The sequence below is a fragment of the Pseudorca crassidens genome, chromosome 3, assembly GCF_039906515.1.
Source record: "Pseudorca crassidens isolate mPseCra1 chromosome 3, mPseCra1.hap1, whole genome shotgun sequence".
Taxonomy (NCBI): domain Eukaryota; kingdom Metazoa; phylum Chordata; class Mammalia; order Artiodactyla; family Delphinidae; genus Pseudorca; species Pseudorca crassidens.
The window spans coordinates 167,305,642-167,444,088 of record NC_090298.1 but is presented as its reverse complement, the minus strand read 5'-3'; the positions used below and the strand labels follow the sequence as shown (position 1 = coordinate 167,444,088).

Below are 138,447 nucleotides of genomic sequence, written 5' to 3'. Positions count from 1 at the left end.
CTCCGATCTGGGGAGAGAGGGTTAGAAGTCAGAGGGGTAAGGGCCAGCCTCCAGAGGGGTCATTCAGTCCGCCTCCTGGTGTCAACCCCACCCTTTCCGGAATGACCCAAACTTCTGCTTCTCCAGCTTGGGGGACGGGCATCTGTGGGGCTTAAGCCAGTTGTGCAAATCACATTGGGCAATGGGCTGAAGGGGTGGGGGCAGCGTGGGAACCATTCCATCCCTTCTCCTGGGACCAGGACCCTGACTCACCTTGCACCAGCTGATCCCAGGATCCTGCACCTCTGTCCTAAAAGTGCAGAGCAGCCCATGGTGAGGATCTGCGGGGCCCACGCCCTGGCATCACTCAGACCCGTGGCTGAGAGACACATGCAGACCACGGGCACAGACATCACCCTCAGACATATCCAAGGCCATGTGCACACCCCACCTCACACCCCGCCGCCCAGCGGGCTCTTAACCATCCAGTTCCTCAGTTTTCCCCTCTGTGAATGGACACATGAAAAGCGCCTGCTTCAGATTCAGCGAATTCTCATGTGAAAAGCATATTATAGTGCCCGGCAGAGAGCAGGTACTATAAGGGTTTAGTAAAAAAGTGCTGTCAAAGACACATGGCCACGTGGATGGCTGGACACTTGGACATAAATGCTAACGTGTGGATATGGACACATGGGCACAGACCTGGACACTTGTGTGACACACTGACAAGTCACACGTGGATGCAGGTACGTGGGTTGCGTGGTTTATGGAGCCACGTGGGTCTGGGCACACGGAGACGCAGAAACAAAGACACATGATGTCAACACATGGGCTGTAGACAGGTGAGCACATGGCCGTGTGGGTACATGGGTGCAGGACAGCAGCACCGTTCCCGCCACGAGGAGAAAGGACCTGGAAGCAAAAAGGCTGAGACCACATGGGCGTGGCTTGGGACACACAGACCCACAGGTGTGGCAGACAGACCGACGGAGACATCCAAGGCCAATGGGAAATGGATGCAGAGAGAGATTTTCACAGACTCGGACGCAGTGGATTAGTGACAGTCCCAAAAATGGTGATCTGGTTACGGCTGATGACAGCTAGCCATGTCAGGGACTTCCCCTGTGGTCCAGTGGTTAAGACTCTGTGCTTCCAGTGCAGGGTGTGCGGGTTCCATCCCTGGTCTTGGAACTAAGATCCCGCGTGCTGCGCGGCACGGCCAAAAAATTAAAAATAAAAATAAAAGTGGCTAGATGGAAGAGTCCGATAAATATTAAAAAATAATAATAACTAGCCATGTCAGAATGTCGATTTCAGGGGTTACAGACAACACAACTGTGTTATAAACGTTAAACTTCTTAAAGGCTTAGATTTTGTTAGTTCCCACCACTAGAAGAAATGATAATTATGTGATACCAGAGAGGCATTAGCTAACACTACAATAGCAACCCTATTGCAATATCTATGTAACAAATTAATATGTTGTACACTTAAACTTACACAATGTCCTATGTCAATTATATCTCAATTAAAAAAAAAAAGTCAGTTCCCATTGGTTGAATGCTTGCTGTGGGCCAGCTGGGCACTACACACACAATGTCATATTTTATTCCCTAGGAAGATGCTTATTATCACGCCCATTTTACAGATGAGGAAACTGAGGTTCCAAGAGGTGAATTAACTTGCCTTGGGCTGCTCTCAGTCTGTCCTCCATTCTGCACATACACACACACACAGATGCTCAGTGACACTGGCTTCGAGCCCCCCCACCCCCACCCCAGCACCACTTACCTGCAGGGGAGCGGCCATCACCTCCAGGCGCCAGTGTAGCTGCAGCAGGAACCAGCCCTGGACAGCCACTCCGGTCGTCAACAGCAGGAGCAGGAGGCCCAGGCCCAGCCGGGCTGCACTGCAGGGCTGTCTCCTGCGTCTGTGCCCCAGCCTTGTGAAAGGGATGTCCGTCTGTCCATCCACCATGAACACCGAGGGCCTCACCACTGTCTCCTCCATGCCTGAGCGGACGAGGCCCCAAGACGCCCGGGGCTGGGCTGGCACGGCGGGTCCTGCGGGCTGGGAGGAAACCACGATTGCCCAACACTCCTGGGCTTTTCACGCTGCTGACAGGCGCCTGTGGGTCCCGGGCTGCCCCTCCCCCTTCCCCACTCATCCTCCTCTTCTTCCTGTCCCCCCACCCCTGGCCCGGCCCCATCTCTCTCTCACTCAGAGTCTCTCCAGAAGCATCTGAAGATGTGACTCAGGTGGGGATGGGAGAGGGAAAGCCCCAGTTTTCCCTTCTGGCCATGTCATTCACATGGTTGTCAAATACTGACTGAGCACCTCCTGTGTGCCAGGCACTGTTCTAGGTTTGGGGGCACAGCCATGAACAAGGGAGACAAAAGTCCTTGGTCTTATGGAGCTCCTATTCTAGCGGGCTGAGAAAAACTAATAAGAAACCCCCAAAAGAAAACACTATTTAGTGTTTGAGATGGTGATAAGAGCACGAGTGGTTTGTGTGTGTGCGCATGTGTGGGTGTGTATATGCGTGCGTGTGCATGTGTGTCTGTGTGTATGCATGTGTGTGCTGTGTATGCACGCATGCATGCGTGTTCATGCATGTATGTGCAGGTGCAGGTGTGTGCTTGCATGTCTGCATGCACATGTGTGTGCATGCATGCAGGTTTTAATTGAAATTCACAGTCAGAGGGTAGAGCCACTGTCTACTCAGCTAACTAAACTCAAGGCCTGGGAGTCGTCCTGGACCCCTACTTCCGTCCTGTCACGACATCCTACCCTCAGCAGGCCCTGTTGATTCAACCTCTAAACCAGATCTCAAATGCGCCCACCTGTTTCCATTTCCACTGCGACCACCCTAAGTGCTATGAACTGGATGTTTATGTGCCCTCCAAATTGATGTTGGTACCCTAACCCCCAATGGGATGGTATTTGGAGGTGGAACCTTTAGGAGGTGCTAGGGCATGAGGGTGGAGCCCTCCTGAATGGGATTAGTGTCCTTATAAGATGAGATATAAGATACATGCTCTCTTTCCCTCTCTGCCATGTGAGGATACAGAGAGGAGGAGGCCAGATACAAGCCACGAAGAGGGCCAGGAGAAGGGCTCTCACTGGAACTCAACCACTTAGGCACCCTGATCTCAGACTTCCATCCTCTAGAACTGTGAGAAGTAAATATCTGTTGTTTAAGCCACTCACTCTAGGGTGTCTTGTTATAGCAGCCCAGATGCACTAAGACACTCAATTCTTTTGGGTGTGTACCTAGGATTGGAACTGCTGGCATCAGCTTTTAAACACGTAAGTCAGGTCTCACCTCTTCCATGTTTAAAATCTTCCAATGACCTTCCATTGAGCTTGTGGGGGTTAGCAAGTTATGGTTCATGGGCTGAATCAGGCCAGGCTCATGTTTCTGTACAGCCACGGGAGCTGCTCTTGGGGGCTGGCACTTTAGTGAGTGGTAGGGTCTCAGATGGGGCACCCTCCTCTGGCCCCTCTTCCCCATTTTGCTTCCAGTGCCAGCCTCCTTGGCCAGCAGCCAATGCTCACCCCTGTCCACCCTTTGTAGCTGGTCACACTGGCTGCCACCTACAGGTTGGCATGTCCTCTGTCATCAACTGCTGGCTGTTGAGTGGATGCATCTCATTCCGGGAGTTGGTGACTCAGCATGTTGTCTCCACTCTGGCCAGCTAATCCACATGAGACAGCTGGAATTTGGGAGAGAGAGGTTGCCTGGGATCTGGCTGTCACTGGAGCAGAGAGAAACTGGCTTCAGTAGTCATCCCACACCCTCTCTACCCACCTGGATCTCCAAGTCTCGGGCCCATCATTCTTCATCCAGAGAATGTTTCCAGTAGCAGAGCACAAATCACATCCTCCACCCTGGGTGGCCCATCCCAAGCTAATGGGGCCTATGGCAGGCTGGAATCTTCCTCTCATTTTATAAGTACCTTTAGAATATCCTCTATTTTATCTCTCGGTCCTGAAAGGCTAAAATATTTACTATATGGCCCTTTATAGAAGAAGGGCTGTTGGCTGAGGTAAGAATAGACATTAAGAGGAATTCCCTGGCAGCCCAGTGGTTAGGACTCTGCGCTTTCACTGCCGAGGGCACGGGCTCAGTCCCTGGTCAGGGAACTAAGATTCTGCAAGCCAAGTGGTGGGGCAAAAGAAAAATTGTAAGCCAACTATACTTCAATAAAATAATTGAAAAAAAGAGAATAGACACTCAGCGGTCTTCATTATCTTGAAGCCCTTGCCCCCGGGCATCTGGGGCTTTTTGTACTTGCTGTTCCCTCTGCATGGAGCAGTCTTTTCCAGATCCCCCATGACTGGCTCCTCCCTGTCATCTATGTCCTGACTCAAGAACCCCCTCCTCACAGAAGCCTTCCCTGACCACCCATATTAGGCAGGGTTAGTCAGATAAATAGAACCCATAATGTACCTCTGTGTCTAATATCTATCATCTATCTATCAATCAAGAGAGAGACTGATTGATTGATTGTAAGGAATTGGTGCATGTGATTTTGTGGCTTGGTAAATCCAAAATCCGTAGGACAAGCCAGCAGACCGGAGACTCAGTTAAGAGTTGATGCTGTGGTCTTGAGTCTGACGGCAAGAATCTGCACACTGCCAGCTGGAATTCTTTCCTCCTCAGGAAACCCACTTTTTCTCCTCAGCCCTTCAATTGATTGGAAGAGGCCCACCCACATTATCAAGGGTAATCTGCTTTAAGTTAATTTAATTCATTAATTTACTTGGCCACACCACACTGCATGTGGGATCTTAGTTCCCCAGCCAGGCATCAAACCCGTGCCCCTGCAATGGAAGCGCAGGGTCTCCACTGCTGGACTGCCGGGGAAGTCCCATGGGTCATCTGCTTTTAAAGTCGACTGGCCATAGGTGTGAATCACATCTTTAAAAATACCTACAGGGGAGAGTTAGCTGCTGGAAGTCCCGTCCAACCCCAGAGCCCCTCCTGTCCATAAATAAGGAAAGCTGGCATCTCCTGCCCCCTGAGAAGAAACTCCAGGAGAAGCAGAATCTTCCTGCTTTGGGTTTCATCACCTGAAACGGTTTTAAATCAATGAAGTTGGAATCTCTTAAAAGGATGGGGGCTTCCCTGGTGGCGCAGTGGTTAAGAATCCTTCTGCCAATGCAGGGGACACGGGTTTGAACCCTGGTCTGGGAAGATCCAGCATGCCACAGAGCACCTAAGCCTGTGCACCACAACTATTGAGCCCGCGTGCCACAACTACTGAGCCCGTGTGCCTAGAGCCGGTGCTCCACAAGAGAAGCCACCACAATGAGAAGTCCGCACACCACAACGAAGAGTAGCCCCCGCTCGCTGCAGCTAGAGAAAGCCTGCGCGAAGCAACGAAGACCCAATGCAGCCAAAAATAAATAAATAAAATAAATTAATTTAAAAAAAGAAAGAAAAGAAAAGACGGACAGCCCATGACGTGAACTACAGAGTTTGTGGACAAATTTATATTGGGTGCTTAGCGGCATAATGCCCGCAGACTCCTGAGAGGGTCCCAAAGTTCTTAGAGGACCACTTGGGCTTTTGAATGAGAGAGGTGCAAAGTTCGATAAATAATGGCCCTTGTACGGTCCAGTGGTTAGGACTCCACACTTCCACTGCAGGAGGCACAGGTTCGCTCCCTGGTCGGGAACGAAGATCCAGAATGGTGCGTGCCCCGCGACCAAAAAAAAAGAATGGCCCTTGTGGATATGCACAAAGTCAAGCGACAGCGATTGGACAGAATCTGTGAAGGTATCCTCCCCTAGATCATGAATGGGCCTCTTGCACGCCCCCACCCCCCGGTGGCGCTGCTCCATGGCCGAGACTGCACAGTGGAGATGCCCATCCTGAAGGACCTGGCCACCGTGGCCTTCTGTGATGCACAGTCCACTCAGGAGATGCACGAGAAGGTTTTAAACGAGGCTGTCTGTGCCACGATGTACCACATCATCACCCTCACCGGGGAGGACCTGAAGGAGCTCGAGGCCCCGAGGGTGATGGTGCGGATAGGCAGCAGCTTCGACCACGTGGACGGCAAGGCTGCGGGCGAGCTCGGGATCGCCTCGTGCTAACATCCCATGGCGGCCGTGGAAGAGACAGACGACTCCACCATCTGCCACAACCTCAACCTGTCCCAGGGGAACCCACGGCTGTACCAGGCACTGCGGAACGCCCGTGGGTACAGAGCGTCGAGCTGATCCGGGAGGTTGCCTCAGGGGCAGCCTGCATCCGTGGGGAGATGCTGGGTCTCACGTGCTTCTGTCGCACGGGGCAGATGGTTTGGATTCAGCATCATATTTTATTTTATTTTTTTCCAGTTGTTCCAGCACTATTTATTGAAATGATATTCCTTTCCCCATTGAATAGCTCTAGTGTCTTTTTTTTTTTAACATCTTTATTGGAGTATAATTGCTTGACAATGGTGTGTTAGTTTCTGCTTTATAACAAAGTGAATCAGTTATATACATACACATGTTCCCATATCTCTTCCCTCTTGCATCTCCCTCCCTCCCTCAGCATCATATTTTATGACCCCTACTTGCAGGATGGGATCGAGCCGTCCCTGGGTGTGCAGAGGATCTATACCCTACAGGACTTACTGTATCAGAGAGACTGCATCTCCTTGCACTGTAGTCTCAACGGATATAACCACCACCTCATCATTGATTTTACTATAAAGCGGATGAGACAAGGGGCATTCCTAGTGAATGCCACCCGCGGAGGACTGGTGGATGAGAAAGTCTTAGCCTGAGCCCTCAAGGAAGGCAGGATACGAGGGGGCGGCCCTCCAGGTGCACCAATCGGAGCCTTTCGGCTTTGCTCAGGGTCCCTTGACAGATGCACCACATCTCATTTGTACACCTCACAAGGCCTGGTATAGTGAGCAGAGACCAGCTAGACAATCCCATGTGGCATGCCAGAAAGCTTAAGAAACTGTGTGAACTAGGAATTCTTGGTCATAACAGCACCCTGGTCCGTAATAGATCAGCGAGCAATTCATCCAGAGTTTGACGGTGTCACCTACAGACGCCCGCCAGGCATCATGGGCGTGGCTCCGGGAGGACTTCCTGCAGCCTTGGAAGGGATCATGCCCCGGGGCATCCTGGGGACCCACAATCTCCCCACGGTGGCACACCCTCCCCAAGCTCCCTCTCCCAACCAGCCCACGAAAACATGGGGACAGCCCAGAACACCCCAACAAGCAATAGCAGAGAGGGAGGAAAGGTAATCATTTGGACACAACTGGCACCGAGAGACAGTGAAAAATAGATGAACCAAGAGAAAACGAATTTGACAGTCTTTTAAGCTGATTCTGGACATTTGCATCATGGACGGTGTTAAAACCACAAAAGAGCTAGCGACAGGGGCAAACTGAAGATGTCATCTGCTTACAGAAGCACGGAAAAAGACTGGACGTGATTTAGTAACGACCAACTTCTGTTATCGTGAGTTAAGGTTTTCATCTGTGCATCCAATCACAAAGAGTAAATAGATCTTGGGACTTCCCTGGTGGTCCAGTGGTTAAGATTCCACACTCCCAATGCAGGGGGCCCAGGTTCGATCCCTGGGCAGGGAACTCGATCCCACATGCCGAAACTAAGACCTGGCACAGCCAAATAAATTTTACAAAATACTTGAAAAAATTACATTGCCAGTTTCTTTAAAAAAAAAAAAAAGAATAAATAGATCTTTTTCCTTTATCCGTCTCTTGGGCACAGCAGGTCCTGAACCCCTTGCTCTAGAATGTTGCATCAAACATCTTAACATTGTAAATCAACTATACTTCAATTGAAAACAAAGAAAAAATTAAAAAAAAATTAAAAATCCAGAAACCGGGCTGCCGTGGTTAAGAATCTTGCTACCAATGCAGGGGACATGGATTCCCCTGTCCCCCGCCCCCCCCCCCACCCCCCGGGAAGATCCCACATGCCGCGGAGCAACTAAGCCCGTGCGCCACAACTACTGAGCCTGCTCTCTAGAGCCCGCGAACCACAACTACTGAGGTCCCTTCGCCTAGAGCCTGTGCTCCTCAACAAAGAGAAGCCGTCGCACTGAGCAGCCCACGCACCGCAACAAAGAGTAGCCCCCTCTCGCGGCAACTAGAGAAAGTCTACGCTCAGCAACAAAGACCCAACGTAGCCAAAAAAAAAAAAAAAAAAGTTTAAAAATAAAAAAAACCCAAAACCCAAAACCCAACAACAAAAAAGAGTTCCAAACATCAAAATAAAAAATAGTAAGAGGAAATCACCATCCTGACTCTAGTTCCTTCAGTCCACGGGGGCTGACTACCTTTTTTGCTGTTAGGAAGGTTAAATTACTACAAAATGGGGAGAAAACTGTTTGTGTTAGACAACCACAAGCATAGGATCAAAGACAGTACAGGCTTCTGTACAGAGAAGCCTCACCCATCTGAACTGCATACAGAGCGGGCAAGTTGGTTGTGAGTTCAGTAATGCCTTCTGATGATGCAAAAAAAAAGTATTAAGTTTCACAAGCTCTTTATAATCAAAAATATTTTCTCAGTTTCATATCCTCAGCTATTTTATTGAGTGGCAAGTCTTGAACTGAAAGTGGTCAAGAAGAATAATGTTGCATTATATCTCAGGAAATATTTTATGGTAACTTGTCAGATTGTCTATGAACAACCACACTTTTTTAGACGTTGATAAAGTCTTCTTTTCTTCATGAGATATTTTATATAAGAATACTTCAGGTGTGTTATTAGATGTGACTGATTTTAACAAATTCTATTAGATTTATATCAGCTAGTTACATGTTGTATTCATAGCCTTTTGTGAATCACCGCCTTTTTGGTTAAAAGATGGCCTATTTTGAGCCTTTGGATAGGGACATTCCAGTTTTTTTGTCAAGTTTTAAAAAAAATAAATTTATTTATTTAACTTATTTTTGGCTGTGCTGGGTCTTCCTTGCTGTGCGCGGGCTTTCTCTAAGTTGCGGCAAGCAGGGTCTACTCTGTTGCGATGCGCAGGCTTCTCATTGCGGTGGCTTCTCTTGTTGCGGAACACGGGCTCTAGGCGCGTGGGCTTCAGTAGTTGTGGCTCGCGGGCTCTAGAGCGCAGGCTCAGTAGTTGTGGCGCACAGGCTTAGTTGCTCCGCGCGGCATGTGGGATCTTCCTGGACTGGGGCTCGAAACCATGTCCCCTGCTGTGGCAGGTGGATTCTTAACCACTGCGCCACCAGGGAAGTCCTGACATTCCTGTTTTGTGACCAAAAAACCTTCAAAACTGTCCCAAACAGAAAAATAATGGCTATCAGAAATATGTTTTATTTTAGTGTGTTACCATTACTGTATTTGTTTATTGTAAAGGTGGACACTTAGTGTTCAGTGCAGTTTTCAATAAAAAGTAAAAATATTTCAAAAAAAAAAAACCTGAGAAACATTTAGCCTGATACTTGATCAAACAACTGGTCACCATAGCCTAACAAAATTGACACATAAACTGAACCATCCTTCAATCTAAGTGACTTCACTGGCTGGCCCCGTTGCAGACAGGCTTCCCAGGTCACCCTGATCTCCTTTCCTTTTTGGATACCCTCACTGTCTGAAATCAACTCCATGCTGTCTTTAGAATGTAAGGTCCTGTCTGTGCTGTTCACAGCCTAGAAACATAGATGCTAAAAAAAAAAGTAAAAAACAAAAACATCCCACACATTAAAGAAACAAAGCAAGAAAAGAAACGAAAAATTGCACATAAAGGAGGGCAGGGGGGCCTGGCAGATGTCAGCTGTGACACCTAGTGAGTAATGAGGATCTCTGTGTCTCCCCTTGACGGGGGTGTCCGGCAACTAGAGGCTGGAGGGAGTTGTGGTAGACTGTGAGTCAATTTCCCCAACATTCCTGAAGTTGGGAGGTGGGGTTTCCAGGACCCAGGGTCTTAGGGGAAGGGGGCTATGCAGGCGTGACTTCCAGGTTCAGGGGGGTTTTCCTGTGATGACCTTACCGAGTCGGAGCCTGGATTCCACCCTCAACGGTCCTCAAGGGACCACAGGTGGAGTTAGAAGAGGCACTTGGGGCCCCTTGACAGCCTCACTCAACTGTGGCTGCTGCCCCACCATGTGTTTCTGGTGAGGCTGTGACCACAACAGCCCCTGCACTCCTTCTTCAACCGCTGAGATACGAGTCACATCTCTGGCTTGGTCCCTCAGGGCTCCAGCTGGAAACATCACCCTGCCTGACCTTTACCGCCCCCTCCAGGTCCAGCCGCCTCACACAATCTTACCAGTCTGTTCAGGCCCATCTACAAAGTGGTGACCTGGAGGGTGGGGTGAGTCTAGACGATGCAAATGGGATGCGTGAGACGGGAAATGGAGTGAAAGTGAGCTGCAGATGAGAGCAAATGGGATGAAGATGAGAACAGGTGAGGATGGCAGGTAAGGATGCAGGTGAGCATGAAGGTGAGAAGGCAGAGGAGGACTGGAGAGTTCTGATGCTGGTGAAGACATAGGTAAAGACGTAGGGGAAGGTGCAAGTGAGAAGGCAGGTAAATACGCAGGTGAGGATGCAGATAAGGACGCTGGTAAGAATACAGGAAGACATCCAGAGAAGAATGTAGGTAAACATGCAGGTCCTCACACTGATGAAGATGCAGAGAAAATACAGGTGAAGATGCAAGTGGAAAGACAGGTGAGAGTATAGGTAAGCATGTTTGTAAAGATACAGGTAAGTTTACAGGTAAAGATGTAGGTGGGGGAAGCAGGTGAAGATGCAGAAAATACAGGCGAGTGTACAGGTTGAGTGTGCAGGTGAGAGAGCAGGTAAAGATTCAGATGAGATCCTGGTAAGAGTTCAGGTGACAGTGCAATAAAGAGGCAGGTAAGGAAGGTGGTGAGAACTCAGGTGAAGGAGCGGTGAGCTGCTGGTGAGGATGCAAATGAAAATTCAGGTACGGATGGAGCTGAGGTGCAGCTGAGATTCAGGGGAAGATGCAGGTGCAGGTGAGGTGCAAGTGAGGCAGGCACGTGCGCCGTAGGTGAGGAAGCCTGCGAACTTGCAGGTGAACTACAGGAAGTTCCTGTAGGATGGAGCTGAGCTGCAAGTGAGGCAGCGGGGGATCACAGCTGCCTCTCCCCCTCTCAAAGAGCTCCAGACTTTGGGAGACTTGTGAAATAGAACTGGAGCTTTATTTGGTGGACAATCGTGGTGGGATCAGTTGGGGCAGCCAAAGACCACCATGTTTTCGGTGAAGTTGGCCAGGTCCTGGCACAGTTTCTGGTTCTCCTCGTCTTGGCATTCATCCGCTTCAGGCCACAGCTCCACCCAGGTGTCCTTCCCGATGATGTAGCTGATGCTGGGGGAAGAGAGACAGGTCAGGAGGGGGAGGGGAAGGGCGGGGGGGGGGGGGGAGGCGGGCACGCGCAGGCGCAGGGCGGGCACTCACTTGGGTTTCTCTCCCCACAGGTCAGAGGAGATGCCCCACACGAGGTAGTGGGCCCCCTCCTTCAGTTTGAGGGCTTGTCTGCACTTGATGTGACTGATGAACCTACGCTCCTGTTTAACTTGCACCTCATCGGAGCCTGAAGGGGAGGGAGAGGGAAGCTGAGCTGGGGGGAGGGACGGACACGGGGGAGGGGGAGGCAGAAAGACAGCAGACGCAGGGCTAACCTGATTTGATGATCTGCTCGATGACCATGATGTAATCGTCAAAGTCATCCGACAGCTCCTTCCTGAGAAGTCTGGTCTTGTACACTGTGGGCGGGGGAAAGAAGACAGTGTGGGTCCTGGGCAGGGTTGTCTGTGGGGCGCCCGTCACCCAGCTCCTCCCAATCCGATACGGGCAGGACCACAGCCAGGCAGGCTCAAGCCCCCTGCCCGCCCCCCACCGCAGTAACATACCCAGCCACACTCACAGCCATGCACACAATCACAGCCGTCCACAACGACAGTCACAGGCACAACGACAGCTGCTCCTGTCCACGGACAAACTCCTCTCTCACACACGCCCACATACCATCCCCCTCATGACCACGGTTCCCCGTGCAATCAGAGCCCCTCACAACACATCACACACACAACCACAGCCACACGTAGCAATGACCACACGCGCCGTCACACCTCCGCTCACACACAACCACGCATGTGCGCGCCGCCCGCGCACCCCCCCCAGCCCCGCCCCCGCCAGACTCACCATAGTCCACGCCCGGCTCGCAGGCCTTGTCCAGCCGGTCCTCCAGGGTGACCTTGTCCTCCGTGTGCTGCATGAAGCAGTTCTCTGTGGGGTGGGTGGGTGGGCGGGGGACACGGTCTAAGTCCCGCTTCTCGTTCAGGGCCTACCACCCACGAGTATGCCCAGCCCTCCCGGGTCACCGCCCCCACCCCGTGGAATCAGGGGTCCAGTGGGCGTGGCCACCCCTCCTGGCGCCTGCGCACCCACCCTCAGCACAGCGGCATGTATCTTTGTGGCAGAGTTTGTCCAGCATCCCGTCCTCCTTCTCCGGGTGGTAGAACCGGGTGCAAACTTCATCTGTGGGCAGACGAGATGGCGAGGGCTAGGGCCTCCACCCCAGAGACCACAGCTGGGGGGTCTCAGTTTCCCAACTCCAGTCCATCAGACCTGCTGAGGCCAGGTCCCCAACCCTGGGACCCTCAGACCCCTAAGTCCCATATCCCCAGGACCACCAGACTCCTAACTCCTGGATTCCCGGGACCCGCCAGACTCCTAGCTCCTAGATTCTTGGGACCCCCAGACTCCTAGCTCCTGGATTCCCGGGACCCTCCCAGACTCTTAACTCCTAGATCCCTGGGAACCCCAGACTCCTAACCCCTGGATTCCCGGGACCCCCAGACTCTTAACTCCTGCATTCCTGGGACCCCTAGACTCCTAATTCCCAGATCCCTGGGACCCCAGGCCCTAGGACAGCTGCTCACCCAGGTTGTAATAAGAGTACACCTTGACTGCCCCAGGCTGTATGAGCCCCACGTTGAAGTACTGGTGAACTTTGAAGGATAGACAGTCCTCCAGGCTGTGTGAGACCTGGAAAGGAGGAGGAGGTTGGTCAAGGGGGTGACATGGGAGGAAGTCCAGCATGGGGTCTGGAGGTTGGAGCAGTGGTGGAGAAACTGAGGGCTCAAGGAAGGATATGGGTGGGCAAGATGGGGGGGAGCAGGAATCTTTGCCAAAAATTAATGAGCAGTTCATCAAATCCATTTCTTTTTCTCCACGGCGCATGGCTAGTTTACACGTCTCAGCATGTTTTGAGTTCCGTGCGGCCATGTGATTGAGTTCTGGCCAAGGATTGCTATCTATATCCTTAAACACATTCCATGGTTAACAAGACTGCAATAGACATTTGAAAGTTGCTAAAAGATTAGATCTTAAAAGTTCTTAACACACACATACACACACACACACACACTTTATAACTATGTGAGGGGATGGATGTAACTAACCTTATTGTGGTAATTATTTCCCAATATATACACATATCAAATCATTACGTTGTACATCTTAAACCTACGCAGTGTTATATGTCAATTAAATCTCAATAAAGTTGCAATAAATAGAAAGGAAGAAAGAAAAAAGAAAGGGAAGAAGGGAGAGATGAAGGAAGGAAACAGATATACATATATATGTACATATACATAGGCATCATGTATATTTGGAGGAAAATGCTAACCATTAGTGAATTGGGGTAAAGGTTATATGGAACTTCTTCATTGTGCTGTGAAATTTGTCTGTAAGGTTGAAATTATATAAAAATTTTAAGGTAGAAAAATTAAAATACAAAAAAGAAAACCATTAAAAAACCCATCTCAAAAAAAAAAAAAAAAGAAAGAAAAAACCCATCTCATGCACAACCCCGTTTTCTTCTAGAAAGGATGGATCCAGCAGAGGAGTCCAGAATCCCAGGGATTACAGAACCCCAAGATGGAAGGTACGTGGATCCCTGCGTGACCACATGGAGCAGAAGTCCCCTTCCTTACCTCCTGTACCAGCTGGACTTTACACAAGTGGGACATACAAGTCTCTTGTGTTGAGACCCCCATATTCTTAGGGGTTTTATTATAGTAGCTAGTGTTGCTTATGCTGACTAACATGGGGTGAGGGTACAGGGAGTTAGCAGGGAAGATATGCGGATACAAGAAGGGGAAGAAATAAGCAGGAAAGAGAAGGAATTATGTTCAAGATAAAGACAGCAAGAGAAGGCTAGATGGAGAGAAAATAAGAGAAGAGAGAAATGCTAGGGGGTGGGAGCAAGGGAAGTCCTTTTTCTCCACCGAGCACTTTTTGTTTTAAACCAAGGTGGTTTTTTTCAATGGTTATTCAAGACTCTGACGAGAAGAGGCTGGAGGGAGCAAGTGAAAAATGAGGTTGGAACATGAGTGGTCAGAAGGTGAGTTGCAGGCTTCCCTAGTGGCGCAGTGGTTAGGAATTCGCCTGCCAACGCAGAGGACACAGGTTTGATCCCTGGTCTGGGAAGATCTCACATGCCGCCGAGCAACTAAGCCCGTGTGCCACAACTGCTGAGCCTGCGCTCTAGAGCCCACGAGCCACAACTACTGAGCCCGTGCACCACAACCACTGAAGCCCGTGCGCCTAGAGCCCGTGCTCCGCAACGAGAGAAGCCACCGCCATGAGAAGCCTGCGCACCAAAACGAAGAGTAGCCCCTGCTCGCCGCAACGAGAGAAAGCCCGCGTGCAGCAATGAAGACCCAACGCAGTCAAAAATAAATAAATAAGATAAATACATTTTTTTTAAAAAAAGGTGAGATGCTTCTAGAAGGTGGGTTGACCTTGTTTTACATGCCCTTTCCTCCCACACCAGCATCCCAGACCCTGTCTCCCCTAGGCTGGGGCTGGCCTGACCTGGAGACAAGGCCAATGGAGAAGCAAAGGCCAGCCAGGTAGGGGTCAAGATGCCAGTGGAAGCCTTACCTTGTCCAGGTAGATGATGAGGGTGTTCTTTGTGGAGTCTTTGTTCAGCTCATACTTAGAGATGTATCTGTCGACACCAGTGCTCAGCTGGGGAAGGGTGAGGCTTGTGAAAATCCCTCCTGCATCCCCTTCCCTCCCTCCAGCTCCTTCCAGACCCTGGGCTCCTTCCCATGGATCCCAGCCCCCGAGCCCAAGACCGTCATACCAGTTTGAGGTCGTCAATATCAGGAGAGAAGCCCGTCATCATGGATATATCCAGGATTGACATAGTGGAATCCTGGTCTCCCAGGTACCTGGATGGGGCAGGGGGAGAGGGGTTGGGCCCTAAGGTGGGGTCACTGCCTGAACAAGGGGGTCATATCAGGGACTGAGGCCTCTAGTTCCCACAGAGCAGCATAGAGTGAGGTTCGATTTTAGGAAACATTCCCCCAAGGGGAATACAGGAAATGTAGCATAATGACCAAGGTGATTAATTGCTCAGGTTCTGAAGCCCAACTGCCTGGGTACAAATCCCAGCTCTTTGTAACATTTGATGAGTTACTTAACCTCTCTCCCTGCCTTAGTTCTAGAGAATGAAGATATAAGAATATGGGCATGTTCTCACTTTGCATGATTCCGTTACCATGGTCTAGTTCAATAGCATCAGTCCCTCAGCACCATGGTTCAGATTTCAGTACCACGGTATATTCATCGTGAGTAATGACATAAAGGACAAATCTTGTTGCTAGCTCTTCACTCCACCAATCACTTCATAAATAACAGATGCACCTCACAACCAGTGACCAATCACATCCCTTCTTTCAGAGTCTGTTGGGTCACTGAGCATCCATTCTTCAGTTCACACACAGACAGCAAGGAGTGAGTCGTGTCACTCCTTTCTCTCACAGTGGAAAAAACCTGTGTGACATTTTACAAAAATGGATCATTGAAAGAGGGAATTGGCCAACAAAGATGAAAGCACAGCCATGAAATGAAGAGTGATAACACTGGAAGTAAACTTTGAGTAAAACATAAATGGAGTTAGAGAAAAAATAGAAGACCACGGGGAGGTTGACTCTGCTGCCGTTTGCAAGATGAGCTACGTGGTCAGAGGAACTTAGTGAGGCAAACTGATCAACACAAGTGAGGAAAGTGGTTGTGACAAAAAGGATGTGGATGTCCCAGAGGAAGGGACGCCAGCAAAAACCATCATCACATTAAAGGGTCTCTTGGATATCTGATGACATTGAAAGCTCAAAGAATGAAATATTGGAAGTTGACCCAAACTTAGAAGAGAACGTGACAATTCACTATGGCACGAAAAGATGCTTGCTTTATCTCAGAAGTTAGACAAAGAGAAAAAAGGAGACACTGTCCCAACCACAGTGCTTTGGAGAAGTATCTTACAAAGGGGGGAAAAAGGAACCCAACCAATTGTTGTCTCGGTGTTCTGATGTTTTAAATTACAGTGTACTCAACAAATACTCATCTTACTGTACTTTCATTTCTCCAGACCTTTAAAACTGGCAGTGTGAGAGTTTTTGATGTTGTGACTAAAATTTTTAAAGGTCATGGAAAACCATAATTCAAAAAGCGTCATGTACCAAAATGTTCATTGCAGCTCTATTTACAATAGCCAGGACATGGAAGCAACCTAAGTGTCCATCAACAGATGAATGGATAAAGAAGATGTGGCACATATATATAATGGAATATTACTCAGCCATAAAAAGAAACGAAATTGAGTTATTTCTAGTGAGGTGGATGGACCTAGAGTCTGTCATACAGAGTGAAGTAAGTCAGAAAGAGAAAAACAAATACCATATGCTAACACATATATATGGAATCTAAAAAAAAAGAAAAAGGTCATGAAGAACCTAGGGGCAAGACGGGAATAAAGACACAGACCTACTAGAGAATGGACTTGAGGATATGGGGAGGGGGAAGGGTAAGCTGGGACAGAGTGAGAGAGTGGAATGGACATATGTACATTACCAAACGTAAAATAGATAGCTAGTGGGAAGCAGCCGCATAGCACAGGGAGATCAGCTCGGTGCTTTGTGACCACCTGGAGGGGTGGGATAGGGAGGGTGGGAGGGAGGGAGACGCAAGAGGGAAGAGATATGGGGACATATGTTTACGTATAACTGATTCACTTTGTTAAAAAGCAGAAAGTACAGAAACTAACACACCACTGTAAAGCAATTATACTCCAATAAAGATGTTTAAAAAAAATAAAATAAAGGTCATGGAACAGTTGTAATTTCATGGATGATTAAGATGACTTTGTACAGACACAGCTTACATTGTCATTGCCAGTCTCACACTGTCATGCAAAGTGAGGACTGCTTGCTGTCTCCTTGTGGGTATTTAGCACAGGACTAGATGCACAATACACTCTCAGAAAGCATTAAGCATCACAGTTATTATTTGTAAGAAGTCTTGCTAGAGACAGAGGGATGGCCAAGATGAACCCCAGTGACCCATCTCTTACCTTGTACAGATGTCAAGGATCATGGAGCTTTTGGCATCCTGAGGCTTCTTGACTAGAAACACAGAAGACAGAAGGATGGCGTAGGGGGTTTCCTGGGTTCTGATCCAAGAGGGAGGGAGACATTAGCATGGGGGTGGTGGAAGGGTGACAGATAGGGTCTGGACTCCTTTTACCTGGTTGGGGGGCTGGATGTAAGGAAACCCGGAGGTCAAACTTCTTGCAGGTGACTTTGCCTTTGAGTTTGGCGTGGTACACGGTCACCACCTGGCGAGATGAGAGGGGAGACAAGGTGTCAGCCCACTTGACTTGGGAAGGAGAGGGTGCCTCTGGGGCAGAGGAACCTAGAGAAAGTGGTGGGCCAAGAAGGTGTGGGTTCCCGTTCCTTACCGACAAGGTACCCTGTCCTTTCCCTTGAGCTGTTAATGTGAAATCCTCATTTTCCTTGGTCTGTGGGGAGTGGGGAGAGAGAAGAGAGAGCATTGGGAACCAAGCCTTCCCCTGGCTGTGATGGGCATCTGCCCTCCCTCCCGCCTCCTAGCAAACTCTGACTGGCATGGAGGATGAAAGTGATGAGGGTTTGGCCAGGTGGCTATACCTCTTCTGAGCGCAGGAGGCTAGCAGATTCCCAGATGATACGATGTCTGATCTGAGAGCTGCGGCTGGGTAGTTGGATGGACACATCCAGGTTCAGCTCCTTGTGATCAGGGACATCCTTCTGGTACTGGGCCAAGGCTTGGAACACCATAAAAGTGGCCTGTTGCCCATGACAGAGAAAGAGGGTGAATCTAGAATCTACTGAAGGATGAAGAGACTCAGATCAGACTTGGGGCCCTGAGGCTGTGACCTAGAACCCACCAGAGAGGGTGAGAATACGACTGGGGGTTGCTGGATACCGAGGACATGTCCTAGAACTCTCTGAGTGAGAGAGGTTCAGACCAGAACTTGGAGACACTGGGAACATGTCTAGAACCCACCAGAAAGTATAAACATAACACTGAAAGTCTAGCCACACTGAGAAGGTGGTCTAGACCCATCCAGAGGAGAGAGTCTGAGACAAGAGTTTAGAGGCACTGAGAATGTGTCTAGAACCCACTCATGAAAAAAAGAATAAAATTGGAATCTGGGAACACTAAGCATCTGATCTAGAACCCAAAATTGGAATGTGACGCCGAGAATGTGATTGAGAGCCCACCAGAAAGAAAAAGGGTTAAACTGGAATCTGAGGTTGCTGGAGTTTGGGGTTACTGAACCCATGGTCTAGAACCCATTAGAGACTAGAATAACTGAGAACCTGGTCTAAAACTCACAGTAAGATGCGGTAACACTGAGAGCTTGATGGAACTGAGAACATGGCCTAGAGCCCACCAGTGGGAGAGAAAGGCTTGGATAATGGCCTAGAATCATTAAGAACCTGGTCTAGAACCCACCAGTGAGACAGGATAAGATGGGAACGTGGTAGAAATGGGAACATGGTCTAGAACCTACAGGAGGAGAGAGAGGCTCACACCTGAACCTGGGCCCTGAGAACATGATCTAGACACCAGGATGGAAAAGGAGGCTCAGAACACAGCTTGAGGCATCCAGAATGTAGTCTAGAATCCATAGATGGGTTTGCAATTAAAAAAAAAGAAGATTTCTCAACTTCATTCCAATCATCCTGCCTCATGGGACAGAAGCACTGCCTCTCTTGGTCTCGGTGTCTTCTCCAGAAAGCTAATGGGAGGCCATAGGAGGTTGGGATGCAGGTGCCTGGGGGTGTGGGGCTACTTGCCTGCGTGGAGCCGTAACCACCTCCGTAGTATCTCTGCTCATTGAGCCAGCGCACAACAGGAGGCACAGAGTCAAAGTCTTTGAGCATCAGCAGAGCCAAGAGGGCGTAGGATGTGGCTTCCACGTTGTAGAGCTTCTGGCCAGGCTCCTCCCAGCGGTTCCTTTCTGCAGGGAGAACCCCCACCCCATAATGCTCACTGCTCTGTCTAGCCTGTAAATAGCTCAGAGAAAGCTCAGAAAAAAGACTCATACTAGACCTGTTGGTGTTCAGGTGTCCTGGTCCACATTCAAGGTCCTCAATCTGCTGGCTCCTGCCTCATTCTCTTCCCTCATTAACCTTCACTTCTCCATTTGAATTCTGAACTGCAGCCCCACTGCAGGAGATTCCCTAAACTTGCCATGCTAATTCTTACCTCTGAGCCTTTGCATATTCTGTTCCCTTGACTTGGAGCACCTTTTCTCCATCTACTCCTGGTTGGTTCTTACCCACCCTATACAATTCAGCTTCAATGGCACCCCAAGATTGGGTGAGGCCCTTCTTCCTGCTGTCTCTCAAAGTATCCTGTGCTTCTCCCATCCCAGCACTATGATGCTCTACAGTAACCTATTAACTCATTTCTTTCTTCAACTGGAGTGTGAGGCCATAATGGCAGGAGCTGTGCTGTATTCACTGTGGTGTCCCAAGTGCCTAAGAAAGTAACAATGGCAGAGACTGTCACTAAGAACCATACCCTCCTCTTCCTGGGTACACAGTTGGACTACATCTCCCAGATGCCTTTGCAGGTAGGTATGGCCACATGACTGAGCTCTGGCCAATGGAATGTGCACGGCAATGATGGGGACCCTTCCATGTCTGGTCCACCTCCATTGCACAGTGTTCCTACTTCCCCTTCAGCTTGGATGGGATGTGTTCTGAGGCCCCAGAGTGGCAGAGCCTGGAAAAGATAGAGGCCTGGATCCCTGCATTGCTCTACGGAGGAGAGCTGTTCACCAACAACAAACTTTTGTTGTGTTAAGCCACTTCAGTATATGTTACATTATGTTACTTGAGATATCTTATTATCAGTGAGTGCAAACATGATACAGTGTCATCACTGTGCTGAATTCCCTATGGCATTATCTTATCGGATCTTAATTACCCTTGAGATAATGATATTATTAACAATATTAAAGGCAACGATGCTATCAGTGATAGAGCTCTTACAGTATGCTAGACCCTTTTCTACTTGCATTATTCATTTAATCTTTACAACCACCCTATGACATAGGTATCATTTTAAGATGAGGAAACTAAGGTCCAGAGAGGCTAAGCAACTTGTACAAGGTCAGACAGTGAGAAAGTGGCAGAGTGGGATTTCAATTTATATCTGTCTGATGTCAGAGCCCATGTTCTTAATGACACCTCACTGCCGTGTCATAGCAAGTGCTCAACACACAACATTCAACATTGTTGAATGAACTGTGCAATGAACCTTCTTGTGTGGCTTACATTGAGAACTTTTCACACCATAGAGTCATCCATCCCAGCTCAGCTTGGAGCTGTCCATCCCAGGGCAGCTTAAAGCCATGCATCCCAGCTCGAGAGGGCCACCCTCACACCCCAGCCATGCATCCCTCTTTACCCCTCCAGGCTGCCCCTCACCTGTGGCTGTGTTCAGAAATTTGTTGACGAGGGCATCGTCCATCTTGCCCAACAGAGCCAGGGCGTAGCCAGCAATGGCCACAGTGTATGGTCTTTGCAACTCTATGTAGTGGTCTTCAAGGAAGTCTCCTGCCTTAGTGATGCTGCGCCCCAGGCTCTATGACAAAGAGGATTGGGTGCTCTGGTCAGGTGGGCGTTGCTGCCACAGAGAACTGGTAAGGATCACATAAGCATCACTTCTTGGGCACCAGGTGGTTTCTGTCCTTGGGACCTATCTGCCTTGCATCTGTCTATTTTCGAGCGTTTCCCATTGTGAGCTGCTTTGCTGCTGAGTACCTAGTCTGTGCTGGGGTGGGGGGGGGGCGGGGGAGTCTATATACCCTGTGTTGTGCTAGTAAATGTTTAAACAACATTGTTAACAACCAGCTCTCCAGTGGAGGCACGGGATTGGGGGGTGGGTGGGTGGAGGGGTTGCTAGTTTATAGATTGCCAATTACGGTGGTGTAAAAACTTCCACGATGGTCAATTTCAAGCTACTAATGTGATGTCCCTGAACATGCAGTGGGGAAGAGATGTCCCCAAAAGGCCCTCGTGAGCTAGTATGAGGCAGATTCAGCACACCAAGGGAACACCTCTTATCCAATCATTATCATCATCACAGCTAGCTCTTACTATGTCCCAGTCATATATCCGCTCATTTAATCTCATAAAATCCTATGAGACAGGTATTATTTTCATCATTATCCTACTGCACAGATAAAAATACCGTGACCCAGAAAGATGGGGATTGGGAGAAGACATGATTTGAAGTGTTTGCTGATTTCCCTGGTGTCAATACTATCATGGCTGATTTCAACCTAGCAATGTGGCATCACTGAATGTAGATTTGGGAAGAGATGGGCAGTAACACAACATCATATAATGTTTCCACCATACAGATACAATAGACAAAAGTAACCTCAAGAGAATATGATAAAAGGTAGCAAAATATTTAGGAAGTGATACATTTTAAGTGTTTATTACCTGTGTTTTTAGTGTTTAATGTTTGCAGTTTAACTGTAAGTTGATATAATTTAATTTTTAACAATGATTGTCTTTAACAACCAGCTTGCAAAGTCCTGGAAATTTAACAACTGGCTTCCACAAGCTGGGCAGCATCCTGTTGATTTAAATGCCAGCAGTCTGGTTCCACAGCCTATGCCATACTTCATGCTGTGTTGTAGAAGAAACAATCCTTTTGCCTGCCCAGCTATCCCTCCTACATCTGTCATTGACTGTTGTAAGAATACCTCCTCCCTTTCATTCACATGGCCACAGTGGAAGCAGCCATATTTGCCCACTAAGACCTACTTCCTGGCCTCAGCTGATTGGTCCAGGGGTGAATCCCTGACCCAAGCTGAGCCAATCAGAATCCTTCACTGGGAATCTGAGCTCTAGCCTTGGTCTGACTATTTCGCCAAGGAAGATGGCCATGTTCTGCCAGTCAGGCTGGATGGCAGGGAAAAGTTGAATTATTGGGCGAGAAGGGAATGAAAGACATGTGAGAACATGAAGAACAAAGCATCCTGGCAGAGTCCCTGAGGCTATTTTCATTTTTTTTTTTTGACTTCACAGGCATGTGGGATCTTAGTTCCCCAACCAGGGATCGGACCTTAACCACTGGACTACCAAGGAAGTCCCTACTTTCATCTTTGAATTCGATAAATTCTTAGATCCCTAAAATAAAATTCCCATCTATTTTTGTACAATCTAGGTCACATGTATGATAACTAGGACACATGTGTGACATCTAGGACAACTCAGAGAGTCCTAAAAAAAAGCAAAGATTATTATACCCATTTTACAGATGCACACACTGAGGCCCAGCAAGGGGAAGTGCCTGAGAGTCAGGATTTGAGGTCAGTTCTGTCTGACCCCACAGTTCTAGTGCTCTTTTCTGCTATAATTTCTCTCAAATCTTCAAGGTTGGAACCAGGAAGGCCTGGGTCCCTCTTGGGCATAAAAGGTAACAGCCCCCTCCCCTCCACCTCTTTTCTGGGGTTCTGAGGAGGGAGAAGCAGCTGGCTGAAGGGGAGGTCCTGAGGTTCCCCACTAGGGCAACTAAAATTCAAACAACCCACTCTCAAAACCCCAGGGCAAAGCAGAGGGAGTGATTACAGATTCTCAGGAGCCTGTCTTTCTAAGCTTCTCTGCTTCAGAACCAAAACTAGAGGAAAAGGGGATAGCAATGAGCCAACATTTTTCATGCTTTTCTTTTTGGGGTCATGGACCCCTTTAAAAATCTCCTGAAAGATCCCTCAGACTAAGGTAATAATCTTGAGGATTCCGCCCCCACTCCCCTTTTAGCTCTGTGTCCTGAGTTTTCTTTAGGGAAGCAGCAAGGATACAGATGTAGGAGTGTTGTGGAAAGCAAGCTGAAGGGGCTTTTGTTGAAATTGGCTACAACTCTCTGACAATGGTAAAGCAGGCAGAAAGGACCTGATCTTTGATTTCTCTGTGCCTCAGTTTTCTCTTCTGTAAACTGGGGATAATAAGAGTAGCCTACCTCTTGGGCTGTTACAAGGATTACAGGACTTAAACTTGTCACACTCTTAGATGAGTCATCTTAGTTAGATACTCTTATGGCTGCTGTGGTGGTTGTTACCGCACTGGGAGGACTGGAAATGGCCCGAAAGCAACACCTCACCTTCCCAGGTGGATGTGTCCTGCGTGGGGGAGAGGAAGAAGGGAGAGAGCGGGGGACACTTACGTTGACCTGTTCCTCGCAAATGTCTCTAGCCTCCTGCAGCGCGATGAGAACAAACGCCGTGAGGGACACGTCTTTCTCCTCGGGATTCTTGAAGCCACCCTAGAGGAGAAGGAGGAAACAAGGATAGGGTCACCAGTGTGTTCCCACACGCCAACCAACCCCCCTGTAGGATCAGCCGGTTAAGGCAGCGCTGGGTCTCTTCCCAGTTTCTCCCCAGGAGGGTCAAGCTCTTTGGTATTCGTTCATTCATTCTGCAAATGTTGCTGATGGTGTGGTTGAGATGTTGGATGAAAACCAGACTCCGGCCCCAGCCCTCATGGAACTCCCCATCTGGTAGGGGAGACAGATAGGAACCAACCAGCTCATCAACAAATATATAATTACAAACTGATGAGTGCTGCACAGGAGAAGTGGATGTGGCATTGAGAAAGGACAGTGGGAGTGTGACTCAGTCACGGAAAAGTGTCCCTGAGGGATGATAGCTGGAACCACAATCTGAACAGTGAGTAGGAGTAAACTCTCAAAGAGGGCAGGGGTTAGCATGCCAGGCAGCAGGAACAGCATGTGCAAAGGCCCTGTGTCTGTATAGAGCAAGGCTCCCAGCAGTACAGGTGGAGTGTGGAAAGAAGGAGGTAAGGCTATGAGGCTGGAAGCCTGAAAGGTCAGGCTAAGGCATCAATTCTCCAACTTAAGCACACCTGGTGGGGGTGGTGGGGGGGAGGGTGTTAAAACTTAGATTCCTAGGCGTTGCCCCTAAATTTTCTGGTTCAGTGCATCTGGAGTCCAGCCTGAGAATTTCTGACATTTTGCATTTCTAACAAGTTTGCAGATAGTACTGATGCTGCTGGCCTGGGGAGCACACTTTTAGGACCACAGCTCTGAGTTCTGTGTTTAAGAGCAATGGGGAGCCAGGGGAATTTCCTTTTGCACCAGATCCTGTAGGTCTCTGGTTTTTGCAAGGGAGGAATGACACTTTCAGTTCCCTCATTTCCCTATTCCCACACACAGTGAATTGGGCAGTGGGTGGATGACGGAATCTTCCTCCAGTCCATCCTGTGATGCTCAGGTGCCCTCCTCTCCCAGCCTGCTCCGTATCTCTCTCTGCCTCTTACAATCATTTCTTTGTGTATCACGGGCCCATCCTCCTGGAAGACTCCATCAGGCTTCTGCTTCTCTAGGATCAGCCATTTGACGGCCCCACAGAGGACCTGGGAGTCGATGGCGATGAGGTTGGAGGCCAGTGAGAAGACCTTGACCACGAAGGCTGTCAGCCTGGTGGGTGGGTACAGAGCATGAGCCAATTGTCTCTGGGATCCGGAGACTGGCATCCCAGACAACCAATGAGCAGAGAGAGGCAGGGCCTAGCCTGGTCGGCCCAGGTTCCCTTCCCAAATCTCAGGGCCCAGCGTTGCCTGCAGGTTACACAGCGGGCTGGTACCTTGACTCTGGGTGGCGACCCACCTAGACCACCCCAGGCCGGGATCCAGGCCCTGCTCAGGGAGGTGCAAGGCTGAGGATGAGCAAGCTGACCGTGGAGACTCACCAGGTGCTGGGTGGCCGGTTCAGGAAGGCGGCGTAAGCCGAGTTGGGTTGTCTGTAGGCCAGCTGCTGGGTGTACCCTGCAGGGAGGAGAGAAGTGTCACTAGAGGCTGTGTGGAGGGGGTGGCTGGGGTGGGTAGGCCAGGTAGGGGAGGGGCTTAGAAAGAGGATAAAGATTCTGTGAGGGGCGGGACAGGGGTCCAGAGAGGAAAGGTGGGGCTCTGGGCAGGGAGCGGGCGTATAGGAGGGAGAGGGACTCAGAGAGGGTGGGAGGATCAGAGAGAAGAAGGGGAAGGAGTTCTCGGAGGAGAGGGGATGCAGAGAGAGGAGGGTTCTCAAAATGGGTTCTCAGGGGCAAGCGGGCCTCAGCGGGGGAGGGAGCTCCGAGAGGGGCTCAGAGAGGGGTGAGGGAGTGCTCTCAGAGGAGGGGCGGGGCCTCGAGATGGGCGGGGTCTCAGGAGTGGAGGGGGCTCAGAGGGGCAGGGTCCAGGGGTGGAGGGGTTCCATAGAAGCGGGTCTCAGAGAGGTGGGGTCTCAGGGCCGGAGGGGGTTCAGAGGGGCGGGTGGGGCGCACACCCTTCTTGATGAGCTCCAAGGACTCCTGCCGCTTCTCCAGGCCGAACTTCTCCCACTGTTCTGTGTTGTCCAGGTAGTGCACCGCGATGACCGTGGGCGTCATGCTGATCATGTTCTGCTCCCCACAGCCCGAGGGGGTTTGGATGAGGTGCTTCAGGCGCTCCCCGTTGATGGCGTCCTCTGTCAACTGGGCCACGGGGGTCCCTGCAGCCAGGCGTGAGGATGGCACTCAAGTCTGGGGCTGCCCCCAGCATTTCCAGGCTCTGACCAGCCAGGGCCCAAGGGGTCAGGGACAGCTGGGAGCATGTCAATGATGGAAGTGACGCACGGCTGAGTGGCTAGAGGGGGCTCTGCATTTGTGGGCGGTGGGAGTGGGCTTCTGCTTCACAGGGGAACTCCGGTCCCTGGGTCCTCTGGTTACACCAGTGGTAAAATAATGCCAGGAACAACAACCATGAATACTTTTATCATGCTTAATGCTATTGGCTAGGCTCTGTTCTAACACCATACAGTATCTCATTTAATCCTCCCAACAACCCTTAGATATCGACACTATTATTCACCCCTATCACAGATGAGGAAACCAAGGGTCTCCTCCCAAAACCTTACAGCTCTCAAGTTGCAAGGTGCCTTTCCAGCTCCGTCTTGCCCCTTCCTGCCCCAGTTCTCCATCCGAGGCGATTAAATCCAGAACTTCTTCTCTTGAACTCTACTGCTTCTTTATCAGCAAAAGCTATTTGCTGAACTAAGTACGGCCTGGAGCCTTCTATAAAGCAGATTAAGGAGGGGTTCTAGCTGAAGAGGAGGCGGGAAACACAGTGGTTAAATACTCCTGGGATTAGATGGAACTGGGCTCCCTGCTTAGGGGTCATGGCCCCCCAACACCATTCTGGGTCCCCTGGGATTGGGGCCAAGGGCATCTCACCTTGCAGGAGGATCTTGGTCTCTGACTCCGTGCCTGGGACTTGGTCACTGAGATCGGCGGCTTTGATTTCCTCTCGCTGCACTCCCTCTGCCGGGTGAATGGGAGACACCAATGGCACCAGCCCCCTCCCACCCCACCCTGCATCACCACCCAGGCCTCACCCCCTCTGCCTCGCTGACTCACTTTGGCCCAGATGTTCTGGATCCAGTGTGCGGACGGCCACAGTTTTGTTGACTCTCATTCCTTCTGGCTGGACAGTGTTAGGGGTAGGGGGAGTCGTGTGAATAAAAGGGCAGACAGACAGTCAGCAGGGCACTGTTCTTGGGATTACTGCAGCATAAGGCATGATGGCCTCCACCTGACCTTAGCTGTATGACTGGAAGTCAGTTACTTAACTTGTCTGTGCCTCAGCTTCCTTCCTTATAAGGAGGTAATATAAACATCTACCTCGGGCTTCCCTGGTGGTGCAGTGGTTGAGAGTCCGCCTGCCGATACAGGGGACACGGGTTCGTGCCCCGGTCCGGGAAGATCCCTCATGCCGCGGAGCGGCTGGGCCCGTGAGCCATGGCCACTGAGCCTGCGCGTCCGGAGCCTGTGCTCCGCAACGGGAGCGGCCACAACAGTGAGAGGCCCGCGTACCGCAAAAAACAAAAACAAAAACATCTACCTCATACCCACTGTTGTGCAAATTAATAATAAAATTATAAATTAATAAAGAAATAACAAGACCTTTAGAAATCTTCCTATGTGCCTAGAAGATTGCTTTCCTGGGGTTAATTCATGTAATCTTCACAACAACCCACTGGAGTGGGTACTGCTATTATCAATGCCATTTTAAAGATGGGGTAACTGGGATACAGACAGGTGAAGTAACTTGCCCAAGGTCACACAGTGAGTAGAACAGAATTTGGGCTTGAACCTGGTACTCTGCTCCAGAGTCTGTTTTTAAACCAAATGCCTCTCAATGGGCTAAATAAAATAAAAATCTAAAAATAAAACAAATAATATAAAAGTAAAACAAAAATTTTAAATAAATAAATAAGAATAAAGAAAAAGAAAAAATAAATGAAAGAATGTACATAAGTACTAACACAGTGGCTGACACATAAGTGCTCAATTAAAATAGGGGCTATCTTAATTAGAATCAAAGGCCCAATGTGAGCCGTCATGTGTCTACAGATAAACATTTTTATTTTATTTATTTATTTATTTGGCTGCACCGTGCGGCTTACGAGATCTTAGTTCCCTAACCAGGGATCGAACCCGGGGCCACAGCAGTGAAAGCGCGGAGTCCCAATCACTGGACTGCCAGGGAATTCCCACCAAGATTTTTAAAGTCAAAAGAAAACTCCTATGCTGAAAGGTGTTACAAAATGTCATATTTGATATTAAAATATATTTTAATGAAAAAAATATTATTGATCTTTGTTTGAGCTTTTGGGTGCACCCTAAAATTGTGTGCCCAAGGAGAATACCTCACTTGCCTCACCCTAATCCCGGCCCTGCTTCCAAACCTCCAGGACTCCTGAATTTCCTAAGGTTGGCCTGGGTCTCTAACCTGGGTTGACAGCACAGGGAGAACAGGAGCCTTTCCTGAAGGACGAGCGGCAGCAGGTACCCCAAGGACTCACCACGACCTTCAGGGTCTTCTTGACGCCATCACTGATGAAGTGGTTGTAGACAGCAGCCTTGACCTCCACCTCATGGAGGCCGACCTTCAGGGGCACAATGACATAAGGCACGGGCACCGAGGACTTGGGTGGGACGATCAGAGTCTGCTGGTGGCGCTTCTTGGCCGTTGCCAGGCTACAGAAGGCTGGATTGTAGAGCAATTCCACCCTCACCTGCCGGGGAGAGAGAGTATCAAGTCAGGGGAATGTACCACAGACCCTCTTCTCCAAGCCCCCATCATGCTTCCATTGCACCAGGGGCCCACCTTGAGCTCCTCCGCCTCCCGGTAGTTGTAGAGGACGGCTCGGATCTCCACCTGCTCATTGCGCACAACAGAGTAGGGTAGACGCAGGTCAATGAAGAAATCCTGCATCACCGTGACCTCATAGGGGTCAGCCACACAGATCCCTGCCCGGGTGGAAACAGAACATGAAGTGTCAGGGGTGGGGCAGGGGGTGGGCCAGGTGGACTGGATCCAAGTTCAAGTCCAACTTCTTGCCCCTACCAATGTCTCAGTGCTTACCTCTGACCGCTGGAGCTGTCCCAAGGTCAGCCTGTCTTTGCAGAAGCCCATAGACGAACCATCATTAATGGTGATAACTTACAGATGGTGGTGGTGGCTGGGAGTTGCCACGATTTAATGGTTCCCATTTTCTCTGTAATTTTACTCATAGATAGATATGTAGGAGGGAAGAAGGCAAGCATAAATGAAGGGTCTATATGTACGATCTCCAAAATGGTAGCCCCAAGTGGTCACTGGGCACTTGAAATGTGGCTAGCTCGAGTGAGAACTGGATTCCTACTTTTATTTCCTTTTAATTAACTTAGATTTAAACTTAAAAAACCAATGCTCATTGTGAATGTAATAAAAACCACTGAATTGTACACTTTCAAATGGTGACTTTCATGTTATGTGAATTACATCTCAATTTTAAAAAGGATGCTTGATTCAGTGATTGGAAAACTTTTAAAGTTTTTAGTTTAAGTATGTTTAGAACAACTTGGATAGGCCAATCTACCTTTTCAACTGTAAATTTTATGGATCCCGAAATACAGATCAGAGTATTTTCAATGAAAAGTTAGCATCCTAATTTAGATGCACTGTCAGTATAAAATACACGGCAGATTTCAAAGGCTTAGCACAAACAAAAATAAAATACATGGGCCTTCCCTGGTGGCACAGTGGTTGAGAGTCCGCCTGCCGATGCAGGGGACACGGGTTCGTGCCCCGGTCCGGGAAGATCCCACATGCCGTGGAGCGGCTGGGCCCGTGAGCCATGGCCGCTGAGCCTGCGCGTCCGGAGCCTGTGCTCCGCAACGGGAGAGGTCACAACAGTGAGAGGCCCGCGTACCGCAAAACAAAAAAAAAAACTTGATTAATAAATTTGAGATATTAATCGGTTATTCTTAAATATTAATAGATTTGCTATTATAACATGATTACTGTGGTAGTGGTTTTGCAAATTTTTACAAAATGTTGAAATAATAATATTTTGGATATATTTGGATTAAATAAAGTGTTAAAATTGATTTAATCTACTCCTTTTTTGTGGGGCTACCAGAAAATTTTAGATGACATACACAGCTTGCATTATATTTCTAATGGACAGTGCTGATCTACATTGTAAAAATTAATGAAAGGACACCTCAACTAAAATTGGAGAAGGGAAGGCCTGTAGAGGGAGCTCTGATGCCCTACCACTGACTTCAGTTATCCCAAACAGGAAGATGTTATCCCAAACAGGAAGATGTCAACAGATCCCAACAGGAAGAAGCTTCAATTACAGACCCCAACTGGAAAAGATGTTTGCACTCCCAAACAGAAAGTGCAATTAACTTAACTACAGCAGGAGGAAGGAAGATTTTCTTCCTGCCCAGCAACAAGCCCAGCCAATGAAAACACTGCAGCTCAGCCAATGAGAAACTGTCTTACCTGAATTGTTACTTTCCTCCAATGAGGACATTTTTCTCTTGCTGATGACTTGTTTGCCCTACCCTTCATTCTATAAAAACCTTTAATTTTGTACAACTCCTCTGAGTATCTCTCCTTGCCAGATAAGATGCTGCCCAGCTCATGAATTGTTTAACAAACCCAATTAGATCTTCAAATTTACTCAGTTGAATTTTGTTAACAACATTGAGCAAAACGATGCTTAAAAACAGTGATTACTTGTGATACAACAGTTACCAGATTAAATGTAAGCAAAGTGTTGATGCAAGTGAAATTTGTGAAAACATTATCACGTTAATAATAATGTTACACCAAGAAATCTATTAAGATTGGAGGGAATTCCCTGGCGGTCCAGTGGTGAGGACTCCCTGCTCTCACTGCTGAGGGCCAATCCCTGACTGGACCAGGGTTCAATCCCTGGTTGGGGAACTAAGATTCCATAAGCCACGCACCACCGCCAAAAAAGAAAAAAAAAAAAGATCTGATAATTTTCCGTATTCTTCAATGGCAGAAAAAATAATAATCAGAGGCTTGAACAAAATCCTTATTTCCCAATCTACAGTCATTTACTCATCACCCTCGGGTGCTATAGTCACTGGTTTAATTTACCATTTCTTACTTACTATTCACATTTTTAAACTCAAATTTAATTTACTACGGTGCATGAGAACCCAGGTTCTTGTGCTGTAAACAGGTTACCTCAAGGAAAACAAAATGATTTTGTTAAATACTAGTTAGCTTGTGTTGCCCGCAGAAAGCTAGACCACTCTCTCTTCGTTTAAAAAAGGAGTTAAACAAGAAGTAGAGACAAGGTGAAGACATCCTTGCACTAGACTTAGCTTTTCTCCTTGAATGAGATGGAAGGAAGAATGGAAAGAGAACCAAAAAAGGAATGACTTATGATACACAATTCCTGTCACTTCAAGGCAGTGAAACAATTATTCTGTGTGATACTGTGACAGTGGCTACAAGTCATGATGTATTTATCCAAATCCATAGAATGTACAACACCAAGAGTGAATCCTAATGTCAACTATGGACTTCAGTTCATAATAAGGTATCAGTATTGGCCCATCCACTATAACAAACGTACCACACTAATGCAAGATGTTAACAATAGGGGAATCTGGGGGAGAGAGGGGTACGTGGCACCCCTCTATACTTTTTGCTCAATTGTTTCTGAAAACCTAATACATTTTTAAAAAATCTCTTTGTTAAAAAGAAATGAGGGACTTCGCTGGTGGTCCAGTGGTTAAGAATCCGCCCTCCAATGCAGGGGACGTGAGTTCAATCCCTGGTCTGGGAACTAAGATCCCCCATGCCACAGGGCAACTAAGCCCGTGACCCACAACTACTGAGCATGCAAGCCACAACTAGAGAGCCCACGTGCTCTGGAGCCAGTACAACACAACTAGAGAGAAGCCCTCACGCCAAAACGAAGAGCCCGCGCTGCAACTAAGACCCCACGCAGCCAAAAAGTAAATAAATAAATAAATATTTTTTTAAAAAGACATGGCTACGCCAGAAACTAACACAACACTGTAAATCAACTATACTTCAATTAAAAAAGAGAAAGAAAGAAAGAAATGACTTCTGATGCCTGCTTTGTGTCATTTAAGGGAGCGTCTATGCATCTCTGAAAGGCATTTACCCTTTGATCCCTAAAGTACGTTCGACTCCAATAATAAAAATAATAGCTCACACTCATTGAACATTTACAATGTGTCAGGTACTATTATCACTATTATAAAATCCCAACACTTTGAATAGGTACTATTTCTATTGTGCCTATTTTACGGATGAGCACAGAGAGGCTGGGTAACTTGACGAAGGCCACACAGCTGCCCCGAGGAGGACCTGCGATTTGGACACAGACACTTGGGCTTGGGAAGCTCCTTGCTTTTAACCTTACTGACTCTTTAATTCCTAACAGCTCACAAGTCTAAAAATTTCAAGTTCTATTGGTTATCATGCTTCAGTCTTTATTCTGAAGTTTGGATTCCTGAAAGTTTCATTCACTTGTGATCCTGGGCAAGTCACCTTCTTTCCCTGGCTTCAGTGTTCTCAGTTGTAGGAGAATCATAGTACCAACCTTATAGGGTAGTTGTGAGCATTAAATGAGGTAATATGTAGAGAGTTAATGATGTTGAAAAGACATCACAGGCAAGATCTAAAAACCACAGCGATTCTGCCCGCCCCCTCTGGGGACATTTGGTAATATCTGGGGACATTTTGGATGTCACAACCAGGGAGATGGGTTGCTACTGGAATCTAGCAGGTAGAAGCCATGAAGATACCCAACATCTTATATTGCACAGGACAGTCCCCTGCCACAAAGAATGACCCAGCCCAGAATGACATCAGTGATGAGATTGAGAAATGCTGGTGCAGGGAAGAACTCTTCCAACATTCATGTCCATACAAATCTCCTGGGGATCAGGAGATGTTTCCAGTGATAAAATGCACATTCTGACTGAGCAGGTTAGGAGTGACTAAGATTCTGAATGTCTAACAAACTCCCTGGTAAACCTACTTTACCAGATTGCAGCTGGCCCAGGCTTTGAGGGGCAAGGATCTAACTGTGGTTTTCAACTTTTTTTTTTTTTCAAGCTGCAGGAACTTTTTTTTAGGTAAAGGGAACCTCACACACAATCTCGATATATGGAAATGTACAACAGGCAAATATGAAGATGCTCTGATTTGAAACAGGGATGGGGGCCCCAAACTAGAACAGTGCTGAGTGGCTTTGGAGTCTCAGGCAGAAGGAAAACTATGTGCTCTGTGCATATGATTTCATCTGCCATCATCACTTGTTCAAGAGAAATTAGCAGAAAATTGCAATACCTTGCATTAGAAGCAAGATAGACAAAGAAGCAGATTTTGAAAATCTTGAAGCCAGGAAAGTAAAATGACAATAAAGTAAAATTTATGATAAATTACAACCAAACAAACTTATACTAGAGTATATTAAGTTCTGAGTTTGCTATAAATAAAATACACTTAATGTTGTGAGTTTTAATACACCTAGTTTTAAAATGTTTTAGTGTTTTCAATAGTTTTTCAACCTCTTTAATGCTCTGGAAAAAATTAACCTTTAGAATATACATAAAACATGCACATGGGACACATCTTTCCTTTTACCTCAAACCCCATTATGGCTCGGCACACTGCTGGTTTATATTTAAAATCTGGATATTTTGTACAACATGTTTTTTTTGCATTCATTTTGATTTTTTTCCAAAAAACCTATTGCATGAAAATATGATTTATCTTGATGACTGAGTGTTTTGGCACCCACTTAATTTTGCATTCAAAGTCAGTGCCTCACTCTCCTTGCCCCATTCTCAGACCTGCTATAAGTCATCCATGTTTGGCTAGGGTGTGTCAGGGTCTCACACCCAGCCCTTGGTGGCGGTGGGGCGGGAGGGCAGGGGGTGTACACATACACCTTTTTTTGTCGTGTTTCACAATCTAACCACCAATGTTTCAATCACTCATTTCATCCCGCTTCCTCTTTTAGTTTTTCTTTGTTGACCTGTTTTTTTTTTTTTTTTTTTTTTTTTTTTTTTTTTTGCGGTACACGGGCCTCTCACTGTTGCAGCCTCTCCCGCTGCGGAGCACAGGCTCCGGACGGCATGTGGGATCTTCCCGGACCGGGGCACGAACCCACGTTCCCTGCATCGGCAGGCGGACTCTCAACCACTGCGCCACCAGGGAAGCCCTATTTTTTCTTCACTGCTTTACCCAGTATCATGGCAACATCACCCCTGCAAAGTTTTTGTTGCTATAAATCATTCTGTATGATACTATGATGAACCCTGACCTCAGCTAAGAACTTGCAGTGATCATGACGTATCCATGCATCCTTCGATTGTTACAAATGCACCATGCTGGTGGGGGATGTTGATGGTGAGGGAGACTGTGTCTGTGGTGGGGAAAGGGGTATATGGGAAATCTCTGCACCATCCTCTCAATTTTGCTCTGAACCAAAACTGCACTAAAACTAAAATCTATTTACAAAAAGCACCATGTCACTCACTTTCTACACTCTATTGCCTCTCCAGGAACCAGAGGAAAGTGTCAGCCACCAGGAAACAAAGGATCTGTCAGGATTGAATGAGAAAATGCCCGGGGCGGTCTGGGGTCCCGGCCTCCTGAGGACCAGACCACCATCCTCTCTCACCTTTCTTGTCTGACAGGCTCACAGCCAAAATCTCCCAAGTGGTGATGGAGTCTTTCAAAAACACGTTCATGAGCTTCGTGGAGATTCTGGATGGGGGAGGGGAGGCATTAGAAGATACCTAGCATGGTGGAGGGGGAGAGCTGGTAGGGAGGGGCCCCAAGGGACAGGGTTGGAGTGGGGCTGGCGGGTGGGCACGTGTAGGTAGCCCCAACTCTTCTAGGCTAGGTTGCGTGATTCCACAATGATTCCAGAAAAGAGGGGGCATTGAGGTGCGTGCAGACTCAATGTCCAGTCTGGGGTGATGATAGGGGCTGGCCTGGGGGTGGGTGGAAGTGGGAGCATCCCAGCCTTACCCATTTTTGTCTGCGATTTTAAGGTCCTCAACAATGGTCCACAGCCAGCTCTCTGGGAACTGGCTTCGGGAAATGATGTCCTCCTCCGGGATTATTTCATCATCCAGGTCACCTGCGGGGGGTGGGAGTTAAAACAGACCCACTTTCCCCACTGTCCCCTTTTAGATATTTATCTCTATAATACCCTGGAGGGATTCCTCGCAGCGACACACCCAGGGTCACGTGATCACTTCCGGGGACCCTAGGCACATTTGCCTCTGGGGGTTCCTTTCTCCATAAAAAAAATTAAAAATCATATTTTACAATTCTGTTGGTAGAAAGGTGAAAATAAGCCAGGCTGAACTGCATTGATTTTTTTTCCTGTCTTTGATTTCCAAGGGAATGAAAACATTTGCATGAATCAGCCTCTAAAAGCATCATTGGCCCCCAAGCACCGTGCCTGCTGTGTCTGATGGTTACGTCCATCCTGAAAGCAACGGGGTGAGCTGAGAGATTTCCCCAGACTTGGTGGAGATTGTTGAAGAGATGGTGGCCTTTAAATGCCAGCTTGACCCCATCTGCACGTAAACAAAGCCGGGCTGGAATAGAGTTCAACCCTGGCTGGGCTTTCCTCAAAAAACGCTGAACAGATTTTAATTTGGTTCTGGGTCTGCCTAACGACAAAGTAGGTGGAATTCCAGAGATGCCCAAATCCACCCATCAAAGTGCCCTTGGGGTACTAACTTTTAATCAACCCTCTGTCTCACCCCAATTGGCTACAGAAATGACATAATGCTGGAAAAAAAAACACAAAACATCCGTGTGCGTAAATTATACCCCAGTAAATCAGAAGTTTTGTCCAAATTTCCTCTTTGTGAAAGAAAAGTCTTGGGTCACTGGAGCAGACAGCACCACGTCTAGTTATTGCAATTTGCAAAGAGACTGAAGGTAGAAGTCTTTGTTCATGCGTATTGGGAATCTTGGTGTCTTTGGAGCGGGGGAGGGGTGGAGGAGTTGCTAGCTTTCCAGATAAAGGGATTTAGACCTACTTGACCCCTTTGGCAATGGAGGCCATTGAGAGGTGTCTGCAAACATTCAGTTTTGACAAAGCGCATCCTGGCAGAAAAGTCCTTCTCTTAGTTGAGACATATTAAAAGATGTTTAAAAAAAGGAGGGATCAGTTCACACCGGGGTCCTCTGCCTCTCAGCAGATGGCAGTGGGGACTCTTGTTATTTCTGTAAATGCCACTTTGTGGTGGAGACCATTCTGGTTTTGCTTGAAATGGGCTTCTAAGAGAATTTTCTCTTGGCTTTGCTTAAGACTGACTTGGCCTGAGATATAAAGTTTCAAGTGTGTACATCCAGAACTGAATGAATGAATGAATGGACGAACATCGATTAGGCGTAAGTTAGGCACCTCTCTTTGGAAGGCAACATGAATTAGTTTTCTTTGGTGAAGGCAAGGCTAGAACCCATCTTAGTCTTCCCATTGGCAACTAGTGTGACCAGCCCTATCATCTAGAATGTGCCCTCAGACCACGGATGTCCTGGGCACTGCTAAGGTCAAACTTCAGAGTGACAGGGCCAGGGCCAGGATGACCCTCCCAGGCAGGAAGTTCCTTTGCCTCAGGATGAGCCTTCCAGGCAAGGGAAGGAGGACCTAGTCCCCCACTGGACTGGGTCCTTCTTCCCTCAGACCTGAATCACCTAGCTCCTCATCTGAAGGCTTCTTTCTTCCTCCGACAGGCGCCTCCTCTCTCCTCGGATAAGCACCTCCCTCCTTGGACAGGCACCTCCCCCCTTGGACAGGCACCATCCCCCTTGGATAGGCACCTCCCCCCCCTTGGACAGGCACCTCCCCCCCTTGGACAGGCACCTCCCCCTTGGACAGGCACCTCCTCCTCCCTTGGACAGGGGCCTCCTCCCTGCCACCCGACTCACTCCTGGCCAGCTCCAGGGTCCCGTCGCGGCTGTGCTGTAGCCGCAGCTGGGCGATGTATTCACAGCAGTCCAGGAAGGCCTTCACGCATGCGTCGCCTTGCAGGATGAACTGGGCCCGGCGCTGGCACGGGAACTTCATGGGGTTGTCCCGCATGCCGTCCTCACAGCACTTGCGCAGCTCCTTGTTGTACTGACCGGCTGTGGGAGCACAGATCCCCCGCCCCGCGCGCCCTCAGCCTCGAAGCAGGAGGCACTCAGGACAGACCCCAGGGAGAACTTCCCCACGGCCAGGCCCTCCCCCTCCCTCTCCGTCTGGGATCCCGTAGGGGCTGGATCTCGGGTGGGAAGCGGTGGGCGAGCGCCGACGGAGGGCTCCCACCTTTATCCATCCTCTTTTCCATGAGCTGCACTGAGCGGCGTCGGCGGGGGGCTGGTTTCGGGCACTCAGGATCTACGGGCAGGTGGACCGGGAACCAGAAGGATTAGGCATCTACTGTGTGTCCTTGGTTTCCTCCCCACAGTGGCCCCCCGTGAGGTCGGGGTGTTATTGCTCCCATGTGACAGATGTAAAGACTGAGGCTCCGAAAGAAATAATACGCCAGATGGTGGCGGAGGCGGGACTTCAATACCCCCACCCCCATCCCAGAGCGCTGCCCTTAACCTGTTCTCAGTCTCTGGGAGGTGGAAGCCCTGCCCCTCCCTAGCCCTGCTGCTGGCTGCATCCTCACCTGCCCTCTGGTTGGTCTGTAGGCCTTTGCTGGTCTTGAGGGCCAGCCCTGCATCCGTGAAGACGCCGGCATAGTCCCTTCCACTGCCTGGGGTACAGCCAATGTCTGCCTTCTCCACTACGTCCCAGATCTGCAGTGGGGAGTGGAGGCCGAGAGTGTGGCGAGATCGGGTCAGCCGTGCCTCCACCGATTGGCCAACACGTCCATCCAACCCCACCCCATCCATCCTCATCCTGGTCCCCAGGCTGGCCGGCCATGGTGGACCATCTGGAGTTAGACCTGGAGCTGTGTCCATCCCCGGGACCATCCCCAGCTTGGACCCTTGTCCATCCACATTCTCATCGTCAACTTGACTTCAACCCATCCCCGTATCTGCGTCCATTCGGACCTCTACACTTAACCCACACTCAGACCCATTTGTTCCCCCCAGCACCATTCCCCACCTCAACCCAACGTCGTCTCTAAACCAACCTCAGTGACGCGGGGGCATACCTTACTCTGGGTCAATTTGTTCTTCTTATTCAGCACAAACACGCCCTTGTCCACGGCCACCAGCCCCACTCGGGACCCCTGGTCAGCCTCGATCTTCAGGGTTATCTGTTGCCCAGGCCTATGGTGCTTCTCTTCCTTCCCGCCATTTTTCACCACCAGCTATGGTCAGGGGTGGGGTTGGGTGGGGGGACGTTTGGAGGGGAGGGAGGGAGAAGTCAGCCCTGCGAGGCCCTGGTCTCTGGAAGCCAAAGACAAAGGAGGTCCTGGGCTGGACTGAAAGGAGAGAGAGAGGAAAGGAGGCAGGCAGAACCGGCCTCAGGCAGAAAGTCAAGAAAAGAGAGAAAGCCAGGAGCAAGAGAGATACTGAGTACAAGCTTCCAGTTACAAAATAAATGAGTCTTGGGGATGAAAGTCAATAACCACGTAGTATCTCTGTATGGTGACACACGGTCACTCACTAGACTCATCGTGGTGAACACTCTGAAACGTAGAGAAATATCGAATCACTATGTTGTAGATCAGGAACTAACATAGTGATGTAGGTCAGTGGTACTTCACGACAAACAAACAGACTCAGAAAATGAGATTAGATTTGTGGTTACCAGAGCTAAGTGGAGGGGGAACTGAATTACAACTTCCAGTTGTAAGATGAATAAGTACCGGGGGTGTAATGTACAAGATGCAAATATATATAATTAACGCTGCTGTACGTTATATATGAAAGTCATTAGAGGAAACCCTGAGTTCTCACCACAAGGGAAAAGATTATTTTTTCTATTTCTTTAATTCTGTACCTCTATGAGATGATGGATGTTCACTCAACGTACTGTGATCATTTCACGATGTACGTAAGTCAAATCATTATGCTCTACACTTTAAAGTTAGTGCTGTGTGTCAATTACATCTCAATAAAACTGGAAGAAAAAAGGATACTGAGACTGAAACATAAAGGGAAGAAAAGAAGAAGAGAGAGGCAGGAACCCTGCAAATGGAGGAGAGGAACAGATTCAGAAGGTTGGAGAGAGGTCTTCCCTGGTGGCGCAGTGGTTGAGAATCCACTTGCCAGTGCAGGGGACACTGGTTCGAGCCCTGGTCCGGGAAGATCCCACGTGCCGCGGATCAACTAAGCCCATGTGCCACAACTACTGAGCCCATGTGCCACAACTACTGAAGCCCACGCGCCTAAAGCCCATGCTCTGCAACAAGAGAAGCCATGAGAAGCCCGCGCACCGCAGCGAAGAGTAGCCCCCGCTTGCAACTAGAGAAAAGCCCGAGTGCAGCAACGAAGACCCAACACAGCCAAAATAAATAAATAAATAAAATAAATTTTCAAATTTTAAAAAGGAGTTGGAGAGAGACAGAGCCAGAGGGCCCAAGATGGGGAGAGTGACAGCCAGGTGGAGAGTCCCCAGATGGGCACAGAGAGATGCCACAAAGCTTACCGTGCCCACACATGAGTCCTTGACATCCACCCACACGGAGTCGGCCACCACCTCCCACTGGTTGTTGCTGGTGATCAGCGTGTAATAGGCCACCAGGCGGAAGGAAGGGATGAAGTCCGGTGTGATGGTCATGGGCAACACCACCAGGTCCTGGCCGGGCTCTCGCACCTGCCGCCCCACCTTCAACAACTTCCCCTTGTTCATGACCTGGGGAGAACAGGTCGGTATAAGTATCGGAAAGGTAAGAGGGAGGATGGCGGGGGCAGCCGGGATGGTGGAGGGCTCCCGGGGGTGCTGGGTGTTCTAGGAAGCCACAGACCAAGTAAGTGTAGTAGTGGATCTTGGCTTGGTGGCTGGGGTCCGTGCGCAGGTGGAAGTTGACATTGAGAGTCTCCCCAGGCCTGAGCTCCACTCGGGGCACAGAGAGGTGCAGGTAGTTGTTGGAGTTGCCCTGGGTGTTGTAGGGTAGGGCCTGCATGGTCCTAGTCGCCTGTCGCGCCTCTGGGATATTCTCCTTCCGCGTGCGTACCTGGGCGAGGAAAGATGGATGCATGCTGGCCCCCCAGAGATGTCCACACCCATATCCCTGGGACCAGGGAACATGGTATTTTATGTGGCAAGAGAGACTTTGCAGATGAGATTAGGTTAAGGATCTTGAGGAAATGGGGAAGAGATGGGATTATCCAGGTGGGCGCAATGCCATTGCAAGGGTCCTTATAAGACGTCTAGGCAGAAGGTAGGACCCTGCTGTGCAGATGAGAACCCTTCTATGCATGCAAACTACCGTATATATGTAGGATGGATAAACACCAAGGTCCTACTGTATAGCACAGGGAACTAGATACAGTATCCTGTGATAAACCATAATGGAAAAGAATATGAAAAAGAAGGTATATACATATATATATATATACAGTTATATATATATATATATATATATATACAGTCATATATATATATATATAACTGAGTCACTTTGCTGTGCAGCAGAAATTAACACAACATTGTAAATCAACTATGCTTCAATAAAATAAAGTAAAAAAAGAGCCCTTCTATGTAAATGAAAACATCTCTCTGTGGATGGTACATCCCTTTATGCAAATGAAAGGACCCCCCGGATGCCCAGGACAGGATCCCTTTGTGCAAACGTCAGGACCCTGCTCTATAAAATCAAGCCCCCTGTCTCCTGGTGTGGGGTCGCGAGGCCGGCCCGGACTCACGGTGATGGTCAGGGGCTGCCGGTCGTTGAGTGTGTTGATGCTCAGCTTGGCCACACCGTCCTCCTGGGTCAAGGACTGCACGTTGGTGCCCTGGGTCACCACCGGGATGTGGCGGGCAGGGGAGCCGTCGGGGTTCGTCACGAACACCTGTGGGTGCAGGCCAGGTGGAGGGGGTTCAGGCAGACCTAGAGGCATGGTCAAGCTCAGGAGCGGTGGAGGGGGTTTGCAGCCCCGCCCTGGGTCTCACCATGAGGTCGAAGGGCATGGCGGGTTTGAAGAACCTGGGGGTCTTGGTGAAGTGGATCTGGTAGGGGGAGGTCACGATGGGGATCCCGGTACGCTCTGCCTCCACCATGTCGCTGCCTGAGGGGGGCCAATCGTGAGGGTGGGCTCCTGGGCCACTCCTCAGGACCAGGCCTCCCCCCTCAGATTGGACTCTGCCTTCATACTGGGCCTCCCATCTCAGACTGGACCGTACAGTGGTGCTGGGCCCCTGCCCTCAGCCTGGCCTCACCTGAGTGCAGGATGACGGTGACAGACACATATAAGGACTTGCCCACCAGGGCGTCGGCTTGGGAGGGCTGTACCCCGTTCAGCAAGACCTGTCGTTGCAGTTTGGCCTCCCCAGTACCGTCAGTGATCTGGGGGAGACAGTGAAGGCTCAGCGGAGGCGGGGGTTGGGGTGGGGAGGGGGGCTCAGGTGCAGGAGGGGCGCTGATGGGGACAAGAGTGGAAGAGACGTAGAGGGGGCCTCTGTCAGGTACCGGAACACGGGTGAGGGAGTGGGCCAATGAAATCCTCCGGTCGTCGTCCTGGACTCCAAAGATGACGAAAGCCGTCCCGTCCACATTCTCCCCGTACAGGAACCTGTGAGGCGGGAGAGCCTCAGATTCTCCCCCCTCCAAACTCCTGTGGGCTGTGGCTGAGCCCCTCCCCCCCAGCTGGTCCCTCCCCTGTCCCTCACCTGGCAATGATGTTGACTTTCAGGCCGTTTGGGTCATCGATGTAGTAGAATTTCTCTTCAGGCTCCACTTGGACCTCAAAACTGGGCAGCACTGGGGGAACAGGTCGTGGTGGGCAATGAGCCAGCACTGGGCCCAGAATTATGTGCTCCCCCCTCCTTCCCCACGCTCCCACCTGCGGCTCCCTGCTCCCCTTACCGTATTCCTTCACCTCAAACTCGGCAGAGAAGACCTGCTGCGGAGAATCTTCGTAGTGGGCTTTGATCTTCCACTGCCCCATGCTGTGGCGAAAGCAGGCTAGTGATCTGACCAGACCTAGCAGCCCCCCACTCCCTCTTCTGGGGCAGGGGAGCCCTGAACCCCCTCCTGGAAAGCGTGACATACTTGACCAGCTCTGGGATGTTCCAAGACAAGGGCAAGATGCCAAACTGGTTGTGAGAAGACAGGGAGTCCCGCTTGATGGGAATGCCATCGGGGGTCTGTGGGGAGACAGGGAGAGAAATGGCTCTTCAGAGACCAGGCTTAGCCCTTTGGCTCTCCCCTCCCTCTCTGTGTCTGGACAGTGTCGTGTCTACAGGGGCAGTGGTTAAGAACATGCACCTGAGCCAGTCAGCCTGGGTTCAAATCCCCACTGTGCCACTTACAAGCTGTGTGACGTGGGCAAGTTACTTAACCTCTCTGTGCTCAGGGTGCACATCTAGAAAACGGAGATAATTATAGCTCCTATGTCGCTGGTTTGGTATGGTGATCAGTGTCTCTCTGAAGACTAAAAAAAACTAGCGTTTATCACCTACTTTTGTGCAGGACCCTGCACTAAGCATCTGATTTGTATAAATCACATATAATTGCCCACATTTGCCTTTTTTGACCTAAAGCATAGCAATGTCGCATGGCTTGACCTAACACACATATGATTTCATTCGTTGCCAACAGTTAAACAACGGGAGACATCACATAGGAATTTGGTGTTCCGGCTTCTCTTGGAAATTGGGGTAATTGTGGATAACGTGCTCCTGTTGGCACAAGGTGACATTTCATGGGAGCCGGGCAGCTCTGTGCCTTTAGAGGAAGTGTGTGTTGTGTTCTCTGTTCCCCGCATATCCCACAATCCCTAAAGCCAGCTCACAGCCTTCAGAACCTGGTCCCTGTTAGGTCTGTGTGATCTCAGTACATACTCACAAAGACCCCGTGAGGAGCACATACTCCATTCCTTCCCTTCCTTCTCTCTCCGTTCCTCCTACACTTGTTTTTCCCTGCCCATCGCTCCCTTCTTCTTTCTCCCCTCTCCTTCCCTCTCACCCTTCTTCCAGTAAGTTTTTATTTACCCTACTACCTGGCAAGCATGGCGTCAACAGATAATTCCTTTCCGTTTGGAATTTAAGTTCAAAGGATGTTGGGAGAAGGTGCAATTAACAAATGAATAAATCCAATTTAGAAGATGCTAAAGGGAGATGGCCCGGAAGGAAAATAAGAGTGGAGGAAGGGAAAATGAGAGTGGAGTGTCTGTGTGTGTTTGGGGGGGGGGGGGGTTGGGGGGGCGGGTGAGAGAGGGGGTGTTGCAATTTTTTTTTTTTTTTTTTTTGCGGTACGCAGGCCTCTCACTGCTGTGGCCTCTGCCGTTGCGGAGCACAGGCTCCGGACGCGCAGGCTCAGTGGCCGTGGCTCACGGGCCTAGCCGCTCCGCGGCATGTGGAATCTTCCCAGACCGGGACACGAACCCGTGTCCCCTGCATCGGCAGGCGGACTCTCAACCACTGCGCCACCAGGGAAGCCCTGGGTGTTGCAATTTTATGGGGCGCTCAGAGAGGTCTCACTGTAAAACTGGGACACTGGGGATATTTAAGCAAAGACTTGAAGGAGGTGATGGAGCAAGCTGTGCGGAAATTTGGAGGAAGAGGGTTTTTTGGGTAGGGGGAATAGCCTGTGCAAAGGTCCTGGGGCAGACTGTGCCTGGGCTGTTGGAGGAACAGTAAGGAGGCCGGTGTGGCTGGAACAGAGTGAGCGAGGGGGAGACAGGGAGGAGGTGAGGGCAGGGAGGGGACGGGGTAGGTAGGGCCAGCCCTAGTGGGCAGCGGGGAGGACTTGGGCTTTTACCTCGAGGGAGGTGGGAGCCCTGGAGCGCTGCGGGCAGAGGAGGGGGTGCTCACAAGCGCCCTCTGGCTGCACTAGCCGGAACAGACTACATAGAATTAGCGTCTGTCATTATCCCAATCTTCAGATGAGGAAAAGGAGACTTGGAAAGGTGAAGTGACCTGCCCAGAGTCAAACAGTGACCAGGGGTTTATCGGGACCCAGAATCCACGGGCGCAAGCATCTCTCTACGTAGTCTCCCCGGGCCCCCGCCCCCTCTCCCCATCTGTGTGCCTCTACATATTTCTTTGCCTTTAGGTCTCTGCTGCTGGGCTTTTGCCGGTGTCTCCTTTCTCTGTCTCTATCTCTTTGTCTCTCCCCGAGTCTCTGCCCCGGGTAGGTCTGGGGCCCCGGTTGGCTGGTACCTCAATGCTGACGATAACTGTCTGGCCCACGGGCAGCAGCTTGTGGTCAACGGTAAAGATCCGATAGAGGACTGAGACAAGGCGGGAGAGAAAGGGAGAGCTGGGTGAGGCCCTGCCCCTCCCCCCAGCCCTGCCCCCGGCCCTCTCCAGCCACCCCCAGACCCTTACCCGTGGATCCTGGGGTGTAGATGGTCTTGTCCGTCTGGATGAAGAGGTACCCACTCTGAAGGCTTATCAGCACCACCTTCTCCACCAGGACGTTCCCGAAGGCCGCCTGGACAGTCACGAATTTGTGCCCCTTCTCTGATTTTAACTCCTTGCTGGCCGGGATCTGGGCATGAACAGGGGATTATTAGGCGTCTGCTCTAGGGCCCCTTGTCTTTGGCTGGATCCACACCTGCCCCTCTTCACAACAGAGCCTGCCCATCACTCCTGGTCTCCCTTGTTTGCCAAAGTCTGGGGGAAAAAAGGGTACTTGGAGAGAGGGCAAGGGCAAGAGAGCGGGTGGGAGTCAGAGGGAAGGATGGGAAGGGGGAATCAGACAGTGGGCTCAGAAGAGGGAGAGCTCAGAACGGGAAGGGGACTCCGAAAGAGGAGGAGACTCAGAGAGGGGAGGGGCTCTGAAGGGAGAGAGGGCTTAGAGGGGGAGGGGCTTGGAGAGGAGGGGCTCAGAAATGGGGGGGGGCTCAGAGATGGTCCTGCTTGGAAGGGGGTGGAGTTGAGAGAGATAAGGGGGCTATGTATAGCACAGGGAACTCTGGTCAATATTATGTAACAACCTAAATGGGAAAAGAACTTGAAAAAGAATATATACAGGTATATGTATCACTGAATCACTTTGCTGTACACCTGAAATTATCACAGCATTGTTAATCAACTCTACCCCAATATAAAATAAAAAGTTAAAAAAAAAAGGTGGAGGCACCTCAGAGAAAGCACTGGAAGAAGCAGCGGGAGGGGCTCAGCAAAGGGAGGGACTCAAAAGGGGCGGAGATTCAGAGAGGGGAGGGGCTCAGAATGGGGAGGAGACTCAGACAGAAGGGGCCGGGCTCAGATAGCGTGGGTGGGGCTCAGAGAGGGAGGAGGGGCTCAGCAGCCGGAGCGCTCAAAGAGGGAGTGGGGTGTCAGCGGGGCTGGGCTCCCCGTGCGTGCCCACCTTTATGGTGACGGTGCCCAGGTAGCCATTGGCACTGTTCAGCTCGGTGTTTTCGCTGGACAGCACTTGTTTCTTGGACGGGAAGTCGTGGACAGTGACGGCGACTGGTATATTCCCTTCCCCTTCGTGGGCCTCCAGCACCACCGTCTCCTCGCTCTCCAGACGCAGGATGTTGGGGGTGATCATGGAATACCTGCCAGAGGGGAGCACAGGGCATGGAGCTGTCATGCCTGGAGCCCGAGATGCCAGCCCTATCCGGTTAGCGCTCTGCCCCAGCCCCTGTTCCCACAGGGGATCTGGTGACCGGCAGACAGCTCAGGGGCTTCAAATCCCATCAACTCCTGAACCTTCAAATCAAAACCACCAACTCTGGGAGCCCTGACCCCTAAATCTTTAAACACCCCAAGTCTCTAAACACCCAACCCTGGAACACCCTAAACTTCTCCCTAAACCTCTAGCACCCCAGACCTATAAATACAGCCAACTCCACCTCCTCATTCACATACACCCATACGAAATCCCTAAACCCTTAAATCCTGAAACTACAAACTCCCAGATCCTATGAAGTCCAAACTTCCCGTCCACAGAATCACCCAACACCGCGCATGCGCCCTAAACTTGCAGGGACCTGTACCCACAAATGCCCACTCCTATCTCAGAAGCAGCCTTGTTTGGGGTCGGGCTGTGACTACTCACATGGGGTCCCCCAGGGCCAGGGGGAGACTGGCCAGCAGCAGCAGCACACTGGGACCCGAGGTAGGATGCATGGTGCCAGGACAGTGAAGGGACAGAGGGATGGAGGGACAGAGAGACAGAGGGGCAGGGGGAGGAGTGAGCAGAGCTTGCTGGAGGCTGCCTTTTATCTAGCTCCCGCCTTTCTCCCTCATCAGCCCAGCCCTCCACTCCCCATGGGCTCCCCACTCCCTGGTACTGCCCCAGATTTCTCAATAGTATTTACTAAGTTTTTCAGTCTGTGGGGCAGCATGAACTTGGGGTAAGTAACCCGAGGGCATGTCCTCCTGCAACAGGAACACAACAGCCTCCTGCCCTGGGCTCCCTCAGGGTCAAGGCCAGCTGGTGAACAGGGATCTTTCCCTGTCACACCCACTTGGTAGTAGAGGAAAATTGAGGACAGAGGGGCCCCCCCACCCCAGATATGTGGGCCTGATCCTCAGTCCACTTTTGGCTGTGCATTTATTCACCAAACCCTCCCTGTGAGTCCATCTCTATGCTGGCAGCTGGAGTCCCACTTCTAGAATCTTCCATGCTGGGGTGGGGGTGGGGGACAGAGTCCAGCACCAAAGCTTGTAGCCCCATGGAGTGCCTTCCCCAGTGGAGAAGAACTCAGCTTCTTGGGGGGTCAGGGAAGGCTTCTTGGAGGAGGGGACATTTCAGCTGGGCTTTGAAGTATGTGTAGGAGCTCACCATCCAGGTAAGAATGTTTTCTAGGGCAAGGAGAGCCTGGAGCTCCCTTCACCTCCTCTCATCAAGAAACCTGAGTAGTGGAACTTCCCTGGCGGTCCAGTGGGTAAGACCCTGCACTTCCACTGCAGGGGTCACGGGTTCAAGCCCTGGTCGGGGAATTGAGATTCCCCCATGCCTCAAGCTGTGGCCAAAAAAAAAAAAAAAAAGAGGCCTGAGTGGCTGTGATGGTTTATAAAAGTCATAATTGAGGAAAGTCCCATGGCTAGCTTTTGTGTTACATCAGCAACCTCTTAGCATATTATTATTATTATTAAAAAATGTATTTAACTTTTTGCAGACTCCTATGGTTCCGCATCTAAAAATAACCTTCCTCCTGCTCCTATCGCTAGCCGTCAGGGTCTCAGACATGACCATGTAACCAAATCTTGTGTTTCTTTCCAGAGGTATCTTATGTGTTTACAAATGTTCACACGTTTTAAAAGCAAACATCAGCAAAGCTCTGCACACTCTTTCTTCTGGTCTCCCTGGGTTACGCCTTTTGCTGTTTCATAAACAATATACCTTAGACATTGTTTAATATCAGTGCTCAGAGAGCTTCCTTGTTCTTACAGGCAACTGCCTAGTATTACATTGTGTGGAAGTAACCAGACTGGTGGACAGACAGACTTCCTATTGTTACAAAACCACACTCCCTCCAGGGAGTAATCTTGAGCTTGCATTATTTCCAGCTCTCACAATTATTAAGTGGTAGACTTTGGGCAACTTACTGATAACCACCTGAGCCTCAGTTTCCTCCTGTAAAGTAGGGTCATAACAGCAGCAACTTCAAAGGGTTCTTATCGCAACGAGAAGAGATAATTCTGGATCAAAGCCTGCGTGCAACGGTAATCTTGCTAGATAGCGCTAAATTCTCCTCCATAATTATATTGATTTGCATACTTGCCGGCCCTGCACAGAATCGCCAATTTCCTCATGGCCTCCCCTTGAGGGCATATTGGCAAAACTTTGTATTTTTGCCTCGGTGTCATTTTAATTTGATTTTAAGTTGGGCATCTGGCGGAAGGGGGGATGTGAAGTCAGGTGTCGGAGGGGGATGGTGTGTTGATGGGGGATCCAGACCCCTGGAGGGCTGTTTTCCAAAGCTTCCTTGAAGGGGTTAACGGGGACCTCTCTGATTTCCTGTAAACCGTGCCATTTTCCTGGTCATGCCCCCGTGCGCCAAGTAGGGGGTGGCGTGGAGCAGTAGAACAAACCTGGCTTGTGTCTGCTTTGATTGCGACACCCTTTCTTTGGAAGAGGAGGCGGATGAGGCAAACACCTGCTTACTTTCCAGATATGGGGTTCCACTTCTGAAACTGGGAAGGGGGCCACCTGCTAGGATTCCCCCAAACCCCAATATTTACCTTCCTCCCCTTTCCCCCCACCAAAATACCCACCCAGTCTCCTGGTTTCATTATATCCTTAAAGCATTCAGGGTTGTGATTTAACAACCTTGAGAAGGCATTCCTGCTGGCCTCGGTCTCCCCGCAAGCCTGGCTGCTCCTACCCCAGAGCCTCTGTTAGTACATCTGAGCAATGAGACTGATGGTAGTTCCTGCTGTTTTGACAATTAAGGGAACACAGATGGCTTGGAGCCCTGGGCTTGGAGAGAAGGCTCATGGCCATGGTGGTGGAGGTCTGGGAAGGGTCCTGCCCATGACCTCCAAGAATTGACCAGAGGGATGGAGGTGAAAATGGACCAAGGTCTCCTGGAAGGGAAGGAAACCAGAGGAATTCTTCCAGGCTTTTTCCTGGGGAATGGACATTTGCGCCCAGAAGTTTGGGAGGGCGATGGCGGGCAAGATAAGCCAGCAGGGGAGAGAGAGAAGGAGGGAGAGTGAGGCTGCTGGGCAGGTTCTAAGTGGGATATCTAGGAGACTCTTTTTTTTTTTGGCTGTGCCACTCCGCTTGCAGGATCTTAGTTCCCCGACCAGGGATCGAACCCAGGCCCCCTGCCCTGGAAACGCGGAGTCCTAACCACTGGACCGCCAGGGAATTCCCTCTAGGAAACTCATACTGACAAAGTATTTGTTATTTGCCTGAAATTCAAATTTAACTGGGCATCTGTATTTTGTCTGGCAACCCTAGCTGGGGTGCAAAGAGAGAATAAAGGGAAAAATGGGCATGATTTCTAGGTGGGGGGAGCCCAGGTACCCCCTTCCCCTCCCCTGCACCTGCCTCAGTGCCGTTATCTCCCGGATGTACCCCATCCCCACCCTTTCCCCATAGAGGCGCCGCCACGCCAGGGAGCAGCAGAGACCCCCCTCTCCCCCTCCCCACGACCCCCGCCGGTTCCAGGATGGGTGCTGTACTGCTTTCTGGGAATCTTCCTCCAGGACCCAGAGCCAGGCCCTGTTTCCAACCACCCCCGCCATCCAGCTCCCAGCCCCACCAGCAGCCTGGACTTCCCCTTCCCAACTCATTACTCATTAACTTGTGGTTAACCTTGACCTGATTAAACCCATCCACTTGCCCTCTGGCTCCTTCCCTCCACCACCTCACACAGCATAGCAGAGGCCTGGGCACCAGGGACCCTTTTTTTTTTGGGCTGCGCAGCAGGGCTTGTGGGATCTTAGTTCCCCGACCAGGGATTGAACCCAGGACACCGCAGTGAGAATGCAGAGTCCTATCCACTGGACCACCAGGGAATTCCGGGCCAGAGGTTTTGACTGCAGCTCTGCCTTCTCCCAGCCTCGATTCCTCATCTGTAAATTAGACATTCACAGCCATGGAACCTCCCTCTGAGTCTTGGGGTGACAGCACGTGGCATCAGGCAAGCTGAGTCCAGTGCCCAGCACATGGCCAGCGCACAATGTACTTGAATTTTATTTTTACTAACACCTGCTCCTCTTCTCTCTTGTCTTATTTCGGTGACAGTCCCTCCGGGCCTCCAAGCCAGAGTTCCCCCCCCCCCGCCCCCGCCCGCTTCCTCCCTCTCCCTCATCCATCCCCTGTGAGCAGCCCTGTGATCCCTAGGCTGTCTCTCCCAACCCATCCTTTCTCTCCATCCCTAAGGCCCCGGCTTCCTTGCTGTAAACTCATCTCTTCCAGGTCATCTAGTCCACAGCAACTGGGCATTTTTTTTTTCTAAAACACACCTTTGCATTCTTTCTATAAAATTATGATGCATGATACAGGAATATGCGCTAATGACTGTGAACATCTCAGCTACAGCATCTTAACGATTTTATGCATCTAACTTGTTTATTCCAAATGCCTTAGGTGCTATTACTATCCCCGTTTTACAGATAAAGAAACTGAGGGCTTTGGCCACTTGCCCAAGATCCTCTAGCTGGTAAGAACTGAGATTTGAACCCGGCAGCTGGGCTCCAGAGTTTGTGCTCCTAAACCGTATGAGTTCCTGACTGCTGCTATAACAGATGATCACAGCCCTGGTGGCTTAAAACAAGACATTTATTGGGCTTCCCTGGTGGCGCAGTGATTGAGAGTCCGCCTGCCGAGGCAGGGGACACGGGTTCGTGCCCTGGTCCACATGCCGCGGAGCGGCTGGGCCCGTGATCCATGGCCGCTGAGCCAAGAAAAACAAAAACAAACAAACAAACAAAAACACTGGAAAACAATACATTTAGTATGCTGCAGTTCTGCAGGGCAGAAGTCTGAAACTGAGGTGTCAGTAGGGCTGTGTTCCTTCTGGAGGCTCTAGGGGAGAATCCGTTCCTGGGTTTTTCCAGCTTCTAGGGGCTGCCTACATTCCTTGGCTAGTGGCCCCTTCTTCCATCTTCAAAGCACATCATACTAGCCTGTTTACAGCATCACATCTCATTCTCTGATCCTGACCCTCCCACCTCCCTCTTTTTTTTTTTTTTTTTTTTTTGCTGTACGCGGGCCTCTCACTGTTGTGGCCTCTCCCGTTGTGGAGCACAGGCTCCGTGGCATGTGGGATCTTCCCAGACTGGGGCACGAACCCGTGTCCCCTGCATCGGCAGGCGGCCTCTCAACCACTGCGCCACCAGGGAAGCCCCCGCCTCCCTCTTAAAAGGACCCTTGTAATGACAACGCACCCACTCGAATAATCCAGAATCATCCCTCATTCTAAGATCCTTAATTGAATCCCACCTGCCAAGTGCCTCTCGTCATGTAAGGGAACATAGTCACAGGCTCTGGGGATTAGGGCGGGGACAACTTGGGAGAGCCATTACTGCCCACCCCAGCATGCACGTGGTATAAAACGCCATCCCCGTACTACCACGTCCCGCCCTGCTTTAAACTCTTCCTTGGCTCCCGTGGGCCCCAGAATCAAGCCCAAGTGTGTCTGCCTGCTTTTAGGCTTCTGCCATCTGCTCTTGCCCTCCCACTGGCCAAGCCAGACCTGCAGTGGCGCTTGCAAGCTATTCTGGGCATTGCCTTGCTGCATAATTTCCTCAGTCTGCAATGCCTTCCCACTTCCTTCTTTGTCTGGCTGGGCTATATATTCATCTGGGCCCTAGTTAGACACATTTCCGCTTGCAGGAAGCCTTGACCCCAGCCTGATTCCCTCCCCCTGGCCCATGCCTGTGGTCCCCACCAAGGAGTATTTTTCAGAGCTCCAAAATAGGTTCAGAGCGTTCTAGTTAAAGAGTGAAGTGGGGTGGGGGAAGAAATGCATCGTGGCGGTCTGCCCACAGGTGTGTGTGCAGGTGTGTGACCAGGTGCATCTCTCCTCTGAACTCCTCAAGGTTCAGAGAAATCCATGAACGGTCAGCCTGTGTTGCAGGGCACTGTGCTGAGCCAGACTCCCATTATCATGTGTGATGCTCAACTCTATGGGGTCTCCATTTTACATGCAAGGAAACAGAGAGGTTAAACCACTTAACAGTCACACAGCAAATGGGGGCAAGGTCAAGAGGCTTGGTGGCAGGGAGTCCAGGTGCAGAGGGGCAGTGCACGCAGTGGGAATGGGCAGCTCTGGAACCAGACTGCTGGTGTTTTTGAGTCCTGAGCCTTCTAACAACTTGTTTGCTGTGTTACCTTGGGCAAGTTACATAGCCTTTCTGTGCCTCATAAGCTTTTCAAGAGTTAAAGACCCTGGAAGCCTTAGAATAGAAGCCTTAGAATACAGCACTCAGCCTGAGCCACTTAGGAGTCACCCAGTCACCATTTTTTTCCTCCCCTCCAGTCTTTGCACACGCTGTCCCCTCATCTGGGCCTGTGTCTTTCCCCACTCTCTCTGCTCACCTCTGATTCCCCAGGCTGGGTCAGGGCCCTGTGATGGAACCATCTGGTGACACCTTGAGTGTTGGGACCGGATGGGTCCTGGTCACTGCTCTGTCTTCAGGACCCGGCACAGGGCCTGGCACGCAGTGGTCACTCAATTAACATTTATTGAATGTGCAAAGCAATGGATACTGCAACCTCTCCCCGCCCCGTGCCCCCAACGGATCTCTCAATTTCAAACCCCTGCATTAGTTCTCAACCCCCAGAAAGGCAAGAAACTGGAGTAGCAAAACAGATCGGTCATTATTGTACAGTTGCAAGTGGGAACAGGGTGCTCAACATCTGTGAGGGAGGGGGGCTGTCTGTCTTCTTCTGAATGAGCTCCAGGAACTCAGGTCCCAGGGAGCTGGATGCCTTGTGAGCACTGGCCCCTTCCTCCCCACACGCTCTTTGGGAGAAGCCGGAGCAGGGAATGTGTGAAGAGAGGGGGATGAAGGGGGATGAAGGAGTGTCCGAGGAAGGGACATGATCACAACAGCTCTCGCCTGCTGGTCGTTTTGTTGACTTTGGACAGGCCTTCCCGGAACCCAGAATCGGTCATTCTGCAGGCAGACAGTTAAGGAGATAATCCGTGAGCTGAGGGGAGCCAGGCCCCGCCCATTCAGCCCACCACACCTACCCCAGAGCCTCTTGGCCCCGCCCCAGGCTCCACCCACCTGCCCCACAGCCCCGCCCTCCAGGCCCCTTGCTGCCCAAGCCCCACCCGCCCCAGCCCGAGGGCTCACACTTGCTTCATCTGCACATCCTCCTCGTCCTCCTCGTCCTCCTGGGGCAGCTGCAGGTACGGGTTATCCCTTGTGGGCTGGAACTTGTAGCCCGTGAGCACGAAGAAGGCGAGAGTAGAGCCCTCCACCAAGAGCTGGGGGCCAAGGGGGCAGAGTGGGAGTGTCAGGCACACGCCCCCACCTCCACCTCCACTGTCTGGGCCACCCTCCGCCCTACCTGGGGCCTCAGTGCTCACCTGGTACAGCCACTGCCACTGGAAAGGCACGGCCACCCGCAGCAGGATGGCGATGATCCGTGTGAAGTAGATGTAGCAGATGACCTGCAGGGACACGGGTGGGCACAGGGCTGAGGGACCACTGGGGATGCCTGGGGAGGGGGGCTGGGGATTATGGGCAGAGGGCGGGGGGCGGGGCTCCGGGGGACTGCAGATGGAGGGGTTAGGGTGGGTGTGCCAGTGGGCTGGCTGTTCCCCCTCCCAAACTTCCCAAGTGAGCACAGGGCTCCTACCATGACGTAGTAATGCCGGAAAAGCTTCAGCTTGGCCAGGTTCACTGCCACTGAGGGGTAGGCACAGAGAGTGGGGGTCAAGGGAAGGAGGCGGGGGGCAGGACGAAGGGGACAGGGTGGAGAAGGGCTGTGGACAGGAGGACATTTGGGTGAGTGTCTCAGGGGCATAGCGTGGAGGGGGATGTCCCAGGATGGTGAGGGGGTGGAAAGGCAGGAAGAGGCAGTCAGAGGGGATGGAAGGGGCATCCAGGGGTCAGCAAGAGGGACCAGGAGCGGGCCGAGGGCCGAGGGCACAGCTCACCCTTCCCATCAGTGCCAGACGTGTCCTGGAGATGCCGGATGGACCTGGGAACGAGTGGGTGACGTGGGGGGCAGTCAGCACTGCCTCCACCCGTGTCTGCAGGGGAGGGGGTCGGGTGGGGGTCCTCACCAGACCACGGGGAAGAGGATGGCGCCGCAGCAGATGAGGTCCACCAGAAAGAGGATCTCCTTCCAGACGCCGTAGTCGCTGGTGCCCTCCTCACGGGACTCGATGACAATGTAGGCCACGTTGGCCAGGACCTGCGGGGCGGGGGTGGGGTGGGTGGGGTGGGTGGGCCCAGCCTGCACTCATGTCCACCTGCCCACCCTGGGGCCTCCATGTGCACCTGCAGCGAGATCACGATCCCGAAGACCTTCTTCTCCTTGTCGGACAGGATGTACTTGATGAAGGCCCAGCCGGAGCCGATCAAGGCGATGGTGATGAAGAGGAGGGCGCCCTTCAGCCTGGCGGAGGCGGGCAGGGGCTGTGCTGAGACTCGGGGGCCCGGCCCTCCCCTGCCCGCCGCCTGCCCCCGGCAGAGAAGGGCACTCACAGATGCGTGATGTAGTGCATGACAGCGAGGCCCTCGATGGGGTGGCCCTGGCTGTTGATGAAGTAGTAGTTGATCTGGAGGTGGATGGACGGATGGACAGTCAGACGGATGGACGGGGGGATGGAGGTGGTGGTGGTTTGGGAACACCGACAGTCACTGTCGGATGGGTGGCCAGGAAGTGGACCGAACAGAAGGTCACGATCAGGATGGTGAATGGACTGAGAAAGGGACAGTCACAGCCAGAACGGCGGCCGGACAGATGGTTGGACAGTCACAGCCATGACAATGGAGGGAAGGTCACAGTCGGGTGGATGGACAGTTAGACAATCAGCCCGGTGGACACTCATAGCTGGACCCACAGACAGCTGGACAGGACTGGATGCACAGCCGGCCACGGTGATAAAATGGATGGACAAATGTATGGACAAATGGAACTCCCAAGCCCAGGGTCTGCAGAGATTTGAGGAGTGGCTTGTAGGGGCTTTTTCCTGGCCCCTGACACCCCAGCCCACCCCATCCTGCTCCCGGCCCAAGGCTCTCACACTGTGGAAAAGGAGAGAGACGCTCTTGGTGAAAGCCAGGGCTGCCATGAGCCAGTGGATCTTGAAGACGTTGTACCTGGCAGCGGGGTCGGGGACAGAAGAGAGTGGGAGGGCATCGGTCAGGGGTAGGAGTGGGAAGGTGTGATGAGGGGAGGTGGGGAACCCCCAGGGGCAAAGGCATTACGTGTTCTTGCAGAGGATGGACACCCAGAAGATGCCGGAGGCCAGGAAGCAGGCGGACATGACCATGTACAGCTTGAAGAGGGGGATTTCCGCCGCCGACAGGAAGCCCTCGGGGTTCTTCTCCCGTATCATTACCTGGGGAGGGGACAGCGGTGGGCAGGGGGATTGCGCGCTAGCTCCAGACTTGCGGGGCCCTGAGTGTGAGTCTGCGGCTCTCCCGCTCCCTCCCTGGCCGACTCCCTGTTTCTGAGCCTCAGTCTTCCCGTCTCCCAAATGGGCACGGAGTACCTGGCCTGGCGTGAGCGCTCCGCGAACCTGCTGCCCACCCTCCTCACCCCTGCTCACCGTGATGTCGAACGGCTGCTCTCGGCCCGGCACCGAGTTGTAGCAGTTGTGGAAGTTGAGGTTGTACTGGCCTTCCTCGGCCCTCGAGCCGATCACCACGTGGAACTGGGAGGTGGGGCAGACAGAGGGGAGAGGAGGCCTCAGCGTGGGTGGTCCCCGCTCTGTGGAGGGGAGGGGCTGCAGGCACCCCCGGACACTCACACTGAAATTGTAGGAGTTGTTGAGATGGCCCAGGCCCAACACCAGGTCCTGGTCCTTTCCACCAATGCCCTGAGGGGACAGAGGACCTCCATGGAGCATCAGCCGGCCCCCCCTGGGGGCGGGGCTTCCTCCCTCCTGCCCTGGCTTCCCCATACCTGCTGGTCGGCTTGTGACCCTGTGGGTTTCAACTTGGCCTTGTCGGGTGCAGTAGTGGTCCCTGCCAGGGGCAAGCAGGTGACTTTAGAGATAGACAGACAGCAGAATGATGGGCAGGACGTGTGGAGCGGCCCTGCCCACCCGCCCCTCCATGCCCGCATGGCCACCCTGACTCACCGCCATCCACCTTGGGGTTGACCCTGTGCTCTGACTTCGGGAGCTCTGGTTCGGAGGGCGCTTCGGGGAGGAGCCCGGCAGAGATGAACAGCTTCTTCTGTTCCCCATACTTTCGTACCTGGACCCTGTGGGATGAGGCTGGGAGGCTGAAGGCTGGGGTCAGGCACACCTGCTCTGCTGAGGGACTCAGTGGCCCCTCGGGCCCTCTGGGGCTCAGCGTCGGGCTCCATCAGTGGTCCCCAAGTTGCAGCATTTGGCCACCACCCATCAAGATGGCTGCTGCATCCCTGAGCTGCCTGTACCGAGGATTAGTTGTCACTTCCTGTGACATTAAGTCACTCATTCTACTGAAGTACACACTATTTAAAAAGAAAATGCTGTACATACAGAGAGGCAACAGAGTATCTTTGGACCCTGGGTTCAAATCCCAGTTTTCAGCCTCAGTGTTTTCATCTTTAGAATGGGAATAATAACAGTCTGAGCAGTCAATGAGTTAACACCTGTAGAGATCCCAGGATGCTGCCTGGCGCACAGGGTGCATCCTACACGCACAAATGACTTGTATTAATTCTCACAACACCCCTCTGTGTTGGGTCTTCTGCCTTGAGACCCGAATACTGCCTGGGCACTCCTCCCCTCTCTCCCTCCCATAATCAGAAGGCTTGAAGGCAAAATTAAAAAGCGAGTGACAGGAATTCCCTGGTGGCCCAGTGGTTATGATTCGGTGCTTTCACTGCCGAGGGCCCGGGTTCAATCCCTGGTCTGGGAACCAAGATCCCACAAGCCACGTGGTGCGGCCAAAAAAAAAAAAGCGAGTGGCTTTCTCCAAAGGAGTCACGGTTCTTTCTGGCTGGTTCTGATTCCACCTGATCAGCTCATGTGGGAAGCACAACCAGGGAAACCCCAATGACGGCTCTCTAGGGGAGCCGCCAGCCCTCCAACTCACTGCAGATCCTTGGTGTTGATGAGGAAGACAGCCAGAAGGTTGCTACTGTTTTTCCGGAGAGGACAGTCGTGAGGGTCCCGGCTCTGGAGAGTGGGCAGCAGGGAGCCTTCGTCACCCCCTCCCACTGGTCCAGCCTCACTCTGCCTTCCTCCCCATCCCCCCGGGCAAGGGAGGGTCTCTCCCTGCTCCCCCCTCTGGGAAAGGACAGGGATCTTTGGGTTCCAGATGCTGACAGACCATCCTGCCCTTCCACCACCCCTGCCCCTCCACACTCCCCCCCTCCCCCCCTCCACCTCTGCCCCCTCCACTCACTGAATAGGAAGGAACACTGCCAGATCGAATACGGGTCAGACTGAACCCCACCTGGCAAGACAAAGAGATGATGTGAGGGACACCAGCAGGGACCTCCAAGCCACCTCTATCAGTGGCAATAGTAACGTAACCTCGAATTTCCTCAAAGCCTACTAAGCGTGAGATTCCGTGTTCACTCACTTCACTGACTTTTCCCATCTGCCCCCAGCCCCCCAACCCTCTTCCTTTAACTCCTAACCATCCTTGCCCCTTGACTGGGATGTCACTTCCTCAGGGAGACCTTCGCTGGTCCTCGACCTACCCACCCTGTTTCCCCCCATTTAAAATGTTGATGTAAAAAATAAATTAAATAGAATGTTCATGGCTCCCTGCCTTGGGCTCTGGAAGCCAACACACTTGGATATACATCCAGGCTCTTGGACTCTGAGTAAGCCACATGCCCCTGAGTCTGTGTAAACACCTGTAAAATTGGCTTTACAGGTGTAATATTTTCACAGCATCCCTGAGAGGTGGCTATGACAGAACAGACTCATGGAAATAGATTTGCATGGTACCTGGTACCCAGCGGGCGTTCAATAAACACTAACTTCTCATTTCGACTGCAGGAACTGGGGCTGTCTTGTTCACTGGTAGGCTCCCCTCCCCCCAGCTCAGTGCCTGGCACGTACTGCATGAGAAATTATTATTCCCAAGTTACACATGAGGAAACAGGCTCAGAGAGATCAAGGGACTTGCCCAAGATCATATGGGTGAGAGGCAGAGCTAGGATGTGAATCCAGAATTGGGGCGGGGGGAGGGGGGCGGAGCTCAGAAACTTGTGCACCTCTCCCTCCTCCAGCAAACTCCTCAAAGCCCCTCACCAATGGGGCTTTCTCATCTGTCTCCTGGAGGCCCAGCCGCAGGAGGCTCAGGTCCACCTCCAGAGAGCCGTTGGTGTAGAAGCCAAAGCTGTTCAGCTGGATGTCTGCTCGCTTCTCCCCCTGCCAGAGACCAAGAAGGCAGAGGCACCTCAGACTTCCCACCAGCCCAGCCCCAGGGCTCTAGCATGAGGTTCCCCCAAGGGCTTCGGGCCCCTCTGGGTATCTCTATATTTAGGACAGGTCCAAAGGGTGACGGGAGAGGTTGAGAGGGCCAGCTCTGGAGGCCATAACCTTAATCCCAGGCAGGGACAGGCTGGCTCCGGATCCTCTGGCCACTGTTCGGAGAGTCCAGGATTCGAAAGTCTGGGATACCTGGAAGTCTCCCTATTGGGTAAGCATCACCCGGAGAGCAGAGTTACGCATCTTGGGGTGCCTGGCCCTCACCTCCCGGAAAATGTTTAGATTCCAACTGAGCCCCCAAGAACCCAGTGAGTACCCAGAGGACCCTATTCTAGAACCCCCAGGGACTTCCCTGGGTGGCGTCAAGGGTCCCTAGCGTCCCCAAAGCAATCCCAAGAATTTAGAGGACTCAGAGTCCGCCGTCTCCGGAGATGAACCCCCCCCCCGGTGGGCGGGGCACGACTACAGCGCGGCGGGCCAGGCAACTCCAACAGGAGGACCGAGGGGGCTCCTCGGACGAGACCACTCCGGACCTGGAAGCGGGGGGCGCCGGACCGCTCCATCCGGACGAAACCACTCCAAGCCAGGGGCTTTTCCGGGCCAAAGCTGCGACCCACACCCCAGACCGCCGCGCGGCGGGACTCACCGTCAGCGTCAGCCGGTGGATGCGCCCAGAGCAACCGCCTAACAGCAGCAGCAGAAGTAGCCGCTTCCCCCACTCCGCGGGGCTCCCGCGGGCGAGCCCCCTCCTCTCGCTCACGGCCATCTCTGAAGCCAACGCCTCCCCCGACACCGCCTCTGACGCCCTCAAGCCCGCCAATCGCCGCACGGTGGGGGCCGACCCTTCAGCTTTTTTCAGCCCACTCAACCAATCAGTAATCGCCTCCTCTCGAGCCCGCACCCTGTACGACACCAAATGGACAGCCCGAGCCCCGAATGGAAGTGCTGATATCGCTTAACCCCGCCTCCACGCTCACCAATCACTAGAAAGATTGTCCCCGGATGTACTCTGATAAACAGTCCATCCAACCAATTGTGATGGATCTGATATCCGGCCCCTAAAGGGGAATTCCTCCATCCACTCTTAACTGACAGACCCGTTCAGAACTACATTACCCAGAAACAGCTCAAGGGGACGTTCAATAAACTACACTTCCCAGTATCCCTAAGGACGGACGTCCCCTTTCTTACCCCGGGGATGTGGCTCCCAGCCAAAGCTCAGGCTTTTGGTAAACACATGCATTTGCTAAAGCCTGTCCTGTTCTCCTAATCTTCCTGATCCACAGAGAGGCCAAAACCTGGCCCCAAGCTAAATCTTGACCCTACGATGACCCATGATCCCAGGCTGAGTCACCAGCCTTAGGTGGACCCTCCTGTCCTGGAGTGAGGCAACTGGAGGCCCATCCCCAGATCCCAGGCTGGTCTTGAGTCAGGCTGAATCCCGGCCCCAGCCTGAGCCCCCTACCTGCAGCTGAGCCCTGACCTCCGCCGAAACTTAGACTCCCCGACCCCCTACTACCCTCAGCCTATACTGAGCCTTAATCTCTGGCTGAGCTTCCACCTGGACTGACCTCAGATTAGGACTGACCTGTGGACCTTAGTTTGAGTCCCAGGCCTTCGACTGGGTGGCTGACCCCTCTGCTAAGCCTCCTATCCCAGTCAGACTCCATCCCAACTGTGGTGCCAACCTGGGATGAATCCCAGCTTCATTTAGAGGCTGAGACCCTACTCCCAGGCTGAGCCACTGAGTTCCAGACCCCAGGCTGAATTCCTGATTCGATCTGATCCTCTAACCTCCGGAGCACGTCTACTTTGTAATTTGAAGTTTTCTAACTCAGAAGCCACCAGCAGGTGGGGCCAGGTCCTCGCAGAGCCATCTGTCCCAGTGTGGGCTCCTGGAGCGATCCTCCTGGGCGCCTCGGTTTTGTGTACTGGGAGCCTGCGGGCTCAGAGCCTAACTTGTCCCCGGGGGCCCGGAGCCCCCAGCCCCAGCAGGGCGACTGTCACCTCTGTAGCCAAAGAGAAAGCACCAGAAGAGGGAGAGGATGAAGGAGGTTGCTACTAGGATCTCTCCCCTTTCATCCCAGTGCCTCAAAGGGATTAACAACGTGTGAACAGACTTTTATGACAGGGACGACAGACTTCCAAGCCCCAGGGTTCTAGGGGCGTCGGGGGTGGAGTCGGAATCCCAGGGTCGGTGCAGACAATTAAAACTGATTGTGCCTTAATGGATGCAACTGGAAAATGGGCAGGTGCAGGCTCGAACTGGACGGGAGCCGGGGAAAGGCCTGGGCCCGGCGCCCCAAGGACAGCTCGTCCTTAGTTTCCAGGCGCAGATTTGGGGAAGGAGGCAGGATGCGGTGGGGGCGCTAATGGACCAGGCCTTGGTGGAGGCGCGTCCTGGACAGGATCGAAGTCCTCCCATCCGCCCTGTGGCCGGAGGGACCAGACCATTAGTGGGACGAACGTAGACGTCTGGAGCCGGGCCGGCCCGCAAGAGCGAGGTGACCTCAGCTTCTCCCTGCGATGGGGTGGGGGAAGAACCTCTTGGGTTGGGGTTTTAGTGTCTTGGCCCTTTAATGAATGGTGGAAAGGAAAAACAATCCAGGGCGGGTTAGGTGTGGGGAGGACAAGAGGGTCCTAAGGGATTTGGAAAATGGGTGGGGGTCCTTTAAGGAGTCTGTCCAGTGGCTTCGGGAGGCAACGTTCCTTTAAGAGGGGGCGGGGCGTCTGTGGGGCCCCGCCTCCTGGGGTGTGCCTCACCTTTAGGGGGCTGCGCCGGAGCTCCGCGCGGGCGGGGGCGTGGCAGAGCCTATGGGGCGTGGCAGAGCCTGGAGTGGGCGGGGCATTAACGGGGCGGGGCCGGGCTCAGCGCCCTGGCTGAGTCTCCCGGCGGCGGGCGGTGGGGACCGGGTGCGGCGGCGGCGTTGGCATCAGCGGGAGCAGCATGGATTGGGGCACCGAACTGTGGGTGAGTCCCATCCGCCCGGCTCCAAGTTCCTCCCTTCCTGGGGTCCAGACCCCCGCTTTGCCCCTGCAGTACCCTAGAGGGGTCTCTGCGCTTTCCCTTCCACCGACCCCTTGGAATCCCCGCTTTCCGCCCTCATTCGGAGTTTCCTAGGGCGTTTCAGGACGCCCGGGAGCGGAGGGCGACCCTGCCGGAGCGGCGTAGGGAAACTGAGGTACGGGGTTCATAGTGAGGAGGGCAAAAGAAGTCCTGGGACCAGGCCGGAGCGGCCGGGAGAGGTCACCTATTTTGAGCGCCCTGACTGGGCCGGCGGCTTATCTTACGGCCCCTGGGCCCCTGCCCGCCCTCCGCCTGTCCGACTGGGGCGGGGGAGGGGACCCTCTGGCCACTATCAACCCCACGTGGGACCTGGAAGTACAGACCGCCCTCACGTTGCCTATAATCAACAACCAGGGGCTTGGGACCCTGTAGGGGGAAGGGGGCTGCGAGGTTCGGCCTCAGCCCCCTCCCCCAGCCCGCCCTAGGCACTGGGAGGGGCCGCCACCTGACCGCCTCGAACCTGTGCCCTGGAAGTCCCAGAAATTTTCCCCTTTCCTAGCCGGGACCTCTGACCCCTCCTCTTTCTGGGGACGGTGGCACTCCTCGGTTCCTGGGTGTCCCAGGGTAACTAGATCGCCCCCCACACCAATGCTGGGATTTCTTTTGGAGGCGCAGTGGAATCAGTGAGGGAAACTGAGTCACCCTTCGGGGCACCCGGGGAAGCATGGCAACCGGGGGAACCTGGTGCCCACCCTCTGGCCATTCAGAGGCCCCCCAGGCTGCAGGGAACCCTGCGCCTCTGGCCCTGACTCACGCCGGGCCGGCCGGATTTTCTGGAATCTGGGGGGGATTAGGGGAGCTGGGGCAGGGGGAGTGGCCGTGTCCCATTCCACACCTCTCTTGGACGTCGGGAGAGGGGACCCTGTAGTCCAGCTGGGGCCCCGCCCCTGTTCCCTGGCCCTTCCCGGGAAGGGGAGGGGGTTCCCGCGGGTTTCCTGCCTCCCCCCGCGCCGCTCCGGGGCGCGGCCGGGAAACCACGCCTTCTTGGAGCTTGGAGCCTGGAGGCTCCCCTGCCGCTTGGTCGGAGGCTGTGGGGTCCCAAGGTCTTGACCCCAGTCCTCCCAATGCCCCGCTAGGATCAGTTTGAGGTGCTCGAGCGGCACACGCAGTGGGGTCTGGACCTGTTGGACAGATACGTGAAGTTCGTGAAAGAGCGGACGGAGGTGGAGCAGGCTTATGCAAAGCAGCTGCGGTGAGACCCTAGGGTGGCCTCGCCCTGGGGTTAGGGGGAGCGGTTGGAGGGCTGGGGGCTCAGCCTTCCTGCCTCTCTCCGTAGGAGCCTGGTGAAAAAATATATGCCTAAAAGACCTGGCAAAGATGACCCAGAATCCAAGTAAGAATGAAGAGGGGATTGATGCAGGGCTAGATTTGGGAGGGCAGGGGGTATGGGAGCCACTTCTTCTCCCTCAAGCTGGGCCACCCAAACAGACCCCTCACTTCTCACCCCAGTTCCACCTAGAGGTATGAGCTTGGATGCAGAAACCGTATTACCTGTGTTGGAATTCTAAATCCACTACTTTCCAGCCAAACTGCTTCCGCCAGTTGACTCAAGTTCTCCGCCTCTATTTTCCTCGCCTGTTAAATGGGAGAGGCTCCAACAGTTACTAAATGAATGACTCTGGGCAAGTGACTTAAGTTTTATGCCTCTGTTTTCCTCTCCTGTGAATTGGGGATGATGATGATGTCCTTGTAGGGGCTCATGTGAAGATTAAGATAACGTGTTTAAACAATGCCCAGACCATTTCACTTTATTCCAGGTCCCCAGGTCCAGAATCCAAAAAGCTCTAGAAATCAAAAGTTCTTTTGGTCACTTGTTTGGAGGCACCCTCCGACCTGAACTGACTTGATGTTTATTCCGTTCATTGCGGTCTTGGTTTTTATCCCACGTAGCGTGGACATTAATATTTCTCCTTGCAGGAACATTTATAGTATTTGGTTACAGGATGCTGCCGCTGACACCACTAGGGTGATGCAAAAAGGTGGCGTAAGCATCATATCCCGTTTCTAAAACCCCCCAAATTCTGAGAATTGTGAGTCCTTTGTCCCCCCCAAGGGTTGGGGATGCAGACCAGAATACATCATTGCTTCTGGGGTGAATGTCTTGGGGCTCACATTTTCTCATACAGAGGTGGGTCCTGGGGCATGTGGCTCCTGGGGACCCTGACCCTCAGCCCCTGTCCCCCTCCACCGCATCCCAGGTTCAGCCAGCAACAGTCATTTGTGCAGATTCTCCAGGAGGTGAATGATTTTGCGGGCCAGCGGGAGCTGGTGGCCGAGAACCTCAGTGTCCACGTGTGTCTCGAGCTGGCCAAGTACTCACAGGAGATGAAACAGGAGAGAAAGATGGTGGGTGATCCCCTCTCTGGGATTTCCCAAGGGCCCCTGAAACCAGGGTGAGCCTTATCACCCCTTCTTTCCATAGCACTTCCAAGAAGGCCGTCGGGCCCAGCAGCAGCTGGAAAGTGGCTTCAAGCAGCTAGAGAATGTGAGTTTGTGGGTGTGGAGAAGCGTGGCTCTGGCCCCGAGCAGCTGGGTGAGGGTTGCCAATCCACAGAGGTATCCTGTTTGGCCAGGACGCCACCTCTGCTGTGGGTTTCCAGCCCCGACCCCCATTTGCTGGGTGACTTCCCACCAGTCCGTGAAACTTTGGTTGGTGGCTCCTTCATTCTGGTTCTGTCCCCAACACAGAGTAAGCGTAAGTTTGAGCGGGACTGCCGGGAGGCTGAGAAGGCAGCTCAGACGGCCGAGCGGCTGGACCAGGATATCAATGCCACCAAGGCTGATGTGGAGAAGGTGCCTGTGGGGTCTGAGACACGCTTGGGGGTCAGGGTTGGGCAAGGCTGGAACTGGGCCATGACCCCCACCTCGATATTCCTCAGGCCAAGCAACAGGCCCACCTTCGGAGTCACATGGCAGAAGAAAGCAAAAATGAATATGCAGCCCAACTACAGCGCTTCAACCGAGACCAGGCTCACTTCTATTTTTCCCAGATGCCCCAGATCTTTAATGTAAGTGCTCCACACCCCCAGCCCCACCTTGCCCCTGAAACCTCAGAGTTAACCAACTCCTACACATTTGTCAAAACCCTGACTGTAATGCCCTAATCTCTAAATTGAGAAGGAATTAGAAACAAATAGTCAAAGTGTGCTCCGCTTTTACTCAAGCTGTTCTTTCTGCCAGATTTGTCTTTCTTTCCTTTTGCAACTCCTGCTTATTCTTCCAAGCCCCAACTCTAACAACACCTCTGAAAGATCTCGAATTTCCCCTCTTCTGTTTCAGCCTTGTACTCTGCTCTCTGTCCCAGCCCTGGGACTGGCAGTATTGGTGCTGGGTCTGCTTTTTCTTGAAATCCCTGGCTTCACCTCCTTTGAGAAGCCTTTCCTGACTCCCTAGGCAAGGGGAGGGGAGGTCCTCAAATTCTCCTCTGAAATCTCCCTGGCCTCCTGTTTCTTCCCTGACCACACTGAGCTGGAAGTCTCTGTGTTCGATTCTGTGTTTCCCTGCCAGACTGGGCTTGGGGCTGGGGCCAGTGTGGGTCTCCATCATGCTCGTGTAGTGAATCACTCTGCCACCGGCCCTTCCATCAGCACCCCTGAGACCCCACACCCCTGTCCCCGCAGAAGCTGCAGGACATGGACGAGCGGCGGGCCACCCACCTGGGGGCTGGGTACAGGCTCCTGTCCGAGGCTGAGCTGCAGGTGGTACCCATCATCGCCAAGTGTTTGGAGGGCATGAAGGTGGCCGCGGATGCTGTGGATGCCAAGAACGTGGGTGCCTGGTCCCAGTGGACCACAGGGGCGGGGGGGTGGGAGAGGGCAGGAGGGGAAGCCCAAAGGCTAGGCACCCAGTCTTTCCCCTGACTGCCCCTCACCATCCCCTCCCCCAGGACTCCCAGGTCCTAATCGAGCTGCACAAGTCAGGCTTTGCCCGCCCGGGCGACGTGGAATTTGAAGACTTCAGCCAGCCCATGAACCGCGTGCCCTCGGACAGCAGCCTGGGCACCCCCTCAGATGGACGGCCTGAGCTCCGAGGCCCCGGCCGCAGCCGAGCTAAGCGCTGGCCCTTCAGCAAGAGGAACAAGGTGGGGGCCGGGGCCCTTGGGGTGGAGGGGATGGGTGTGAGTGGAGACAGCAGGGGCCCCCACTGAGTCAGCCCCAGCCGCCGGAACGCTGAGTCCTGGGCAGGAATTTTTCTCTTGGCTGCTGGCCCGGGCTGGAGGGAAGGAAGGCGGCCGGGCAATTGGCCTGGGAGTCCCCTGAGGCTGGGGAGTGGGGGGCAAGGAGGGGGGCCTGTGGCGTCTGTCTGCTGCTTCTCAGGATGCTGGGAGAAGAACTGCTTTGGGTATTCAGGGCTGGGTGAGGGATTGGGACACCAGCCCTAGGGACTCCCCCCTGGGTCACTCCAATCCTCCGGTGCATCTCTGGGCGCCCCACCCTTAGGCTGGTTTTTCTCGGGATCTTTAGCTTTCAGTGTCAGGCACATACCTGGACACCCTTGGCTTCTTACACCTTTGACAATCCCCATGTCCCTAGTTTATACCTTTTGACTCCTGTTTTATACTTCGGATCCCTCTTGGTGTATACTTTGATACCCTTCTTCAGTTTATACGTACCGTCCCCCAGCTTAAACCCCAGCTGTAACCCTTTTGGTATTTCATGCCTTTGACCCTTCTCTCAGTTTGCCCTTGACGTCTATGGCCCCATATTTGTCTGAGACCTTGATTCCTGCATGCTTCTCCCTCCATCTTCTAGACTGTGAGCCCAGAAAGCTGGGGAGGGGGACAAGAAACATGGGCTTCCCTGTACCCCCAGTCTCCATTCTAGAAACTGGACATAGGATGCGAGGGAGGTGGAGGGTGGGGGAGGGGTCTGGCCTTCTGGCTCACAATCTAATTAATGCCCTCCTGCCACCTCCCAGATTTTTGTGTTGCTCTCTGCATGCATTTTCTGTGTGTGTGATTGTGCATCTTGAGTTGTGGTTTTCTTACTTTTTTTTTTCTTTTCTTTTCTCCATTTGGTTTTTTTCCCCTTTTTCTTTATTGCATCCATTGTCCTTCCGTTCATCCATCCTTGTTCTCTACGTCCTCCTGCCCCTCCTGACCCATGTCCTCCCTGGCCCCTGCTGGTAGCCGCGCCCTCCACCCCTCTCCCCCCTGGGGGGCCCCCTGCCCTCGGCATTACCTAACGGACCCCCGTCCCCCCGCTCCGGCCTCGACCCCTTGGCCATACTGAGTGAGATCAGTAAGTCAGTCAAACCGCGGCTAGCATCCTTCCGCAGCCTTCGAGGCAGCCGTGGGGTAAGTGAGGCCTCCGGGGGAGGAGGAGTGGGCGGCCCCAGCCTGCCCAGCGGCCGGGTGGCGGGACCCTGGGCTCGCTTCCTGCCGCCGGCTGGGCCCCCTCCTTCCACGGCCCCACCTGGACCTGCTTTGCTCTGTGCATGGCCTTGCCCCCCAAGAACCTTGGGTGGGGAGGAAGGTGGACTTGGTGTGTCTTAGTCATGTCTTAGACCCTGGAAGCTCAAACTCTGTGTTCCCGAGCTCAGCCTTCTTCCACCTTGCAGACAGTGGTGACCGAGGATTTCAGCCACTTGCCCCCGGAGCAGCAGAGAAAGCGGCTTCAGCAGCAGCTGGAAGAACGGAACCGTGAACTACAGAAGGAGATCGACCAGAGGTAAGGTGAGGGGGTGGGCAGGTAAGGAACAAGGTGAAATAATAAATGAATTACATTGAAATGATACTCGAAGATCTCCTCCCCGACAAATTCCAGGCCCTGGTGGGTTTCTAGGTGATTCCTACCACACTTAAAAGAAATGGTGACTTCCCATCTTACATAAGTCATTCCAACAAACAGAAGAAGAGCGAAAGCTGCCAGCTCATTTAGGAGGCTGGTGGAATCTCAGTTCCAAAATTGGGTTAGCAAGAATTCAAGAAGGTAAAATTATGGACTTATTTAATTAACTTATGATCTTAGATCGCAAAATCCTCGCCAAGCAAGTCCAATGGCGTATTAAAAAAAAAAAAATCACGCGGTGGTGGTGATCGCTCAGCCACATGAATGAATTTAATGCCACTGAACCATACACTTAAAAATAGCTCAAATGGGAAATTTTATATTATGTATATTTTACTGCAGTTAAAAAAAAAAAAAGACCACAAAAAAATCATGATCACTCGGGTGTTATCCCAGTAATGCAAAGATGGTTCAATATCAAAACATCTATCCGTCTCACTTACTTCATTAATTGGCTAAAAGAAAAAGAAGCATATGGTTATTCATTTAATAACTCAAAGCACTTAACGTATTAACGATAAAGAAACCTGCCAGATTAAAAAAAGAAAATCTTTACTCATTCTTTCCAAGCAACAAGATTCTCTTCCCAGTCCTCTTACATAATAAGAATGACGTTTGCCACTTGTGGACAGACAGCCAAATGATGTTTTGCCGTTTGCACAGAACTTCTTGTACAAAAGCGGCTTTTATTGGTGTAAAGTTCCATTCGAGAACTCTATCATTCCTGAGTTTTTATCATGGGGGGATTATGGGTGCATGCTCTGGAGTCCAGGCGGACTGGCCTTGAATTCTAGTTGTTTCCAGTTTCCTCACCTGTCATGTGCATCAGGTACTAGGACTGGAAAGAAGTTGAACCCAGGTTTGACATAGTCCAGAGGACCATGCTTGTAACCATTACATGGAGGAAGTAGGGACAGGGGACTAATGATAGTAATACTTAGCGTTTAGAGAGTGTTGCTGTATGCCAGGCACCATTCTAAACCCCTTATGTGCATCATTAGAATTCCCGTTTTCCTGAGAGATTGTGAGTAGAGGTAGGACCCTGACTGTCCTGTTTAGTGCTATATCTCTAATGCCTAGGACAGGTTCCTGGTATGTAGTATGCACTCAATATATATCTGAATACATAAAGGCACTGTTCTCATCTTCACAACAACTCCCAGGAGATATATAGACATAGCTATATAGATCCCATTATTCTCTTTTTCAGACAAGCACACTGAGACACAGTTTCAGTAACTTAACCCAAACTCACATAACTAAGAAATGCCCATCCTGGGATTTGAACCCAAGCTATGAAGCACTGGCTGAGCTCCCTGAAGCAAAGCCCACATTTTTTGTTTGGTAAATCACATGGGATTCTTTCTCCTCCGTCTGTCTCACCCTAGGGAGGCCTTGAAGAAAATGAAGGATGTATATGAGAAGACACCCCAGATGGGGGACCCGGCCAGCTTGGAACCCCGGATCACAGAAACCCTGAACAACATCGAACGTCTGAAATTGGAAGTACAGAAGTATGAGGTCAGGGAAGACCCTGGGGAGGGGCGGGGCCGGCAGGCCTGGCTGAGTCACTTCTTGGGGGAGGGAGGGGGACAGGGAGGTATTGGGGGGGCTGCTTCAGCTGTTTCTCATCACTGCCTTGGGTGTGCATGGGTGATCTCAGGAAACCTCCAGGCCAGAGTGGGCTGACCCCAGAGCCTGGCCCTGGAGCTGACTGTGCGGTCCCCTCCTCTCAGGCTTGGCTGGCAGAAGCCGAGAGCCGGGTCCTAAGCAACCGGGGGGACACCCTGGGCCGGCACACTCGGCCTCCAGACCCCCCAGCCAGCGCCCCACCAGACAGCAGCAGCAACAGCAACAACGGATCACAGGATAAGGAGAGGTGAGCAGGGAGGCCGGTGTGAGTCTGTCCCCGGACCCCGGGTGAGCCTGTCTTCACCTGCTTTGCCTTCTCCAACCAGCTCTGAAGAGCCCCCGTCCGAGGAGGGTCAGGATGCTCCCATCTACACGGAGTTCGATGAAGATTTTGAGGAGGAGCCTGCATCCCCCATAGGTCACTGTGTGGCCATCTACCATTTTGAAGGTAAGGACAGCCTGGGTGGCGCATCGGTGGCTTTGGGGGCGGTCTTTGGGGCTGGGTTCTGTTGAGATCCGCCTCCAGCAGACCTGAGCCCACTGCCGCCCCCGTGACAGGGTCCAGCGAGGGCACCATCTCCATGGCCGAGGGCGAGGACCTCAGTCTCATGGAAGAAGATAAAGGCGACGGCTGGACCCGGGTCAGGCGGAAACAGGGAGGTGAGGGCTACGTGCCCACCTCCTACCTCCGTGTCACACTCAACTGAACCCTGCCAGAGGCGGGAAGAGGGGGGCTGTTGGCTGCTGCTTCTGGGCCACGGGGGGTGCCCCAGGACCTACGCACTTTATTTCTTCCCCCGTGGCTTCAGCTGAGACCTGTGTAACCTGCTGCCCCCAGCCCCACCCCCCACTCCTCACTCCACATGGACCCGCTGTGCCTTCTACCATCGATGTACATACTCATGTTTCGAATCTTTTCTTCCTGCCGCTCGGCTGGGGCCGTTTTGTTTTATATAAAAAAATGATGGGAAGCTCCTGTAGTCTGTGCCTTATTAGGAGACTTGGATACCGGGGTTGGATATCAAATACCACCCTCCTTAAGGGCCACACAGGGAACGAGGAAGGGGAAGCGAACTTGGGGACACCATAGACAAACCCCGCCCCTTCTTAGGAGTTGGGTGCTTGTGTCTCTGACTCTAGTAGGGAGGAGGGTGCCAGACATCACCCCTTTGGTGTTCACTGCAGCTCACCAAGGACAGGTAGCACCTGTTGAGCGCCTACTGTGTGCCAGGCATTCTTCACCTATGAACTCATTCAAACGTTGAGCTTTCATCCCCACCATAACCCCTAGAAAGTACACGGCCCCACTTTTACGTTGAAGGCCAGCACAGAGAAGTCAAGTGATCTAGTAGAAGTCACACAGCTTTTTTTTTTTTTTTTTTTTTTTTTTTTTGCGGTATGTGGGCCTCTCACTGTTGTGGCCTCTCCCGCTGTGGAGCACAGGCTCCAGATGTGCAGGCTCAACGGCCATGGCTCACGGGCCCTGCCGCTCCGCGGCACGTGGGATCCTCCCGGACTGGGGTACAAACCCGTGTCCCCTGCATCGGCAGGCGGACTCTCAACCACTGCGCCACCAGGGAAGCCCAGTCACACAGCTTTTAAAACATATTTGAACTCAGGCCTCTTACAGATCTGCAAGTTCTCTTTAACATTAAAAGCCACACGTTCACCCTTTGTGGGATATGCGAGGGGGCATGTGGGAGAGGGCGTCCAGAGCCTCCAGACATCTGGGTCTTCTAGTGTGGGGAGGAGGCTGCCCTCCGCCAGGATCAGTGTGCCTTTTTAGGGCACAGGGTGGGTTCTTGCAAACCAGGTCCCCTCCTGTGAGGCAGGGTGCAGGTCCCCACTGCATTTGGCTGTGTGAGGAAGCTTGGGCGGCTTCCTTGGTCTCCATGGAAGCCTTGGTATCCCAGCGTGAAGATGGGGGCGGTCAGTGCTCTCAATGGTCAGGCTCCAGGCGCTGCGACAGGACGGTGAGGACGCGCTGGAACTTCTCAAGACGTGTGGCCCACGGCGCCCCAGCTCCTTGGCTCCCCCAGAGCAGCCTCCTCAAGAAACCAGTGGTCAGGGCCTCTCTCAGCTCCGGGTGGGGCCGGAATCCTGGGGGCGGGGCCAGGTGGGGCTGGGGGCAGGGCCCAGGCAACTGCCTTGCCCCTCCCACAACTGCCTTGTTCCCTCGGGACTTTGACCCCGGAGGGACTCAGCCTGAGATTACCTGGACATCTGGGTAGGGTTAGCCGGGAGGGGGCTCCTGAGTCTGCAGCAGTGGGGGTGGGGTGGCTGAGGGGCTCGGTGGGTGTACCGGGGCAGTCTGTTCCTGGGGCGAGATCCTGGGGGACCCACTTTAGGGGTTGTGCCTGGAGATGGAGCCACGCCCGAGGGTGGGATTTGGGGTCCGGGCCGTCCTTCGCGACAAACTTGGGGGGGGAGGAGGTTGGCCCATGTTGGAGGGACAGGGGGGCTAAGGTCACCAGTGAAGGCAGGGACGACCCAGGTCGGGGATCCTGGAGGCTGGTCTGCCCCAGAGCAGGAGAGGGGTGTGGCTCTGAGCTCTGCGGGGGCGCCGTTCTATTCTACCAGGTTGAAGGTCTGAGTCATTTAGGAGGGAGCTGGGCATTCTTGGTGGCGGATCGAGATCCTCTAGGCGCAGGGCCTTGCCAGGTGGAAGAGTGGGAGTTGGGCCCTGTGGGCGTGGCTCTGGGGGGCTGGGCCGCCCTTTGGGGGCAGTGTTTCCGTCTACACTGCAGGTTGCGGCGCGTGTTAGGGTGAGAACCCCGTGGGGCCGGGCCGTCCCAGTTTGGGTGGGGCTCTGGGAGGCGTGGTGGGAGGCTCTAGTCCCTGGCCCGGTGGGTTTGGGGGCACCGAGTTGGAGCATGAGGGGTGTTCCGGGACCCTCTGGCAACCCGGCGCAGAGGAGGCGCTCACCTCGCAGGCGCCGAGCCGCCGCCTCACGGAATCTGGGCGCGTCCCGGGCCAGCAGACGCGCCCGGTGCAGGGTGCGCAGCAGCCGCTCGCAGCTCTCGTCCAGGGGCCCGGGGAGTTCCTCGCCCTCCAGCAGGCGCACCGCGGGCGCCACGTGCGGCAACGCCACCTCCCCCGGGTCGCAGGGTCCTGTTGGGGGAAGGGTCTGGGCTGGGCTACGGGCAGAGGGCGGGTCCTAGGGTGAAGGGGTGCGACATACATTGGGCCGAGGCACCCTAGGACAAAGCAATGGTTGGGGTCTGGGTCAGAAACAGAGGCTTGAGCCTGGCCCAGAGCAGGACCGGGGAGTGGCCTAGGGCAGGGGCGGAGCCTGGGACAGAGTGAGGGCGGGGCCTAGGGATTAGTTCCCGACCGAGACTCGCACAGAGGGCGGGGGTTAGGACGAGGAGGGCGGAGCCTTGCTTAAGGGGCGGAGCCTAGGACCGAAACAACGGGCGGAATGTAAGGCCAAGGTGGAGCCTAAGACAGAAGGAAGGGGCGGGGTTTGGCACGAGACCCAGAGGCCAGAGCCTAGCATAGAGCTGGATGTGAATCAGGGGCCGGGCCTAGGGCAGGGGGCGTGGCTTAGGAGAGAAGCAGGGGCGGGGACCTAAGACCCGGGCGGGGCTTAGGACCGGATTGGGATTCCGCTTAGTTACCACTCATCGAAAGATGCTACTCACCGGCGCCCTCATCCAGCGCCCGCATCAGTGGCTTCAGCTCCTGCTCGAAGGCCAGCGCAGCCTCGGTGTGGCTCCTTCGCAGCTGGCGCCACGTGCGTTCCAACCGCGACACCTGGAGGAAGAGAGCTGAGCCCGCCTCCTCTCCACTTTCTCCCATCACTTGCTCTCTGGCCTCCTCCCCATCCCCGCTTCCTACGCACCTGGGGCATGAGCAAGGCGCCCATGACCGCGGCCAGTCCGGGCAGGTCTCCCGCCGCCCCTGGCCGCAGCGCCAGGGCCAGCTCCACCAGGCCCCTCAGGGCGGCCGCGCGCTCCTCCAGCGGCCCTGCGCAGCCCAGCACTGCCAGCGCCCCCGCCAGTGCCAGCGTCTCGAGCCTGTGGAGGCGGAAGGCAAGGGTCTGGGGGCAGTGGGGAGGTTTGCAATGCGGGGGTGAGGAGGGACAGTCGGTGGCATTGCCCATGCCCCACCTCCCTAGGGGACCGTGAATGGGGAGATTTGGAGACCCTAGGGATTCCAGGTGGCTGTCTCACCTCTCCAGCAGTTCCAACCTCAAGCGATGCCCATGGGGAAGTGTGAGCAGTTCCAGACCAGAGGCGACCCCCATGGCGCCCCGCTGAGCCTTGGTCACTCCCAGGAGGCCAGTCGCCTGGCGATGGGGGGCCAGGGTAAGAGTAGAGAAGTCAAGGGAGCAGGGTGAGTATACAGATGTGAGGTGGGGTTGGCCCTTGTCCTGGCTTCAGCCCCTGCCTGGGGAGGAAAAACCTCCGTAGGTGACCCACCTGGCAATCCACCAATAGCAGGTGGAGAGCGGTGCTCCCAGGATGGTGCTCCAGGAACAGGCCATGGAGAGTATGCAGGACTTCAGTTTCCAGAGGCCGATTCTGGGAGCCCAGCAGGCAGAAGGGGTTGTCAGGTGGGCAGAAAGAGACCTCTGCCTGCGGTCTTGCAAAACATCCGTCCTCCTCCTCAGCCTCCCACCATGGTGCCTCTGGCTCTGGGCAGCTGTGGCCAGCAGGTGTTCCCTGGACCCTGGGCACTCGGGGCACCAGCTCACAGTACGTTGGGGGGCATCCAGAGGCATCAGGCAGCATCAGTGAGGATGTTCGAGGTGGCTTGGTTGGTGCCTTGGCATGAAGCTGCCCATCAGAGGCCCTGAGGCTGTCAGCAATGGACCCCAGGGGAACGGGCACCTTTAGCAACACGGAGTCACTACCTGTCCGAGGCAGGGCAGATGCAGGCATAGTGGAAGCTCCTGGGTGTCATACAAGAGGGGGTGAAAGAGGTACACAGAGAAGATAGCTGGGAGGGGTCAGTGGCTTCATGGGCTACTAACCTCCTGGTTCATCCACTCATTCAGCCAATAACCAGGTATCCCAGCCTATCTTGGTGCGGCTTTGAAATTGAACAACTTCACCAACATCGATGCTACACACTTACCAATGGTTTGAAAACGAACTTTCTCTGACACGTATGTAGTTTTGCAATTTTTGAATACTACATTGCAAGTTTGAATTCTTTGTTTTTGCCCCTCTGATTGAAGACGGTAAGCCCTGACTGTATGAAATTAAAATGAAAAATGTCATTCAAAATTCACAAAGCTACATAAGCATCAAAGAAACTGAATTTATCAAAATTTCAAACGATGTCTTCTGTTAAGTTTGTGGCATATTTACTTCTGAGGTTATTGGAACTTAAAACTGCACCCAGACTTTTGGGAGACTCTATTTACTAAGCATTTAAGTCGACCCTATTATAGGGGCTCAAAACCTCCCCACGGTTCCCAGCTCGCTCTGAATAAGGGCCAAAGTCCTCATATTAGTCCAAGAAGCCCTCACAGTTTGAGCCCAATCTCTCGTGACTTCCCCCTCACTCCCAGTGTTTCTGCTACACTCACCTCCTTTTGGTTCAGTGAACAGTTCAAACTCTTGTTCTGGCCCCAGGACCTTTGCAATGGCTGTTCCCTCTGCCTGGGTCATTCTCATCCAATTATCCACATCGTTCCCTCCTTCATCTCCTTCAAATCTTTCTCCATGGGACCTTTCCTAACTACTACTTAAAATTGTAATACTCATTACCATTCGCATACTCCTTACTGTGTCCTGCTTTTAATTTTTAACCCAAAGCATACGTAATTGACTCATTTTTGTTGTTCATGGCCCTTCTTCCTCTAATAGGATGTTGGCTCCACTTGAGCAGGGATCTTTGTCTTTCTTGTTCATTGACATATCTCAGCACTTAGCAGAGCGTCTGGCACACAATGAGGGCTCATGTTGAATTGGGGGGGGTGTGGACAGGGCAGTCAGGGTATAAGGGAGACTCCTCCTTTATGTAGGATGGTCAGGATCAGCTGCTTTGAAGAACTCACATTAGATGAGAAGGAGTCAGCCAGGTAAAGATTAGGGAATGGGCTCTCCAATGGTGAGAACAGCAAATGCAAAGGCCCTGAGGCAGGAACAAATTTGGAAGGTCCCAGCAACTGAAAGGAAGACTATGTGGCCAGAGTGAGTACGGGATGTGAGAGGAATTATTAGAGAGGTCAGCCATGGTTAGAGAACAGAGGGCTTCTTGGAATCATCATAAACCCACATTTTTAAGCACCTACAAAGTTCCTTAGTCCTGTGTTTTTTCGTCACCATGACAACATTGAGAGCATCACCATCTCTTTTTTCCAGGAGGTTAAGTCACCTGCCAAAGTTCACTTGGGTAGTGAGTGGCAGAGCAATCTCTGAGCTATGTATTGTCCTGGAAGACCCTTACCTGAACCAGGGTGGTCTTCTGTTGGCTGCCCCATATGCTCCAAGCCTGCGGGCTGACTGTCACTCCGCTTCCTAGCCCTGGGGACAGAGATGGGGGAGATGTGTTGTCCTACTCTGCGCAGAGCAGCCCCCATCAACACCCGTAAAACCTTACATCCCATCATTCGGAACCAGTGGATCGCAACCAGGGTGCCTGATACCCCCAGGGGACACTTGGCCATGTCAGGAGACATTTTTGGTCGTCACAACTAGGGGGATGACGTACAGAGGATTCTACTGGCATCTAGTAGATAGAGGCCAGGGACGCTGCTGAACATCCTACAATGCTCAGAACGGCCCCCCACAGCCAAGAATAATCTGGCCGCCAATGTCACTAGTGGACAGTGCCGAGGTGGAGGACCCTGGGGGGTGTTGGGTGTCGTCAGGGAGGTTGGGAGCCTGTGGTACCTGAGTGGCTCTGTCCAAGCCGGGCCATCTGGGAGGGTGTCTTCACTAAAGCTGCGTCGAATAGGTCCTTGCCGCGTCACTGGCCTGGATGCCACAGCTCCCGTGGCCTGGGACAGTGTACGCTGGCCGGTCACATAGCTGCGAACCAGGGCAGGCAGGCTTGGGAAACGCTCATCCTCCAGCTGAAAGAGGGCTGTGGGCCGGCCTGGCCGGGGGCGCAGGGCCACACGGAACACCTCGAAGTGTAGGACTGAGCCCCGCCAACGGCAGGAGATCACAGGGTGGCCCCCACAGGACTTAGATGCACGAACTAAGAAGTCACCATCTTGCTGGAGGAGGGCCTCAGCCTTCTGGGGATGGAGGACAGGGGCAAGGGGTTTAGGCATAAGCCTGTATCAGTAGTTAATGATGACTCCCCACCCACTCAAAAAAACCCAGAGACTGGATACCATTGTGTCAGACCATTTCTTCTTTTTTCATAGGCATACCTCTGGACTACATTTCCCAGGCTCCCTTGCAGTTAGCTGTCATGTGACAAGATCTGGCCAATGGTATGAGGGCAGAAGGGCTGTGGGGAATGTCCCGACCTGACCAATAAAATTCTCCTGAACAATCCTACAGGTTCTGTCCTGTCAGTTGATGTCTCCAAAGCCCTAGGGGATGGCGAAGACACAGGATGGAAAGGGCTTGGGTCTGACTCATTTTGGAGCTCTGCATCCCCTCAGGTTGTGACATGAACTAGCCCTTAAATTTTTTTTTTCTAATATTTATTTAGGCTGCACCGCGTCTTAGTTGCGGCATGCGGGATCTTTAGCTGTGGTATGTGACTCTTAGTTGCAGCACGTGGACCCTTAGTTGCAGCATGCATGTGGGATCTAGTTCCTCGACCAGGGGATCAGACCTGGGTCCCCTGCATTGGGAGTGTGGAGTCTTGCCCACTGGGAGTGCAGAGTCTTCCCTGGACCACCAGGGAAGTCACACCCTTAAATGTTGATCAAGTCTGGCTGGTGACATCTTGGGAATGTTTTTTACGGCCACTAGCCAGCACTGACTTATGCAACTTCCAACCCAAGGACATGCACTGAGCTTGCTATGCAAATGTGGCTTCCAGAAAAGCCATTCACTGGGTCCTTCCAAACAGACTGTGGCCTTTAAATCAACCTTTAAAATAATGGTCAAGCAGTCTTATGCCAGCCATGGTGGCTTGTGTGAAAACAGGGGCTGAGGGCCACAACATTGCAGAGGGGAAAAGTGGAGCTGGTGATGGGGGCTGGGGACTGGACAGTATGCACAATGGGCACATGTATAGCCCTTGTTATTTGCCAGGCACTGTTTTAGTTGTAAAATGTATGAACTCACTTCATCCTTTACCAAGGTTAAGAGGTAGGTACTATTATGCCCATTTTACAGATGGGGAAACTGAGGCCCAGAGATATCGAATATCTTGCCCTAGTTCACACCCAATGTGAGTTGTAGGGATGGGACTTGAACCCAGGCTGTCTGGTGCTAAAGTGTGGTGTTTTAACCACTAAGCTACACTGCCTCTCATGATTTGATTGGATACCCCAGGTCCTGGAACTCCTGAAGGTGACCCCTAAGTTGGAGATGAGGGTGAGGAACTTTGGATTGAGAGGGAGATGGGCCCCTGGCGGCCACGGGTGGCCTGGGATCCAGAGAGAGAAAGCAGAGCCAAGGGGTGGTTTGAGGGGTCATTAGGACCCTCTTCAATCCCCAACACCATCCTCAACACCTTCCCAAAGGAAGTGATAATTTAAATATAAGAAGTGACATGCCACACCAACGAAGCTTCAAGACAGTCCCCAGCCCTTGAGCCACTCTTTCCGATAGACCTTGACCCTAAGCCCCTCATCTGGGATCCAGGAGTACCCAGTAAGTCAAAGGTCAAAGGGGTGAGACTCCCCATCAGACGGTCCTGAGGTCCTGCAGGAGGCAGCGGTACCTGGCGGGACAGTGGGCCGTGGTACCAGTGTTGGCCAGCAAAGTCCTCTCCATCCTGTGGCACCTGCATGGAGCTCTCAGGGGTAGAGGCTGCAGGGGCTGTGCTTTGTACTTCTAAAAGGCCCCAGTCTTCCTCATCTGTAAAATGGGAATAGTTACTCCTGAATCCTGAGCATCCGGCTCAGCCCTTCCATGTTCCTCATGGTTCTGAAGACAGCAGCCCATATCTTATTGAACCTTAAAATGCAACTCTCTCTGTATATGCATATATAAAAATATATATTGTATTTTAATATAAAGTATATCTTTACATAAATTATATATAATATATTAAAATATTTTAATGTATACTATATAATATTTTAATATAGAATATTTATATTTAAAATATATAAATATAATTATATATAAATATTTATATTTAAAATATATAAACATTTTTGTATAACTATTTATATATTTATACTTTAAGTTAAAGATGTTACCCATAGTCCGATTATATATCTTAATTATAAATTATATCTGAATTATATTTGAGATATATATATATATATCAGATTAAAATCTGGCTATGAGTAACTTTAATTTAGAATAGGCTGTGATTTCATGGAAAGAGTCATGCCTTCACTGGGATTCTTGCAAAGGGAAAAGACCTCTGCATTGCTTTCAAATGTAATGCAGTTTTTTTATGCAGATGACATACTGCTACGTTTTGGCGAAATTTAATTAACAAATTCACTCAAACCAACATTCATGGGGCACCCGCTGTGTGCCAGATGCCCCTTCTCGGCACTAGAGACCTAGCAGTGAACAAAACAGACCAGAATTCCTGTCCTTAGGGATGTTCTAGTAGGGAAGACAGGGATTGGAAAAAGAAGTAACTAGATGAGGAAGTATAGGATAGATCCGAGAGACCTAAACAAGAAACTGAAACCAGGGATGGGGTATGAAGATTCAAGGGGTGGAGTTAAGATTTTTCCATAGGGTGGCCCGGGAAGGTCTCTGTTGGTGAACACTGGGAGGATTTTGAGGGAGCAAGCCAGGTGGTTCTTGGGGTGAAAGAAATTGTAGGCTGGGGAGAATTTAATTTACTAAAGTCCATAGCATCTCAGCCACCTATATGCATACTCAAAGATTCTTAGATTGTACAGAAATCTAACCCATAGGTGCCTTTCCAATGTAAGGCCACTTTTTCTTTTTTTTTTTGTGGTACACGGGCCTCTCACTGTTGTGGCCTCTCCCGTTGCGGAGCACAGGCTCCGGATGCACAGGCTCAGCGGCCATGGCTCACGGGCCCAGCCGCTCCGCGGCATGTGGAATCTTCCCAGACCGGGGCATGAACCCGCGTCCCCTGCATTGGCAGGCGGACTCGCAACCACTGCGCCACCAGGGAAGCCCCATGTAATGCCATTTTTAAGGACATGAAAGGGTCATATTTTTGTAGACTTGTCAGCAAATAAGCATTTGCAGATTTTCATATTTTGGAGCAGATCCATTTCCTTATTACTGCAGTCAAATTTAGGTCTCAGATGCTTTAGGACATGTTAATCATGGCGCAGGCCTCAGGCCCCGGTGTGTCTCAAGTGTCTGGTGGAAAAAACTGCCCTGGATGGGAGGGAAGCAAGCAGTTTGCTTTTTGCTTCCCCTGCCCCCAAGATCTTCTGGGCCTGGCGGGGTCTGCAGGGAAATAGCACCTGGATTCTTATGACCTGAGTCAGCTGGGCTGAGGGCCTGAAAGGGTCAGGAAGTTCCCAGACTGGCCCTAGGTGGCTTAAGGGGCGGGGGAGCTGAGCAGAGTGCTGTCTCCCGGTGCCACATACCTGAAAGCCAGGTGTGTCTCCTGGATGCCTGAGCACTTCCTGTTTGTCACCTGGGCCAGGCCCAGCCTTGGTCTTAAGAGTCCCCGGACTCCAGCTTCCTCTGTCTTAAGTGCCCCTTAGTGGGTGTGGTGGTGCGTTGCTGACAAGGCTCTGATTAGTTCAGGGGGAGCTCAGAGTGGGCACAGGTCAGCCACAGGCCAATTAAGTCATCCACCTGCCCTGCGTCCTTTGGAATAATTTCTGGATATCTGGGCAGAAGAGAGAGGAACAGGGCAGAGTCAGGAGAGGGGGTGGGTGAGAGGCAAGCTTGGTGAAAGGAGGAAGGGGATTATTCATGCTCTGTTGGCCACATACACATACACACATGTGCAGGAGGGCAGCCACCTGCACAGAGACACAGGGACACAGGTGGACGCGGAGCCTCAAACTTGAGCAAACATTGACTGGTTGAATGCTTACTGCGTGCCAGGCTCTGTTCTAGACCCTGGAGAAACAGTGATGAATGAGACCAAGGCCCTTCCGGTGGGCAAGACACAAAACAAATAAGCGCAGGATGAATGAAGAAGGTAATATCTAAGGGTGAACAATGAAGGTGATGAAACAGGGAAATGTCAAGGAGGCTGGCTGGGGCAGGCCACCTTAAACAGGTAGTCAGGAGGCTCTCTCCCACCAGGTGACGTAGGAGCTGAGACCTCAGTAGAGGGGAGACAGTGATGCAAAGATGTGGAGAAAGAGCAGTCCAGGTGGGGATACGGCAAGTGCAAAGGCCTGGAGCTTGCTTTTTACATCTTACATCATCAGGGAGGCTGGTGGGGCTGCATGCTGTGAGCCAGGAGTGAAGTGGAGAGCAGTAAGATAGGCAGAGACGATGCAGGAACTGGTGGACCTCGAATTTTCATCTCAGTGGGGTGGAAGGGCAGCTTCGGGACGGGACGGGTTTGAAGTGAGGGAGGGGCACGATCTGGTCTGTGGTTTAAAAACACCGTTCAGGCAAAAGTGGAAGCAGGGAGGCTTTCCGTGTTGCACAGAAAACACGCTTGGAGGAGGACGCCCAGGTACACGGACACGCGTGATACACAGCGTCCCAGTCAGGCGACCCCTTTTACGTTCGCGGACGCACGTGGACAGACACCCAGATCCTCCCTGAGAGCTGGTGGCCCCACCTGGAAAAGAGAACTCCCTGCCCCAGTAATCTCCCGGTCCTGGATCTGCCTGGGGCCCCTCACTCACCTGGGCCGGGACCCGCGGAGCTCCCAAGAACCTGGGGCCTGGCGGAAGCCTGAGGCTCTGCGGCTCCCGACCCCTCCCTCCCCGTCCCAGCCAAGTCCAGCCTTCACCCGCCGCGCCCGAGGGGAACCGAGCCCCAACACCTGGTCCCTCCCATTTAAACCCCGCCCCTCCAGGCCCCGCCCCTTCTCCAACCGTAACCTCCGGGCTCTCACCCCGCCCCCTTGTTCTCGCCCCGCCCCCTTAGAAACTTTGTTTTCGCTAACCACGCCCCCTTCAGATAAAACCTTCTTCCCGTAGACCACGCCCCCTTGGGAAACTCCGTTCCTACTAGTGGACCCCGCCCCCTTAAATTTGCCCCCGCCCTTCTCGGGCTGACCACGCCCACTCATCGCCTCACTCCTCTTTTAGTTCCGCCCCTTAGAGCCAGGCCCCTCGATTCCGCTTAGGGCCTCCGGCTGGTCCTAAGCATCCCTGGCCCCTTGGGAAGGGGCAAGGCGGTGTCTCCTAAGCCCCTCAGTGTTCCGGGCAGGGGCGGGGCGGTCCCTACGGGCTCTCTCGCCTGGCAGGGAGTGGTGGCGGCTGTGACGTGACCGGGTGAGCTTCCTCCAGACCACCCCCCTCGGTTTCCGGGAAGGAACCCCATTGGGTGTCGGGTTTTGTGGAGAGAGATGCGGGAAAACACGACAGCCTCTCCTAGTAACAGAACGTTGGAGCTGATCTAGACTCTGGCAGGACTGGGGGGTAAACTTTCAGGTGGTTTCCTAAGTGGAGGGAAGGAGGGGAGGGGGGCTTCCATCCTGTCGCCCGGAGACAAGGGTGAGAAAGGTGGGGGAGGGAAGGATCTGGAACCAGACAGAGGACGCTCTGGCCAAATTTATTGAGAGCGCATAATAATAACAACAGAATTGAAAGCAGTAGCTGCAGCTAACATTCATTAAGCGCTTACTGTATGCCAGGACTGTTCTCTTTGCTTGCCCAGCTTCAACACATTGCATTTTTACGTAGACCTCTCAATGAGATGGGTACTGTTTTCATCACCCCATTTTCTAGATGCAGAAACTGAGGCATGGGACAGCTCAGCCCAAGTTTGCCCAAGTTTGACACGGCTTGTGATTGGTCAAGGTGGGATTCAAGCCCGGAGCCCTGGAGCGCTATCCTGTCTTCCTCTGATCTTTGCAGCCCCACCATCTCTGACCCCTACCGTAATTCTAAACGGTGAAGGTTACTGTCACTCACTTTACAGATGAGAAAATTGGCGCATAGAGAGCCACGGATGGTTGGGGAAGAAAGTTTTGGTGCCTGTAGGATCGTAAATCTGGGAATTTCCAGGCTGGGCTTCCCCATTTGCCAATGTGGAAGAGACTCCAGTCTCAGGACAGGCTGAGGGGTATCCCTTCCTTGACCCACCCCCCGCCTGGTTTTGATACAGTCAGAGGGTAGGGGGTATGTCCAGTGAAAGGAGTCTAGCGCCCCTTAGTGGTTACAATAATTAAAAAGGAAAATCCGGGGGGTGGCTCGGGTGGCGGGTGGGGTGGGTGGGTGCTTGTGAGACGGAGGGGGGAGACTACTCACAATCTAGTGGGGTGGAGGTGGGTAGAGAGACCTCGTCGAGCACATGATTTCAGATAATGATAAGGGCTACAAAGACAGTAAATATTTGCTAAACCAATGAACGACACTATCAAAGTCCAAAGAAAGAGATGATGGTGGCCAGGGCCATGGAAATAAATGAACGGATTTGGGATAAATGTCAGAGGTAGAGCCATAGAGCTTTCAATTATTCATTCATTCTTCATTCAACAAATATTTATGGAGCATGTATATGTGCCAGGTGCTGGGGGGAGTGGTTCCAACACCAGACACAAATTTCTCAATACACAATAAAGAAATAAGTATAATAAAATAACAGGTGGGGAAGTGGGATAGGGTGTGATGGGGTGGGAAAAAAGGCTGTGATCTGAAATGGAGAGGTTTGGGAAAACTTCATGAGAAGATGATCTAGAGCTAAGATTTGCAGGAAGTGAGGGAGCTGGCCGTGAAATTGCCTAAGGCAGAGGACTAGCATGTGCAAAGGCCTTGTGGCAGGATGCTAGGGCAAACTTCTGGGGCTACCTAGTATGTTGGAAGAACACTGAGGAGGCCCGTTTGGCTGGAACAGCGCAAAGTGGGGGAGAGTGGGAGAAGTAGGGCAGGGAGGTGATGAGTGCTCATGCAGGCCCTTGTGGGCTGCAGGGATGACTTTTATCCCAGACGAGGGGGGCTGTGGGGGCATCCTGACTTGACTTAGGTGTTCATAGGTGCCCTCTGATGTGGGGAGTACAGATTGTGGGGGGGGTGAGGACAGGAGCCCGGCCATGGGGCAGAGGACACTGTGCTGCTGGTCCAGGCTGCCAAGGTTGGGGGCTGGATGAGGGTGGAGGCGGAGGAGGGAGGGGTGCGAACAGGGTGGATTTTGAGTATGTTTCCGAGGTTGTACGCTCTTGGGTTGGACACAGAGGAAGGCGGCAGGCCTCCTTGTTACCCTGAACCCACTCCCAGATGCCCCAGTGCTAGTTGGTGGGGGAAGGAGAGGCCAGGTCCTGCTTGAAAGGGGCTGGGCTGGGGCTGGGCTGCAGGTGCCCCCCCCCACACACTCCCACGGCTCCCCCTCCGCCCCGTCTCAGGGCGACAGTTACAGGCAAAGAAGAGGAAGTGGTAGCTAGCTAGCGGAGGCAAGCGGGCGGGCGGCGAAGGAGGCCGCGAGGGTGCACAGGCCGGCCCGGGAAGCTAGCAGCCATGGAGCTGTGGCGCCAGTGCACCCACTGGCTGATCCAGTGCCGGGTGCTGCCGCCCAGCCACCGCGTGACCTGGGATGGGGCCCAGGTGTGCGAACTGGCGCAGGCCCTCCGGGATGGCGTCCTTCTGTGCCAGTTGCTCAACAACCTGCTGCCCCAAGCCATCAACCTGCGGGAGGTCAACCTGCGTCCCCAGATGTCCCAGGTGAGACGGCCACTGACGGACCTGCCCCAGGGTGGGTGGTGGGAGGCATCCCAGGCTGGTACCCAGGGGCTTGGTGCTCTGCACCTCTGGGCCAGCCGTGTAGAGAGGAGGATGCCCCCCCGCCGCGGGGTCTGGCAGAGGGTACGGGGGATATGGGGGTTGTAACACTCGGGGATACAGGGGTGGCCCACCCAAGGTTAACGGGAATGGGCTCATAGGCTCACAGTTAACCCACATCTAGGCTGAGAACTGGCAAACTTGGGGTTAAAGCTCCCAAAACCCCAGGCTGGCTCCAGTGTGGATCAAGCCCCAAAAAGGGATTCTGTGGGGGTCTTGAGGGGGGCTAGGAACCCCCTGGGTGGCCAATAGGGTGCCTGAGGTTTTCAACTCCTTTGACCCCCCCACCCCCCAAGATTCTGGCTATGGGGGAGGGGCCTCCTCCGATTCCTTCCCCCACATGTGTCTCCTCCTCCCAGGCGCTGGGCCCCTTCCTTCCCCTCACATCTTCCCCTTGGCTTCCTGCCTGGGCCTGGGGCAGCATGGGGCGGGTGGGGTGCTATGGGCCCGGGGCTCTGGTCTTCCTAACTCCATCCATCCCAGGGGGCACATTGAGGCAGGACCTGGTCCAGAACCCTGAGAGTGGGTCCTGGGGTTTTGGGAACCTAGAAATAGCTGCTTTTTCTCTGTAGGGATTTCTGCAAGGGCCCCGGGGTCCAGGCGGAGGAGGATTTGACTGTGACCGCCCCCAGCTCAGGAAATCTATTCAAATCCCTATTTGAATGCGGTGGGGTGGGGGAGGTAACTGGACTGGATTCTCTTTCAGTTGTACCTTCTCTGGTTCCCTCTGGCCTCCTGAGTTCTGGGTGGAAAGTGATGGCTGGTGGTTGGGGGTGCCCTGCCTGCCCTGCAGGCCTGACACTTGCTATCCAGCCCTCAGGCCCTACCCTGGGAGGAAAGGCTTGTCTGGACGCGCTGTGGGCTAGAGGGGGACCTCTCTGGGGACGGATGGTGGGCAGGCTGGGGCATTGCCTCCTCTCTGGCCTGAGATGCCCTGTGCGGATGGGGGGAGGGGCAGTCAGTGATCAGGGAGTGGGCCTATGGGGGTCCCTGGGGGTGTTTCCTGAGGATAGGGCCACACGTGGAAGAGGCCCACCCTCCCCTAGCCCAGGCAGGCTTCCTGAAAGAATGGCGGCGGGGGAACCCTAGAGAGTCCCCTGCCACCCCCAGCCACCTGCTCTGGCCACAGGCCATCCCAAATTTACCTCCATTTCCTTGCCTCCTGGCTTCCACACAGAAGGAAGTAGCTGTCAGACCAGTCAGGCCCCAGACTAGCGAGCAGTCGAGATCCAGTGAGGCTTCAACAGCAGCTAACGGGAAAGTGGTTAGACTTAAGGATGAACTTCTATCCTTCCCTGCATCTTCCCTGTAGCTGGTTTTCTGATAAAAGGCAAGGGGTTGTGGCATTATTCTCTAGGAGGGCAGCTGCAGGGACTAATGTGTCCTGATTTTCTGTGCTGGGCAACACCGAGGACCCAGGCCTGGGTCTGGCCCTCAAGGTGCTCCCAGACTGGGAGAGACAGACATCCCCCAGCCCTGTGTTGTCAGGACCAGGGCAGAGGAAGAAATCTCTGGGCTGGGGGCCCTGGAGCAAAGGCAAGACATTGCCTGGGAGAGTTGGGCTTGATGCAAGAGGGGACATTTGTGCTGGGTTTTGAAGGGTGAGTAGGAGTTTTCTAATTGCTCTGGGTTCCGGTGCCTAGCTGTGTCAGGCCCTGCACTGGGGAGGGGTGTTCCTTGATCCTCCCCATCTGGGAGCTCTGTGCCATCCTGCCCTGTGCATTTTGTCTCCCTTTGAAGCTCAGCCCTGTACCCCATTCACAGTGGGGCCATGAGCAGGAAGCTAAAAGGTGGTCACATTAAGTCAGAGGGAGGTATCACAAGAACAGCCTCTCTAAGTTTTCAAGTCCCTGTCCATCAACAGATTTAAGCCTGGGCCATGAACTACCAGTGGGATATGGAAGGGCAGAGAGAGAAAAGGGAGGGCTCCTGATGGGGGTGGAATGGGGTGGGGGACACACAATGGCATAAAGGTGTGGAGCCTGGAATTAGGATGCTTCCTAGTTTCTCTCATTTCCTCCTCAGAGTTCCTCGGCTTTCGCTCCACTGTTCCCTGGGTAGAGAGTGGGAAGAGCATATTAATTAATTCATTCATTCATTCATTCGTTCATTCATCAACAATTATCATGTACGCTGGGCCTCTTCTTGGTGCTGAGACAGTGGGAAAAAGACACACACAAACCCTTGTCGTCGAAGAGCCCACATTCTAGTGGGAGGCACTGACAGTGGGCAAATAAGGAAACACATACATTGTCAGAGGTGGTACATGGCCTGGAGAAGGGGGCTTGGGAATGTGGGGTTGCACTTTTGCATAGGAGGTCTGGGAGGCCTCACTGAGGAGGCAACATTTGAGCAAAGACCTGGGCAAAGTGAGGGAACGAGTCATGTGAGTCTGAGGAAACAACACTCCTGGCAGGAGGCACTGCCAGTGCAAAGGCTCTGAGGTGGGAGCAGGTCGGTTCCCACGTAGTTGTGCTGCAGGGCAGTGAGTGGGCTGGCTGGTGGGCATGATTCATGGGCGAGGTCAGATTGAAGCGAGTCTCCAAGCTGAGATCTGAGACCCAGAAAGACGATGACACCATCATAGGCGGCCACAGTGATGACCAGACACTCTGACTCTCTCTGGGAGCCCAAATTCCGGGTGGCAGAGATGAAACTTTAAAGCTGAGGAAGTGGAGAGGAAGAGACAAATGTGACAGTCATTGTGGGAAGGATCCACCAGGACGGGGGAGCTGATTAGACTCAGGATGGGAGGGGTCACTGGAGCCAAGATGATGAATCTTTTTTCAGTTCCCCCACTGTGTGACCTTGGGCATGTTACTTAACCTCTCTGTGCTTCGGTCCCCAGCCTGTAAATGCTGGTGCTGTTAGCAGAGGCAGGGAAGGGAGAGGGTAGGAGAGTTAGAATAGGAGGTGTGGGCTCGGGTGGGGGTTGATGGTGGTGGCTTGGAGGAGACAGACCTGGGAGCCAGTCCTGACAGCATCACTTGCTGGCTTCGCCTCCCTGAGCCTCAGTTTCCCCATTTGTGAACTGTGGCTAAAAACGGCACCTTTTTGGGGGAAGACTGTTGTAGTATTTCAATACTTCTCAGCACTGTGTTGACACCTGATAAACCCTCTATAAAAAGTCTTTTTAGGGAAAATGAGGGATATAGGGAAGGTTGGCAGCATAGCACAGCCTGGAGGAGTTTGGGTTAGGGCAGTGGTTCTCAACTGGGGTGGTTTCGCCCCCAGGGGATCCTTGGCTATGTCCTGGGACAGTTGGGGTTGTCACGTCTGGGAGCTGATACTGGCATCTAGTGGATAGAGCCTGGGGATTCTGCTCAACGTCCGACAATGTCGCACACAACAGAGAATTATCCGGCCCCAATGTCTACAGTGCTGAGGTTGCGACACCCTGTGCTGGGGGACAGACAGCCTGGTAGAATCTTTAAAATATTTGACTCTTTGGTTAAATAATACATGTGTATCATTCAAAGATCAAAACACATAAAAAGGTGCACAGGGAAAAAAAATGTAACCTCTAGCCATCTTCTTCAGATACCCAGGTGCTACCTTCCTCCATAAGTGACTCCTTTTTTCTTTAAGTTGACTATATAGCCTTCTAGAATTTCCTTATGCAAATAGGAATGCAGGTTTTTATTAACTACCCTCGTCTCTTACTACAAAAGTTGGCACATACCGCCCACTGCTTTATACCCTGCTTTTCTCACTTTAATCATCATCTTGAGAATCTTTCCAAATCAATACATAGAGATTGTTCTCATGCTTCTTTAAAAAATGACTGCATGATATTCTAGATTGTCCATTTACTCAACAAACCACTTATACTGGGCTAACTGTGTGCCAGGTATTCATCTAAACTGGGGGCTGGCAAACTACAATGGGAGGGCCAAATCTGAACCACAAGTGTGTTTTATAAATAAAGTTTTATTGGCATACAGCCACGTCCATTTGTTTATGTATTATCTATGGCTGATTTCCAGTTACAACTCTACAGTTGAGTAATTGATGAAGAGAGTGTCTGGCCTGTTGAGGTGAAGATATTTACTATCCAGATGTTTGTAGAAAAAGTTTGCTGATCCCTGGTCGAAACACTTTCTATACACTGACTTGTTTAATCTCCATAACAATTTACGAGGTAGATATTATCATTATCCTCATATTGCACATGGGAAAACTGAGGCACAGAGAAGTTAAGTCACTTGCCTCAGGGCACCCAGCTTGAAAGTGACAGTCAGAAATTCAAACCCAGGCAGCCTGGTACCAGGATCCCTACTCTGTTTCTTTTTTGGCCACCCCGCAGGCATGTGGCCAGGGACAGTTTCTCTAAACTGTATTCCATTGCACGGTTTGGGGATCACTTAATTTACCATCACCCCTATTGATGGGCACTTGGATTGCACCAGGCTTTTGTTCTGACAAACTAACTGTGATGAATAACCTTGTCCATGAACTGTTTTTTGGCTCCTCTACTGTGTGACCTTGGGCACGTTACTTAACCTCTCTGTGCTTCCGTTTCCTCATCTGTAAAATGGAGATAATAAATACCCATCTGGAAGCATTGTTCTGAAGGATAAATGAGTTACTATCAAGAACCTAGAAAAGTATCTAGCTACATATAAATGTTATTATTGCAGCCAGATACATGAGCAAGTATATCCATGGGATAAATTCTCAGAAGGGTTTGCTGGCTCAAAGCGGGTGAGTCTGTGTTTTCAGTAGATCCTGCCAAATTGTTCTCTGTATGGGATTGTTCCCATATGCATTGTTCCAATTACATTACCTCTAGCAATGAGAATGCTGGTTTCTCCACTGCCTTGCCAACAGTTGTTATGCTTTTGGAGTTTTGCCAACTTGGGTGATAAATGAAGCTCATTATGACTCAATATACATTTCTCTTATTCTGAGTGAGGTAGAGCCTCTGTTCTTATGTTTAAGAACTATTTATATTTTCTCTCTGCAAAATAATATTTATTCATATCATTTGCCCATTATTTTTTTCCTTCTAGGACTGCTGGCATTTTTTTCTTATTGATTTTTAGGAACTCTTTATATATTGGGCTGCTTTGAATTTCAAGTCAGGTACTTACTAGCCTTGTGATCTTGGAGAAAAAAAATTACTTAACCTATTTCTGCCCAGGTTGTCTTATCTACAGAATGGGTGTGTGGACAGCACCTTTATCTCAGGGTTATGTGAGGGTTCAACATGATAAGGTAAGTTAAGTTCTTATAATGGTGACTGACGTACAATTAATGTATAGCAAGTGCTAAATTAATGGGAGTCATTCTTTTTTGCTAATTTGATTTCAGTGGATCTGAGCTTGCCTGTAGGATGTGGTATAGGTCCGGGTGCAAAATGTTAGCTGCTGTAATGAAATGCATTGCTTCAGTGAATTTAAAGAGTTTACTTCTAGCTTATGTCACAATCCAGTTTGGCTCAACTGGGGGATTGAGAGGATAGCCCTTCTTTACAAAGTCCCTACAGGACTTGGGCTCTTTCCATCTCATGGCCCCATCCTCCCTGAAGCCCTTGGAGTTCTCTATTCAGCCAGAGGACAAGGAGGGAGTTATGAGGAGGGAAACCCTGAGAGGTTTGCATGGGGCCAGGCCCAGAAGTGGCACCATCACCTCCATTCTTGTTCCACTGGTCACATGGTCCCATCCAACCGCGAGACAGGAATGGGAATGTAGCTTAGCTGGGTGCCAGGGAGGACGAGGAAATGGGTTGGGTGGATATAGAGAAGGCAGTGCCAGAGGACCTCAGGGTGATGCCTAGCTGGCTTCAGAGTTGCAGGTCTGGAGGGGGCTAGTTTAGAGGAAACCTCTGTGGGATGAGGAATGAGGAAGACCTGGACCAGAGCCATGGGGGAAGGCTGCAGCTGGGGACTCGGGGTGGGGCTTGGGGCAAGCAAATCTCAGCCAGGTGGGTTGGGTTGAGTTGGGTGGAAGATCGCATCTAAACACGTCCACTGGGGCTGACCGGGACAGAAGCCTGGGTGGGGGTGTCAACATTTGCGCTGTGCGTTCTTTCCCATTCCATTCTGTTCTGTTCACTGACTTCCTCTCTGGGCCCAATACTGGGAAATGTCACCCTTCAGGACTCTCACAGCGGGTGCTGGAAACCCCTGTCCCTCCCCTTGCTCCCAGCCCTCCCACGCATGGCTCCCCTTGGAGTAAAAGTGAAAGTTCTCATCATGACCCAGAAGAACCTATGCATTTGGCCTCTGCCCACCTCTCAGCCCTCATCTCCTCCCTCTCTCCCCCCCCCTCACTGGACTCCAGCCATGTGGGCCCGCCCTCACTGTTCCTAGAACCCACCGGGTGCAATTCAGCTCCAGGGCCTTTGCACCTGCTGTTCTTTCTCTACAAATCCCTCTTCCCCTAGATATACACCCTGGTTGTTCTCTTATCTCCTGAAGGTTTCTTATCAGAGAGATTTCCCCTGGTTTCCATATGTAAAAATCACACCCCCTGCCCCTGCCTACGCCCCCTCCCCCCACCATTCTCTTCCTTCTTTTATTTTCCTCCACAGTACTTATTTATTTATTTGTTTGTTTGTTTGTTTGTTTTTGGCCGCATTGGGTCTTCGTTGCTGTGCGCGGGCTTTCTCCAGTTGCAGCGAGCGGGAGCTACTCTTTGTTGCGGTTGCATGGGCGTCTCGATGCGGTGGTTTCTCTTGTTGTGGAGCATGAGCTCTAAGCGTGTGGGCTTCAGTAGTTGTGGCTCGAAGGCTCTAAAGCGCAGGCTCAGTAGTTGTGGAGCACGTGTTTAGTTGCTACGCAGCATGTGGGATCTTCCCGGACCAGGGCTCGAACCCATGTCCCCTGCATCGGCAGGCGGATTCTTAACCACTGCGCCACGAGGGAAGCCCTCCTCCACAGTACTTAGCCCTCTCTGACTTACCATAGTTTTTAACTTATTTGCTTATTATCTGCTTCCCCCGCTGGAGTGTCAGGGCAAAGCTTTTTGTCTGTTTGGTTCACAACTGTGTCCCCAGTTCCTAGAACAGCACTTGGCATATAGTAGGTGCTCAATAAATGTTGATCAAATATTCACTTCATTTTTTCATTCATTTAATACAGGGGTCAGCACACTATAACCCATGGGCTGGCTGCCTCTTTTTGTAAACAAAGTTTAATTGATACAAGGTCTTGCCTACTTGTTGACACATTGTTTGTGGCTGCTTTCTCTCTGCAAAGCCAAAAAAATTTAAAAATTACTGTTTACCTCTTTACAGAGTTTGCTGATCCCTCCCTGATTTAGGAGGTATTTGTTGAGTGCTTACTTACTACTGGTTAGTGGTAGTTGGTTAGCGATGATTGAGGATGGATTGGCTGAGATTATCCTGCCTTTACTAGTTCCGAGTTATGTGGCTTCTCACCTTTTGTTTTCTCATCTGTAAAATGAGGCAAATGAAGACGGTGATAACAGCAATAATAACAACAATAGTAATGATGATACTACCACCCACCTCAGAGACATTTCTGAGACATTCTGTTGGAGAATCCCACAATGAATGAGACGCAGACCATCATGAAACTCATGGAAACAGACGAGGAAATAGGCAGTTACAACACAGATTAACACACTCAGTGATGGGTGAGTGAAGCCTAGGGTATTGTGAGAGCAGAGAGAAGAGAACCCCCAGAAACAATCAGGGTAGGCTTCCTGGAGGAGGTGACATGTCAATTTGCATGTGGGAGTTTGGGGAATATTTGAGGGACCGAAAGACAAAGTTCTGTTTGTCTCCCTTGCTAACATTAATGGTGCCAGGAAGTGGGCAGGACCAGAGGGTGTGTTGGATGGGCATAGCTGGATTTTAAAGATCTCACTACATTGACAGATGGACTGTCCCCTTTGATCTCAGGGATGGTGTTCTGAGACCTGGGCTTTAAGAGGAACATGAGAGTCAGGTCCCTTGGGGAATAGTGGAAGAAATAAGGGATGTTCAGTTGGAGAAGTTTAAGGTCTGAGGAAATTCTGAACTTAGTCTGCAGAAGTTTCAAGCTGGAGTCCTAGATCTTGTGACAGAAAACCCAACCGAAACTGGCTTAGTCAAAAATAATATTACCTCATATAACTGACAAGCTTGGGAGGAAATGCCTTCAGGTCCGGCTGGATCCAGGGGCTCAGGAGATATCTCAGGAACCCTCTCCTCTCTCCCCGTTGCACTCTATCTCTTAAGTCTGCTTTCTTTGTGGTGTTTCCCTCCATTTTCAGTCATCCTTTCCCCTCATGGAGGCAAAAGAGAGTGCCCAGATATACCAAATTTTTATTCCCACAATTGTGTGTCCAATGGAAAATGGGAGGGTCGCTTTAATGGCCTCTAAACCCCAGATCTCTCTTTCATTGGACATGAATGTTTGCGGGGGGGTGTAACATGTTCAGTTCTGAATCAATTGCTGTGCCTGGGAGAATGTATAGTCTGATTGGTTAGGCCAGGTCACATGCCTATTTCTGGAGTTGGGGGCGGGGTCGACTCTACCCAAAGGAGCTAGGCTCGGGCAGGGGCTGTTTCACCTGGGAAACTGAGGGACTGTTACCAGAAGAACGGGGAAGAGATGTTAGGAGGCAATCGATCAATCGATGTTTATATTGGCATCAAGTACTATCAATAAATTGAGTCCAGAGTTTCTCTGCATCAGCAGTGCTGAAATTGGGGCTTCATTCTCTGTCTTGGGGGCTGCCCTGTGCATTGTAGGAAGTTGGGCAGCATCCCTGACCTTCACCCACTCTCCCCCCACCCCAGTAGTGACCACAAAATGTCCCCAGGCATTGCCAAATGTCCCCTGGGGGGCAGAATCGCCCCTGAGAGAACCACTGTTTTGGAGGGAGTGAGTTTCCTGTGTCCAGGGAGGTGGGGGATGGGTAGGGGAGTGGGGAGGTGGGTGGGCGGGGTTGGGGGGATGGGGTGGAATCCAAAGAGAAGTGAACAATTACTGGCTGGGGTGAAGGTGAGATTGAGAGCTTCTTCACGTGAGGCATTCATTTATTTTATCATCGGCAACAGGCGCTGTGCAGATGGCTGGGGTGATGGGAAAGAACACCACAGATGTCCCCTTTGCTCTCCTGAGTTCATGGCCTTGTGGGAGAGAAGGCTGCCTGTGTTTTGTTTCCTGTGACCGCTGTAACAAAGTCTCAAAAACTGAGTGGCTTGAAACAACAGCTATATTGTCTCACTGTTCTGGAGGGCAGAGGTTTGAAAACAAGGTGTCGGCAGCATCTTGCTCCATCTCCGGGCTATAGGAGAGAATCCGATCTTTGCTTCTTCCGGCTTCTGCCGGCTCCAGGCGTTCCTTGGCTCGTGGCTGCGTTATTCCAACTTCTGCCTCCATCTTCACGTGGCTGTTTCCTCTGTGTCTGTCTGTCTCATAATCCAGAAAGATCTCCACACCTTGACGTCCTTAATGCTGTCTTGCAAAGTCCTTTTTTTTTTTCTTCAAATAACATCACACTCACCAAGGTGCCAGGGATCAGATGTGGATGTATCTATTTGGGGTCTGCCATTTAACCCGTTACAGACAGTAAACAGGCAAATCAATAAAACACAGTAGTAAACGCTGCAGACAGAATAAGCCAGGGGTCAGGATGGAGAAGAACAAAGGCGGCAGGCTTCTGGAGGATGGTCAAGGAAAGCTGAGAGCTGAGGGATGAGGAACCAGCTCTGGGAAGCATGGGGGCAGGGAGGACAAAGGCTGTGCAAAGCCTGTGGCAGGAGGATGAGAATGAAGGATCTGCTGGCAGAAGGTGAGCAAGAGAAGGGAGAGCAGAGGGAAGTGATTAGACACCAGGGATGCTGCTACGTGTTGTCTTATGCCCAGGACAGCTGCCCGATTATCAGTGGTGCTGAGACTGAGAAACCCTGTTTGAGGGCCGTGGACTCCGGTTGCCTGGGGGTCCGGGTGCCGATCCTGACTTGGGGATCTTGGGTGAGTTGCTGAACCTCTCCGTGACTTGGTTTCCCCCTCTTTGAAAAGGGGGTAAGGATAGTCCCTAACTTATAGGGCTGTAGTGTCAAGTGGCCAGAAGGGCATAGTGTCAAGGGACCCAAAGAGCAAAGCGTATCCACATCCAGGTCTTGGTACTTTGAAAAGAATAGTTTTTTAAAAAATTTATTTATTTATTTATTTTAATTTTTATTGGGGTATAGTTGATTTTCAATGTTGTGTTAGTTTCGGGTGTACAGCAAAGCGAATCTGTTATACATATACATATATCCACCCTTTTTTTTTAAGATGAAAAGAACAGTTTTAATGAAGTGGATGAGAATAGGTTCAGAAAGTATAATGAATAACAACAGAAACAGTTCCCATTTACTGAGCACTTACTACGTGCAAGTGTTGTTCTACTTACTTACAACTTATGCACTCATTTGATTTTCACAGCAAACTCATGGAGAAAGTACCTCTGTGCTTCAGTTATCTGGTACTGTGAAACAAACCAACCCAGACTAAGACGTATGTCAATAACTATGTTATCCTTCTCACAGATTCAGTGAGTCCGGAATTCAGATGGGGCATGGTGATGATGGTTTGTCAGCTCTGTGATGAGAAACCTTGAATGTCTGGGGGCAGGAATCATCTGGAGGATTCTTCACTCCCCTGTTGAGTGCCTGGGCTGGGACGACTTGAAGCTCTGCTCAGCTGGGGCTGTTGCCTGGAAACCTGGTCTCTCCGTGTGGCTTGGGCTTCCTCACAACATGGCGATTGGGGTTTTGAGAAGGAGCGTGGAGAGAGAGCAAGTGTTTCTCAAGGAACCAAGGCAGAGGCTGGAGGATTTCTTCTAACCTACTTAGGAATCATACGGTGCACTTGGCTGCATTCTCAGTGACAAGCAAGTCGCTAAGACCAGCCTAGATTCAATGGGAGGTGAATCAAACTCCACCTCTTGAGGGGGGTGTGGCAAGTCACAGTGCAGAAGAGCACACTGGATGGGTGATATTTTTGTGACCATCTTTGGAAAGCACTGGTTACCTGTTATTATCATAATTTCACAGATGAGGAAACAGAAATGTGGAAAGTTTAAGTAAGTTGCTCAGGTGAATAAGTAGCTATGCTTGGATTTGAATGCAAGTGGCCAGGCCCCCAAACCTGTGACCACAAGCACTATAAGAATACTGCCTCTTTTAGGGGGAGCATATGAGCCTTTCAAGTGGTTACGGAGATAGCCTTAGATTCAGATTTCTGGTTCTCCTGGTCAGGATTCAGCCAGGAAAGCAGAAGTCATCTCAGGTCTTTCAAACAGAGAGGATTTAATTCAGGGAATGGGCTAATGGGCGATGGACGGGTGATACTAAGGTATCATGCCTCCTCTGCCTGGAATGCTTTTCCTCCAGACACCTACCCAGATCATTCCCTCCTTCAAGTCTTTACTCAAATGTCACTCTCTCCATGAGCCTTCCCTGGCCCTCTCATTTAGAATCGCACCCCTTCCTGGCATGCCCCATCCCCTTATCTTATTTTTCTCACTTAATATTTACCACCTTCTATCCTGCCAGAATGTCAGCCTCACACGGGCAGGGATGTGAATCTCTTTTGTTTACAGCTGTATTCCCAGCACTTAAACCAGTACCTGGAGTATAATAGATGCTCAATAAATATTTGCCAAATCAATGAAGGGGCGGCTAAATGAGCAGATACCCCTTGTATGCTGTTCTCTTCGCCTGGGACACTTTCTCCCCACCTCACACTCTAAAGTAAGATTCATTTGGACAGAAAAAACATATATTTGTGTCTCACTTATTTTGTTTTATCAAGGGTAGGGACAAAAAATGGGACAGGGGAGTGTTTTTTGCATTATTGACCGATGGTGGCTTCCCATCCTCTCATCCCTGAAAAGCTCCTCTAAAGCTCCTAGTTTTAGGGAAACACACAGCAGGAATCTGGTCTCCTGCTGGCTTTTTAAAAACAGCCATATGAACATACAATCAGTGACATATTTAAAATACACAAGTCGATAAATGTTGACACACTGGACCTGTGAAACCAGCCCCACAATCAAGAGAGTGAACATATCTGTCACCTCAAAAGTTTCCTCCTGCCCTTTTGTAATCCCTCCTACCTAACCCCCACCTGCCATTCCCAAGCAATCCCAGATCTGCTTTTGGTCACTATAGATTAGTTTGTATCTGTTACCGAGTCCAAACTCGATTGCTGCATGACAGGCCAATAAATCGAGAGATGGGTGGTTTGGGCAAGGAATAGAGGCTTTATTCAGAAAACCAGCAGACTGAGAAGATGGACTTGTGTCCCAAAGAACCATCTTCCCTGAGCTAGAATTTAAGCTTCTTCTTTTTTTTTTTTTTTTTGCGGTACGCGGGCCTCTCACTGCTGTGGCCTCTCCCGTTGCGGAGCACAGGCTCCGGTCGCGCAGGCTCAGCGGCCATGGCTCACGGGCCCAGCCGCTCCACGGCATGTGGGATCCTCCCGGACTGGGGCACGAACCCGTGTCCCCTGCATCGGCAGGCGGACTCTCAACCACTGCGCCACCAGGGAAGCCCGAGGCTTCTTTTATACTAAAAGGGGAGAGGGTGTGGTTGGTTGCTGCAAACTTCTGGGTGCCAGAATCCTTTGTTTTTGCAGCTGTCCACGTAGGTTAGGTCACAATGTTCCTATAAACCTCCAACAAGATTAACATTATTCTCTGAACAACTTTTATCTCCATATGAATGGAAAAGTGTAATACCTTTAAAGGTCAGAGCCTTGAGATGGGGCTATCTTGTATATTTCAGGCTACAGGCTACATTCTTAACTTGTAGCAAAGGCAGTTATACAAGGGCTAGAGTAAAAGAAACAGATCCAATATGTAGTTAGCTTTGTTCTTCCCTATTACACATCTTCTAGAGTTTTATATCAAGGGGAGCATAGATGTGTACTCTTTCAGGCTGGTCCTTTCACTCAGCATAACTCTCTTGCTATTCACTGAACTGTCGCGTGTCTTAGTTCTTTATTCCTTATTGGCTGTGTAGTATTCCGTTGCACGGACTTACTAAGTTTGCTTATCTGTTCTCCCGTCCATGGGCGTTTGGGTTGCCTCCACTTTTTGGCAAGTAAAACTTCTCTGAACATTTGTATCAACACTCGCTTTCATTTCTCTCGGGTAAACGCCTGGGGATGGAATAGGTCATATAGGAGGTGCACACCTAGCTTGTTAACTGCCAAACCACTTTTACAAAGTGGTCGCACCATTTGACATTTCCCCACTGGCTGTGCGCAAGGCTCTCCTGGACTGCTTCTTCTCTTTGCTTCGTCTCTGAGTTTTGGCTTTACCAGACTCATCTCCCCCTTAACCAGATCCCACAGGGCTCCGTGCTTTTTCACGTGCAGGCTTACCACAGTGGTGATCAACCAGCGATTCATGTGCCTCTCTGCTCAGCGTCTGTCTTGCCACTAGACTGTAAGCTCTGTGGGGACAGGGTTCTGTCTGGCTGCCGACAGGTCCCAGGGCTTGGTATTCAGTAGGAACTCGATACATGCTTGCTGAATGAATGTATGACCCTGAACGGTAGGCCGGGGGCTAGAGTGGAGATTCAGTGAGTATTTTTATTCCCATGGTGATGATGAGGAAACAGAGGCACCAGGAGGTACAGTGACCCATCCAAGGTCCCTCAGCTTGCAGTGGCTGGGCTCGGAGTCAAACTCTGTACGTCTGACCCCCTGGACTGGCAGTGAGATGTTGAGCGTGTGCTGGGGTGGGAGGGGAGGGGAGAGGAGAGAGACGGCGGGAGCAGGGTGGGTTTTGAAGGCCAGGAAGAGGCGTTTATACTCTGCACCTCTGTTTGCAGGCTTCGAAAAGGGTGCACAGCACACCCACCCTCTCTGGTCTGCAGAATGAAGTTTTGCAACCTCGAGATTAAGGGGCTGCAAGGGCTGAACACAGAGGGCCCCTCTTTCTCGACTCCCCTGAGCAAACCCTGGTAACAGGCATTTCCTGTTTCCGGTAGGCTCCCTGGGGCTGGGGTGGGTGTGGGGAAGCTGGCTCCTGCACTCATGGGCTCAGCTCTGGGTTCCCTCTCCTGCTCCATGCCCCCCATCTCCTGTCCCCCCATCTCCACCACCCAAAGGGGCCTCTGTCCCTGCACACTGGTTCCCTGAAAGAGGGTGGTGAACTGGCCAAACTTTCCAGCTCTTTCTTTGTCTGGGACAGGGGCTGTGATGTTGGGGGAACTGCAGGCAAAGGGGAAGTGTCTGGGTGCTGATTTGCATATGGGCAAGATGCCAGCCTGACTCTGAGGTTCTGAGCCAACTGAGGGGGTTGCCCCCTCTCCCAACAGGGAGGAAATAGTCTCCCATGCCCCTCCTACATTTGTCCTTTGCCAACTTCACCCACACTTCAGGCTACCACTAGACCTTCTAGTGGTCTAACCTCTGTCATTCCTGCTGTCGGAGGGAGCCCCTTGCTTTAGCTGGCCCTACTCCAGCCAGGGGGCTGATGAGTCATACCCCCTTTCCCCCTTTGAGGTGTCACATGACTGGGGGGAAGCAGTCTTAAGTCTCAGCTGATCTTCCTGAGGTCAACGGGGAACTTCCTCCCTAGGCCAGACAGGGCCATCTGTTCTGTTGTCCCTGGTGAACCTGGAGTCAGCCCATGACCTTGCAAAGGCTGCTGGGCTGGAGAGTGGTACGTATGGTTCCTGTTATGTGCTGAACCCCCCCCAATGCCACCTGCGACGTGGCACCATGAGGCAGCCTGGCGTGGTTTGAAGAGGTCGGGTGAGGAGTGTGACCTCTGGACGCAGAGAGCTGGTATCTGGCTCCCCATTTCTACTTGTGCATCCTTGGGAAGGGGATATCTCCTTTCTGAGCCTCAGTTGTCCCATCTGTCAAATGGGGTTTCATTCCTTCACCAACTTCTTTTGAGCACCTACTGTGTGCCAGGCATTGTACTAGGTGTTGAGGCTACAGCAGTGAACCAGCTACACAGAGAATCCTGCCCTCGTGGAGCTGATGTCCTAGTGTGTGTGGGAGGGGTGGGGTGGGGGGACACAGACAGACAATAACAAAATAAATAAGCGAAATACACGTGTGTTACAATTTTATTTTATTTTATTTTTTTGGCTGCGCCATGTGGCTTGCAAGATCTTAGTTCCCGGACCAGGGATTGAACCTGGGCCCACAGCAGTGAAAGCGCCGAGTCCTAACCACTGGACCACCAGGGAATTCCCTAAGATTTTAAATAGAGTGGTTGGGAAGTTCTCCCTGAGAAGTGGCATTTCATCAAAAGCCCAAAAGAGACAAGGAAGGGAGGCACCAGGTTAATGGGGGGATGGACATTCTAAGAAGAAGAGAATAGTCCGTGCAAAGGTCCTGGGGCTGAATCGTGTCTGACTTGTTCTAGGAATAGTGACGATAGGGAGGAGGTGAGGGCAGGAAGGTGACAGGGAAAGGTTGTGCAAGTCTTGTGAGCTGCAGAGTGGACTTGGGTTTGTATCTGGGTGGGTTGTCTCGGGAGGGTTCTGACAATAGTACTCTGGCTGTTGGGTTGAAAATAAATTACAGGGGCCCAGGAGCAGAAGAAAGGAGTCCTGGACTTCCCTGGTGGTCCAGTAGTTAAGACTCCGCTTCCACTGCATGGGGCGCGGGTTCGATCCCTGGTTGGGGAACTAAGATCCCGCATGCTGCGCGGCCAAAAAAAATTTTTAAAAAAGAGGAAGAAGCAAGGAGTCCGCTGGGGAGGCCATCACAGTTATCCAGGGGAGTGATGTTGGTGGCTTGGACCAGTAGAGGTGGACAGAAGTGGGTGGGATTCTGGGTATATTTTGAATATATACGGATAGGATTTTGGAATGGATTGAAAGTGGAGTAAGAGAGAAATAGAGAAATATACCAATGGAACCAGTACGATTTTGCTAATGGATTGGCAGTGGAGTAAGAGAGAAATAGTCAAGGCCACTCCAGTGTTTTGGGTTTGGATAACTGGAAGGGCAGATGTTATTAGAGCCTGCAACTAATAACATTATTAGTTATTAGATCTCAGTACCAACTGTTATTAGATCACAGTAGCAACTTCGTTGGGAGAATTAAACAAAACTGTGCATGTCAGGGACTTCCCTGGCGGTACAATGGTTAAGAATCCAGGGCTTCCCTGGTGACGCAGTGGTTGAGAGTCCGCCTGCCAATGCAGGGGACACGGGTTCGTGCCCCGGTCCGGGAGGATCCCACATGCCGTGGAGTGGCTGGGCCCGTGAGCCATGGCCGCTGAGCCTGCGCGTCCGGAGCCTGTGCTCCGCAACGGGAGAGGCTACAACAGTGAGAGGCCCGCGTACCACAGAAAAAAAAAAAAAAGAAGAATCCACTTCTACTGCAGGGGACGTGGGTTCAATCCCTGGTCGAAGAACTAAGATCCTGCGTGCCACGCGGCCAAGAAACAAACAAACAAAACCTGTGCATGTCAGACTCTTAGTGTAAGATTTGGAAAAGGCTCAGTTCTCAATAAATGGTTCCTCCTACGAATGGCTGGAGCCTCCGGAGGGCAGGGGTTGGCCCCTGCAGGCAGTTTTGATTCACCTAGCTACTATTCAGAGACAACTTTGGGAAATGAGGCTGTAGAGAGGCAGGGAGAGGGCGGGGCAGAAAGGCAAGGGGCATGGAACAGAACAGAACCACGCCATATATTGTTTGTGGACACATGCATGCATAGTAAAAGAACACGGACACCGATGGGAAAAACCCACACCCATTTCTGGATAGGAGTTACCAGTGGGGAGGGAAAGAAGGGCATGCGATTAGAGACTATTGCACGTGGGTTTGAAATGTAATGATAATGCTTAATTCAAAAGAAAATATGTTTACTCAAAGGAGTTGAAAATTTATGTCCCATACAGAACACGGATGTTTATAGCAACTTTATTCATAATTGCCAAAACTTGGGAGCCGACAAGATGCCCTTCAGTAGGTGAATGGATAGACTTTGGTACATTCAGACAATGGAATGTTATTTGGCGCTAAAAGAAATGAACTGTCAAGCCATGAAAAGACATGGAGGACCCTTAAACGTATATTACTAAGTGGAAGAAGCCAATGTGCAAGGCTATGTACGGTATGATTCCAACTTTATGACATTCTGGAAAAGGCAAAACTATGGAGACAGTGAAAAGATCAGGAGTTGCCAGGGGTTAAAGTGAGGGAAGGATGAATGCATAGAGCACAGAGGGTTTTTAGGGCAGTGAAAATATTCTGTATGATACTGTAATGGGGGACACATGTCATTATTCATTTGTCCACATCCATAGAACGTACAACACCGAGAGTGAACCCTAATGTCGACTTCGGATTCTGGGTGATGATGTGTCCATGTAGGTTCATCGGTTGTAACAAATGTACCCTCTCTGGTGAGGGACGTGGGTAATGGGGGAGGCTACACATGCATTGGGGTAGAGGGGTGTATGAGAAGTCTCTCTACCTTCCCTTCAGTTTTTCTGTGAGGCTAAAACTGCTCTCAAAAATAAGGTCTATTATCACAAAAATAAAGGAAAAGAGAAAGGAAGGGAGAGACCACTAGAGTCCCCCGACTGGACGGATGGAGGTGCCACGGACCCCAAAGGGAGCTGAGCAGGTGTTTCCCTGCCTCCTTGCAGCCTCCAAAAGACTGCTGGTCTCTGCCCCACCTTGCCACTCATCCTCCAGTAGGTTAACCTGAGCTCTGTCATTTGGTAACAGTGTTTCAAGAAAGAGAGAGCAGAGGTTGCCATGCGGTCTGGTTGCCTAAGCTCGAAACCCACACACTGGGAGTTCCGCTACTTTCTATTGGCCAAAGTCAGTCACGAGACCAGCCCAGACACAGAAGATGGGGAAATAGACTCCACTTCTAGATGGTAGGAGCTGAAATCTCTATGTAAAAGATCACAAGGGGCATTCAGGCAGAGGGAACAAGGCATAAGGCAAGAAAACATAAAATATGTTGCATTTGGGGTGGGGAAACCATCTTTGCCAAGTTGGAGCCGACGTAGGGGAGGTAGCATGAGAAAAAAGAGAGTTCTTGCAGAATTCCACAGGGACCAAATCTTGCAGGCCACAGTGAGGTTGAACTTTATTTTGAGGTCGATGGGTGACCATGGCAAGGTTTCATGGTCAGATTTGCTGTGTGGAGGTGGGCTGGGAGGGGTGAAACATGAATTAGGGAGACCACAGAAGAGGCTAATACAGTCACAAAGGTGAGAGATGGTGGTGTCTGCCTCAGGATTTGACAATGGAAATGGTGAGAAGGGCTTGGATTGAGAGGTAGTTTGGATGGTGAATCTGAAGTACCTCTTGATTGACTTGAAGGGGAGGATAAAATGAATTAAAAATTTTTTAAATTTTATATTGGAGTACAGTTGATTTACAATGTTGTGCTAGTTTCAGGTGTACAGCAAAGTGATTCAGATTCTTTTCCCATATAGGTTATTACGAAGTATTGAGTAGAGTTCCCTGTGCTACACAGTAGGATCTTGTTGATTATTTTATATATAGTAGTGTGTGTCTGTTAATCTGAAACTCCTAATTTATCCCTCTCCCCACCTTTCCCCTTTGGTAGCCATAAATTTGTTTTCTAAGCCTGTGAGTCCGTTTCTGTTTTGGAAATAAGTTCATTTGTATCCTTTTCTTAGATTCCACATAAAAGGGATATCATATGGTATTTGTCTTTCTCTGTCCGATTTACTTCACTTTGTATGATAATCTCTAGGTCCATCCATGTTGCTGCAAATGGCATTGTTTCATTCTTTTTTACGGTGGAGTAATATTCCGTTGTATATATGTACCACATCGTCTTTATCCATTCATCTGTTGATGGACACTTAGGTTGCTTCCATGTCTTGGCTACTGTAAATAGTGCTGCTGTGAACATTGGGTGCATGTATCTTCTCGAACGGATTAAATGAACTGATACTTGCAAAACACTTAGATGCGTTCCTGGTTTGGAGAAAATAATCCATAAACATAATCTAACTTGATTATGTTGCTTGGGGAGTGTTAAGAATCATCCTGGGTTCCTCAGCTGAGTCTCTGTGTGGAGATGGAGAGCCTGGGGTAGGAATGGGTTTAAAGTAGCCACGATGTCCGCCTTGAACCTATTCAGTTTGAAGTGCCCACTGATGGATGAAGGAACCTGTTTCCGCAGCTGTAAATGAAGAAGTTGATGGTAATGAAAGGGCGGTGCGTTGTTCTGAAAACCTGACCCCGGGTGGGAAAAGAAGTCCAGACTCTCCTCTACTTATCCCCATGTTGTTTATTTATTCAATAGACACTAATTGGGCATTACTACATGCCACCACATCCAGGCTCCAGAGATGCCTCAACTCTGGGCCCTGCTTTCTTCTGGTGGAGGGAACAGAGCAGGTCACAGACCTTGTGGTCAGGCCTGGGGTGGGGAGAGACATTATACTAAGGGATCCTGGGGTAGGGCAATGAGGCTGAGGATTCCACTTGGGTGGAGAAATGGGGGAAGAGAGGAGAGGGGCCTTGAAGGATGAGTAGGAGTTCACCAGGCAGATATGAGAGGAGTCTTTAGCCCAGATTCCAACCATTTGTTTATTTCCATGTGTGTAATTAGTGAAACAATTACAAGAAGAACTGGAGTGGGCAGTCATGGGGCCTCTGAGGATCCAACAGACCACAGCTGACTCTGGCCCTTAAGGCTACGGTATTAGGATAACACTAGCTGCTGTAACACATAAGCCTTTTCAGTGACTTAATGTAATAGAAATGTATTTCTTGTTCACATAGTAGTCCAATGTTCCTCCTGGTACCAGGTGGGAGGCTTTTCTCTCATGGGGTGATTCAGAGACTATTTTCATTTGTGACTTTACTATCCCTTAGAGTCTCAGCATCATTTCTGTCTGCCTGCAGACAACAGGGGAAACTAGAGTATGAAGAAGGCAATCCCACTTCTTAAATTTAATACACTGCCCGGACAATGATGCACATGGTGAATACTCACATTCCGTTAGCTAGAACCAATCATATGGCCACACCCATTTGCAAGGGGGGATGGAAAATGTAGTCCTTGGCTGTGTGGACAACTTTACAGCCACAATTCCATATCGTGGAAGAAAAAGCATGAATTCTGGTGGATTGCCAGTGACCTCTGCCACAGGTAGGCAGCAGGAATAGAACTAAGGCCTGGGAGGTGCTACGAGATACCCATTTTGCCTTGTGACCTTGAATAAATCCTTCTTCTTCCTCTCTGGGCTTTTTCCTCTCTCTGGGTGATGAACATTGGAGACTAGTTGATATCTGGGGTCTTTTCCAGTTCTGAAAATTGATGGGTCAGTGAATGCTCTTGGGCTTTCCAGCTGGAGCTAAGATGATGATGGTGATTACAACGATAGTGATGATGACAGTGGTGATGTTGATGGTGACGATGATGATTGTGACAGTGATGGTGGTGGTGATGGTGATTATGATGGTAATATTGATGATGATGGTGGTGGTGGTGATCATGATGGTGACATTGATGATGATGATGGTGATGGTAATGATGGTGAAGATGATGATGGTAATGATGATGGTGGTGGTAGTGGTGATTATGATGGTGATGTTGATGATGATGAAGATGATGGTGATGATGATCACGGTGGTGATAACAGTGATGATGTGATAATCATGATGGTAATAATGGTGATAGAAATGGGTATGATTATGGTGATAATGGTGATCTTGATGATAGTGAGGATGATAATGATCATTTCCAGATACTGAGGGCTCACACCCTTCCAAGCCCTTTACATGCATTATTCTATCATGTTACAACAACCTGACACAGTAGGCATTATGATGGTCCATTATTTAGGAACTTTCATAACAGGTTCAGAGAGGGGAGGTGATTTGCCCAAAGACACACAGCAAGTAGGATCTTCTCATATCCTTTTTTTTTTTTTTGGCTGCACTGCTGGGGCTTGAGGCATCTTAGCTCTCCGACCAGGGATTGAACCCAGGCCCTCGGCAGTGAGAGCGTGGAGTCCTAACCACTGGACCACCAGGGAATTCCCTTCTTGTATGCTTTGGGAATTTATTCTCCAAAATTCTCCCTACTTTACCACCCCAGGATATTCCTACTGGCTCCAGGGATTGAAGGTAGTAGGTTTGAGAGAAAGCCCTGGAGTTCAGTGATGGTCACATGAAAGATGTTCAATGAAAAACCATTCTGGGCTTTTAATAGAAATTGCATTGAATCTATAGCTCCATTTTGGAGAAGGCTGAAATTTAAAAAATACTGAGTCTTTCTAGATAAGAGTTAGTATATATTTCACTCTATTTATTTAGATCTTCCTTCATATCTTTCCGTAAAATTTTATAATTTATTCCATATAGGATTTGTACTTCTTTTGTTAGATGTGTTAGATATTAATCAGCTTTTTTGTTCGATTGTTTGTTTTACATGTTTTAGGCAATGGGAAATGCTATCCATTTAAAGTTGAAGTCCAATTTTCATACACAAAAATACTCAGTTCTTCAAGTTACCATCCAATCAGTTCTAGCAAGCGTGTGCCCTTGTGCAACCCATACCCTTATCAAGATACAGAACTTTTCTATTACTTGTGGCCTTTCTGAGTCAATCTCTACCACCCTCCCCACCCAGAACAACCACTGATTTGACTTCTATCACCATAGGTTCGTTCTGCTTATTCTAAAATTTTGCAAATGTAATCTTGAAAAAAAGACACATTTTCCGATTGATCGTTGCTGATGTACCAACATGCAGTAAACCTTGTGTGTTGATTTTGTGTTCAGTAACATTGCTATTTTATTAATTCCAGTTATTTATGTGTATATTCTTTTGGGCTTATCTATGTTGGCAATCGTAGTGTCTGCAAAAATGAGCATTGTACTGATATTTCTTTCTTTTCTGTCTTTCCTTTTATTTCTTTGTCTTGTCTTACAACGCAGGCTAAGATCTTTAGTATAGTTAACAGGAATGGTCAGCGGGCACCCTTACCTTTGTTCTTATTTCAAAAAAAATCTTTGCAGCATTTTGCTCTGAAGTATAATGTTTTGCTTTTGACTTAAGGCAAAGGTTGAAGGTTTTTTCAAGATGCTCTTAATCAGGTTACAGAAGTTCCTTTCCATTCCTACTTTGCCAAGAGTTCTTTTTCCTCTCTTTCTTTGAACATAAATGGATGTTGAATTGCTACTGTGTCTTTTATGCATCTGCCATAGTTGCTAATCTCTTTTTGACAGAACAGGCCTTGGGCAAGCAACAGGATCCAGCTAATAAATATGATGTATAACACTGTTTACATCATATTTATTTTACATTGGCTTCTGCTTATAGCACTCAATCTGGTTTCCTTTGAGAGTAGGATGTTCTCTCCTTAAATACATTAATTTATGTTAAAGTTAATTTAAAGTCCATGCTCCACATAGAATGGCTTAGGTAGGCTGTGGATGTGGCAGTAATTGAGAAGAAGATACAATCTGAAGATGAAAGTGTGAGATTCACAGATACAAAGAACAGAGTGTATTGAATTGATTCATAAATGCAGCTGCCTGAGTTTGCACCCCAGCTGCCTGTCCCTGCCTCAGTTTCATATCTGTAAAACAAGGATAATGATCATAATTATTTTGCAGGATTGTTGCAAGGATTCCATGATACCTCTCATATAAATATGATATATATATATATTTTTTTTAAATTTAAAAATAAATTCCCTTTATTCATCATTTTAATCATTTCTGACCTGACTTAAATGTGGCCACATGCGTGCTAGCAAAAGCATCCACAAATATTGAGGCAGAATAGCCTCCAAGAATCTATAATTTTTAGATACAAAGGAATTAATGACACTGAGTAAAATTATAACCAGGGTCTTACACTTACATTTTAGAGCCCATAGATAACATGTGACTCATTTCTACCTTTTTCAAATGCAGAGAAAAATTTAGAGTCATTCGGAAAGAATCAAAGGCTTATGTTGCGGATTCGATTAATATAACTCACTACATTAATAGAATCAAGAACAAAATACACATGATCGTCCTGTACAGATCTTTAAAATCACTTAATGAAAGTCAATATCCATTCCTGATTCAATAAAATGAGCAAATACAAAAACTTTTCAAGAAGCTAGGAATACAAAGAAACATTTAAATTAATAAAAACATTTCTATAAGTTAGGAGTTTGGGACTAACATATACACCCTGCTGTATATAAAATAGATACCTGGGACTTCCTTGGTGGCTCAGTGGTTAAGGATCCACCTGCCAATGCAGGGGACATGGGTTTGAGCCCTGGTCCGGGAAGATCCCACATGCTACAGAGAAACTAAGCCTGTGTGCCACAACTACTGAGTCTGTGCTCTAGAGCCCGTGAGCCGGAACTACTGAGACCGTGAGCCACAATTACTGAAGCCCACATGCCTAAGCCCGTGCTCCGCAACAAGAGGAGCCACCGCAATGAGAAGCCCGCGCACCGCAACGAAGAGTAGCCCCCGCTCGCCACAACTAGAGAAAGCCCGCGCAGCAACGAAGACCCAACGCAGCCTAAATAAATAAATAAATAAAAATAAATAGATAACCAACAAGGACTTACTGTATAGCACAGGAAACTATATTCAATATCTGGTAATAACCTATAATGGAAAAGAATCTGACAAAAAATATATATCTGAATCACACATACCATAGAAGTCCTGTTTAATTTTTAAATTAATTTTGGTGAGCTGATCTCCCTATATAGAAAGAGTAAAACTCATAGAAGCAGAGAGTAGAAGGACAGGTACCAGGGGCTGGGGTGGGGGTAGGGAAATGAATGGGCAGACGTTGGTTAAAGGGTATAAAGTTGAAGTTACATAGGATGAGTCAGTCTAGAGGTCTAGGGTACAGGCGTGGTGACTGTACTTAGTAACACCGTAAATATGCTAAGAGAGTAGATTTCAACAGCATTCATCACACACAAAAACATGGCGACTATGGCAAGTGTCAAATCGTCCTGTTGCACACCTTAAATATATACAAATGGACTTGAGGTTATGGGGAGGGGGAAGGGTGAGCTGTGACGGGGCGAGAGAGAGTCATGGACATATACACACTAACAAACGTAGTAAGGTAGATAGCTAGTGGGAAGCAGGCGCATGGCACAGGGATATTGGCTCGGTGATTTGTGACAGCCTGGAGGGGTGGGATAGGGAGGGTGGGAGGGAGGGAGACGCAAGAGGGAAGAGATATGGGAACATAGGTATATGTATAACTGATTCACTTTGTTATAAAGCAGAAACTAACACACCATTGTAAAGCAATTATACCCCAATAAAGATGTTAAAAAAAATAAAAATACATAAATTTAAAACAATATATAGACAGTGCTGGGAATGGAGCACGTGGCAGGAGCTCATGCTGGTTTCCACTGCATGCAAGGCAAAGCATTGACGCTATAGTCAGGGAAACGGACTCCAGATTCACACCGTTCTGGAGTTAAATTTCAGCTCTTCTATGGTCTTACTCATTTTGTTTTTTTATTTATCTATCTATCTATTTGGATTTTTAAAAATTGAAGTATAGTCGATTTACAATGTTGTGTTAGTTTCAAGTGTACAGCAAGGTGATTCAGTTATACACACATACATACATATATATGTATGTATATATGTATGTATGTATAACACAACATTGTAAATCGACTATACGCCAGTAAAAATTAATTAAAAAAATAAATAAAAGGGTTAATGGTTAACCTTTTTTATTGTGGTAAACTATACATAATTTTTATCATTATATATATAAGTAAAATGATAGAAATATATTTTATATAAAGATTTATGATTGATATATGTAAATAAAATGATAATATTTGTCATTTTAACCATTTGTAAGTGTACAATTCAGTGGCGTTTAATACATTCACAATGTCGTGTAACTGTCACCACTATGTCCAAAACTTTTTCATCTTCCCCAACAGAAACCCTGTCCCCATTAAACACGAACTCCCTATTCGTCTCCCTCAGCCCCTGTTACCCACCACCATACTTTCCGTCTCTACGGATGTGCCTATTCTAGGGGCCTCATGTAGGTGGTATCATACAATATTCATCTTTTTGTGTCTGGCTTATTTCACTTAGCATAGTTTTCAAGGTTTATCTGTGTTGTAGCAGAAATCAAAATTTCATTCCTTTTTAATGGCTGAGTAACACTCCAAAGGTATGTATACACCACATTTTGTTATCTGTTAATGGTTAACTTTATATCTTATGAATTTTACCTCAATAAAAAAAAGGATTCAGGGGTATACTGGCTTCAGGTACAGCTTCATCTTTACTCGGTGGGGGACCTGTGCTTTCTTTCTCCTCTTCTGCGCCAGTCCGCAAGCCAGATGGCCAAGGGTCAGCTTCTCCCCGGTTCCATTATGTTTTGTCCATTCTCATTTATCTCTCCACAGTTCCTGTGTCTCAAGAATATTCGCACCTTCTTGTCTACCTGCTATGAGAAGTTTGGCCTCAAGCGGAGTGAGCTCTTTGAGGCCTTTGACCTCTTTGATGTGCAGGATTTCGGGAAGGTGAGCTGGGACGGAGCTGCCTGTGAGCTGGACACTGAGAACCCAAAGATTGGGTTTCAATTCATTTCCATGAACGTCTACACTGGGCAAGCCAAAGGCTACTGGGGAAGGACTGATGGGCCAGACCAAACTGTACACCAGGTGCAAAGAGCCTGGCTTAGGACATGTGGAACTGAGTTTGAGTCCTTGCTCCACCGATTGCTGTGTGACCTCAGATATGTGGCCATGCCTCTCTGAGCCTTAAGTCCCTTGTCTAACTTGGAAGTAATATCACTCCATCCTCTCTGAGTGATTATGAGGATTGAATAGAAAAAGGGGTTCAAGTGGTGGGTGCTCAGTTAAAGGAACGCTGACATGCTGACGTCGGGGAATGGGAAGGTGGGAAAATCCCAAATTAGGCTCCCAGGGGCATGGGATCTAACCTCAAGGTCAGGTGCTTGGAGGCTGTGTTCTGGCATGTGGGTGGGCAACGGGCTTGCTGAGCAGCCTTCGTCCTTGTCACAGGTCATCTACACTCTGTCCGCTCTGTCCTGGACCCCAATTGCCCAGAACAAGGGGATCATGTGAGTAACTGTCTGAGCCAACAGCTCTGGACCCATTTGGCCCCAATACTCCTCCTCCTGGAAGCTCCCTCCCCACCTGGCCCTCTGGCCTCTGGCTTACACCATCTTGGCTCCCCCAGGCCTTTCCCCACTGAGGAGGAGAGCGTGGGTGACGAGGACATCTACAGTGGCCTGTCCGACCAGATCGAGTGAGTGTCTGGGACCACGACCCTGCCCCGGGGGGTCTGAGGGAACAGGACCTTGCCCTGGGGAGTCTGAGGGGACCAAGACCCTGCCCTGGGGTATGAGGGGATCAGCATCCTGCTCTGAGTGTCTGAGGGGACATGGCTCTGCCCCAGGGGGTCTGAGGGGACGGCACCTTGCCCCAGGGGATCAGAAGGGTCCCTGGTCTGGGGGAAGCCACTGGCCCTGCCTGACTCCGCCTCCACAGCGACACGGTGGAGGACGATGAGGACCTGTACGACTGCGTGGAGAACGACGAGGCGGAGGGCGACGAGGTGTACGAGGACCTCATGCGCACAGAGCCGGTGCCCATGCCGGTGTGTTGGAGAGCAGGGCCTGGCGGGGCAGGTGCATGGGTGGGGCGCGGCCCCGGACACCCCAACACCGGCCTCTCCTCTCCGCTCTCAGCCCAAGATGACAGAGTATGACAAGCGGTGCTGCTGTCTGCGGGAGATCCAGCAGACGGAAGAGAAGTACACGGACACGCTGGGCTCCATCCAACAGGTGTGATGCTCAGTCCCCGCCCCTGCCATGCGCATGCGCGGAGCGGAGAGGCGTCATCCGTCCCATGCGGGCCTGGGGCTCTTACCTGTCCCCACTGCTTTGTATTGCTCTGTCTCTCCTCGTCTCTGGTCCTTCTGTGTCTCTCCCTACTTCTTCCTCTGTTTCTCTCTCTCTCCTTCTGTGTCTCTTTATCCCTGTCTCTATCTTTTCCTGTATCCTCATCTCTGTCCGTCTATCTCTGTTACCGTCTCTCACTCTCTAGTTCCTCTTTGTCCTTTGGCCATCTCTTTTTTTTAACCGTTTTATTGAGATTTAATCAATACACCATACATTTCACCCATTTAACATCTATAATTTAATGGTTTTTGGTATATTCACAAGGGTGTGAAACCATCACCACAGTTTATTTTAACATTTTTAACGAAGTACAGTTGATTTACAACGTTGTGTACCACTGCTTAATTTTAGAACAGTTTTTTCTTTCTTTTTTTTTTTTTGGTGGGGAGTGGGCGGGGGCCTGCACTGCGCGGCTTGTGGGACTTTAGTTCCCAGACCAGGGTTTGAACCCAGGCCCTCGGCAGTGAGAGTGCGGAGTCCTAACCACTGGACCGCCAGGGAATTCCCAAATTGAGAACATTTTCAGCATCCCCCAAAGAAAACCCATATCCCTTAGCCATCACCCCTTAAACCCCCATTCTCCCCAGCCCCTGGCAACCGCTAATCTACTTTCTGTCTCTGTGGATTTACTTATTCTAGACATTTCATTTGAATGGACTCATACACCGTGTGGTGTTTTGTGTCTCGCTTCTCTCACTGAACAACATGTTTTCAGGGTTCATCCACATTGTAGCGTGTGTCAGTGCTTCACTCCTTTTCATGGATGGACCACATTTTGTTATTCATTCATCCCTTGACAGACATCTGGGTTGCGTCCACCTTGGGGCTCTGATGACTAATTCTGCTCTGAACCGTCTGGTACAGGTTTTCGTGTGGACTTTTTTCCCATCTCCCTTTTCTCTCCTCTTCTGTTTCCTTGCCTCTGTCTCTTTCTCTCTACACATTTCTCTCTCTTGCTCAGTCTCTGTGTTTCTGTTCGTCCCTTTCTGTCTCTGTCTCCTCCTCCCCGTCTCTCTGGGACTCCTTCATCCTTCATCCTTGTCTCCCCCAACCCCCCCACAGCATTTTATGAAGCCCTTGCAGCGGTTCCTTAAACCCCAAGACGTTGAGATCATCTTCATCAACATTGAGGTGAACTGACCAATGCCCGCCCTCCCAGACTTCTGTCCAGTGGGGATGGTCTGCTGGCTTCACCTGTCCCTGGAGTGTGGGGTGTGGAAGATGAATGACATAGGGTGGGTGGATGACCCTTCTCCCACCCGGCAGCCCGAGCCCCAGGCTCCCGCCCCAGCCCTTACCCCTCTCTCCGAGTAGGACCTGCTTCGCGTGCACACCCACTTCCTAAAGGAGCTGAAGGAAGCCCTGGCCAGCCCCAGTGCACCCACCCTCTACCAGGTCTTCATCAAATACAAGGAGAGGTGAGACCCAGCTGGCCAGCCCAGACCTCTGGAAGTCACCCTGCCCTGAGTGGGCATTTGGGAGGCCCTACCCTCATAGACCACTGGACAGAGAGGGCTTTTCCTTCTTTGCTCATGGGCAAGGGGCTGCCCATCTCTGGTTAAATTCCCAGCTCTTCCTCTTGAGAGCTGTGTGGCATTGGAAAGTCACTTAACCTCTCTGTGCTTCTGCTTCCACATCTATAAAATCAGTGTGATCCAGGAACGTATCTCCTGGGGTTGTGGTGAGGATGGAGTAAATTGACGCTTAAAGTGCTTAACGTGGGGCTTGGCACACAGTAGGTGATCAATAAATGCTTATTAAATAAATGAACGTTGAGCAGAGACGATACACCAGGTGCTCTGATAAGAGCTTCTTGTGCTTTATCTCATTTAATGCTATAATAACCCCACGTGTGTGTGTGTGTGTGTGTGTGTGTGTGTGTGTGTGGCGTGCCATTGTTATGACCATTTTACAGACAGGGAGACTGAGGCTCAGCGTCATGCAGCTGGGAAGAGGTGGGGCTGGGACTGACACCCAGATCTGCCTGACCTTGGTGCCAGCTGCCATTCCCCGGCCACATGTCCTCTTCCCGCAGGTTCCTCATCTATGGCCGCTACTGCAGCCAGGTGGAGTCGGCCAGCAAGCACCTGGACCGTGTGGCTACAGCCCGGGAGGATGTGCAGATGAAGCTGGAGGTGGGGGGATGGCCTACATCTTTCTGTGTGTGTGTGTGTGTGTCTCCCACTCCTTCCCAGGCTCCAGGGGCAGTAGAGAGGAAACTGAGCTGGAGATGGCATCCCTTTCTGTTGCAGCCCAGCCAGAAGTTGGCCCGCTGAAGATTTGGGGAGGGTGGTACTGACTAGCCAACTGGGAGAAATGAACCAGGAGGAGATGGACCAGAATGCTGAGCCCTAACCCCAGCTAAACCCTGACTCTGGGCTGAGCCCTGATGCCAGGCTGAGGTCCTGACCCTGATCTGAACTCTGAGGGCACACTGAACCCCAGCCAGAACTCCAACCCTGGCTGTGCCCCAAGTCTGGGCTGAACCCCAACTTCACACAGAACCCCGATCCCAGCCAAGTCCTGATCCTGGGCCGAGCACTGATCCTGGACTGAACCCCACCCTGGACCCGTGTGTCTAGTGGGAGCACAGACGGGGCAGGGATGCTGAGGAATGGCTTGTGTGTGCCGTCCATCAGCTTCTTTAGTCTCCACGGTGGGGACCCTCCAGACCTGTCGATCTCCCCCTCTGCAGCCCCCGTCAGCTGAGGAATCCTGGACCTCTTCCCCAGGCAGCCTTCCACCTGGGTCTTAAACCACCTCTCACCCCGTGGCATTCTTCCTTATTTCCTTGGGGGAGAGATGAAGCTTCGGGTTCTATAAAAATCCCCACCTGCCTCTACCTCTTCTCACTCACCTCTTTCTCCAATCTCCCAGGAATGTTCTCAGCGAGCGAACAACGGGAGGTTCACCTTACGGGACTTGCTGATGGTGCCCATGCAGCGGGTCCTCAAATATCACCTCCTTCTCCAGGTGCCCAAGGGGGCGCCCAGGCATGGGTTTGGCACATCGACCTCCCTGCAAGGGCTCCTGGGGGCTGGGCTCCCCTCTCTGGGTGGGGTCATGGGGGCCATGCCTCTACGGACAGCAGAAGGAGGAGGAAGGAGCTGGTGGGCCAGGCTTGTTTGGAAGGCTCCCCAGGATGAGAGGGCAGAGGCCCCGGGTGATATACATCTCTGTGGGTCACGCAGGAGCTGGTGAAACACACGCAGGACGCAACGGAGAAGGAGAACTTGCGGCTGGCCCTGGATGCCATGAGGGTGAGTGGTCACACACAGGGGTGACGGGGACACACAGACACATACGCATTCAAGTCAGTGAGTACCATGCAGGCACGGTCATACCCACGGGCCACCCCTGCCTCCACCGCACGGGGACACACCTGTCCGCCGAGTGAGTTATTCGCAGCGTCGCCCTTGGGGACAGTGACATCCTTCTGCCAGCCGCTGCTGGGGGCTGACCCCCTGTCTCCGGCCGGGTGGGGGGGCCCAGGCTCACCCCTCTCCCCCCCCCCCCAGGACCTGGCACAGTGCGTGAACGAGGTCAAGCGTGACAACGAGACGCTGAGGCAGATCACCAACTTCCAACTGTCCATCGAGAACCTGGTGAGGCGGGCATGGCCAGGGCCGTGGCCACGTGGGGAGGGGGTTTGGTCTCCTGCGTGGCCCCTTACCAGACACCCTGTTTGCTGTGTAGGACCAGTCTCTGGCCCACTATGGCCGACCCAAGATCGATGGCGAGCTCAAGATCACTTCTGTGGAGCGGCGCTCCAAGATGGACAGGTGGGCGGAGCCGGCACGTATCTGGGGTGGAGCCTGGACAGGGGCGGGGCCAGGCTACTAGTTAGGCAGGTGGACAGAGCCAACACGGATCTGGAGTGGAGTCTGGGCAGGGGCTTGGCCCTATTTCTAGATAGACAGGTGGGTGGGGCCACACAGACCAGTGGGTGGAGCCTAGATGGAGAGGCGGGGCAGAGCCAGCACGGATGCGTGGGAGGAGCCAAGAACGACAGGTGGCAGGACCTGTAAGGATCACGTGGGTGAGGTAGGCATGGCCAAGTTGGCCACAGAGGACAAAAAGGGCAGGAATCCTAGATGGACAGCAGGGCGGGGGCCCAGAAGTTGGGAGGGGATCAGGCAGAGAGCTGGTGGGGACTTAAGGAGGAGCCCGACAGGGGCACCTGACCCAGCTGCTTCCAGGTACGCCTTCCTGCTCGACAAAGCTCTGCTCATCTGTAAGCGCCGAGGGGACACCTACGACCTCAAGGACTTTGTGAACCTGCACAGCTTCCAGGTTAGAGATGACTCCTCCGGAGAGCGGGACAACAAGAAGGTGAGGCTTGGAGGCTGTAACTGGGGAACCTCAGTGCTGGGGAGCCTCAGTGCAGCTGGAGCTCTCCACTTAGTCTTTGGAATGCCAGTGCGTGTGTTGTGTGATTTGAGATTTGTGAACGTGTATTTGCTTCTCCTGGGCAGCCCTTTGCATGGTAACCCATGCATGGCTCTCCTGGGAGCAGACAGGCTGTAGTTGGCTTGACCCTTTTCTCCCCACAGTGGTAGGGTCAATGGGCGTGTGGTCCCACCCTCTTCCGAGCAGGTGCCTTCATTTTCAACCCTGCTTCCCTGCAGTGGACTCACATGTTCCTCCTGATTGAGGACCAAGGTGCCCAGGGCTATGAGCTGTTCTTCAAGACACGAGAACTGAAGAAGAAGTGGTTGGAGCAGTTCGAGATGGCCATGTAAGACACCCTCCTCCTCCATCTTTCTATCCTCAGAGGACTGTAGCATTTGGGTGCAGGATCTGGGAGGCAATTCTGTGCTGTCGTCTCATCTCTGCCATGGGACCACTCTGAATCTCAGTTTCCTCATCTGGGAAATGAGAGGGACAGTCTTTTAAGGCTGTATGCATCACCAGAATGCCAACTCTTTGTAAGCTTCAGTCACCAGCCTGAAAATCCTTCCTCTTCCTTCTTTTTCTTGAGGTGAAATTAACATAACAAAAACTTAGATTTTTTTTTTTTTTTTTTTGGCTGTGCTGCGCGGCTTGTGGGATCTTATTTCCCCCACAGGGATCGAACCCAGGCCCTTGGCAGTGAAAGCACGGACTCCTAACCACTGGACCAGCAGAGAGTTCCCCAAACATAGCCATTTTAAGGTGTACATTTCAATGGCATTTAGTACATTCACAATGTGCGACCATCACCTCTATCCAGTTCCAGAACATTTTCATCCACCCCAAAGGAGACCCTGCAACCATTAAGTGATCACTCCCCATTTCCCTTGCTCCCAGCCCCTGGCAACCAATAATCCGCTTTCTGTCTTCACCCATGTTCATTGTAGAACTATTCACAACAGCCAAAAGGTGAAAACAATGCAAATGTCCATCAATGGATGGATGGACAAACACAACAGGGCATATCCATGCAATGGAATAGTATTCAGCCATGAAAAAGAATGAGGTCTTCATCCATCCGCACTGCAGCGTGTGTTGGTACTCCATTCCCTTTTATGGTTGAATCCTGTTCCATTGCATGGAATTATCTTCCCTCACCAGCTCCAACATCTACCCCGAGAACGCCACTGCCAACGGGCATGACTTCCAGATGTTTTCCTTTGAGGACACCACGTCCTGCAAGGCTTGCCAGATGCTGCTGAGGTGGGAGTCTGGGAGGATGGACCTGGGTCCTGGGCTGGGTTGGCTCTTCCTCTTTGACTGTCATGGCCCTGAGTTGGGAGGGGGGAGGCCCTCCTTTGACCTTTAGCTTCTCCATCTCTGTCCTGCTCTAAAGAGAACACAAAGGGGCCCTTTATGTTGTTGGTAAAACGATTGGCTGTGTTCATTCAACATCACTGACTCTCTTCTTTATCTTCTCCCTGCATCCCAGAGGCACTTTCTATCAGGGCTACCGTTGCCAGCGGTGCCGTGCACCTGCACACAAGGAGTGTCTGGGGAGGGTCCCTCCATGTGGTCGACACGGGCAAGGTACCAGGAGACTGAAGTTGGGAGGTGGGCTTGCTTCTGCATGGAGGGTGGGGGGTTCCCATTCTAACTAGTATTTCCTTTACCCTCTCATAGATTTTGCAGGAACTATGAAGAAGGTAAGACCCCCATGCTCCTTTCCGTGCGTGGAAAATCAGGGGGGCGGGTAGGGAAGGCAGGACCCGGGAGCCCTTGGCAGTGGGCATGGCTCTTTGCTGGGTGCTCAGATAAGGGCTGAGGAGCCCTCAGGCTGGGCACAGGTAGCGATACTTGCTTTCTTGGTCTCTCCCTCCAGGATAAGCCACATCGGCGGGCTCAAGACAAAAAGAGGAATGAGCTGGGTGAGTCAGAAGGGGGCGTTGTGTGGGGCAGAAATAAGTCTAGTCTGCCTCAGTGATGCTGGTCCAGGGGCAGATCTCAACAATTATATTAATGACCACATAATGCCCTGCTTATAAAGCATTTGTTCCAGTCCTAGAAACCCCAAAGGAATTTATAAATAACGAACTCAAATTCTTTACTAGCTTTGCTCAAACACTGTGAAGGGGATGCACAGAACATAGAAATCCTTGTTAAGATGCTCTTTCTCTCCCATTCACATTTTTATGTATATACGTACTTTTAAAACTGAAGTATAGTTGATTTACAATGATTCAGGTGTACAGCAAAGTGATTCAGTTATATATATATCTATATATATATCTATATATATCTATAGATATTCAGATTCTTTTCCATTATAGTTTATTACTATATTGATCCAGTAATATAAGATATTGAATATAGGTCCCTGTGCTATACAGTAGGTTCTTGTTGTTTATTTTATATATAGTAGTGTGTATCCATTAACCCCAAATTCCCAATTTATCCCTCCACCCCCTCCCATTCACTTTTATTATTCACTGCCCCCCCCGCCCCCCCCTTTTTTTTTTCTCGCTGACAAACTCCATCTGTAGTCTTAGCTGGCTGGGCATACCTCATCCCTTCTCGTACTGATTCTGTATCACAAAATCTTATCATAATGGAGTAGTTTCAGCAAAGTGTAGTCCAACTGGATGGTTGCAGGAGATGCAGGGTTTGGCCAAGCCAGAATTCTTTTTAGCCCAATGGCAGTGGGGAAAGGCTGGATTTTGGTGTATATTAATGATGTTTGTGGGATCATAGTCGTGATGGGTGATTTTTATTCAGCATCTACTGTATATATTGTCTGGGGCACATGGTGACTAGAAACAGTGTGCTTCCTGTCCTTGCAAAGCTCCCAGGCTGGTAGCAGGAGACAGACTTTGGCTAAGTCATTGCAGTTGAGGTGGGCGAAGTAGAGGGTTTTCCAGAGCATTCAACCGGGGGACCTGATGAATCTGAACCTTCAGGGAAGGCTTCTCAGAGGAGGTGGCATTAAAGTGGACACTTGAGGGTAAGGAGTAGTCAGACAGATGAGGAGGCAGGAGTGTTCCAGGCAGAGGGAACAGCATGCACGAAGGCTAGGAAGCACGACGGCAAGGCATTATTAAAGAACTTGGTGTGGCCAAGAAAAATAAACTCTTTGCTCACAGTCATACAGAATCAGTGTAAAGATTCAGTTTCAGGTCGATCTATCTATCATCTATCTATCTATCTATCTATCTATCTATCTATCTATCTATCCTGATACATAGATATCTAGCTGTAGTTCTATATCTACAGCTAGATATAGATACATCAGTCTTATTTGTAATAGTCAAAAGTTAGAAACAACTCAAATGTCCTCAATAGTAGGAACATATATATATATATATATGCTATATATATAATATAATAATACATATGTATAAAATCAGCTTTATACAAAAATGCATATATCAGCTTTATTGGTCAAAAACCAGACAACCCAAATGTCCTCAATAGGAGGAAATATATATGAGTGTATGTGAGTCTATATATATATATATATATATATATATAGTTAAACATAGCCAATACATATATGTCGTATATATGTACACATATATACACTTGCTCATATCCATTATATATATAAATATATAATTTTCTATTGAGATAGAAATATTTCTGTGTTTTGTTTTTTTTGAAATATTTCTATTGAGATAGAAAATACATACCATAAGGTGTATAAAATGAATAAATCTTAAATGTATGGCTCACTGAATTTCCACCCATGTACCCGCCATTCAGATTAATGTATAGAACATTTCCATCATCACAGAAAGTTTTACTGGATGGTGTTGGTCATACTCACTGCTATAGTCCATCCGCCTCCCAGAGGGAACCACTGTCTGACCTCTATCATCATAGATTAGTTTTGTCTGCCCTTGAACTTCATCCACATGAACTTGTACAGCATGGACTCAGTTACTGCATACGAGTGCGGCTGCCTGAAGCAGTCATTTGTTCTTTTTCGTTGCTTATTGTATTTTGTGCTGTGTGTATCCATGTCCTTGAGGACATTGGGTTTGTTGCCCATTTTTCTGGCTCTTGTGAAGACAGCTGCTGTAAACATTCTTGGCTGTGACTCTCTGGGACCTATGTTTTCATTTCTCTTGGTGATCTATCAGGAGTGGAATTAGCCTTAGTGGATACAGCCAAATAGTTTTCCAAAGTGGATTCCTACGGCCATGTAGGAATGGGCTATGGGGTGGTGGCCACCCTCCCTGTTTTTGCCAAAAAAATTATTTAAAGTATTTTCATATTAAAAACTTCTTCAAGGGAAAAAAAAAAAGTAGAATCCAGAAATCCAGGTGACTCCCAGTTGCTCCGTCCACATCCTCGCCACCACTTGGTGTTGCCGTATTGTCTGTCTTTCTAATTTTCGCCATCTTGGTAAGTGGTGAGACTCAGGTTTGAAAGTCCCGGACTACCAGCCGTACTGTGTCACCACCTCCCCTCCCCTCCAGGCCTGCCCAAGATGGAGGTGTGCCAGGAGTACTATGGGCTGCCTCCACCCCCTGGAGCCATCGGACCTTTTCTACGCCTCAGCCCTGGAGACATTGTGGAACTCACCAAGGCGGAAGCCGAACAGAACTGGTGGGAGGTACAGGCTGGGGCTGTGGGAGTGATGGAGAAGGACCTGAGCTTGGGGTCAGGGTGTAGGTGACCTTGGGAATGGGATCATGGCACAACTGGACATGGCTGCTCTGGGGAGAGTGACGTCTATGGGGATTTCTGGGGCTGGCCTGGCCCTTCTGAGCTGGTGGTCTTCCCAGGAAGTTGATACTGATTGACACCTCTCTGGGCATCCAGGCCGTGGAGAGATAGATGGCCAAGCAGAGTGGCCGTTGGGTGAAAGATGGACACACACACACGCATGTTGGTTGCCTGTAACTTCTCTGTCCATCTTTCCCTCCCATCTTCTTAGGGCAGGAATACGTCTACCAATGAAGTTGGCTGGTTTCCCTGTAACAGGGTCAAGCCCTACGTGCATGTGAGTGTCTCAAGTCTGGTTGGAGAGAGGGCAGGGGAGTTCAGAGAGGGTCCCGCGACCCTCTGCAGCGTTGGGGAGACGCTCCTGAGATCAGGAGGGGGCCGTCCATCATGGCAGGTCACTCCCTACCTCAATGACTGAGCCCAGAGTGGGGGCCACCCTGGGAAAGATGACCAGTCCTTTTCTCTTTGTTTTTTCTTGTATGAAGATCCTCTCCATCATCAGGAGAAGAAGCAGGGGTCTAGAAGGTTGGCCAACCCCTGCCTGCCTTCTGGGGCACTGAACAGAATCCTCTACAGGGTCACTCCCCACCCCGTGCCTCCTTGCCCAGCTTTTGGGAACAGACCTGCCCACAACTCTGCCCGGCCCCTGTCCTTCTTCACCTGTTCCCCGCTCCCCTGATTCCCTCATCTTTTTTAAAAAACTTTATTTATTTATTATTTATTTTTGGCTGCGTTGGGTCTTCATTGCTGCCCGCAGGCTTTCTCTAGTTGCAGCGAGCGGGGGCTACTCTTCGTTGCGGTGCGCGGGCTTCTCATCGCGGTGGCTTCTCTTGTTGCGGAGCACGGTCTCTAGGCGCACGGGCTTCAGTAGTTGTGGCACGAGGGCTTCAGTAGTTGTGGCTCGCGGGCTCTAGAAGCGCAGGCTCAGTAGTTGTGGCTCACAGGCTTAGTTGCTCCGCAGCATGTGGGATCTTCCCGGATCGGGGCTCGAACCCATGTCCCTGCATTGGTAGGCAGGTTCTTAACCACTGTGCCACCAGGGAAGCCCCTGATTCCCTCTTCCTGATGATGACTTAATATCTTCCCCACTCTTCCCAAACCTTATCCTCCCTCATGACCCTGCTGCCTGCTTCACAGACCTCATAGGAGCCTGCAGAGGGAAAGTCCCGTTTTTGTCCCTTTCATTTTATGTAATTTCAGACTTCCAGAAAAGTCCTGAGAATAATGCAAAGAACTTCCATACATCCTTTACTCAGATTCACTACCTGTTAACATTTTGTCCCATTTGCTCTATCATCTTTCTCTGCACAATTTATTTATTTAAAAATGTCTATTATTTATTTTTCCTGAGATACTTCAAAGTAAGTTTACAGACGTATTTCTCCTTCATCTCTGAATATCTCCCAAGAACAGGAACCTTCTCTTGTATAATCACAGCATGATTTTTAAAGACATGAAATTCAACAAGGACATTATACTATTATATAAATTATTATATTTAATATAAATCATTATATATTATGTAATCCAGAGTACATGTTTATACTTTTCCCAAAAATATCTTTGACTTTTTTTTTGGGGGGGCTTGGGTCATTTCTCCGCTGTGGAGTTACATTATGAATTTCCAACTCCATTCTTTCCTGCGAAGTTATTAGCAGATATTCTATTGTAAAGAAGAACTGTCTCTTCTAATCTATATATCTAGGTATTATATATGTATGCATCTATGTATCTATCAATCATCTTTGTATCTATGTATCTGTCAATCATCTGTGTACCTATGTATCTGTGTATCTATCAATCATCTATGTATCTATCTAATAATCATTTATGTATTTATCTGTGTATCTGTGTATCAGTCAATCATCTTTGTATCTATCAATCATCTGTGTATCTATGTATCTGTGTATCTATCAATCATCTGTCTATGTTATGTATCCATCTGTGTATCTATCAATCATCTATGTATCTATCTAATAATCATCTTTGTATTTATCTGTGTATCTATCAATCAATATTCTATGTGTCTATCTATGTATCTGTGTGTTATCTATCCTGGATAGAATGTTCCTGGATTTTTATTTTAAAATTGTCCCACCCTTGACCAATGGGAGCCCCTTCAGGCTGGCTCTTCTGTCCTTTCGACATGTCCCCATCATTCTTTGAGCCCTTCCTTACTTTCTAGCACAATAGCAGACTTCTCTTGTACTTTTTCTGCCCCAATCTTGGAATCAACCATTTTCCCAAGGAGCCTGGGTCCTTTCATTGGAACGTGGCTTTCGGAAGCCAAGATCTGAACGTCTCTCCAATTTCTGCCTACAAACGTAGCTGCCTCTTTAAAGCTGATTCATTTGAGGGTGGACCGATTTCTCCCCCTGGATTCTGGGACTGTATTTCCACTGAAACGCACAGTGCCTGGCACAACAGGCCCCCAATAAATGATAGTGGAAAAAATGAATGAATGAATGAATGTAGTGCCCTGAAGCCTGTTGCGTGCTGGACCCTTTGCCCTGAGTCTTGGTCTTTGTGTCCCCAGGGTCCCCCTCAGGACCTGTCTGTTCATCTCTGGTAAGTAGAACCACTTTTTAAATTTTCAACTTGGGGTGCTTTGGGGTGGATGCCTGGGCTGGGCATTGGGGTGGGGATGGGGGCTACCAACCAATCAGTTATTCATTCTTCAAACCTTGGGCATTAACTGCTGGCTCCAGCCCTATGCTGGGGGCTGCTGAGGAGAGAACAAACAAAAGAAGGTCCCTGACTTTGGGACATTATGTTCTCACCGGAAGGAAAATGATGGTGATGATACGATGGCAGTTCCCTCTCCCCACCCCCACGCCCCCTTTTTTTAAGCACCTACTACTGATAGAGCAGTGAGGGATGGAGGTTTTCAGTGTTGCTTTGGAGCCCACTGACCTGGGTTCAAATCTTGACTCCAATATTATCCAGTTCTGTGACCTTTGGCCAGTAACTCAACTTCTCTGTGCTTCCGCTTTCCTCTCTGGAAAACAGATGAATAATATCTGCTTCATAAGGCTGTTAGGCGGTTTCCATGAGCCTAGAAAGTGCTTAGCTCTGTTCCTGGCACACAAAAAGCACTTTATTATCTGTTATTATTAGCACCCGTTGTTACGACTGCATTTCATGCATTCTAAAATACACATTTTTCTCCCCCACGTTTTAACATCTCTGGCATTGGAACGGCTCTTACAATGAGTGGTGTCTGAGTCTTCTGCTTAACTTTATGGGTAGTTAATTTTTATTTCGTAATTGCCCACGAAACCACAGTGAATTTTACAATCATTGGCATCTTAGATTCGGACATGCTATGGTATTGTTTTTATGACCGTGTGTCAGCACTTCAAGGACACATTCAATTCCGGTAGTAACACTTTGAAGTACGTGTTATTCTTACTCTCTTTCTGCAAAGGAGGAAACCGAGGCTCAGAGAGGACAAGTGATTTGTTCAGTATCACAAAGTGAGGAAGTGAAGGAGGTCGGATTCGAACCCAAGCTTGGCTGACTCCAAAGCCTGACCTTATTACACAAAGGGCATAATAACACACCCGTGTCGTGAATGCCTACCATGTATGAGGTGCACCAACTGCATTATTGCCGTTTGTCAAAAATGTCCCTCTGTGATGGGCAGTTTTATCTCCTCTTTTCAGAAAAGGAAATTGGGGCTCAAAGTAGCAAACTCAGTTCCCGAGGTCACAGAGCAACTAGGTGGCAGAGCCAGGATTTAAACCGTGGTCACCTGAGGCTGTGCCCACTCTGCCCCTGCCCTGCCAGATGTTGTCACCAGGTCACGAGGGCCAGAACTGGATTGAGGAGAGTGAGACCCTGACTTTGGGTGCAACATTTAAGGGGGAGCCAAAACACTCAGGCATCGAGATCCATACTATTTTAATGCAATATTTTAAAAAATCGAAAGCAAGGCAAAAAAAATCTGTGATGAGCAAAATACCAAAACTGTAAATAAAGACACAGGATATGATAGAGCTGGGAGTAGGGAAAGGTGAATTGTGGTGAATCAGGCAACTGCAGAGTCAGATCCTGTTCTTATTTAAAATTTTGACATTTTGCTCATCACAGATTTTTTTTGAACTTATTTTTAAAATTGAGGTGAAATTTACATGACCTAAAATTAACCAAAGTGGCATTTATGTTAATATTTAAGTTTACATTACATATTCACATTTATAGATCATATAATTATGTATTATATAAAATTAATACATATTATGCTATATATTTATAGCATATATTTTTATTCATATTTATATATTATCTGTATTATATATTGTGTATAATTAACATACATTATTTATGTTATATTCACACTTATAAATATAGTCCTATTCACATTTACATGTTATCTGTAATTATATAGTATATAATTAATATATATTGTTACATATTTACATTTATAGCATAAACATATTTGTATTTATATATAATAAATAATTCATATTTTATATGATAAATGTATTGTCTATAGTTCATATATATTATTTATGTTATATATTTAAATTTATGGCACAAATGTATGCATAGTCCCACATATATTATCTATAATTATATAGTATATGATTAATATATATATGTTATGTATTTACATTTATAGCATAAACACATTCATGTTCATATTTATATATTATTTATAATTGTGTTATCTATAGTTATATTTTTTATGCTTATATTTATGCCATAAATATATTCATGTCCACACTGATATATCACATATAATTATATATTATCTATAATTAATATATGTTATTTATGTTATATATTTACATTTACAGCATAAAATATTCATAGTCACACCTTTATTTATTTTTCACATCTCTTGGGCTGGCCAAAAAATTCGTTCAGGTTGCCCCGGACGGAAAGGCCCGAACGAACTTTTTGGCCAGCCCGATATATTTAGTGGCATCGAGTACATTCACTATGGTGCGCAAACAGCACCTCTATCTAGCTCCAAAACATTCTCATCAGCCCCCAAAAAGAAACCCCATCACCTTAACAATCACCCCCATCCCCTTCCCCCAGCCCTTGACCATCCTTAATGTACGTCCTGTCTCTATGGGTTTGCCTGTTCTCGATGTTTCATGTACGTGGAATCATACAGTACGTGTCCTTATGTGACTGGCTTCTCTCAGCATCACGTTTCCAAGGTTCATCCACGGTGTAGAATATATCAGTACTTCATTCCTTTTACGGATGTTTTTGCACTTTAAAAATACTGCATTAAAATACTACTTATTTTACTTGTTATTATTTATCTTGATGTCTGAGTTTTGGGGCTTTTGCCCTTTAAATTTTGTACCTGAGGCTGTCTTTCACTCTCCTCACCCTATTTCCGTCCTGGTGACCACAGAGATGGACAGACGGTGGACACTCAGTAAATACCTGTCCAGGCATGCCAAATTCCAAGTAAAAGAAAGAAAACCCAACAACTGGTTTTCTATACTCACAGTCTCAGCAATTCTAAAACCAAAATGTGTGGGATTTTCTTCCCACATCAAACGACTCTCCAGTTCTCCAGACACCAGCTTGGGTGTCCTACAATTCAATTCAATTCTGACACTGTTTGTCTGGAGTTAGCATCAGATCCCACAGATGAAGGGCTCAGTCCCACGAGACAATCCCCCACTTCAGATGCCAATCACAAGCTCAGGCCACCCCTACTTCTGACCCATCGGCTATAAATGGGGGGTTCCCACAACCCCCTCCTTGGGTTTGGTAATTTGCTAACACAAACTCACAGAACTTGGAGAAACAGTTTCCATGCTAGATTACCAGTTTATTATAAAAGGATTCAACTCAGGAACAGTCAGATGGAAGAGATGCACAGGGCAGGGTATGGGGAAAGGGGACGGAGCTTCCACGCCCTCTCTGGGCTTGCACCCTCCCCGTACCTCCCTGTGTTCACCAACCTGGAGTCTCTCCAAAACCATTCGGTTGGGGTTTGGTTGAGGCATCATTACGTAGGCAAGATTGGTTAAATCACTGGCCATTAGTGAACTCAACCTCCAGCCCCTCTTCTCTCCCCATATGTAGGGGTGGGGTGAGGCTGAAAGTTCCAACCCTCTAACCACGTGGTTGTTTCTTCCGGCCACCAGCCCCCATCCTGAGGCTATCGAAGAGCCCCCAGTCATCTCATTAGCACAGAAAAAGACACTTATCACGTCGGAGATTCCGAAACTTTTAGGAGTTGCGTGCCAGGAAAGGGTGGGGGGCACAGAAACCAAATATATATTTCTTATTGTGTCACACGGAGACACAGTCACACCCAAAGGACCGAGTTGTCTCCTGCAATCCAGGGGTGAAACCTTGGGTGTGACTTACAGATATCTAATGGCCACTGCCACTTCGGGACTCTGGCCAATGCCTCCCCCAAGGTTTATAGTGTCTAAGGGCGCTGCTAGACCCAGGCTGTCATTCACTTAAAAAGAAATCACAGGGGTTGGGGGGGAAAAGCAGCCTCAATAGGGCAACATAGGGGCTGTGTGGACCTTTCTCCTTGGTGTATCTCGACAGGTACGCGGGCCCCATGGAGCGAGCCGCGGCGGAAGGCATCCTCACCAACCGCTCGGACGGGACGTTTTTGGTGCGACAGAGGGTGAAAGATGCTGCAGAATTTGCCATCAGCATTAAGTAATTCCTCCTTTCCTGACCTATCTCCCCTTGTGACCTGGGCACTGCAGGTGCTTAGGAAGAAGAAAGATGTACAGTCACGATAGTTATCTTTTATTGAGCTCCTGCAGGGTCCTAGGTGTTTTTAATCTTTCTGATTTCTTTTACTCGACTGGCAACCCACAGGAAAGAGATATGCTTCTTAAGCGAGGCTCCAGGAGGCATTTAGCATTCTCTAGGAAGAGGCAGAAATGCAATCTGGACCCAAGTCTTGCAAACCCCGGCTTTCCTGCCTTGCTGTTTCTTGGGTTCAGCTTCTTGCTTGTGGTGACTTATTTCCTTGTTGGTTTTGTCACTGGGTCTTGTGATTTTAAGCGGGGCTTTCCCTGTGGGTATCTTTGCTGCCTGGGTCCCCAGAGATTTTGCATTTGCTTCTGTTGGGAATCACCAACAAGTTCATTTCTTTTTCAGGTTAAAATATTTTGGGTTAATTCCTTAGTTTCCCAGACTCCACAGGTGGTTTAAGAATAAATACTAAACCCATAAGAGGGTAGGACTGAGGTTATGAATTCTCAAGGGTGACTTTTCTGTTTTGGGTCTGAGACAAGCTTTCACATGGTCCCTGCTGTGCTCATGGGTGGGCTTTTCTAGACCACCTCTTTTCCTGAGGATGTAGCTTTTTGACAGTCTACCCTTATGGGTGTGGGTGGGTCTCAGTGCCAACTCTCTACCCAACAGGGATCCAGTAACTCATCTCATATTTCTATGTGATTAAGACATATGATCCTCGGGAATTTCTTGGCGGTCCAGTGGTTAGGACTCTGTGCTTCTCTTGCTGGGGGCTGGGGTTCGATCCCTGGTTGGGGAACTAAGATTCCCCAAGCTGTGTAGCGTGGCCAAAAAAAACAAACAAAAAAAAGAGTAAAAAGACATATACTTTTAAGTTTCATCCTCATTTTTGGCCTCTGGGGATTTCCCTTACATTTTTGAGAGCTCAGCATTTTTTTCACGGCATTTCTAGGGGTTTTTTGAGTAGGAGATTTTTTTGGTTATCTAGTTCTTCATATTGGCAGAACCACTTCTGCTAATTCATGCCTCTTCCTTACTAGTCTGTGGTCCGCCATATTGGTGGAAATGGATCCCTTCTCGCACATCCGTTAGATGCTATGGTCATTCATATGAGTGGAAGTGGAGATTTCATTCTATGTACTCCACAGCAGTGCTTTCCTTATAAGGTATTTTTGACTTCTCAACAACTCCGTGGGTCAAGGAAGATGATTCCTGTTATATGGAGCAAGAAATTAAGGTTTAGAGCAGCAAAGGCTCCAGGGAAGGGATCCTGTCGGGCTCCAGTGGTCGCCCCCTCCCTGAAGTAGCCAAGAACGCTTCTTCCATGGTTGGGGGTGTGTGGCATGGGGCTGAGACTCGACAGGAGATGGGACTGAATTCCCAGACTCAGGACCCAGTGACCGTCTCGCTCTCTTTCCCTGCTTCCAGGTATAATGTTGAGGTCAAGCATATTAAAATCATGACAGCAGAAGGACTGTACCGGATTACAGAGAAGAAGGCTTTCCGGGGGCTTATGGTAAGGGCCAATGTATCCCTAAACCCAGCCTTCCAGAATCTAGGTAGGACCCTCTCTGAAGCTCGACCTTGGGACCCCCTTTCCTACATTCAGAACAGCCCCTCCAAGAGGCACTATGGAGCAACTGGCTTTAAACTCATGTTCCTAATCATCAACACGGAGAAGAAGAATAACAACAAAAACAACAGTAGCATCAGTGAACATTTACAAAGCACTGACCGAGTGCCAAACATATCATAGATAGGACTGCACGTCATCCGCTCAACTCACTCTCTGAGTTCCCGTTTCACACATGCGGGAAACTGAGATTTAGTCCTCATCTGGTATCACCGAATAGCAGAGCCCCTATTTTTGTCAGACGTCAAGATTTAGCTCTGCCTAATCTGCTTAATGACCATTTCACAGAGAATCCAAATGCCTTTCCAGTGTTTTTGCTTCTATTTGGTGCCCTATAATTTGGGGCTGTCTTTTAGACATCTTAAGCCCATTGGTTTAAGGCACACGGATCCTAGCCATGGTCTGTGGATGCTTGAGGATTCTGGGAATCCTCTGAAAGAAAATCCATAAATTTGCATATATTTGCATTTTTGGGGGAGGAAGGTATCTCAAATTTCACTTGAGCCTCCAATGGATCTTTGACTGCCCACAAGATGAGGGACTGTTCACTCATTCCACAAATCTATTTTGCCCCCAAACTTTTTACTCTGAAAGTTTTGCCTGCCCCCATTTTTTATTTCTGAAACATTACTGAAATGTTGCTGGAATAGTGTCATGAATATTTGTGGACCTTTCACCTGGATTTACTGATGGTTAATATTCTTCCTCTTTGGCTTTCTCTGTCTCCCTCTCTCTCTCTGCGCACACACTCACACATTTATTCTGCACTATTTAGGAGTAATTTGCGGGCATCGTGACCCTTCCTATAAGTACTTTAGCATGACTATCAAAGACATTCTCTTGCCTCACTACTGTATTATTATCACAGTCAGGAAGTTGAACATTGATACAAAATTATTATAATAATACACAGCCCATTTTCCAAGCTCCCTGATTGCCTGAATTATGTCTTTTATAACCTTTTCCCCCTAGGATATAATAGGGGAATCACACATTCCTTTCATCTCCTTAGTGTCTCTTTTAATTTGCGATAGTTCCCCAGTCTTTTATTTATTTCTTTGGTCTTTCATGACTTTGTAACTTTTGAAGTCTAGAACACCAAAACATAAGACATTTTGTTTTGCAGAATGTTAATGTTGACTTGACTGTTTCCCCACTGTTAGAATCAGGTTGAGCGTTTGTGGAAGAAGTATTCTTAAACGCAACACATCTGGGACTTGAATTCAGATCAATTTATTATAGAGGCCAGCTCTTAGCTGCTACGCTCTATTGCTTGTCCTGGGACTGAATTCTGGATCTGCCCTTTTCCAGCTGTGGGACCCTGCACGAGCCTTCTCTGTGACTCAGTTTCTCCATTTATAAACTAGGGGACTCATCAATGTTTTCACCTCCCATGATTATTAGGAGATTTTGATGATGTGTGGTTGCACACTGACCAGCACACAGTAGGTACTTAGTAAACAGCATTTATTATTATTACAATTATTTGTAAAAATAGTGCTCTTGACACCCAGGGAGGGTTGCTTTTGGTGAGCTGGTCATCAGGCAAGTTGATTATTTGGTAAATTTATCATGAAATGAACTGGCTGTTAGGAGAACTGTCTTGAGACAATGTGATTTCTTCACCATAAAATGGTCCTGGCTGACCAGGAAGAGAGTGAGCTCCCCATCGTGGGGAGCATTCAAGGTGTCTTTTGCCAGGGAGACCAGAAGGAGGACCTGTTTCACATGAGGAGTTGGATGTGGCTCCTTCAGCTGTGTCCCCATTGTGGGCTGGCCCTCTGGGAGAGCATCTGTCCTGCTGTTTTCTTTGCAGGAGCTTGTAGAATTCTACCAACAAAATTCTCTGAAGGATTGCTTCAAGTCACTGGACACCACCCTGCAGTTCCCATTCAAGGAGCCTGAGAGGAGAGCCATCAGCAAACCACCAGGTAGGCTGTCTCCAGCTGGGGGCCTGCTGTGCCAGCTCCTTCCCATTGTGGAGGGAAAGTTTGGGGATGCCGTGGACATTCCTTCCTGTGGGCATAGAAAAGTCCTATCTGTGAAACAGCTTGAGCTAATTCCCATCTCCTGTTTGTCCCTTTGCTCTTGAGAGATTTGCATATCCATTTACTTGGACGAAAGAGTTTACTTTCATATTTGGGAAGATGAGGACACTAGGAACCAGAAGGGTTCTCACCTACACATTTTAAGCCTTTATTTTTGTATCAATATCAGGCATGAATTAGTATCAATAACCTCCCACAGAAAGGCAAGACCTTTAGTACGCTCTTTCTTTCCTTTTCCTGTGTATCTCTTACTCACCTGGTTTGTTGAAGTTATTTGGAATGTAGGCTACGGTTTGCTATGAATGAAAACAATCACACCTTACATTTTAGGAATTTTTTCTTCACCATTGCATTTCACTTTGCAAATTCAATATCAAGAATTATCTAGACAGTCTATATTTCTTGTTTTCTGTGTTTTCCTTTATTTTTAAAATTTCTTATTCTGATTCAGATTTTATTTTTCTGGAGTGCATTTTGGAGTACGTTTTGCAGAAAAGTTGCCTGGGTGGTGGAGTTTCTGAATTCTTACATACATGTCCAAAAAATTTTTTAAGAGGGATTTTAAAATTAATTATTGTTAAAATGTTTACCAATAAAATAACAATTCACCACTTCAAAAGTTATATTTTTGAAAAAGCAACACCAGCATAACATTAGGACACTGAGACCAAAATTATCCCTATTCTCATCACCCAATCAAATAAATGTTTCTATCTGTCTGCAAGTTACTTATTCATCCCGGTGAATATTTGGATGTTCAATCTTAGCCTATTTGCAGAAATACTACAAATTAATTTTATAGTCTGCAATATCACTTAATATTGTACTTTGGAAAGTTTTTCCCTTTCTTATCTTTCTCCCTCTCTTTTTCAACCCTTGGACTTCTTTAGTATGATTAATATTATCTAGGATGAGAACTTCCACATCTTTCTTCTGTTTCTTTCACTATGAATATATACGTAACATTTCAAAGATCATAACTGGTATTACTTTCTAAGTTTGGATGCTGGTTGGGCTAGAAGGATGATTCTGGGAAGACAGCTGTGTACACTCAGAACACAGGCCACCCAACACTCAGCGGAAGGAAGCATTGAGGAGCCCTTCTTCATCCTGGTCTATTGGAGCATTGTCCTCCCACTGCCCCCAGACGGTAGGTGTGTGTCTGCCCCAGGGCCCTTTCCCACTTCTGCTCTCTCCCACACAGCAGGGAGCACCAAGTATTTTGGCACAGCCAAAGCCCGCTATGACTTCTGCGCCCGGGACCGATCAGAGCTGTCCCTCAAAGAGGGTGACATCATCAAGATCCTTAACAAGAAGGGGCAGCAGGGCTGGTGGCGAGGGGAGATCTATGGCCGGGTGAGTTGGGGTGGAGTTTGGCAGCCCCAGGGAAAGGGTGTGGGGTGAGCTGGCTCTCGTGAAGCTCTACGGGATGATGGAGTGGAGTGAGTGGGCAGGGGCTCGTGTGAAGGGCTCCCCTGGTAGGAAGGGATGAAGGGACAGATTTCATTTATGCGCCTTGCACTTATTTATTGAGCACCTACTATGGGTCGGGCATTTAGCTGGGTGCCAAGGAGACAAAAATGAGCACAGTAAAATCACTGCCCTCCTGAAACTCATAGTCTGGTGAGAAGCACAGACCTGTAACCATGCAGTTACAACGGTGAGTGGTTGAGATTGAGATGGGGAATCATAAGGCACCTTGGGAGCCCCCAAGGAACCCCCAGCTCATCCTGGGAGCAGGTCAGGGCGCCTTCTGAGAGACCAAGCTGATCACTGAGGGGTGAGTTAAGTCAGCCAGGTCATGGGTGGTGGGAGGTGTGGGAAAGTATTCCAGAGGAACCAGCACGTGCAAAGGCCCTGGGGTGAGAGAGTGATTGGCATGTTTGGGGAACACGAGGGGAGGGATTTTTCTGTCTTGTTCACTGCAGTATCACCAGTGCCTGGAACGTTGATTGTCACATAGTATGTCAATCAATATTTATTGAATGCATGAAAAGACAGAACTGAGACCAACCGCTTTTGCCTTTTGTGATCTTTTGTCTGCCTGAATTTGGACTTTCAGGAGGGAACTTAAATTTTCTCAAAAAAGTTTCTGTCTGGTTCTTATTTTTGTCTCACAAGGCAGAAAGTATTCTTTATTTCATCTGCTGATGAATTCCTAGCCTCTAGAATACTGCCTTGCTTGTATTGGTTTCTCAAAAAATATTTGTTGAATGAAGATAAAGACACTGGTTAGGAGCTTCAGTTCTACCAGAGGGAAACATGTGAAAAGTGACCTAGATAATTGCTTAGGTGAACAGTTTTAGGAACTTTGGAGGGTAAATTTAGTGTGTGGTAGAGAACAGTTAGGGCTTGAGGGGGGATTTTGGGATGTTTAGGAAGGTTTGGGCTGTAAAGAATTCATCCATCCATCCATCCATCCATCCATTCATCCTTTATTTCATCCATCCATCCTTTATTCCATCCATCCATCATTCCATCCATCATCCATCATTTCATCCATCCATCTATCCATCCATCCATCCATCATTCCATCCATCCCTCCATCCATCCACCCACCCATCCATCCATCATTCCATCCATCTTTTTTTTTTAACATCTTTATTGGAGTATAATTGCTTTACAATGGTGCGTTAGTTTCTGCTTTATAACAAAGTGAATCAGTTATACATATACATATATCCCCCTATCTCCTCCCTCTTGCGTCATCCATCCATATTTTCAACAAATATTTATTAAGTGTCTACTGTGTGCCAGGAACTATTCTAGGCTTTTGGAACTCAGTGATGAATAAGACAGACAAAAATCCCTGGCCTGTTGTAGTGAAGGGAGGGGAAACAGACAAGAAGCCCATAAATAAGTAACATATATAATCAATTAGATGGTGAAAAGTGTTATGGAAAAGCAGGAAGTGGGGATAAGGACTGTTGGGGTGCATGGGGTTTGCAATTTTAAATAGGATGGTTAGGAAGCCCTTACTGATGAGGTGACATGTAAGTAAAGGACTGTAGGAGGTGGGAGTGGTCAGCGAGGGTGTATCTAGGGGAGTTACGTTCTGGGGTAGAAGGTATGGCAGGTGCAAAGGCCCTGAGGTAGGAGGGAACCTTCCTGGTGTGTCGAGGAACAGTGGGAGAACGTGCAGAGGCTGCCCTGACCACTTCCCTGTCTCTTTCCAGGTTGGCTGGTTCCCCTCCAACTATGTGGAAGAGGATTATTCTGAGTACTGCTGAGCTTTGGCACATTGCCAGAGCGATGAGAAACTCTAGGCTCTGAGCCTGGGATGAGCAGGCAGCGGGCCTCGGGGCTGTGAAAGGTCCTGGCGGGCTGAGAGTCCGGGATGGACTGTGGAGGGCTAGCGTCCAGCTGGCAGGCCTCCTGGGATGATGCCCTGCCATGGTTAATTTATAATACACTGATTTCCTCTTGGGTCCCCTCGAGAAGGCAGGGCTCAAGTCAACCGCTTTTAATAAAATGATGAATGGATGGACTTGTGTCAGACCTGGGAAGGGAAAGATGGGCAAGGGCATGGGGACACAGACAAAAGCCCCCTCACTAATTCCTGCTTTCCGGCTCCATCACCTTTCTCTGCCATTTAAAAGAAAACCTGAAATAGGAAATGGGACCCCCACGTGGCAGGAAAGAGTTTTACGCTCACAGATTCCAGATCACAAACATGGAACTCTCATTTTTTTTTCTGTAATAGGACATAATTACTATTTGGAGCCTCTCCAGTTCTGCTAAGTGGTAAAAACCTTCATCTCAGTTGAATCTGGGTCTCCTGAGTCAATTCTCTCCAAGGTCATGTCTCAACTCCAGGGGCTTTGGCACTGGAGTGTTGCAAAGACTGCTGGTTCTTGGTGGTTATCTTCCATCACTGCCTCCTGCTGAGACGTAATTGCTTCTGTTTCATCTTTGGTGCCTCTGCATTTTCCACATCCTTCTTGGCTCATGCAGCGCATCTGGCTTTTTCCCCTTAACTGCTGAGTGGAATGACTCTACATCCTGGTCTCCCCAGGACGGTCCTGGCTATTGCCCTCGTGCAGTTATTAACCACGATCCTTTTCATTCTCCAAAGTGTCCTGGTTTGGATGATAAATTATACAGTCACTGTCTTAGGTTGAGCTGCTCCAGAAGCAGAGCCTGAGACAAGGATTTGGGGGTGCAAAATCTATCTGGGAGGTGATCCAAGGAAGCAGCTGGGATGGAGCAGGGAAGAGAGACGGGAAGGGGAGGGAGACACAGGGAGCGTGGATGAGGTCACAGCTTTGGGCAATGGGGGTTCCTCTTTATTCAGGACCTCTGGAAGTCAGTATAGAACAAGCCTTGGAGTTGACAGGCAAGGCAGCTGGGATATTTATCCACCAACTTCCATTCGTCATGGCTTGAGAGCTGCTCTTATATAGGCAGTACATTCTCTGGCGGCCAGAGAACCACAGGCATATTTGGAGCTACTAACCTGTAGGGACCTTGTCGGTACTGGGGCGCTATGGGTGGGATGCTGACAGGGTCTGCACAGTCTTTGGCAGCCATGCCCACTCAGTGGATGCTGCCACATGCAGGGTGTGGGGAAACTCCGTACAGCCTGCTGTATCCTGGGGTCCGGGGGGCTCCAGGGAAACTTGAGTCCTCATCTGGTATCACAGAATGGCAGAGCCCCTATTTTTGTCAGACTTCAAGACTTAGCTCTGCTTAATCTGATTAATGGTCATTAATCTCCATTCCATGGAGAATCCAAACGCCTTTCCAGTGTTTTTGCTTCTGTTTGGTGCCCTGTAATTTGGGGCTATCTTTTAGACATCTTGAACCCATTGGTCAAAGGCACATGGGTCCTACCAGTGGTCTGTGGATCCCTGAGGAGCTTTGAATCCTCTGAAAGAAAATCCAGGATTTGCATATATCTGCATATTTTTGGGAGGACGATGTCTCAGATTTCACTTGATTCTGAAGCTGTTTAGACTGGGGTTGGGCTAACAGGATATAGGGATGCATCTCTGGACCTGTCTCTGAGTTTAACTGTCTTTCCCACCCAACTCCTCCCGTCCACACTGGGAGACCACGATCTATTTTGGTGCAGGAAAAGTTGACTCAGCCTGAATGCTTTTCTGCATCTGTAGCCAGACTTTCTTTTTACTTAATAGAATTTATTATTTTAAAAAATGGTGGCAGAACACACGTAACATCGAATTTACCATCCTAACCTGTTTTACCTGTACAGTTCAGTAATGGGATGAATATTATACTGTTGTGCAATCAATCTCCAGAAATTGTCATCTTGCAAAAGGGAAACCGTCCCCATGGAGCGATCAGTTCCCTTTTCCCTCTCCCACTGTCCCCTGGCAACCACTTTGGCCAGACTTTTATCTAGAGCCCTTGAGGGCTTAGATGGTGGGGGCTCAAAACCCAAGAATAAGCATCTTTAATTAGGCTTTTGAAGTTCAAAAGCCAGGATGGTGCTTTTTTGGTAAATCTCCTGCAGGAATAACTGTTAGGAGGAAAAAAATGATGGTGGCCAAGGCTGAGGAGAGCCCACGGGCAATATATTAATTTGATGGAAAATAGTTAATACTTGTGAATATTACTCCACTCCCCTAATGATGGAGGCAGCCCTCATGTTGAACATTCAACGATGCCTGGTACCACGATAGTAAGCTCTTCACAGACGTTATCTAATATAATCTCACGACCAGCTTCTTGGAGAGTTGAGCGTCTTGGCCAAGGTTCCAGGAGGATTCGAAGGTCAGCTCTGCCCTTACAAAGTTAGCTGTCACATGTTGGAAAAGTGACCTCACCTTTCTGAACCAGAGAAAGCTAGATCACCTGTTTGAGAGCATAGTTAGTTTGTGTCTAAGTGTAAAGCCGCCTTCTTCACCTTCTTAACCATTGTTCCAGTAGCTGGTGGGGACCTAATCATTTCCTTGGTTCTCTCCCCAACCCCAGGTAAGCCAGTGCTCAGACAGCACCTGTGTACACCGGGCCAGGTGCAGGATCCAGAGTCTGGTGTGACATGTGCTCCGTGTTTGAAGGGCTGTGAAACTGGAAACAGGGTATTGGAGAGGGAATGGAGTTCCAAGGGTCAGGGATTATGGGGAGGGGCTTCTGCCCTCCCCCGCAACTTCCTCCTGAGCCATGCCATGAATTTACCTAAGGTGGCTACCTGGGTTGTCTAATTCAATGGTGTCAATGGGGTTGAGGTCATGGACTTATTCTTGGAGGTCTTGAATCACTGTCCTCCAGCCCCAGGCTGAACTTTGAGCTTGAGTTCTAACCCTGGTCTTGGGGGGTCTTCGGTTGGACCTTTAAGCCCCAGCACAACACGACCTGTATCAGTCACCTTGAGCTGAGTATTGCTGCTGTAACAAATGACTCCCCATCCCAACATCTCACAAACAGCTCCTTCACACATTGGCCTCAACTCTGCTGAAGAAGAAGTTTCTGGAAAGAGAAGGTGCTACAGGAATCACACTGTTGGAGACCTCCAGCCTTGGGATGTGTCAGGCTTGTGGCAGAAGGAAAAGAGAGATGGCAGGACCACTCAGTTGTTCCTAATGTTTCTTCTTGGGGATGACGAGAAGACATTTCATTGGCCAGAGCAAGTCGTATGGCCCAGAGTAGCATCAGTAGGGCAGAAAGGTTTACTCCTCTTCCAGGGAGAGGCAGTGAATACTTGGAACAAAACCAGAACCTGCCAGAGAGCCCGTTCTATCATTCATTCATTCATTCATTTACTCACTTCATTTATTTATTTGGCTGTGTCGGGTCTTAGTTGCGGCACACGGGGTCTTTGTTGCGGAATGAGGGATATTTTGTTGTGGCGCGTGAACTTCTCTCTAGTTGTGGCGCGCGGCTTAGTTGCTCCATGGCATGTGGAATCTTAGTTCCCCAACTAAGGATCAAACTCACGTCCCCTGCATTGGAAGGGGGATTCTTAACCACTGGACCACCAGGGAAGTCCCCTCACTCACTTTTGTGACACTGGCAGTTATGGGTTGACTGTGTCCCCACAAATTTGTATGTTGAAGTCCTAACCTTCCCAGGACCTCAGAATGTGACTGTATTTGGAGATGGGTTCTTTTATTTTTGCGTTACGCGGGCCTCTCACTGTCGTGGCCTCTCCCGTTGCGGAGCACAGGCTCCAGACGCGCAGACCCAGCGGCCATGGCTCACGGGCCCAGCCGCTCCACGGCATGTGGGATCTTCCCGGACCGGGGCATGAACCCGTGTCCCCTGCATCGGCAGGCGGACTCTCAACCACAGCGCCACCAGGGAAGCCCTGGAGATGGGTTCTTTAAAGAGGTAATTGAGTTAAAATGAGGTCGAGGTCATTAGGATGGACCCTAATCAAATGTGACTGGTGCCCTTCTAAGAATTGGGATGCACCATCAACAGATGAATGGATAAAGAAGATGTGTGTGTGTGTGTATATCACACACACACACAACGGAATACTACTCAGCCATAAAAAATAAAATAAAGCCATTTGTAGCAACACGGATGGACCTAGAGATTATCATACTAAGTGAGGTAAGTCAGAAAAAGGCATATACTGTATGATATCACTTATATGTGGAATCTAAAAAGTTATACAGATGAATTTATTCACAAAACAGAAACAGACTCACAGACATAGAAGACAAACTTATGGTTGCCAAAGGGGAAAGCATCGGGGGCGGGGATGATTTGGGAGTATGGGATTAACAGATACAAACTACTTTATATAAAATAGATAATCAATGAAGTCCTACTGTATAGCACAGGTAACTATATTCAATATCCTGTAATAAACCATAATGGAAAAGTATATATCTACGTATAACTGAATCACTTTGCTGTACACCTGAAACTAACAATATTGTAAATCAGCTATACTTCAACTTAAAAAGAAAGAAAAATGGGAGGAATTTCGGGGAATGTGCAAATGAGCATTAACTCTGCTTAGAGGGGGAGGGAGAGAGTGAGGGTCTGGAGAAGTGGTTGGACCTGCTTCCTTCTGTGCCCCTAGAGGGACCAGGCAGACCTCTGCTGGAGGAGGCCACCTCTTGCTGGCTGGTGGAGGAGGGGCCTCAGGTGTGCCCTGGAGTGGCCCGCTGATGGTTGGAGACGTTGGATCCAGGGAACAGCTGTCACCCGAATATACCGGCAGAGAAAGTTTCAAAAGAACACAGGGCAACCCCATGATGCCCTAACTCGGAAGTTCTCTGGTGCTGGCTGTCAGTTACATCCGGCTGTCACACACACACACACACACACACACACACACACACAGTATTAGCTCACTCAGTCTGCTGTAACAAAGTACAACAAACTGAGTGGCTTAATTAAACAATAGAAATGTATTGTCTCACGGTTCTGGAGACTGGAAGTCCAAGATCAATGTGTTTTCAGTGGGGCAGCGCTCCCTCTGAAGACGCCAGAAAGAAATCTATTTCAGGCATCTCTGTCTCTTACCTCCTGGGAGTTTTCTTAGCCTGTGGTAGCAAAACTCCAGTGTTTACATGGTGTCCTCCCTGTATGCGTTTGTCTGTGCCCAAATTTCTCCCTCCTAGGGAATTCCCTGGCAGTCCATGGGTTAGGACTCCATGCGTTCAGGGCCGAGGGCTGCGAAGCCACAACAAAACAAAACAAATTTTTCCCTCCTATAAGGACACCAGTTGTACTAGATGAAGGGTCCACCTTACTCCAGCATGGCCTCAAATGAACTCGTCACATCTGCCAAGACCCTATTTCTAAGAAAGGTCACATTCTGAGGTTCTGGGGGTTAGGACTCCAACATGTGGATTTGTTTTTTTGCGGGGGGGGAGTGCA

General features: G+C 50.1%; 6 protein-coding genes and 1 pseudogene across 24 annotated transcripts in view; 3 read left to right on the top strand and 4 right to left on the bottom strand.

Moving 5' to 3' along the window:
- Positions 1–2,014, bottom strand: part of TNFSF14 (TNF superfamily member 14) — a 3,981-nt gene extending 1,967 nt beyond the window's left edge. Inside the window, exons 1-3 of the mRNA XM_067730193.1 lie at positions 1,771–2,014; positions 253–289; positions 1–7 (exon numbers count right to left, since the gene is read on the bottom strand). The exon at positions 1–7 is cut by the window's left edge and continues 35 nt beyond it. Coding sequence (XP_067586294.1) covers positions 1–7; positions 253–289; positions 1,771–1,989 — 263 coding nt within the window. The 5' untranslated portion in view covers positions 1,990–2,014. The remainder of the gene's footprint in view (positions 8–252; positions 290–1,770) is intronic.
- Positions 2,015–5,706: 3,692 nt separating this feature from the next.
- On the top strand, positions 5,707–7,221 carry LOC137220935 (C-terminal-binding protein 2-like; annotated as a pseudogene).
- Positions 7,222–11,133: 3,912 nt separating this feature from the next.
- C3 (complement C3) lies at positions 11,134–45,983 on the bottom strand. The gene is made up of 41 exons (XM_067734019.1): positions 45,851–45,983; positions 45,155–45,347; positions 44,167–44,329; positions 43,999–44,069; positions 41,888–41,982; positions 41,702–41,784; positions 41,506–41,596; positions 41,306–41,408; positions 41,056–41,182; positions 40,789–40,904; positions 40,542–40,688; positions 39,641–39,850; positions 39,322–39,528; positions 37,880–38,038; positions 37,388–37,517; positions 37,039–37,110; positions 36,660–36,857; positions 34,740–34,851; positions 34,387–34,472; positions 28,518–28,660; positions 28,213–28,425; positions 26,765–26,831; positions 26,582–26,668; positions 25,657–25,860; positions 25,085–25,160; positions 24,654–24,813; positions 23,542–23,640; positions 20,793–20,949; positions 19,152–19,315; positions 17,976–18,134; positions 17,768–17,827; positions 17,554–17,644; positions 17,381–17,432; positions 15,113–15,200; positions 14,908–14,994; positions 12,900–13,005; positions 12,406–12,495; positions 12,160–12,243; positions 11,637–11,720; positions 11,413–11,548; positions 11,134–11,322 (listed from the first exon to the last, which is right to left on the bottom strand). The coding sequence occupies exons 1-41, from the start codon at positions 45,919–45,921 to the stop codon at positions 11,181–11,183; spliced, it is 4,983 nt and encodes a 1,660-aa protein (XP_067590120.1). The 5' UTR covers positions 45,922–45,983; the 3' UTR covers positions 11,134–11,180.
- Positions 45,984–52,056: 6,073 nt separating this feature from the next.
- On the bottom strand, positions 52,057–58,626 carry GPR108 (G protein-coupled receptor 108). 2 transcript variants are annotated; one of them, XM_067734016.1, is made up of 18 exons: positions 58,468–58,626; positions 57,642–57,761; positions 56,782–56,832; positions 56,470–56,552; positions 55,524–55,648; positions 55,346–55,407; positions 55,191–55,259; positions 54,990–55,094; positions 54,646–54,779; positions 54,462–54,537; positions 53,920–53,993; positions 53,713–53,830; positions 53,496–53,626; positions 53,367–53,410; positions 53,066–53,115; positions 52,794–52,877; positions 52,558–52,691; positions 52,057–52,374 (listed from the first exon to the last, which is right to left on the bottom strand). In XM_067734016.1, the coding sequence occupies exons 1-18, from the start codon at positions 58,585–58,587 to the stop codon at positions 52,302–52,304; spliced, it is 1,653 nt and encodes a 550-aa protein (XP_067590117.1). In that variant the 5' UTR covers positions 58,588–58,626; the 3' UTR covers positions 52,057–52,301. The 2 variants fall into 2 exon arrangements, with proteins under 2 accessions (XP_067590117.1, XP_067590118.1); XM_067734017.1 differs by having other exon boundaries at positions 52,564–52,691.
- A 2,037-nt stretch (positions 58,627–60,663) lies between these two features.
- On the top strand, positions 60,664–69,280 carry TRIP10 (thyroid hormone receptor interactor 10). 9 transcript variants are annotated; one of them, XM_067734012.1, is made up of 16 exons: positions 60,686–60,792; positions 60,943–61,003; positions 61,965–62,080; positions 62,165–62,221; positions 63,087–63,234; positions 63,311–63,373; positions 63,577–63,681; positions 63,768–63,896; positions 64,509–64,655; positions 64,775–64,969; positions 66,017–66,184; positions 66,448–66,557; positions 68,066–68,198; positions 68,414–68,556; positions 68,636–68,757; positions 68,868–69,280. In XM_067734012.1, exons 4-16 carry the CDS (start codon positions 62,184–62,186, stop codon positions 69,014–69,016), a joined length of 1,650 nt encoding a protein of 549 aa, XP_067590113.1. In that variant the 5' UTR covers positions 60,686–60,792; positions 60,943–61,003; positions 61,965–62,080; positions 62,165–62,183; the 3' UTR covers positions 69,017–69,280. The 9 variants fall into 9 exon arrangements, with proteins under 9 accessions (XP_067590109.1, XP_067590111.1, XP_067590114.1 ...); XM_067734007.1 differs by having other exon boundaries at positions 60,754–60,792; positions 60,953–61,003; XM_067734008.1 differs by lacking the exon at positions 60,943–61,003 and having other exon boundaries at positions 60,664–60,792.
- Positions 69,281–69,933: 653 nt separating this feature from the next.
- SH2D3A (SH2 domain containing 3A) lies at positions 69,934–80,279 on the bottom strand. 7 transcript variants are annotated; one of them, XM_067733999.1, is made up of 13 exons: positions 80,167–80,278; positions 79,730–79,902; positions 78,937–79,184; positions 77,118–77,254; positions 75,158–75,507; positions 74,712–74,788; positions 73,392–73,508; positions 72,734–73,206; positions 72,485–72,600; positions 72,154–72,328; positions 71,954–72,065; positions 71,235–71,420; positions 69,934–70,354 (listed from the first exon to the last, which is right to left on the bottom strand). In XM_067733999.1, the coding sequence occupies exons 4-13, from the start codon at positions 77,184–77,186 to the stop codon at positions 70,092–70,094; spliced, it is 1,938 nt and encodes a 645-aa protein (XP_067590100.1). In that variant the 5' UTR covers positions 77,187–77,254; positions 78,937–79,184; positions 79,730–79,902; positions 80,167–80,278; the 3' UTR covers positions 69,934–70,091. The 7 variants fall into 7 exon arrangements, with proteins under 7 accessions (XP_067590100.1, XP_067590101.1, XP_067590106.1 ...); XM_067734004.1 differs by having other exon boundaries at positions 70,105–70,409; XM_067734000.1 differs by lacking the exon at positions 79,730–79,902 and having other exon boundaries at positions 80,167–80,279.
- Positions 80,280–80,589: 310 nt separating this feature from the next.
- Positions 80,590–133,122, top strand: VAV1 (vav guanine nucleotide exchange factor 1). Of its 4 annotated transcripts, XM_067733998.1 has the most exons (28): positions 80,590–80,760; positions 81,217–81,288; positions 108,617–108,733; positions 109,238–109,296; positions 109,416–109,484; positions 109,727–109,835; positions 109,927–110,022; positions 111,202–111,270; positions 111,454–111,557; positions 112,175–112,274; positions 113,017–113,112; positions 113,331–113,399; positions 113,658–113,744; positions 113,836–113,921; positions 114,339–114,471; positions 114,768–114,877; positions 115,693–115,794; positions 116,024–116,121; positions 116,215–116,237; positions 116,414–116,459; positions 119,010–119,146; positions 119,471–119,536; positions 121,796–121,827; positions 125,800–125,916; positions 127,393–127,480; positions 129,414–129,528; positions 130,850–131,001; positions 132,822–133,122. In XM_067733998.1, coding segments are annotated over exons 4-28 (2,160 nt in total). In that variant the 5' UTR covers positions 80,590–80,760; positions 81,217–81,288; positions 108,617–108,733; positions 109,238–109,294; the 3' UTR covers positions 132,876–133,122. The 4 variants fall into 4 exon arrangements, with proteins under 4 accessions (XP_067590099.1, XP_067590098.1, XP_067590097.1 ...); XM_067733997.1 differs by lacking the exons at positions 80,590–80,760; positions 81,217–81,288 and adding an exon at positions 82,624–83,145 and having other exon boundaries at positions 114,339–114,432; XM_067733996.1 differs by lacking the exons at positions 80,590–80,760; positions 81,217–81,288 and adding an exon at positions 82,624–83,145 and having other exon boundaries at positions 130,853–131,001.
- Positions 133,123–138,447: the final 5,325 nt, after the last annotated feature.

What these genes read in the sequence shown, in the direction of transcription:
- VAV1 (XM_067733995.1), top strand. Translation starts at nt 82,942, where the DNA reads ATGGAGCTGTGGCGCCAGTGCACCCACTGGCTGATCCAGTGCCGGGTG. An exon ending in TGCGTCCCCAGATGTCCCAG is followed by an intron (nt 83,146 to 108,616) that starts GTGAGACGGCCA and finishes ATCTCTCCACAG; the next exon opens with TTCCTGTGTCTCAAGAATAT. An exon ending in GGGTCAAGCCCTACGTGCAT is followed by an intron (nt 119,537 to 121,795) that starts GTGAGTGTCTCA and finishes TTGTGTCCCCAG; the next exon opens with GGTCCCCCTCAGGACCTGTC.
- SH2D3A (XM_067734000.1), bottom strand. Translation starts at nt 77,186, where the DNA reads ATGCAGGTGCCACAGGATGGAGAGGACTTTGCTGGCCAACACTGGTAC. An exon ending in GCTTGGACAGAGCCACTCAG is followed by an intron (nt 74,789 to 75,157) that starts GTACCACAGGCT and finishes CTCTGTCCCCAG; the next exon opens with GGCTAGGAAGCGGAGTGACA. An exon ending in GCGCCTTGCTCATGCCCCAG is followed by an intron (nt 72,066 to 72,153) that starts GTGCGTAGGAAG and finishes CTCTTCCTCCAG; the next exon opens with GTGTCGCGGTTGGAACGCAC.
- C3 (XM_067734019.1), bottom strand. Translation starts at nt 45,921, where the DNA reads ATGCATCCTACCTCGGGTCCCAGTGTGCTGCTGCTGCTGGCCAGTCTC. An exon ending in CTACACCCCAGGATCCACGG is followed by an intron (nt 44,070 to 44,166) that starts GTAAGGGTCTGG and finishes GCCTTGTCTCAG; the next exon opens with TCCTCTATCGGATCTTTACC. An exon ending in AGAAGACCCTGAAGGTCGTG is followed by an intron (nt 26,832 to 28,212) that starts GTGAGTCCTTGG and finishes AACACTGTCCAG; the next exon opens with CCAGAAGGAATGAGAGTCAA.
- TRIP10 (XM_067734007.1), top strand. Translation starts at nt 60,769, where the DNA reads ATGGATTGGGGCACCGAACTGTGG. An exon ending in GCTTATGCAAAGCAGCTGCG is followed by an intron (nt 62,081 to 62,164) that starts GTGAGACCCTAG and finishes CTCTCTCCGTAG; the next exon opens with GAGCCTGGTGAAAAAATATA. An exon ending in AAAGATGACCCAGAATCCAA is followed by an intron (nt 62,222 to 63,086) that starts GTAAGAATGAAG and finishes ACCGCATCCCAG; the next exon opens with GTTCAGCCAGCAACAGTCAT.
- GPR108 (XM_067734016.1), bottom strand. Translation starts at nt 58,587, where the DNA reads ATGGCCGTGAGCGAGAGGAGGGGGCTCGCCCGCGGGAGCCCCGCGGAG. An exon ending in AGCAGCCGTTCGACATCACG is followed by an intron (nt 54,780 to 54,989) that starts GTGAGCAGGGGT and finishes TCCCCTCCCCAG; the next exon opens with GTAATGATACGGGAGAAGAA. An exon ending in GGATCGTGATCTCGCTGCAG is followed by an intron (nt 53,627 to 53,712) that starts GTGCACATGGAG and finishes CCCGCCCCGCAG; the next exon opens with GTCCTGGCCAACGTGGCCTA.